At 51.5% G+C, this 118,986-nt stretch overlaps 12 protein-coding genes across 23 annotated transcripts; 8 read left to right on the top strand and 4 right to left on the bottom strand.

The window, feature by feature from the left end:
- The first annotated feature begins 1,645 nt into the window (after window positions 1-1,645).
- CLK2 (CDC like kinase 2) lies at window positions 1,646-10,396 on the top strand. 5 transcript variants are annotated; one of them, XM_064282672.1, is made up of 13 exons: window positions 1,646-1,779; window positions 3,341-3,510; window positions 4,285-4,510; window positions 5,206-5,290; window positions 5,643-5,709; window positions 5,880-5,996; window positions 6,813-6,979; window positions 7,761-7,855; window positions 8,561-8,690; window positions 8,792-8,874; window positions 9,006-9,085; window positions 9,265-9,355; window positions 9,860-10,396. In XM_064282672.1, exons 2-13 carry the CDS (start codon window positions 3,341-3,343, stop codon window positions 10,043-10,045), a joined length of 1,497 nt encoding a protein of 498 aa, XP_064138742.1. In that variant the 5' UTR covers window positions 1,646-1,779; the 3' UTR covers window positions 10,046-10,396. The 5 variants fall into 5 exon arrangements, with proteins under 5 accessions (XP_064138742.1, XP_064138740.1, XP_064138739.1 ...); XM_064282670.1 differs by having other exon boundaries at window positions 5,203-5,290; XM_064282669.1 differs by having other exon boundaries at window positions 4,282-4,510.
- A 125-nt stretch (window positions 10,397-10,521) lies between these two features.
- SCAMP3 (secretory carrier membrane protein 3) lies at window positions 10,522-15,444 on the top strand. 2 transcript variants are annotated; one of them, XM_003415128.4, is made up of 9 exons: window positions 10,522-11,139; window positions 11,477-11,554; window positions 12,125-12,247; window positions 12,326-12,446; window positions 13,112-13,240; window positions 13,679-13,838; window positions 13,945-14,046; window positions 14,631-14,748; window positions 14,998-15,444. In XM_003415128.4, exons 1-9 carry the CDS (start codon window positions 11,074-11,076, stop codon window positions 15,142-15,144), a joined length of 1,044 nt encoding a protein of 347 aa, XP_003415176.1. In that variant the 5' UTR covers window positions 10,522-11,073; the 3' UTR covers window positions 15,145-15,444. The 2 variants fall into 2 exon arrangements, with proteins under 2 accessions (XP_003415176.1, XP_064138744.1); XM_064282674.1 differs by lacking the exon at window positions 13,945-14,046.
- Window positions 15,445-15,990: 546 nt separating this feature from the next.
- Window positions 15,991-21,469, top strand: ENTREP3 (endosomal transmembrane epsin interactor 3). The gene is made up of 11 exons (XM_023554042.2): window positions 15,991-16,797; window positions 16,995-17,051; window positions 17,260-17,370; window positions 17,477-17,596; window positions 17,781-17,888; window positions 18,450-18,625; window positions 18,756-18,855; window positions 19,180-19,249; window positions 19,527-20,075; window positions 20,708-21,129; window positions 21,216-21,469. Exons 1-11 carry the CDS (start codon window positions 16,573-16,575, stop codon window positions 21,387-21,389), a joined length of 2,112 nt encoding a protein of 703 aa, XP_023409810.1. The 5' UTR covers window positions 15,991-16,572; the 3' UTR covers window positions 21,390-21,469.
- A 26,233-nt stretch (window positions 21,470-47,702) lies between these two features.
- On the top strand, window positions 47,703-52,243 carry GBA1 (glucosylceramidase beta 1). The gene is made up of 11 exons (XM_003415124.4): window positions 47,703-47,892; window positions 48,282-48,369; window positions 48,636-48,827; window positions 48,923-49,069; window positions 49,390-49,523; window positions 49,740-49,912; window positions 50,136-50,373; window positions 50,685-50,909; window positions 51,314-51,477; window positions 51,840-51,956; window positions 52,073-52,243. Exons 1-11 carry the CDS (start codon window positions 47,866-47,868, stop codon window positions 52,176-52,178), a joined length of 1,611 nt encoding a protein of 536 aa, XP_003415172.1. The 5' UTR covers window positions 47,703-47,865; the 3' UTR covers window positions 52,179-52,243.
- On the bottom strand, window positions 52,233-57,670 carry MTX1 (metaxin 1). Its single transcript, XM_010594810.3, has 8 exons — window positions 57,161-57,670; window positions 56,078-56,147; window positions 55,866-55,945; window positions 54,279-54,371; window positions 53,939-54,121; window positions 53,757-53,833; window positions 53,144-53,298; window positions 52,233-53,048 (listed from the first exon to the last, which is right to left on the bottom strand). The coding sequence occupies exons 1-8, from the start codon at window positions 57,668-57,670 to the stop codon at window positions 52,834-52,836; spliced, it is 1,383 nt and encodes a 460-aa protein (XP_010593112.3). The 3' UTR covers window positions 52,233-52,833.
- An 851-nt stretch (window positions 57,671-58,521) lies between these two features.
- Window positions 58,522-68,963, top strand: THBS3 (thrombospondin 3). 2 transcript variants are annotated; one of them, XM_003415123.4, is made up of 23 exons: window positions 58,522-58,648; window positions 59,634-59,840; window positions 60,409-60,665; window positions 60,773-60,875; window positions 61,676-61,702; window positions 61,910-61,992; window positions 62,079-62,130; window positions 62,256-62,404; window positions 62,787-62,927; window positions 63,104-63,181; window positions 63,544-63,696; window positions 63,897-64,007; window positions 64,100-64,207; window positions 64,540-64,699; window positions 65,001-65,119; window positions 65,256-65,308; window positions 65,582-65,775; window positions 65,947-66,125; window positions 66,238-66,286; window positions 66,517-66,713; window positions 66,956-67,128; window positions 68,119-68,258; window positions 68,347-68,963. In XM_003415123.4, the coding sequence occupies exons 1-23, from the start codon at window positions 58,570-58,572 to the stop codon at window positions 68,403-68,405; spliced, it is 2,871 nt and encodes a 956-aa protein (XP_003415171.1). In that variant the 5' UTR covers window positions 58,522-58,569; the 3' UTR covers window positions 68,406-68,963. The 2 variants fall into 2 exon arrangements, with proteins under 2 accessions (XP_003415171.1, XP_064138737.1); XM_064282667.1 differs by lacking the exon at window positions 68,347-68,963 and having other exon boundaries at window positions 68,019-68,248.
- A 2,089-nt stretch (window positions 68,964-71,052) lies between these two features.
- MUC1 (mucin 1, cell surface associated) lies at window positions 71,053-75,948 on the top strand. Its single transcript, XM_023553933.2, has 7 exons — window positions 71,053-71,300; window positions 71,511-73,236; window positions 73,330-73,382; window positions 73,520-73,653; window positions 73,799-73,920; window positions 74,001-74,150; window positions 75,398-75,948. The coding sequence occupies exons 1-7, from the start codon at window positions 71,152-71,154 to the stop codon at window positions 75,467-75,469; spliced, it is 2,406 nt and encodes an 801-aa protein (XP_023409701.2). The 5' UTR covers window positions 71,053-71,151; the 3' UTR covers window positions 75,470-75,948.
- Window positions 75,949-76,686: 738 nt separating this feature from the next.
- On the bottom strand, window positions 76,687-85,970 carry TRIM46 (tripartite motif containing 46). Its single transcript, XM_064282666.1, is given in 11 exon segments — window positions 76,687-77,804; window positions 78,874-79,171; window positions 80,023-80,325; window positions 81,362-81,483; window positions 81,750-82,003; window positions 82,693-82,788; window positions 82,908-83,051; window positions 83,719-84,062; window positions 84,296-84,618; window positions 84,686-84,744; window positions 85,908-85,970. Coding segments are annotated over 11 exon segments (2,400 nt in total). The 3' UTR covers window positions 76,687-77,410.
- Window positions 85,971-86,238: 268 nt separating this feature from the next.
- On the top strand, window positions 86,239-90,379 carry KRTCAP2 (keratinocyte associated protein 2). Of its 2 annotated transcripts, XR_010321548.1 has the most exons (6): window positions 86,239-86,753; window positions 87,081-87,235; window positions 87,373-87,436; window positions 88,380-88,603; window positions 89,940-90,006; window positions 90,226-90,268. XR_010321548.1 is itself a non-coding variant. In XM_003414926.4 (5 exons), exons 1-5 carry the CDS (start codon window positions 86,747-86,749, stop codon window positions 90,344-90,346), a joined length of 414 nt encoding a protein of 137 aa, XP_003414974.2. In that variant the 5' UTR covers window positions 86,620-86,746; the 3' UTR covers window positions 90,347-90,379. The 2 variants fall into 2 exon arrangements, 1 of the variants encoding a protein (XP_003414974.2); XM_003414926.4 differs by lacking the exon at window positions 88,380-88,603 and having other exon boundaries at window positions 86,620-86,753; window positions 90,226-90,379.
- A 16,553-nt stretch (window positions 90,380-106,932) lies between these two features.
- Window positions 106,933-107,790, top strand: DPM3 (dolichyl-phosphate mannosyltransferase subunit 3, regulatory). 2 transcript variants are annotated; one of them, XM_064282665.1, is made up of 2 exons: window positions 106,933-107,064; window positions 107,173-107,790. In XM_064282665.1, exon 2 carries the CDS (start codon window positions 107,178-107,180, stop codon window positions 107,457-107,459), a length of 282 nt encoding a protein of 93 aa, XP_064138735.1. In that variant the 5' UTR covers window positions 106,933-107,064; window positions 107,173-107,177; the 3' UTR covers window positions 107,460-107,790. The 2 variants fall into 2 exon arrangements, with proteins under 2 accessions (XP_064138735.1, XP_010593105.1); XM_010594803.3 differs by having other exon boundaries at window positions 106,936-107,085.
- A 417-nt stretch (window positions 107,791-108,207) lies between these two features.
- On the bottom strand, window positions 108,208-110,713 carry SLC50A1 (solute carrier family 50 member 1). Of its 3 annotated transcripts, none has more exons than XM_003415119.4 (6): window positions 110,510-110,713; window positions 110,098-110,175; window positions 109,858-109,981; window positions 109,101-109,262; window positions 108,681-108,800; window positions 108,208-108,601 (listed from the first exon to the last, which is right to left on the bottom strand). In XM_003415119.4, the coding sequence occupies exons 1-6, from the start codon at window positions 110,587-110,589 to the stop codon at window positions 108,500-108,502; spliced, it is 666 nt and encodes a 221-aa protein (XP_003415167.1). In that variant the 5' UTR covers window positions 110,590-110,713; the 3' UTR covers window positions 108,208-108,499. The 3 variants fall into 3 exon arrangements, with proteins under 3 accessions (XP_003415167.1, XP_023409806.1, XP_010593104.1); XM_023554038.2 differs by having other exon boundaries at window positions 109,101-109,244; XM_010594802.3 differs by having other exon boundaries at window positions 110,401-110,573.
- A 350-nt stretch (window positions 110,714-111,063) lies between these two features.
- On the bottom strand, window positions 111,064-118,534 carry EFNA1 (ephrin A1). 2 transcript variants are annotated; one of them, XM_003415117.4, is made up of 5 exons: window positions 118,350-118,534; window positions 114,808-115,103; window positions 113,051-113,116; window positions 112,815-112,865; window positions 111,064-112,641 (listed from the first exon to the last, which is right to left on the bottom strand). In XM_003415117.4, the coding sequence occupies exons 1-5, from the start codon at window positions 118,439-118,441 to the stop codon at window positions 112,529-112,531; spliced, it is 618 nt and encodes a 205-aa protein (XP_003415165.1). In that variant the 5' UTR covers window positions 118,442-118,534; the 3' UTR covers window positions 111,064-112,528. The 2 variants fall into 2 exon arrangements, with proteins under 2 accessions (XP_003415165.1, XP_023409805.1); XM_023554037.2 differs by lacking the exons at window positions 111,064-112,641; window positions 112,815-112,865; window positions 113,051-113,116 and having other exon boundaries at window positions 113,176-115,103.
- Between the last annotated feature and the right edge of the window lie 452 nt (window positions 118,535-118,986).

The raw sequence follows: 118,986 nt of genomic DNA, 5'->3' as shown, positions 1-118,986 counted from the left end.
CTGACCTTTCAGTTAGCAGCCAAGCACTTAACCACTGTGCCACCCAGGGCTCCCTAACCTTTTGGTTAAAAAAAAAAAAATTTTTTTTTTTTTTTTTTTAGGAACCAAGAAATCCTGGCAGCTCCCTGAAATGCTTTGTTCTGTCTTGTCTTCAGCCTTTGCGGAAGATATTCTCCTCCAATTCACTTTCCACCAGTTGGTTCAGATCTCAGCTCTTCTAAGAAACCCAGAAACACATTCTCAACTCTCCTTCCCCAGGAAGGGTCTAGACTGTTGTTTTTAGCTGCCTGAGTCAGCCCCCTACTCATGGTGACCCCAGGCACGGTGAAACAAAATGCTGCTGGGTCCTGCAGCATACCCATGATCGGTTGTAGATCTGACAGTTGCTAGGGTCTGTCTAGACTAGAGCTGTCTTACAGCAGCCAGGGCACCACTGTTCATAACAGTGCTTGTCACATGTTCACCATTATTTGTTTACAGGTCTGTCTGTGCCATTAGATTGTGAAGGTCTGGTGAACAGTAATCCTGCGCCTGGCATGATGTTGGACGCATAGTGGACACTCAGTAAAGGCTTGTTGAAGAAATGGTCTGGGAAAGGTGTTCATGGAGGAGGAAGTGAACTCTCCAGTCCTTCATCCCAACGCCTTAATTACACTTCCTCCCCTATTTTACAAAAGTTCTTCTCCTAAACTGTTTCTACGTATAATTGGTCTAATCTCAATCTATTCCCTATCCCAGCCCCCCTCTTATATTCTTTAATTTTAATAAGGCAATCCTCAGGTTATTCTTTTATTTCCCTTTCAACCTTCCTTTCTGACCATTTTTCAATTTCTTCTATAGCGTCTCTGACCCTTCCCGGTTTGTCTTAAGGTCTTTCTCTTTTCTGCTCTATTTTTTCAATTCAGTAAATTTATACTTCTCACATATTATGTGTAAAGCACGTTAAGATACAGTTCTCAAATGATTTCCCTCTTTAGGATATCTGATTCTCCATCCCTGCATTTCTGAAACATTTCCTCCACGGTCATGTCCCCCGCTGCCACATGTGCATAACTTTGCTCAGGACAAAAGGTTGAAGCCCCTCTTTCCTGGGGTTAGGTAGGCAAACTGTTTTAAGCACCGGATGTTTTCAGGCTTGGAGAAACAGAGCTGACCACGAAGCCTCACAAGAGTCAGAAGGTTTGCGGAGCGGCAACACTTTGTTTTATTTTACATCTCCAACCTAACTACGTAAGCTACAGCAGTCTGGATGAAAACGGCACAGGACTGAAGAGCCAGACCTCTTCGAGTGGAGCCGGCTCGGCAGGTAAGCAAGCGCGTCTTGCGACCCCCTCCCCGCCCCACGGACTGCCGGCCCCGCCTTTCCCCGCCCCGACCGGCGGGCGCTGCAAGCTACGTGAGCACGCGGCGGCGTGCGCGGCCCTGGGGCGGAACCCAGGGGTAGCTGGGAGGCGACGCAGGGCGTGCGTGCGTGCGTGCGTACGTGCTCGCTCACAGTGGCGGCAGCGGAGAGGAAAGGCCAGAGCCGGAGACTGAGCGGGGATCGGGCCCCGGGCTGGGGCGTTGCGAGCGGCGCCGACCGGATCCTGGGGGCGGGAACGGAACCGGGGCGGGCGGGACTGGAGCGGAGCCCGGGAACGGGGCGGGAGGTCCCGGGGTCCCGGGTCGGGGGGGTGGAGCCGCACTTCGTCGCCGCGGGGGTGCCGGGACTCCGGCCGCAGTGCCGCCGCCATCACGGACTTCCTGTGGGACAAGCGCACGGGCCTCGCCGCCAGAACGGTGAGCGCGCGGGCTGGCGGGCCGCGGGGCCGTGCGGAAAGATGGCGAACGCGGGGGCGCGCCCTGCGGGGCGGGCGGGGATAGGACCGGATTGGGGGCAAGGGACTGGGGCAAAGATTGGGAGGAGGATGCAAAGCTGCAGAGGTGGGGAGTAAAGAGATGAGGTGGAAGCAGGTCGGTCTGCCTTATATATATCCAAGAACGCCTATAGAAAACTTGGGAGAGGCAAGAGTAGGAGAAGGGGTGATGGAGTAGGGACAGAAGCTCCAGAGATGAGAAAGAGTAGAATAGCGAAGTTGGACTAAGCTGAGGAGTAGGACAACATAGATTGTCACTTTGAGGATATGGCGTCTGACTCTAGGAGTGAGTTCTGGATTTTTCGAGTGAGAAAGGGAAAAAAGATTTAGAAGTTGAGACAGATCCTAGGTTAGATATGCTCTAGGGAGAAAAGGCCTGTGCGCGTCCTTGGTGGCAGTGTGGTTGTGGTGAGATGGCACTTATGCTAAGCAAGGTTGGATAATTAGGGGTATTCTTTTGCTCGCATTTTCTTGGTTTTCTCTCAGCTCTGTTACAGTAGGACTGAGTCAGCTATCACTCTCTTTAATTCGAAAAGGTTGGGAAGAAATGGCCAGGAATGGGTGTCATGTGTTGGTGTCATTTAGCTTTTTCTACACTTAACCCCATGTCCACCCGAGACTTCTGTCCCCGGACCCTCTCATTTCATTCTGCCCTCCTCTTCCCTTCTTTCTGGAATGTGACCGTGATTTCTCTGTGACTTTCCCTGAAGAGAAAAAAAGATCTGTGCACCATGCTGTTCCATCCCCAAATAACTTGAAGGTAGCTAGCTAGCTCTAGGCCAAGTAGTGCTAATATTAATTAAAAACCAGTTATTCTCTACTTCCCAAGTACAAGAGGGGTGGGGCCAGGTAGGAAGCTGAGACTTGACATTAAAACCTCTCTAGGGGATTTGGCAGAGATACTTCAAGGGGCCAGGCCCAGATTCTTGAAACTTGATTATATTTGGTATATACTTGCTATGTGTAGAAACCTGGAAAACTGGATTCGTGCCCTCAGGACATGGATGGTCTCTTTATGGAGATAAGATACTTAAGGACTATAAAACCTTTGTCAGAACAATTACAGTAAAGCTAATGTCTATTGAGCCTGTTGGCACAGATCTGTCTTGGGTCATAGCCAAGGATGAAAGGTGGCGGTCTCTGTCAGTCACACAGTCTCACCTGTAATAGAGCTGTGGCCCAGACCTGAGGGCCTTCATGGAGCCATGTTTGAGGAAAAGCAGGGTAGAGGAATGAGTAGAGATGGGGTAATTGTGGGATGGGAGGAGAGCCTATTAGAATTTTCAGCCAGATTTAGTAGGTGAATGTGTACCTTAAGTTTGAGAAATTGTAAGCACAGAGAAAGACTGCAGAAGTTGTGGGTGGTAAAAAGAAATAGGGATAAAAGAGCAGAAAGCCCCTTAGGATCTCTGGAGCACTGGGTCCTTGGAGGGGAACTTTGATGGGAGCTTTCTCCACTATTTTTTCTTTTCCTTCCTTTCTAGATGCCTCATCCCCGAAGGTACCACTCCTCAGAGCGAGGCAGCCGGGGGAGTTACCATGAACACTATAGAAGCCGAAAGCATAAAAGACGAAGAAGCCGCTCCTGGTCGAGCAGCAGTGACCGGACAAGGCGACACCGGCGGGAAGACAGTTACCACGTCCGTTCTCGGAGGTGAGGCCTCAGGAAGAGAAACTCAATCTCAGGTCACGCACTGTTCAAAAAACACATACTGGTTCCGTGCTAAGAGCATTGTGCAGAACAGCTGGGTGGAGATGATGTTCAAGGTGGCTAGCAAAATAAAGCATTTGCACTGCATTGGTAATAGCTGTTATCATAGGGGAAGTACAGAGCCTGGGCTGAGGAAGCACCAGCAGGTTTGGTTGGGTGAGATAAAATGTGTAGTTCAGGGGATTTCCCAGAGAAAGTGACATCTAAGCGTGTCTTCAGTTGGAATAGGAGTCAGACTAATAGGAGTCAAATGGAAGAAGTGTCCCAGGCAAAGGGAAAACATGTGCAGAGGCCTGGGGGCTAGAGGTAGCTGATGGTTTAATAAGCAAGACAAAGTTGGGTCTATATAGTTTTAATAATTTCAGCAGTATTCAGGAATGGTTTGGAGCAAGGCTGGATTTCAGTTGGGGAGGCTGGAGAAAGAAATGACTATTGCAGTGTATCACTGGAGGGGAGGAGGAGACCCCCAGAGAGAGTGAGTACTCTGCAGATATCTTTTCAGAGGCCTTGGTGACATACAGGTGTGGGCATCCTCCCATTTAGTCAGCTCACGCTTCTGGTTCTTGGTCCGCTTGGAGCACCATAATAGGTGTCTGGGGGCAATTTTTCGAGCATTACTCTTCATTGTTCTTACTGAGGGAGGATCTTGTCACATGGCAGAAATGTGGCTTGAACACATGTACCTAATGGATGTTTTTTTTTTTTGTCCCATAGCAGCTATGACGACCGTTCATCTGACCGAAGGGCGTATGACCGGCGATACTGTGGCAGCTACAGGCGCAACGACTACAGCCGAGATCGGGGAGAGGCCTACTATGATGCAGACTACCGGCATTCATACGAATACCATCGGGAGAACAGCAGTTACCGCAGCCAGCGCAGCAGCCGTAGGAAGCACAGGCGGCGGAGGAGACGCAGCAGGACGTTCAGCCACTCATCTTCGGTGAGTGCCTGCTCAGGCCCTTCTTCTCCCCACTCTTCTTCAGACCCTCTAGTGCCCTGGTAAGTGAGCAGTATTCTTGTTCTCAGCTGAGCATTGGGGCATGTACGTTGAAGTGGGCACCGAATCTGCCTACACTCTTGGAAGCTCTCCAGCTCTTGGAGGGCCCTGGAATCTGCTTTGGAGATGTATGGGCACAGAGCATTTGTGACCCCCAGTGCCCTTCCTGGCATGCTGGGCTTATTGTGATTGGGAGTAGCTCTTCTACCCCAGAGGCCTCCACTCTGTTGGGGACCTTGCTTGGGAAGTGCCATTCTCCCCCAAGCCCTGGGCTTTTTGGCCTCCTTGGCAGGTGGGCTTGGGTGGGGGCAAGGGGAGATCTGTGCCTGCCTGAAAGGGCATTGCGTAGAGCATGGCGTTGTGGGTGACATTGGCAACGACACTACTTCTCTGCTCTGCCCATGCCTCTCCTTGTTCCTGTTTTGGGTTTGGGGACTTGGGATTGTGCGCCGCTCTCTCTTCTCACCCCAATCCGCCTTACTGCATCTGACGTGTTCCCTTCCACTGTCCCCCATCATCGTCTGTCCCCCCTGGCTGGGCGCCTGTGACCGGTGACCCCTCCACCACCCACCCCGTCTCCCTCCGGCCCCCGCTCCGACACCTGGCTTGCTCCGGCCCCCCCCGCCCCCCGACAGCAGCACAGCAGCCGGAGAGCCAAGAGTGTAGAGGACGACGCTGAGGGCCACCTCATCTACCACGTCGGGGACTGGCTACAAGAGCGATGTACAAGCCAAATCGTAACAATCCTATAGCCTGTAATGGTCCCATAGCCATCCTAATGTCCCAAGCCAACCCAAGTCACAGCCTCTTTTGCCTTTTCTCAGTGGTGTTGTTTATCTGGGTGGTTTGAGTTGCTGTTGAGACTTGGCCTCTGCTGTCCACTCCCAGCTCTCATGGCCCCTGGGTTAAAGGTGGTGGGACTCACTCAGGGGTTTTCTTCCCCTGTGACCATCTGTATCTGTTCCCCCTTCATCTCCTCACCCCAGGTTGCTGTACCCTTTTTTTTTTTCCCAACTCAGCTCATCCCCTGCCTTCTCTTCCTCCCTCTCCCCGACCCTGCTCTTTTTCATTTCAGATGAAATTGTAAGCACCTTGGGAGAGGGGACCTTTGGCCGAGTTGTACAGTGTGTTGACCATCGCAGGTAACTGTCAGTCCCCTCCTTACTCCAGATCTACTAGGTATATGGAGGTGGGGTTTGTCTGGGGCTTTTTTGCTAAATAGCCAAAGGTAGGATTTCTTAGTGCTCAGACAGCCCACTCATTCTGGGATGTTCTTGAGAACCCAACAAAAGCCTCTCCTGCCAACCTACAGGGGTGGGGCTCGAGTTGCCCTGAAGATCATTAAGAATGTGGAGAAATACAAGGAAGCAGCTCGGTTAGAAATCAATGTGCTGGAGAAAATCAATGAGAAGGATCCTGACAACAAGAAGTAAGCAGCCAAAGGAATATGAGGGGAGTCTGAGAGTCCCCACGCCTACACAGGAGAGACTCCCAGTCCAGAATTCGGCAGGCAGGGAAGTCCTAGACCTCATTCATCCGTCTATTGTTCATCATCCTAGAGCAGGAGGACAGCAGGGCAGGAAGGGCCTGGGGCATTCTCTGACCCATTCCCCTTGTCTAAGGGACATTAGATTGCACTGTTCTCTGTTTTGCTCCTGCTCAGGACGGCCTTTGTAGAGATGTGCCCTGGAATGGCCCCGGGACTCAGCATCAATATTTTGATCCAAAAAATGGATTAAGCTTTTATACCTAGGATTATGCTGATGGGGCCACAGACGTTTATATAGTAATATTTTTGTTCACACACATTCGTAGGCCAGAAGTACAATAAGAGCATTCAGTAAAGACGCAGAGGGCAGTAGGTATAAACATGGGCCCGATGGCAGCTGACGGCGAGTGAACTGCAGGAACGGGGCTGGAGTCAGGGTCAGGAGTGACAGCTTGACAATTCAGGGTCCGTGCTGTTTGGAGCCTGGCACTCAATAGCTCTTCAACAGAGAGTTTTTGCATTCTTTAAAGTTTTGCAGGAAAATAGTTTAAAGCTTGGCAGGTGTTTCCTCTCTTCTTGGGTCTCCCAGAAGGGCCATTCCCTAAAAAAAAAAAAAAAAAAAAGGTGTACTGAGTTTTGTTGGAAATGCAAGCTGGTGTGTTTTTGCCCAAGTATGTGGAATCACCAGTTCTGTGGTCCTCCTTATTGAAGGGGTGGTGGGCTCATCAGACATCCTCCCCCCATCTCTCTTCCCAGCCTCTGTGTCCAGATGTTTGACTGGTTTGACTACCATGGCCACATGTGTATCTCCTTTGAGCTCCTGGGCCTTAGCACCTTCGATTTCCTCAAAGACAACAACTACCTGCCCTACCCCATCCACCAAGTGCGCCACATGGCCTTCCAGCTGTGCCAGGCCGTCAAGTGTGAGTGGGGCGGGCCAAGGCGGACTCTGGGGCAGCCCCTCCCTCCATTGGACCTCTTCTGTCTCAGTCGTGCACTGGTGAAGCCCCTAAACAGTCAACTCTCGATTATCTGCACTTCTTTTATTCACTGTCATCTTGACATCACCTCTTCTGACTTAACTCCTTGATTGATGTCTCCACCATTACTGATTGCTCTTATTCCACATTCAACCTAGCAGGAGCTGGAAGAGAAAGCCTTTGAAACCGAAGCACTTAATTACCTCATTTTTCCCTTCTTCCCCTTCCTTGGGAAAGTGTAAGTCAGACAGCAAACACAAAGACAAAAACATTCCACTCAGGCTGGAGGTTGACGTTTGTCTGAGATGAGATGCTCTCCAGCCCCAGCAGAGCAGGTGGGAGCAGGGAGGAGTTGAGCCAAGGGGGCAGATACAGAGTCTAGACCAGTGCATAGTTCCTCCTGAGTCTTCACAACCATACAGTTTCACAGACTGGAGTTCACAGAGTGTCAAATACACAGATGTGCCAAGTCAATACAGAAGTACAACCCGTAGTGAACTTGGGTTTTTGTATCAGGTGAGAGTTGCATATATAAATAAGAGCAGGGCTGCTTAGCTGCTTAGCCCTGGCATTTCATTTGGGTGTAGAACAGAAAGCAGCCTAGTCATTCTGGACCTGCCACCTCATCAGCTTTGATCCAGGTGACCAAGTTGGGGGCCAGCTGATGCTAGTTAGTAACCCCTTGTGGCCTGCACTGAGCCTGACCCGGCATTCTCCCCTGCAGTCCTCCATGATAACAAGCTGACACATACGGACCTCAAACCTGAAAATATCCTGTTTGTGAATTCAGACTATGAGCTCACCTACAACTTAGAAAAGGTAAGGCAGACAGGGTATGCCCCATGGCCAGTGCCGGCTGGCAGCTGTTCCACTTTGCCTTCCCTTGGCCCTTTCTGTTCCGTTTTCACATTCTCCCCATTTCCTCCTTGTCTGACTCCAACTGAATAAAATCAGTGTAACAGAGGAGCTTACGAGAGAGACTGAGTAAAGCCAGAGTACCAGAATGGACTAAAAGGAGAAATTTAAGGGCTTAAATTAAATTGGAAGAGAACTTGAAAAAAGGACCTCGGATAATTTCCTAATAGAGTTAAAATGGTTTTAAGGTTCTTGGTTTAGACTTAGTGTCTCTCTTTCAGACATATTTCTATAAGGCAGGAAACCTCAGCTTCCATGACAAACTGAAAATAATGGGGACATAAGAGCTAAGGGAACCCTCTCTCTCCCCTGATCCTTTTGCCACCTGTTACATATATATAGCTCAAGCGTACACTGGCCACTTGGGTATAGTCTTAAGGTACGTACAGGCTTGCCCGTTACTTCATAATCATTTCTTAATCCTTTTCCTCTGTGCTGAAGTACCCTGCATAATCTAGGGAGGCTGTGAAGCAGGTGACTGACTATCCAGGATATGTGGGAGCAGGCAGGAGGCCAGTTTCATTGTTAAGGCTCAGAAGCACTTCAGAGAATAATGGGGAGTCTTGGTATGAGGAGAGGAGATTCATTCTCTTCCTGCTTTGCTTCCAGAAGCGAGATGAGCGAAGTGTGAAGAGCACGGCTGTGCGGGTGGTAGACTTTGGCAGTGCCACCTTTGACCACGAGCACCATAGCACCATTGTCTCCACTCGCCATTACCGAGCACCAGAGGTCATCCTTGGTAAGGGAGGGCAAGGCCGTCCAGGTGTGAGGAGACGAGGAGGTCAGGGTGGGCCAACTAAAGCCTCATAACACCTTTTTCCTCCCTCTACTCCCGCCCAGAGCTGGGCTGGTCACAGCCTTGTGACGTGTGGAGCATAGGCTGCATCATCTTCGAGTACTATGTTGGCTTCACTCTCTTCCAGGTAAGTGATGGGTATCTTAGATGACCACCAGGCTTGCATCTAACTGGTTTCCTGTTTTTTGCTGAGGACCTGCCTGCTCTCTTCTCCATTCAGCACCTGCCCCCATGTTCACTTCTGTCTTTGTTTCCCAGACCCATGACAACAGAGAGCATCTAGCCATGATGGAAAGGATCTTGGGTCCTATCCCTTCCCGGATGATCCGAAAGACAAGGTGAACCTTGAGTGGGAGGGACTTAACTTTTTCCCTTTTCTCTCTACAGAATTGGTCTATTTCACATCATTTTTTTCTTTAACGTCTCCCCTCCCCCCCCCCAGCTGTTCTCAGATGGGGGATAAAAGAATTATAACAAGAGGAACCTCCTGATTCCTCAACCTCCCCTTCCCCTCTAGGAAGCAGAAGTATTTTTACCGGGGTCGCCTGGATTGGGATGAGAACACATCAGCTGGGCGCTACGTCCGAGAGAACTGCAAACCACTGCGGGTGAGCGGGACTGGGAATAAATAGTGCCCACCACCCAGAAGTCATTTCCTCCTTGAGGGGGTTTGCCAGGAGCAGAGGGTTAGGAAAGGAGGGGAAGTAAAACGAAAAGAACACATCCTTGGTCATAGAGGACAGGTGAGAGGCTGTGATTTTGTGGAGAGAAAGTTAGACAACCACATCTGTCTTGGGCCAACCAGAGATCAGAGCAAGGTCCTGGATTCTTTAGGTCAGACAGAAAAGAATGAACTACCTTGAAGAGCTTACATGTTAACGAGGAGCTAGTGAAGATTCATGAAGTTGACGAGTAGAAAGAACTTTCAAAAAGTATGAAGGCATAATCAAACTAGTAGGAAGGTAGGATCAGACATTGATCATGGTATGGACGTGGTAGGGCAGCATTCAAAATAGTTGCAAGCAGAGCCTTGGTTCTCCAAGCTAGGGCCTTGCAGAAAGCAGGGTTTGTAAGACATCCTGCCTCACGTTTTTCCTGCCCTCCACCACCAGCGGTATCTGACCTCAGAGGCAGAGGAACACCACCAGCTCTTCGATCTGATTGAAAGCATGCTAGAGTATGAACCTGCTAAGCGGCTGACCTTGGGCGAAGCCCTTCAGCATCCTTTCTTCACCCGCCTTCGGGCTGAGCCACCCAACGCCAAGTTGTGGGACTCCAGTCGGGATATCAGTCGGTGACGATCAGGCCCTGGACCCCTCTGCATCTTTTAGAGCAGTGGGTGTCCAGTCCAGGACACTGGTGCTTTTTTATACACAAGAACAGAGCCGGAGCTCACTCCTTCCTCCTGGCTCCCTACACATCTGTGAATATGTGAAATAGTGTAAATATGACAGAACTTGTACCTATGGATTCAAACCCTGCCTTGTACATAATGCCATTCCATCCCACACTCTTCCCACCCTCACCTGCCCCTTCACATGGAGTTGGATGGGGTCAAGAGTGAGGTAACCAGGTGACATACCCTGTGTTTTATAAGGAATTTTGTACAGTCTTTGTGAAATAAAATGACGTGCTTCATCGGACCCCCATCCCTGGAGTTTGAGGCTTGGGGGTGTTGGGTGGAGGGTTGAAAAGATTGGCAGCCTTCCTGAATCTGGGTATAAAGAGTCTTACACTGCTAAATTAACCAGACCCAGGCCACCAGTTTTACCAAGTTTCCTCTTGGAAGGACATACCTTGGGTTAGAATAGAGAAGGATTCTAAGATGTCACGTCTGTGATCTAGAATAATGAGGGTTGGAAAAGACGCCTTGCTACTGTAGCCCTTAAGATGGGCCACAGGTTAGCGCCAAAAATCCAGGTGGAAAGTTTAAATAAACAATTAGGGTCGTTAGGAGCCGCCGCTACCGTTCAGAATTCTCCCGGCGTACATCTCGGGATGCTCAGAAGGCCCAGGATCCTGGCGCGAGAGGCCTGCTGGGAGATGTAGTTCGTTGGTGGACAGAGGTCACATGGGTAAGGGGTGGTACTTGGCTGTGTGACCGGGTTAGAGGTGTCACGTGGGACACTTCGGTCTGCGTTTAGCAAAGGCGCAAGCGCAGCTTGCTGCTGCTGCTGCGGGGTCCTTGTGATTCTTCCGGTCGGGACAACCAATCGGTGTGCAGGGAAGCGGGGCGGACGGAGAGGAGCAGAGGGAGGTCTGACAGCCGCCACTGCCGCGGCAGGGGCGTGGAGGGCTGGGGGCGGCCGAGGCCGCGCTTGCAAGCATGGCCCAGAACAGAGACGGCGGGAACCCGTTCGCCGAGCCCAGCGAGCTTGATAACCCGTTTCAGGTGAATTGCGCCCACCTCCTTGGGGCAGTTGGGTTAACTCTTCCTGTTTCTGGAGGGTCGCGCTAACTTGTATTTTAATTCATGACATTTGATCCGGCGAGGGGCCGCCACGTGAGGGGGAGGATGACTCCAGACCAGTGAACACCTTAGGGGGCGGGCCCTGCCCTTCCTGCAAGGTATACTGGCACTGTGAGATGAAAGATTTGGGGCAAATGTTTGGATAGCAGTGTGGCCCCTAGAGTGTAGTTCTTGGAGCCACAAGGAATTTAGGAGCGATCCCTGGAAATTCCCCCAGGAGGCACCAGGTGCCAGCTGAGCCCCAGGTCTCTGCCCTCAGGACCCAGCTGTGATCCAGCACCGACCTAGCCCGCAGTATGCCACGCTTGATGTCTACAACCCTTTTGAGACTCGGGAGGTGAGTTTCTGGAGAGCACAGAAAGGCAGGGAAGGGGAAGATGTGCCAGTAAGCCCAGGGCTTACTGCATATAGAGGGAGGAAGAAGCACTGTGATCTTAGCTCCCTGAGAGAGGTCTGTCTGCCATGGCTTGTCTGGAGACACCAGGGCCAACCATCCATCCCGGCTGAGCTCTAAAAGTCAGTCCGGGGAGAACTTGGATTCTAGCAGGGTTTGAACTGAGGCTTCTGTCTGGAAAGGCATGAGATAGAAAACTATGGTTAGGGGTGCAGTTAGAAGGCGAGAAACGAGGAGGACTAGACTTGTTTGTCCCATTGGAATAGAGAATGGTAAAGATTTTAAGAGTTTAAGGGGTAGATATTGTACGTGAATGCTTTGAATCCTTGCCAAGGAATTGGATATGAAGGGGGATGCAGGCTAATGCAGGTCATCATTGAGTTCTCTGACATCAATCCAACACAAGAGCTTAACTTTCTAACAACTGGGGGAGGGGCTTCTGGCTCAGGCAGATTGTAGATTCCTGGTTATGAGGGCCTGGATGATCCCTAAGGTCTTTTCCAAATCCAACAGCCATCACCAGCCTATGAGCCTCCTGCTCCTGCCCCACTGCCTCCACCCTCAGCTCCCTCCTTGCAGTCCTCAAGAAAGCTCAGCCCCACAGAACCCAAGAACTATGGCTCCTACAGCACTCAGGTACAGGGGCGCACGCAGTGGGCTGGGGAGAGGGGCCAGTCCTCAGGACTCACCGCTCCCTCTGCTTATCCTGGGCAGGCCACAGCTGCAGCAGCCACAGCTGAGCTGCTAAAGAAGCAGGAGGAGCTCAATCGGAAGGCAGAGGAGCTGGACCGGAGGGAGCGGGAGCTACAGCATGCTGCCCTGGGGGGCACAGCTAGTAAGTGGATCCTTGAGGGGGCGCCACTGAAGAGAGGAGGAGGGTGTTTGACAGTTTGGAAGGAGCAAAGCAAGGCCTTAAGAGCATGGACTCTGGAGCCAAACTGCTGAGTTTGAATTTTGGCTCTATCACTTACTAACCATGAAGTTTTAGGCAAGTTATTTAATCTCTGGGTACCTCAGTTGCCTTTTTTGTAAAATGAGAATGTTTGTATCTGTTTGACAAGATTGTTGTGAGGATTAAACAAGACCATATATGCACAGTGCTTAAAACAAACAAACAAAAAGATTGCCTTTGAGTCAATTTCAACTCATAGTGATTCTGTAAGATAGAGTAGAACTGCCCCATAGAGTTTCCAAAGCTATAATCTTTATAGGAGACCGCCACATCTTTCTCCTGCAGAGTGGCTGGTGGGTTCGAACCACCAACATCTTGGTTAACAGCCGAGTGCTTAGCCACTGCACTACCAAGGCTCCTTAGCCCAATGCTTAGAGATTGTAAATAATAAATGTTTGCTATTGCTATTATTTTTGCCATCTCCTCATCTTGTCTCCTGGGACCCTGAATTAGAAGAGAGGACATGGAAATGGAAGACAGAGGGAGCAGGCCCCTTGTTGGTCTCTGTCTGACTTCTGGGGACCTCCTGCTCTCTCTGTCCCTTGCAGCTCGACAGAACAACTGGCCCCCCCTACCACCTTTTTGCCCAGTCCAGCCCTGCTTTTTCCAGGACATCTCCATGGAGATCCCCCAAGAATTTCAGAAGACAGTATCCACCATGTACTACCTCTGGATGTGTGAGTAGTGGGAAGTGTTTTTGGAGGAAGGTAGTAATTGGCACTTCTCTTTCTTGTTCTGTATCCTAGTTGTCAAGAACTAGACATTTCACCTCTCCTCAACATCCAAGTTTAAGACCAATTTTTCTAGAAATTTTTCTTTTATAGTACCTATAATTTACCAGCCAGCTAACAAATATGTATTGTTGCTCGCTTTCTCTTTCCTTATCCCAGTACATAAATGTATTTTCAGTCCTTTAAATGTCTTTATAAGAGGGATCACGTGTGATGGGGATTTGCTTGTTCTGGCTCCACTGTTGACTTGAAGATGCCGTGAAGGCAAAGCTGCCTTCCTTTCCTTACTCAGCCACATCTGGTGAGGGTTTTGGGTGGGTGTATATGAGAAGAGGCCACATTGCAGTACAGAAGGACCCGTCATCCTGTCCTTCCACCCCTTAGGCAGCACCCTGGCTCTTCTTCTGAATTTCGTCGCCTGCCTAGCCAGCTTCTGTGTGGATACCAGTAATGGCTCGGGCTTTGGCCTTTCCATCCTTTGGATCCTCCTTTTCACTCCCTGCTCCTTTGTCTGCTGGTACCGTCCTATGTACAAGGCTTTCCGGTAAGCAGGGGGATGGGGAAGGGGATGGGGCACCTGGGATGGGCCTTGTAACTGCTCCTCCATTCCTAATTCTTCTCCTACCCACCACATTTTTTTGTCCTTGCAGGAGTGATAGTTCATTCAATTTCTTCGTTTTCTTCTTCATTTTCTTCGCCCAGGATATACTCTTTGTGCTCCAGGCCATTGGCATTCCAGGCTGGGGGTTCAGGTCCGTGAGGATGCCATCCACCCTCACCCCTCCCTCTCACTGCTCTAGACCAAGCCTGCACTGGGTCCTGGGGAAGGGGTTGTTCAGAAATAGGAAATGTGGTTTTTATTCTTGGGAGGTGCTACTCTAATGGGAGAAAGAGACAGGACATACTTCCGGGATAGAGTCCAGATAGAGCTCGAGACAGGTGTGGATTAAGGGAAAGAAGGCTACATGTGGTAAAGCCCATCAGTCCTACTCCAAGGCTTCCTGGAGGAGGGATGTGTAACCACAGTTGAAGAAGGATGGGAGTCCTCAACAGAGAAGGATCTGTCTGGAGCGAGGAGGCCTGGAAGAGCTTGGAGAGCTAGGAGATAATGGCCTGGAAGCTGGGATCAAACTGGGAAGAGAAAGGATGTACTTGGGATTGTGGTGTGTGGCATGCTGTCAGACTGCCAGGAAAGCTAGTTTCAGCTGCAACCGCTGATGGTTGTGGGTGGCAATTGGGCATGTTTGTGACAGTAACCAACAGAGAAGCTGGGAGGACAGAGGACCCAGCTGGGAGCAGCCCCTCTTAACTGCCACTTGCCTTCCTCTCCTTACAGTGGCTGGATCTCGGCTCTGGTGGTGCTGAAGGTCAACAAGGCTGTAGCTGTGCTCATGCTGCTGGTTGCCCTGCTCTTCACTGGCATCGCTGTGCTGGGAATTGTGATGCTGAAGCGGGTGAGGGGCTGGGTTGAAGGGGGGCCAGAAGGGTGAGATCATGGGTCCCTAGGGGACTGGGTGAAACTGTGGAGGGCCAGGCTGTTGGGTGAGTTCTCAACTAATGGACTTCTGGGGCGGGAGGGTGTTTCTCTGTGTGTATGTGTGTGTGTGTTGGGAGGAAGGGACAGAGCCAAGAAGGTGAGTGGTGGTGATGGTCTTAAGTTGGGGTTGGGTACCTGCTGTAACGTCTCTGCCCTCTGCTTGCAGATCCACTCCCTCTATCGCCACACAGGTGCCAGCTTTCAGAAGGCCCAGCAAGAATTTGCTGCTGGTGTCTTCTCCAACCCTGCGGTGCGAACCGCAGCTGCCAACGCGGCCGCTGGGGCTGCCGAAAATGCCTTTCGGGCCCCTTGACCCCTGACTGGGATCCCTGGCCCTGCCACTTGAGGGAGCTGACATAGCCCCCATTCCTGGGGTCTCTGGGACTTGAAGAGGCATCGCTACTTGATGTCTCCTCTCTAGTGCCCCAGTCCAGCGGCCATGACTGCGAGCCTGACTCGGGTGCGGGGAGCCCGCTGTGACCCAGTCACACTGCCCGTCCCCCCAGTCAGACCACACTGCTGCCACGTCTCACACCACCCCAACCCCAGCTTCCCTCTGCTGTGCCAAGGCTGTTGCTTCGGTTATTTAAATAAAAAGAAAGTGAAACTGGAACTCAAGTCCCTGTTTCATTATTTTATTGGAAATTAGGTGTTATGAGAAAGTGTGGCAGGGGCTGGAGTGGAGGAGGACTATGAACTCCTCAAGGGAATCAAACTGGGCTTCATTGTAAACTGAGAGCCGTGGTGGGGTTGGGCGACGGGACCCGGCTGGCTGGCGCAGGAAGAGGGAGGGAAGCCCAAAGATGGGCGTGGAAAAGCTCAGCCACCAGGGAGCCCTGCTCCCCACCCTTCTCCATTAATGACCGGGGAGGAGCGGCTGCCTCTGCCGGGAATGCCGCGGGCCCAGGGGCCTGCGAGACTGGGTGGGGCTCAAGGGGGTGCGGAGATGGTTGGCATCTCCGTCCTGGGTCGGCGGAGAGGTAGGGGTTGAAGGACCCCTCACCAGGCTGGCAGATAGCGCCGGCTCGCCCCGCCCCTGCCTCCTGCCCTTCCCCGCCCACGGGGTCTCCGGCCCGGACTACAACTCCCGGGGCGCACCGCGCGGGCCCTTGCCGCCACGCCCCTCCTACCTCTCCATCCCCATCCCCCGCCCCCAGTCCTGGACCAGCTGCAGCCTCAGCTGGTGTAGTGGAGCTGGGTGGGGAGGGAGCGGGGCAGGCGACCCAGGAGACAGAGGCGCCGCGGCCTCTCCCCACCATGCAGCCCCGGACCCCACTGGACACCCCGAAGGCACACCGGCTGCACCTCTAGGGTCACCCGGCGCTGACCACTCCCCTCATCTCTAGACTCCTTCCCCATCCTTTTCGCCTTTACCCTCCCTACCCTTCCCCAGCTCCGGACCGACGCCCTCCCCTTACTCCCGGACCGGCCCTTCTCGGCGCCCCTCCTTCCTAGGGAGATGCAATGAGCCGGTGCCCCCGCGTCCTCACCGCCGCCCCGGGCACGGTGCCTGCCCGGTGCCCGTGGTGGGGAGGAAGCACTCCGCGGCCCCTCCGCGACGCCCCTCCCTTGGGGCCCCCCTCAGCTGGCGTCCCAGGGGCATGTCCCAAGGGACCCAGCCAGGGGGTGGGCTCTAGAGCGAAGCGGGTGGAGAGGAGGAAGGACCGGGCGTTGGGCGCCTCTGAGATGCTCCCAAGCGCCAGGGCGGGCCGAGCGAGGCTCAGGCAACCGGGCGGCAGGCATGATGCCCTCGCCTAGTGACTCTAGCCGTTCGCTAACCAGCCGGCCCAGCACCCGGGGCCTTACCCACCTCCGCCTTCACCGGCCCTGGCTGCAGGCCCTGCTCACGCTGGGTCTGGCCCAGGTGCTACTGGGCATCCTGGTGGTCACCTTCAGTATGGTGGCCTCCTCCATCACCACCACTGAGAGCATCAAGAGGTCCTGCCCGTCTTGGGCTGGGTTCTCGGTGAGTTGGGTGCACCGCTGTTAGGTGGGGGGTGCTCCTCAGACCCCACCCCTTCACACCAGCTGCAAGTCCACATCCTGGCCTTTCTTCCCTCTCCTACTCCTCTCCCTCCTTACAGGGCTGGGTGCACCTGGTGGTAAGGGGATCACTCAGGTGCCTCCCCTGCCAGACTGAGCGTGTGCCCACTCTGTCCCCAGCTGGCGTTCTCCGGGGTGGTTGGCATTGTGTCTTGGAAGCGACCATTTACTCTAGTGGTAGGTGCCAGGGTCCAGTGCCCTCTGGGAGGCAGGTGCCCAGCACCTGAGGGGCTGTCCATTAATACCCTTAAGGAGGGAATTGGCTCTCCAGTTTGTGCCAGCCAGGCACAAGGTATCCATGAAGGAGGGTGACTTCATTTATGGTAGAAGTAAAACCTGGCACCTGTGTAGGTCTCAGCCCTTAGACTGCACCCTGTTTCCGCAGATCTCCTTCTTCTCTCTGCTTTCGGTGCTCTGTGTCATGCTCAGTATGGCTGGCTCTGTTCTCTCCTGTAAGAATGCTCAGCTGGCCCGAGACTTCCGAGACTGTTCCATGGTGAGATTTGAGGAGGTAGAGCTGGAAAGACCTGGTTGGGGGAGGTGTGCTGGACACCTCCGTTTGTCCCAATACAGGCCACCTCATACTCCCCACTCCCACTCAGGAAGGAAAAGTCTGTGTGTGCTGCCCATCTGTTCCTCTCCTCCGGCCCTGTCCAGAGTCTGGACAGGAACTGAAAGTTGCCCCTAACTCCACCTGTGATGAAGCCCGAGGGGCCCTCAAGGTAAGCATGCACCCCCACCTCCACCATTCCTTCCTCCCCCATCATTCTGGTTTCTACCCTTGCTGCCCCAGTCACAGCTCTTAACTCTGTACCGCCCTCCCTGGATCCTCACAGGCCTGGAACATGTGGAATTTACCCCTCTCCAGGCCCTTCTCATGCTCCTTCTATCTCTTCCCTTCTCCAGAACCTGCTCTTCAGTGTCTGTGGGCTCACCGTCTGTGCTGCCATCATCTGTACCCTCTCTGCTATTGTCTGCTGTATCCAAATCTTCTCTCTGGACCTTGTACACACGGTAAGGGGGGGGCCAAGGTCAGGGTCAGGGAGGTATGGTGGGGGAGGGGTGCTGGGCCTGGGCCTGGGCCTGAGGCTGCAGTGCAAGCCTCTGTGCACTGCACTGGGGCTGGGGCTATGGGTCAATAATAGGCAGGTCTGTTGGAGGGACGTTTAGGGGGTCCATGGGTTGGGGAGGAGGGGGATGACAGGGAGTGAGTGAAGTATGTAATGCCAGCCTGGGGCCAGGAGAGGGGGCTTTAGAGAGTAGAACTAGAAGGGACTTCTGGATGGGGCAGGGTCAAGAAGGTCCTGGATCGGGGGTGGAGGGGAGGGGAAGGGTGGATGTTCTGATGGGGACAGTGTCAGAACAGGTGGGATTCTGGATGGGGTGGGGCCACACAGGGGAGGAGTTTCTGAGTGGGTGAGGCCAGAGCCAGCAGTCCGGAGGGAGAGGCCAGAGTGGGAGGAGCTTCTTGGAGGGGTGGGGGGGCAGAAAATAATGCAGGTAAGAGGGAAGTTGGGGGACCAAGGGAGAGGTGTATTCCCAGAAATCAAGCTTCCTGATCTGCTTGCCCTGCAGCAGCTGGCCCCTGAGCGCTCAGTCTCTGGGCCCCTGGGGCCTCTGGGCTGTGCATCCTCACCCCCAGCCCCTCTTCTACACACCATGCTGGACTTGGAGGAATTTGTACCCCCTGTGCCCCCACCACCCTACTATCCCCCGGAGTATACCTGCAGCTCAGAAACAGATGCACAGAGGTGAGGCCTGGCAGGTCTTGCTGGGGAAACCAAGGGAGGAGGCTGCAGCTGGAGTTTGGACCGGTGGGGAGGGATCTCGGTGGGGTAGGAGTTTTTTTCCAGGCCCTAACGCTCTCCCTCATCCTGCCAGCATCACCTACAATGGATCCATGGACAGCCCAGTGCCCTTGTACCCTACTGATTGTCCGCCTTCCTATGAGACTGTCATGGGGCTACGAGGAGACAGCCAGGTGAGAGTCGGGCTGGGAAGCTGGGTGGAGCCTGGAAAGCTGAGTGGGCTGTAGTAGCTGGACACAGATAATAATAGTTACTGCATTCTTTATAGCACTAGCATGTCGCTGTCATCTTTGATCTTCCTTAAACTCTGGTGAGGAGGGAAGAGTCATAGGAACTACGATTTCTATTTTGCCAATGTGGAAACTGAGGCATAAATAAAGTGACTTGCACAAAGTGATAAAGCTGGACTGGAATCTAAGTCTCCAGAGCTCTGTCCAGTGCATGGGGGTGGCTTGTCACTGTGTAGGGCTGTACCCCTGACGCTGTGTCTTCTGCAGGCCACTCTCTTTGATCCTCAGCTTCATGATGGCTCCTGCATCTGTGAGCGAGTGGCTTCCATTGTAGATGGTGAGCAGAGAGCCAGAGGGCCAGACAAGGGCAGTGCTGCTAGGGAGGGTGGGACTGAGTGGGGGGAAAGAAAAAAAAAGGGAGGGAGAAATAGGCTGAGTTGGTGGTTTAGGGACAGGGAGGGCTAGGCTGTATCTTCTTGGAACTCGGTATTTATCTGTCTCCTCTGAGATACAGCTGGAGGCAGAGAAGCCAGAGGGAGAGGCTGGGCCTGGGAGAAGAGGAACTGCCTGGTCCTGGCTAGCTAGTGCTAGCCAGCGCCTCCTGCCACCCACAGTGTCCATGGACAGCGGGTCTCTGGTGCTGTCAGCCATCGGTGACCTCCCTGGGGGCTCCAGCCCTTCAGAGGATTCATGCCTGCTGGAGCTGCAGGGCTCGGTGCGCTCCGTGGACTATGTGCTCTTCCGTTCCATTCAGCGCAGCCGCGCAGGCTACTGCCTCAGCCTGGACTGTGGCCTGCGTGGCCCCTTCGAGGAGAGCCCCCTGCCACGGCGGCCCCCTCGTGCTGCCCGCTCCTATTCCTGCTCTGCCCCTGAGGCTCCCCCACCCCTGCTGGGTGCCCCCACAGCTGCTCGAAGCTGCCACCGGCTGGAGGGCTGGCCGCCCTGGGTGGGACCCTGCTTCCCAGAGCTGAGGCGGCGGGTCCCCCGGGGAGGCAGCCGGCCAGCAGCAGCCGCACCCACCAGAGCCTCCACTCGACGCTTCAGCGATAGCTCAGGTTCCCTCACCCCACCGGGGCACCGGCCTCCTCATCCGGCTCCCCCGCGACCGCTGCTCCTGCCTCGGTCCCACAGCGACCCAGGCATCACCACCTCCAGCAACACTGGTGAGCCCCCCACCCTGGGATGCAGGAGAGGGCAGGCACTGGGAGTCAGAGGGTTGGCGATGGCCACTGGAGTTTGGGACATGGGACATTGTGGGGTCCCTGTGGAGGAAGAAGAAGTGAGCTCACTCCTGCGGCAGACACTTCTGGAGCACTCACCTCCTAGGGATCCAGCATCCATAGCTTAGTGGCTAAAAGAGTTGGCCTTGTTTTTTGAAACCCGGTTCCACAGCTCCCAGCCTGAACAAGTTACCTAACCTCTCCAAGCCTCAGTTTCTCACCTGTAAGACAAGTATAATACTAATGCCTACATCATAAGTCCTATCGAGTAAATGAAAATTAGCTAAGACAAGCAAAAATGCTTAGCACTGGCACAGGAAGCACTCGTCATTACCATTGCGAGCCAGGTCCTGGGGAAGATACATCAGTGAACTGTATGGACTTACCCCCTGTCTCTGTGGGTTGTACCACCTAGTTGCTGGCACATATGGACAACGATGATGTCCCTTGGTTGGGGATGGGGATATAGAAGTTGCGGAAGCTCCTCTGGGCTTGAATTCTCACAGTGGGTGGTGGGCAGGCACTTTCACAGAGGCACCTACCCTTAGTCCCTGTCTCTTTGTCTCTCCCCCCAGCTGACTTCAGGGACCTTTATACCAAAGTGCTGCAGGAAGAAGCTGCTTCCGTTTCCTCTGCAGATACAGGTCAGGGATGTGGCTGGTCCCTGGAAGGTGGGAGGCGTGGGCCACTGCCTGCCCTCTCTACCCCCACATTCCACCCACTTATACTCTTTCTTTCTGCAGGGCTTTGCTCTGAAGCCTGCCTCTTCCGCCTAGCCCCCTGCCCTTCCCCCAAGTTGCTACGTGCCCGCTCAGCCGAGAAACGGCGTCCTGTGCCCACCTTCCAGAAGGTCCCCCTGCCTTCGGGTCCTGCACCTGCCCACTCACTGGGGGACCTAAAGGGCAGCTGGCCAGGCCGGGGCCTGGTCACTCGTTTCCTCCAGATATCCAGGAAGTCTCCAGACACCCTTGGGAGTGGAACCCATGGGCATAAGCAGGTGGGAGTTAGGGGAACCAAGATACTAGGGAAATCCTAGAGCTTGTGGCTCAGCCATACTGATCCCCTCCCTATGTCCCCCTCCAGGTACCCCTGAGGCCGTGGGGCCAGCCAGGCCGAGAGAGCCTACACCTTCGAAGCTGTGGTGATCTGAGCTCTGGCTCCTCCCTGCGGCGCCTCCTGTCTGCCCGCCGGCTGGAGCGTGGTACCCGCCCCCACAGCCTCAGCCTCAATGGAGGCAGCCGGGAGACTGGGCTCTGACCTGGGTGTCTTGCCATATGGAACAGATCCAGATGATTGTTGGGGCCACAAGCACCAGCCGGTTGGGACCTGCAGCCCCCAGCGCCCTCTTGCACTGGCTGGCACAAAAGAAACCTGCTGAACACCCCCCAAAGTGTCCCTTTCCCTCCTACCTCTGGGGGGCTGCTGCTGCTTGCCTCTGCCCCTTCCAGCCTGAGAGAGCTTCTGTCCCGTGCCACATGGGTATTCAGGCAGGCTGGGGTGGGGGGCGGTACCCCTGCTTACAGCATTGGGGGAGGAAGACTAATAAGCTCCTGTGCCCCCAGCATGTGAGTGGCTTTCTGATTCACCAGGGGCACTATGGACAGGGCAAAGGCGTGTCCTGGGTGTCTGGGCATCAGGGGCTGTGTGCCTATGCAATGGTGTGGTGAGGCATGATGTGGGTGGCCTCCCACCTCCACCATCTCTAGCTGCATGACCTCGGGCAAGTTATTTAACCTCAATAGCCTGATCCGTAAAACCTTGTGAGGATGAGTGTTTATAAAGCTCTTAACACACTAAGTAAGCCTTCAATAAATTTCAGTTTTCCGCCTCTCTCCTGGATCATTCTTTATCACCAGTAACATTTGCTGTAGTATCTCTCATACTTAAGAAAATTCTCTCAAGACACCTGTGTTTATTTTCTGCTACCACCCTGTATCTCTGCTCCTTTTCATACCAAAATGTCTCCCCTCATTGTTCCCTCTACTTTTTTTGACCATCCATTCTCTCATCACCCACTCCCATCAGGCTCCTTCCCCTACCTCTCCCCAGCCGCTGCTCTTGGCAAGGTTTTCAGTGACCGAAATGGTGTCAGACCCAGTATGCATTTCATTGGATCTCTAAGCAGCATTTAACCCAGTTGATCAGCACCTTTCTTGCCACTCTGCTGCCTCTGCTGGACCACTTAACACTGGAGGGCCCCAAGGCTCTCTCCTCAGCCCTCTTTTATACCTCTATTCTCTCAGTAGCTCACCAAGGTTCACAGTTAGCCTTGACCTCTGTACGAGCTCCAACCTCCAACTCAGTCTCTCTGCTTGGATATCTAATGGGCATCTGAGACCTAACACGGCCACAACTGAACTGATTCCCCTGTACCTGTTCCTCTTCCAGTGCTCCTATCTCAGTAAGTGGCACTTCCATTTACCCAGTTGTGCAATCCAAAAATCTTAGGAATCACTCTGATTTCTTTTTTTCCCTCATCTAATGCATCCAGTCCATTAGCAGTATATGCTGAATTCCACCATGTCTCACCATCTAGTTCAAGCCACCACCCCCTCTTCCCCGCCTCTGAATTGATCTGTTATTTCTGTTCTTCCCAACAATCCATTCTCCACTCAGCAGAGTAGTGTCATAAATCACGTCACATCACAGCTCTGCCTAAATCTAATGGCTTCCCGTTGCATTTAGAACAATTTCCAAACTCCTTTGTAGGGTCAGGTGCAGTTTGGCCCGCTCTCTCTGCTCCAGCAGAGCTAGCCTGGCACCTGCTCTTTCCCAAGCATGAACCGCTCTGCCAGCTTTCCTGTAGTTGGTGTCTTGGCCACCAGAACTCCTTGCATTGGGTCTAGCACATAGTATATAGGTCCTCAATAAATACTCGTTAAGTTACTAAAATGGCAGAGAGGGGCATTGTAAACAGTTTCAGGACCCCATGATGATTGTGAGGACAGCGTGGTGCCCTCGAGGGAGGAAAGGGAGGAGCAAGGGGCACTGCCCAGAGATGGCGACAGCCTGCAGGCTTCTTGAATAATTCACATCATAACAATCCAGCTGCCAGCTCAGGGAGGGGTGGGGCGCGGTCAGGACAACAAAATAAGGTAGGAGATTGGGGTTCCCACCGGGTCAATTTCTGGGCACTGAATGTTCCCTAACCTGAGGCTCTCTAAGGAGGAAGTTCGAGAACCCAGCTCAGCTCCAGTCCGCTGGACTCATTCAGGGAACTCAACCTCCCCCACCCATCAAGGTTGTGGTGGCGTGTGGACGTCGAGGCGCATGCGTGGCTCTCGCCTCGCGTGCTTGCTCGCTCTGAGTAGGCCCCCGCTCTATCTCGCTCAGCGGGTCAGCAAGAGCGGTCTGTCCCCAGTAAGACCAATGAGACATGCGCAAGGGCCCTACGTTCCGCCTCCGGCGAGTCGAAGTCCCCATTCCCGCTCGAGGCTCCGCCCCCGCCCAGCCCCGCCCCGCCCCGCCCACGCCCCGCCCACGGCCCCGGCCCCCGCCCCGCCCCAGCTCCCCCGCTAGCCCGACCCCGCCCTGCCCCGCCCCACCCTGGCCGGTCTCCGGCTGAGCATCTCCCCGCGGAGCGTGGTGGGCCTGCTGCCCGGATCCCGGCCGACTTCGCGGGACCTCCTTCTCGGCCCCGCCCACCCGCCTTTGCAGGCGGCCCTGGGATTTCCCTTCGCCTCCGGTTGGGGCTGCTGTTGGGCGTAATGGATGTTGCACCATTTGGACCTTAATTCTCGCCTCCTTGCGTTTGCACGTCACCTTTTCATCACCCTTGTTACTATTAACCGTAAGGGTGGCCGCGTTTTACTATTGAAGAAGACACTATGAAATCTTCAAGTCCTTCTATCCACTTGCTTTTTTAGGGGGTGGAGTGGGAAGAAGCCAGCATAATTCATGAATCCATTAGTCATTCGACAAACGTTGCCGGAGTGCGGTACTAATGCCAGCGCTGGGCTGCGCACGGTGGTTACAGTGGAGTGTCAGGACAGACAGGTCCTACCCTACCGGGCTTACTCACCGACAGAGCAGTAAGCAAACGAATGAGCAGTCTTTTATGAACTGGATGCTGTAACTGGCATTAAACTATTTGGACAATTAATTCCCCAGCCCCATTGCCATCGAGTGGAGAGGGCAGGGTAGAACTAACTGCCTATAGAATTTCCAAGCCTGTCATCTTTACGGAAGCAGACGGCCGCATCTTTCTCCCGCAGAGCGGCTAGTGGGTTCGAAGCCCGACCTTTTCAGTCAGCTAATAAGCGCTTAACTACTGCGCCATCAGGGCTCAGACAATTACAACTGTGGTAAGAGCTACAAAGGAGAAGTGAGGGCTGTGAGCGTGTGTGTATATGTGTGCGTAGAGGAAGAATTTCTTGGAGAAAATGATAGCCGAGTTCTAAAGATAATAGGCATTAACTATGAGCCCTAGTGGTGCAGTGGTTAAGTGCTTGGCAGCTAACAGAAAGACTGGTAATTCAAATCCACCAGTTGCTCCTTGGAAACCTTATGAGGCAGTTCTACTCTGTCCTGTAGGGTCCTTATGAGTCAGAATTGACTCAACAACAATGTGTTTAGGCTTAGCCAAGAGGAAGAGAGGGGAAGAGTGGTGCAAGCTGAAGGAAGAGTCTTTTTGAGGACTCTGAGGCAGAAGGGATGGGAGCATGAAGAACTAGGGACAAGTCCCTGGCAGGCTGTGATCGGAGGCTGGCCTCCCTGCCCTGTCCCCTGCAGTCTGATCTCTACGCAGCAGTAAAGTAATCTTTTAAAAACATAAATCTTATCTTGCCGCTTGCCTGCACCAAATTCTCCATGGGATTTCCACCTTTGTCAGAACAAAATTCAGACTTCCTACTGCAGCCACCAAGGCTGTACATAATCCGCCTCCAAGTCTTCTTCTCCAGTCTCACTTCTCACCGCTATCTCCTTCACTTGATCTGCTCTCACACTCTCTATACTATTTCTTCCTAGTTTTCATTGTCACGTGAAATTATCTGTGTAGTTTTCGTTTTGTTTACCCTCCTCAGGGGCTTTATCAGCTTATTCATTGCTGTGTCCCCAGGGCCTGGCACATAGTAGGTGCCCAATTAATATTTGTTGAACATGTGAACTAATGAGCATATACCAAGAGTGCCCAGCACAGTCAGGGATGTCAGGAAAACCATACTAATGGCAGTGGCATTAAGGCTGAGGCCTTAATGAAGAGTAGTTATTCATTTTTTAAGAGGGGGAGAAGAAAATGTTCAGGGCAGCTGAAACAGCAGAGGCAAGATGGGATGGGGTTCATTAGAGAAACTATGATGAGAACCTAGGGTGCATGTGGAGACCTGAGGAAGGAGGGTGGAACAAAGATCCCAGGACCCCTAAGCCCTAAAGATAACATGGGGGCCATGGAAGGTTTTTCGGAAGGAGAGTGATAGGTACCTTCAGAATTTGTATTTTAGGTAGATCGTTCAGTTCTTCTTGGAGAATGGATTGAAGGAGAAAAGTGGAGGTTAGGTGACCAAGAGAACTGTCTTAGTTATCTAGTTCTGCCATAACAGAAATACCATAAATGGTGGCTTTACCAAACAGAAATCTATTTTCATACAGTTTAGGAGGTCAGAAATCTGAATTCAGGGTGCTGGCTCTAGGGGAAGGCTTTCTGTCTCTGTCAGCTCTGGAGGGAGGTCTTTGTCTCTTTGAGCTTCTGCTCCTGGGTGTTCTTTATGTGGCTTGGCATCTCTCTTCCCCATCTTCTCTCACTTTCTTGTTTAATCTCTTTTATATCTCAAAAGGGATTGACTCCAGACACATTTTACACTAATCCTGTCTCATTAACATAACAAAGACAACCCATTCCCAAGTAGGATTGTAACCACAGGCATAGAGGTTAGGATTTACAATGAATATTTTTGGGGACACAATTCAATCCATAACAAGAACCATGTCCATAAAAAAATTGCATAGTCAATGAGAAATATTTGTGGAGGGAGAGGTGTAGGAAGAAGAGGAGTCAAGGATGAGTCCCAGGTTCTGGGAAGAAGAGGTCCCGTTCCTGAGGAAAGATAACACAGGAGGAGGAGCAGGTTGGGCTGGGGGAGATGATGATCTTGCGCTGGTTGTGCTGAGGTGTCTGTGAGCTGGGCCAGAGGATAGGACTGGAGGGTATTCCCATACCCAATCAATCCCAGGAGGAAGATTTGGATTGGAGATGGAGATTTTGGAACCAAAAGCAACTAAAAGGTAATCAAAGCTATGGGGCTATTCTTTTGAAGAAGGCATGAAGTATGAGAAGAAAAGGCTTAGGACAAAACCCTAAAGAATACCCATAGACAGAAAGAGGAAATAAAGCCTCAAAGAAGGAGCAGCTGGGAAGTGGGAGGAACTCCAGACCAGCAGAGTGTGGAGTCATGAAGCAAAAGAGTGCTTCAGGAATGGAGGAGTCAATTGTCAGCAGAGTTAAAAGGTCAAGTCAAATAAGCGCTGAACATTATCCTATTGACGTAGAAATGATGGGTGACCTTGACCTGTGCAATTTTAGAGTGGAGGGGGCCAGAGTCTGCCTGGAGAGTGCAGGAAGTGTGACAGAGGCCACATCAAGTGTAGCAACTCATTCAAGAAGTTGAGCTATAAATAATAATATAATTACACACACTGTTTTGTTAAATCTTCATACTAACCCTTGAGGCAAGTGTTTTGGAAGATGAGGAAACTGGTGCTCAGAGAAGTTAAGTAACTTTCCAACATCTCAAACCTAGTGAGTAATGGAGGAAGGATTTAAATCGTGTAGACTCACTCCAGTGCCCAAGCTAAAATAGCCTTCCATATTACTTCTTAAAAGGTGAGAGAGAAATGGTGGTGGGCAGAGGGAACACGAATGGAGGACGTGGTCTTGGACAGGAGTAGACTTCTTCAACTGTACCTGGAGGAAAGAAACAAAGGCTGAAGAACAATAACAGTAAGAATCCTGTCATCTATATGGAATCTTATGGTTCACAAAGCACCTTCACAAACATTATTACCTTCTATGGCCTCATTTTTCCATTGGGTTTTTTATGGCCTCATTACTGTCCTACATGGGAGGCACAGAGAGGTTAGGAGTGTGAGAGGAGGCTCACAGCTGATCCGTAGTTGAGTCCATAATTCTTGTTGTTGTTAGTTGCCCTCAAGTCCGTTCAGACTCAAGGTGACCTCATGTGTGCAGACTAGAACTGCACTGCATAGGGTTTTCAAGGCTGTGACCTTTTGGAAGCAAATCGCCAGGTCTTTCTTCTGAGGTGCCTTTGGGTGGTGTTACAGATTGAATTGTGTCGCCCCAAAATGTGTGTCAACTTGACTAGGCCATGATTCCCAGTATTATGTGATTGTCCATCATTTTGTGATCTGAAGTGATTTTCCTATGTGTTGTAAATCCTACCTCTATGATATTAATGAGACAAGATTAGAGGCAGTTATGTTAATGAGGCAGGGCTCAATCTACAGGATTAGGTTGTATGTTGAATCAATCTCTTCTGAGATATAAAAGAGAGAATAGAGCAGAGGGGAGGGGGACCTCCTATCACCAAGAAAGCAGAGCTGGGAGTGCCAGGGTCCCTGGGCTGAGAAACTCCTAGACCCAAGGGAAGACTGATGGCAAGGACCTTCCCCCAGAACCGACAAACAGAGAAAACCAGAGCTGGAGCCCTGGATTCAGAGTTCTAGCCTCCTAAACTGTGAGATAATAAAATTCTGTTTGATAAAGCCATCCACTTGTGGTATTTCTGTTATAGCAGCACTAGATAATTAAGACAGGTGGGAGCGAACTGCCAACCTTGTATTTAGTAGTCAGGTACTTAATTGTTTGCACCATCCAAATTCCCTCCACTGGCTCTCACTTTGACTCTAATAATTGTTCTCAGAGTTAGCCTCGCTCTTCCTGAAATTCAGCACTTTTTTGTCTTAAACCATAGCAAGGACAGTCTCTTAAACACTGATAAACAGAGCCTTAAATATCAGGATGTGGCTGGTAACTTACCCCACTCATTCATTCAACAAACACTTATTGGGCACCTATTCTGTGCTTGCCACCAAGTGAGGAGATTTAAGATTTCTAAGAAATAGGAACCACACCATGAATTTTGCTTCTATGACTGTTGACAAACTTTAAGGAAGTCTAAAAATATACTCCTGAAATCTTTATTGAGAAAAGTTATGAATCAACATATGACATACAGAACCTTCTGTTTGTACTGGGCTTTACGATGAACACGATGGTTATTGTTTAAGGGTTGGTTGGTTATTCAGATGAATCCAAGAGTAAAGGTACACCCTAATCAGTAAGGGACAGAAGTCTCACCCAGAGGTTGAAGTCATATTTGGCATCAGTAATCAAGGAGAGTAGTATATCCTTAGATCAGCAACCTGAGCTGAAAGAAAGGGCTTTAGGTGACTGGTTAAGTTTATTCATTCATTGTTCTAGAGATTAGTTTTTGAGCACCTACTCTTTGCTGTGCATGGAATGAGGAAGTGTCTGTCTCCTTTGTCTTGACCATGGAGGTGACTATGAGTTTGAGAGGGGTGCCTTCTATGGGGGTCAGCTGGGGTCTAAAGAGCAAGGGGCCTGTGACGTGGAACCTGCCAGTCCTCAGGGCTGGAGTATGCTGCCTGAGCCAGGTCTGCAGCCTGGAAGAGGGTTACCTGCAGTGGGATCCGAACTCCTGGGCTGGATCAGCCAACTATTTTTGTTCTTCTGCTTTTCACTTATACTTTCCAGTTGTCCTTCCTTGGTGTATAGCTAACTCTGTTGAATGTGCTGTGCAAAAGGGACCGAGGAAAGCATTTGTGGCCACCTTGACTGCAAGGAGTTTAGTTTGGGTTCTTTTTTTAGTACGTCTCTAGGAGCCCTAGCGGTGTAATGGTTAAACACACAGCTGCTAAACAGAAGGTCAGCGGTTTGAACCCATCAGCCACTGAGTGGAAGAATGATGTGGCGGTCTGCTTCGGTGAAGATTTACAGCCTTGGAAACCCTATGGGGGCACTTCTACTCTGTCCTATAGGGTCATTATGAGTCGGAATCCACTCCATGGCAACGGGGTTGGTTTTGTTTTAGTACGCCCCTAGTGGCCACTGCAGGACGGCCTAGGTGCTTGACGAAAATCCCTTAGGGCAGTGGTTCTCAGTCGCCCCCTAGAGGTCATTTTGGAAATTTGTGGGGGCGCCTTTGGGTAGTTGAGACAGTGACTGGGAAGCCCTTGGAAGATGCAGTGGGTGGGTAGACATTACATAACGTGCTGTACAATACTGCACAAGGAAGAATTGTTCCTCACTCTACTTGACTTTGGAATATTCTGTTCAACAACACATGTAAATATTATTGTTGTTAGTGGCCATTGAGCCTATTCCAGCTCATGACAACCCCTGTGTTACCGAGTAGAACTGCTCCACAGGGTTTTCTTGGTTGTAAATCTTAAGGGACGCAGATCACCAGAGTCTTTCTTCCCCTGTAACTTTGGGCGGGTTCAAACCGCCTATCTTTAGGTTAGCATTTATGCAAACCGTTTGCCACCATCAAATACAATATAATAATGCAGAAAAGTTTTACAAGAACTTTTTGGGGAGAAGCTTTGTCCTTTAGGAGATCATTTTGGAGAAGGAAACTTTAAAATAAAAACATCGTCTTGGAATTATCGAATTCTGTCTACTCAATGTATCTCCAACTTGCAATACATTCAGTGGAAAAGTGCTTTAGTGCTGTAGTGCAGTTCCTGCAAAATCAATGAACGGACTGCAAATATAGAATCCAAAGATTGTAACAGCTTAGTCGAGGTATAATTTACATACCATAAGTCTCTCATTTTAAGTATACAATTCAATGATTTGTAGTAAATTTACTGAGTTGTCCAGCCATCAGCATAATTCCATTTTAGAGTATTTCCATGACCCCAGAAAGATTCCTTATGCACATTTACTGTTCATCTCCATTCCTGCCTCAGCCCCAAGCAATTCTTAGTCTAGTTTCTGTCTCTATAGCTTTACCTCTTCTGGAATTTCATATAAATGGAATCATGCAACATGTGGCCTTTGATGTCTGGCTTCTTTCATTTAGCATTATGTTTTCAAGGTTCATCCAAGTCATAGCACGTATAGGTATTTTGTTCCTTCTTATTGCTGAATAATATTCCATTGTATGGAAATGACCATAATTTGTTTATTCATTCACCAACAAATGAACATTTGTGTTGTTTCTGCTTGTTGGCAGTTATGAATCGTGTCACTATAAACATTAACATGCAAGTCTTTGTATGGACATATGTTTCCATTTCTCTTCAGTAGACACCTGGAAATGGAATCGGTGAGTCTTCAGGTAAATTTCCATTACTCGTCTATCAGTTTGTCCTACTGTGGTGGCTTATGTGTTGCTATGATGCTGAAAGCTATGCCACTGGCATTTCAAATACCAGCAGGGTCGCCCATGGTGGATAGGTTTCAGCAGAGCTTCCAGACTAAGACAGACCAGGAAGAAAGGCCTGGTGGTCTGCTTCAAATGAAACCCTATGGATCAAAGAATGTTGTCCAAGACAGTGCTAGAAGATGAGGCCCCTGGGTTGTAAGGCACTGAAAATGCACAGTGACTGCAATAATGGACTCAAGCAGAATCTTGAAGATGGTTCAGGACTGGTCAATGTTTAGTCCTGCTGTACAGGCAGTTGCCATGAGTTGAAGTCAGAGCTCAACACCAACTAACAACAACATGGTAAATTTATGTTTAACTTTTAAAGAAACTGGCAAACTATTTTCCAAAGTGACTGTATCATTTTACATTTTCATCAGTAATGTATAAGGGTTTGTGTTTCTCTACATTCTCAACAACATTTGTTATTGTCTGACTTTTTGATTACAGCCATGGTATTCCACTGGGGTTTTAATTTGCATTTCTCTAATGACTAGTGATATTGAGCATCATTTCATGTGCTTATTAGACATCCATGTATTTTCTTTCATGAAATGTCTATTCAAAGCTTTTGCCCATTTTTAAATTGAATCATTTATCTTCTTACTACTGAACTGAACAAATAATCTGAGGTGGACTATATACAGGAGAATGGGGCATCAGGGTTGGATGAAGACTCATTAACAACCTGTGATATGCAGATAACACAGGTATTCTTGCTGTAAGTGAAGAGGACTTGAAGCACTTACTGATGAATATCAAAGACCACAGCATTCAGTATGAATTATACCTCAACATAAAGAAACAAAAATCCTTACAACTGGACCAATAAGCAACATTATGATTAATGGAAAAAAGATTGAAGTTGTCAAGAATTTCATCTTACTTGGATCTACAGTCAACACCCATGGAAGCAGCAGTCAAGAAATTAAACACAGTGCATTGGGCAAATAAAATCTGCTGCAAAAGATCTCTTTAAACTGTTAAAAAGCAAAGATGTCACCCTGAAGAATAAGTCGTGCCTGACCCAAGCCACGGTGTTTTCTATTGCTTCATTTGCATGTGAAAGCCGGACAATGAATAAGGAAAACCAAAGAATTGATGCCTTTGAATTATGGTGTTCGCAGAGAATATCGAATACACCATGGACTGCCGAAGAACAAACAAATCTGCCTTGGAAGAAGTACAGCCAGAAGTCTCCTTAGAAGTGAGGATAGCGAGATTTCCTCTCACATACTTTGGACATATTATCAGGCGGGGCCAGTCCCTGGAGAATGACATCATGTTTGGTGAAGTAGCAAAAGAGGAAGACCCTCAACGAGATGGATTGACACAGTGGCTGCAACAGTGGGCTTAAGCATAGCAAGGATTGCAAGGATGGCACAGGATGGGGCAGTGTTTCCTCCTGTTGTACATAGGGTCGCTATGAGTTGGAGCTGACTTGACTGCACCCAACAACAACTATAAGAGTTCTTTATTTATACAAATCCTTCATCAGCTATGTTACTTGTACATGTTTTCCTCCCAATCTGTGGCTTGTCTTTTCATTTTCATCTTTTTTTAAGTAATACTGAGTTTTTGATGAAAGTTTACACAGCAAGTTAGGTTCCCATTTGACTCGTTTTCTTAATTGTGTCTTTTGAAGTACAAAATTTTTGGATTTTGACAAAGTCCCAGGCTTTTGGTGTCCTACTTAAGATTTAACCCAAGGCCACAATGATTTTCTCCTGTGTTTTCTTCTAGAAGTTTCATAGTTTTAACTCTTACGTTTAGGTCACTGGTCCAATTTTTTGAAGAGTTGATTGTTCCATTCACCTACGGTCAGCTGATCTTTGACAAAGGGCCAAAGTTCATTAAATGCAGAAAAGACAGTCTTTTTTAACAAATGGGGCTGGCAAAACTGGATATCCATCTGCAAAAAAATGAAACAGTACCCATACCTCACACCATACACAAAAATTAAAGCTCAAAATGGATCAAAGACTTAAATATAAAACTTAAAATGATAAAGCTCATGGACGAAAAACTAGGGACAATGCTAGGAGCCCTAATACATGGTATAAATCATATATAAACCATAACTAACAATGCATAAACACCAAAAGATAAAAAACTAGATACCTGGGAGGTCTTAAAAATTAAACACTTATGCCTATCAAAAGACTTCACCAAAAGAATAAAAAGAGAACTTACAGCCTGGGGAAAAATTTTTGGCTATGACATATCCAACAAGGGTCTAATCTCTAAAATCTGTAAAATACTTCAACACTTCAACAACAGAAAGACAGATAATACAATTAAAAATTGGACAAAGGATACGAACAGATACTTCACCAAAGAAGACATTCAGGCAGCTAACACACACATGAGAAAATGCTCGAGATCATTAGCTATTAAACAAATAAGAAAAAAATAAACCAAACCCATTGCCGTCGAGTCGGTTCCGACTCATAGCGAGCCTACAGGACAGAGTAGAACGGCCCCATACAGTTTCCAAGGAGCACCTGGTGGATTCAAACTGACGACCTTTGGTTGCAGCTGTAGCTCTTAACCACTACACCACCAAGAAATGCAAATCAAAACTACAATGAGATACCATCTCACCCCACCATTACTAGCACTAATAAAACAAAACAGAAAATAACAAATGTTGGAGAGGTTGCAGGGAGATTGGAATTCTTATGCGCTGCTGGTGGGAATGTAAAATGGTATAACCACTATGGAAAACTGTGTGGTGCTGCCTTAAAAACCTAGAAATAGAAATACCATGTGATCCAGCAATTCCACTCCTAGGAATATATCCTACAGAAATAAGAGCTGTCACATGAAAAGACATATTCACATTCACGTTCATTGCAGCATTAGATGGAAGTAACATAAGTGCCCATTAACAGATGAATGGATAAACAAATTGTGGTACATAGACACAGTGAAATTCTGTGCAATGATAAAGAACAATGATGAATCCGTGAAACATTTCACAACATGAGTGAATCTGGAGGGCGTTATGCTGAGTGAAATAAATCAATCACAAAAGGACAAATATTGCATAAGATCACTATTATAAAAACTCAAGAAAAGGTTTATACACAGAAAAAAACATTACTTGATGGTTACCAGGGAGAGAAGGGGTGAGGAGGGGAAATCACTAACTAGATTGTAACCTGCAGCCCGTTGCCATAGAGTTGATTCTGACCCATAACCAAACCTAAAACCAAACCCAGTGCCGTCCAGTCAATTATGACTCATAGCAACCCTACAGCACAGAGTAGAACTGCCTCACAGAGTTCCCAAGGAGTGCCTGGCAGATTCGAACTGCTGATCCTTTGGTTAGCAGCTGTAGCACTTAACCACTACACCACCAGAGTAGTAGACAAGTGTCAACTTTGGTGAAGGGAAAGACAACACGCAATGTAGGAGAAGTCAGCACACCTCGACCAAGGCAAAGTCATAGAAGCTTCCTAGACACATCCAAACACCTTGATGGACTGAGTTACTGGGGCTGAGGGCTGGGGACCATAGTCTCGGGGGACATCTAGCTCAATTGGCGTAACATAGTTCATGAAGAAAATGTGCTGCCTCCTAGTTTGGTGAGTAGCGTCTGGGGTCTTAAAAGCTTGCCATCAGCCATCTAACATACATCTATGGGTCCCGTCCCATCCAGAGCAAAAGGGAATGAAGAAAACCAAAGACACAAGGCAAATATTAGTCCAAAGAACTAAATGGAAGAACTGGATAGTGCTTGGCTCTCACCACCAACTACTCTGACAGGGATCATAAAAGAAGGTTCCAGACACAGCCAGAGAAAAATGTAGAACAAAATTCAAATTCACAAAAAAAGACCGGACTTACTGGTCTGACAGAGACTGGAGGAACCCCTGAGAGTATGGCCCCAAACATCCTGCTAACTCAGAATTGAAGCCACTCCCCAAGTTTACCTTTCAGCCAAAGATTAGACAGGCCTATAAAGCAAACAATAACACACGTGAACAATGTTCTTAATTCAGTCAAGTACACACAATCAAATGGGCAACACCTGCCCAAAAGCAAAGATAAGAAGGCAAGGAGGGACAGAAAAACTGGATGAATGGACACAGGGAACCCAGGGTGGAAAGGGGGAGAGTGTTGACACATTGCGGGGATTGCAACCAGTGTCACACAAGAATTTGTGTATAAATTTTTGAATGAGAAACTAATTTGTGCTGTAAACTTTTCCCTAAAGCACAATATAATTTAAAAAAAGAAAAAGAAAGTTTATTGAAATATAATTCACATACCATAAAATTCACCAATTTAAGTCGCACAGTTTAGTGGTTTTTCATATACTCAGAGTTTGCATCCATCACCACTACCTAATTTTAGAACATTTTCTCACCCCAAAAGAAAACCCGTGTACCCACTAGCAGTCACTCCCCATTCCTTTTCCCTTCCACCAGCCCCAGGCAGCCAGGAATCTATTTTCTGCCTCTGTGTTTTGCCTGTTGTTGACATTTCATATAAATGGAATCATTATATAATGTGTTTTTTTTGTGGCTAGCTACTTTTACTCAGTATCGTCTTAAAAGTTCATTCATATCATATCTCGGTACTTCATTCCTTTTGTCAAATAATATTCCATTGTATAGATATACCACGTTTTGTTTATCCATTCATGAGTTGCCGGACATTTGTGTTGTTCCCACTTTTTGGTTTATGCGAATAATGTTGATATGAACATTGATGCACAAGTATTTCATTTGTTTTGGGTATCTGTCTAGAAGTGGAATTGCTGGACTATATGATAAATCTGGAAGCCCTGGTGGTGTAGTGGTTAGGTGCTACGGGTGTTAACCAAGAGGTTGGCAGTTCGAATCCGCCAGGCTCTCCTTGGAAATTCTACAGGGCAGTTCTACTCTGTCCTATAGGGTCACTATGAGTCGGAATTGACTCGACGGCAGTGGGTTTTGGATGATAAATCTATATTTAACTTTTTAAAGAACTGCCAAAATATTTCCCAGAGTGGCTGTACCAAATCCTATCCCCACCAGCAACATACGATGATTCCAATTTCTCCACATCCCCACCAACACCTGTTATTGTTTCTTTTTGATTATAGCCATCCTAGTGACTGTGAAGTGGTATCTCATTGTGGTTTTGATTTGCATTTCTCTAATGACTAATGACATTGAGCATCTTTTTACATGCTCATTGGTCACTGTTATCTTTAGAGAACTGTCTATTCAAATCCTTTTCTATTTTTAAATTGAGTTGTCTTCTTATTGTTGAGTTGTAAGAGTTCTTTATATATTCTGAATACTAGAACCTTATCATATGTGTGGTTTGCAAATATTTTCTTCCATTCTGTGGTGGTTTTTCCACTTTCTTGATGGTGTCCTTTGAAGCATAAAAGCTTTTTATTTTAACATATACGATTTGGCAAAAACAGCAGTAACAAAGAAAAAATATGTGACTGTTTACATAGGTAGATATATACTCATACGTGTATAGCAAGGTATATGTGTATATATGTGTGCATAGGTATAGGCATATATATGTTTGTGTGTGCTGCACATAAATTCATACATATAATAAAACACATAGAGGGTATAGTCACAGATACCTCTCAAACATAACCAAACACCTCATAGTGTTGGCTTATTGGATTTGAAGGCTTAGAACAATAGTCTCATGGGACAACTCTGTCAATTGGCACAAACGTAGTCTATAAAGTTTATGTTCTACATCCTAGTTTGGTAAGTAGCATCTGTGGTTTTAAAAGCTTGCGAGTGGTCATCTAACATACAACTATTGGTTTCTACTCATTTGGAGCAAAACAGAAAGAAGGAAACCAAAGACTCAAAGAAGAAATTTAACTAATTACCTATATGAACCATGACCTCGTCTATCCAGAGACCAGAAGAACTAGATGGTGCCCAGCTCCAACTACGGACCATTCTGACCAGGACCACAATAGATGGTCTCTGACAGAGTGGGAGAAAATTACAGAACAGAACTCTACTTCTTAAAAAGAAAAAAAGGCCAGACTTGCTGGACTGGTAGTAAACTTTGAACTAAAACTACTCCAGAGGTCACCTGTCATCTAAATAGCAGATTGGCTCGTAAAATATACAATATAACCCATGAGTACTATGCTCCTTTAAAAAAATAAAAGATAATCATATGTACGAGTCCAATCAGTCAATATTTACCTTAAAGGCAAGATGAAAAGGAAAGGGGGGCAGAGAAGCTGAATTAATGGAAGCAGAACAAACAGAACAGAAATAATGAGAATGTTGACACAATGTGGAAAATGTAACCAATGTCACTGAGCAATTTTACAGCATGGTGAGTCACTTTTATATGGCATTTCTTGTCATGGTCTTGTAACTGCTACCAAATGACTGGGTAGGACTATGCATATAAGGTGCTTGTGCCCTGCCAAGGGAATTGGATAGTTTGCTAAAAATGGAAATAAGATGCATGGCACACTTGTGGGGGTGGAACTATGCAAACAAGGTATATGGAACCCTAACAAGGGGATTGGTCAGTTTTGCCTTCCCACGAGGCTTAAAATGAACCATCCCAGAGGCAGAGAGGGGGGAACCTCACTACCACCAAGCAGAAGAGACGGGAGCAGAATGTGTCCTTTGGCCTCACAGTCCCTGAGCTGAGAACCTCCTAGACATAGGAGACAGAGACAGACAGCTGTAACACCACAGATGGAGGAAGATGGCGAGAAGTGGTAGCAGAGAAACAGCAGCAGCAGAATGAGGAGAGTAGTGTGAGATGGCGCAGGGGCTTCCTGGCCCGTGGAGCAAGCTGGTTACAGTGGGTGTGCTGACCCATGGAGCAAGAGAGCTGAGTGCCTTCAGGCAGGAGGCTTCTTGGTAGAGTGGGGTGCCTCCCAGTGCTTACTGGCAGAGCTAAAGAGCTTTGTAACACTTGTCCGAGCAGCGTAGTGGCTGGGCCAAGGGGATGAGGACCAGAGAGGCCTGCCTGCTGGTACTACTTAGAAGAGATTATCCTGATCGAACAATTGTATCCTGAGTCATTCTTGATCCTAAATTGTAACCTGTTACTTCTCTAGTAAACCCCATAATGTGAGTGTGGTCTTTGAGTTATGGCTGGCCATTGCAAGGAATTACTGCACTCAGTAGGGAAGTAGAAAGTGCCCTGGGAGGGATGGTTGTTGTCAGAATTAGTAAAAAGGTTGAGGGGTAGAAGTATGTCTGACTTCAGCTTCATAGGAATCAATTTTGGGCTAACAACAATTCTCTGTCCTTTTCTTTGTGAGGTTACATGAGGAAGTCAGATGCTTCCACCATGCCAATTTTACAGTTGGCATCAGAAGTGGAGTCATTGCAAATGGCTCCAGACTCAGAGAAGCATGCGACTTTGTAAGAGAAAGAATGAAGGGGTGTAGGGAGTGAAATTTATGATTTTTAGATGGTTACTGTCTTAGGCTGGGTTCTCTAGAGAAGCAAAACCAGTAACGCTTGTAAAAGTACATATAGAGAGATTTATATCAAGGAAACGGCTCACGTGGTTGTAGAGGCTGGAACATCCCAAGTCTATGGATCAGAATAGAGGCTTCTCCTGATTCTCATAGCCACAGGGGCTGGTGAAGCCAAGATTGGCAGGTCAGACAACAGGGCCCTTGCTCACAGGCTGTGAAGATCAACGAATCCCAAGATTGGCAGGCAAGACTGCAAGGCTTCTCCTGATTCACATAGCTGCAGAGGCTGGTGAACCCAAGACCAGCTGTTCAGAGAGCAGGACTCTTGCTCACAGGCTGTGAAGATTGATGAATCCCAATTTCAGCAGGTAAGCTGCTAGCTCAAGTCCCAAGAACTGGAGGTCAGATGAACAGGAACCAGCTGAAGGATCCAGAGCAGGCAAAAGTCAGAACATCCGCTTATATTCAGATGCAGGCCACACACCCAAGGAAACTTCCTTTCAACTGATTACCTACTCACAGCAGATCCCATTATGGGCGTGATCACATGTAAACTGATTGGCTACTCAGCAGATTCCATCATGGGAGTGATCACGTGTGAACACTGAGAATCATGGCCCAGCCAAGTTGACACACAATCTTAACCATTACAGTTACTTTGGTTGTTATCTATAATGGTTGCAAGGAAAGTAAGAGATGTTATGCTGCAGATGAGAGGAGAAAAACCTCATCTGGAGTGGCTTGGGGCAAAAGCGAGGCTAGTTAAGCAAGATGATTGATAGGGGGCCAGGGTCTTCTGGTTCCCCTCAGCCAGAGGTCAAGGCCATATACATCTGAATGGGAAGAGAAGATGAAACTGGAATATTTTAAAAAGGTTATGAGTGTATTTGACCATACTATGGGTATTAAATGTTTCTTCTACCTAGTGTTGTAAAACAGACCTAGAAATGAATATTGGGTATTATAGATTACAGAGAGTGTGTAGCTCTGCCTTCAGCCAATACTTGATTGGATATTCTAAAAGGAAACTAGGATTTGCCCGATAGAAACACAGGCTGTTCATTTCAATGCAATAGCTCCGTGTATAGAGTATTGGGGACTTGGGTCAAAAACCTAAGCCCCAGCCAGAATCTTTGTAGTCAGAAAATTTGCATTTGAAAAGGCATGCAGACCCAACCAGAACTACAGAGAGAGGAGGAAATTTGCATTTGAAGGAAGGCTCTGCAGCAGACCAAAAAAAAAAAAAAAAAAATGACTGTTTTCTTTTTGAATTTCAAGCAAAAGGTTTGCCTTGGATACACTGAGCCAGGAAAAATCAGTGCCCATCAGAACCCCCTTCCCAGACTGGAAGTTAAAGGGAGCCAGCAAGTAGACAGCCTGGTATGCTCACTTAAGGTGAGTGAAGTGGGGGAGGTGCAGCAATAAAGAGGCAGGCTGAGTTTGGACACGTTCTATTGGAACCAGTTGACCTTGCCCAGGGAGGCTACAGGTGAGAGGGAGGGAAAAGAGAAAGGGCTGGCTGGTCTGAAGTGTAGGGAGTTGTGTAGACTCCCAAGCCTACGGCAGGTACCCATTGACCTAGCCCACAGGGGCTAGAGATGAGCTGACCAGAACCCCATCGAATGAAGAGAAAGATGTTTGTCATTGAGCTGGTGTAGATTGCTGCAATTTGATAGCTTGCCCTGGACTGGACTTTGCTTATGGATGCAGGTGCTCAAAGTTCCAACCAGAACAGAAGATTCTTCAGATCAAGGAACTGCTTGTCTCCTCAGAGGCACTGGTTTGATAGGAATGGGCAATTTAAACATTGGCTATCTAAAAGATTGAATAGGCCCATGGAACAAACCAAGACTAAAGGGGCGCACCAGCCCTGGGGCAGGGACTGGAAAGCAGGAGGGAACAGGAAATCTGGTAATAGGGAACCCAGGGTTGAGAAGGGAGAGTATTGACATGTCCTGGGGTTGTTAACCGATGTCATAGAACAATGTGTGTACTGTTTGATGAAAAACTAGTTTGTTCTGTAAATAGTCGTCTAAAGTACAATAAAAAAAAAGAAAAAAATAATACAAATAAACATTGGCTGTCTAAAATGTGAGGAGAGATAAAGGCATGAAGTGGCTGGCTTACATGCTTTCGTGAGTGTGTTTATATTAAATGAGGGGGACAAAGGAGGATCCCTATTGACTAGATTCTTCTCTTCCTCGTGGGTCTGGGGTAGAGAGGGTATGGGAAGATGTTGATAGAATTATATGATTCAGTTGTGAGTGTTGATTGTTAATGGGGTTAATTGGGATTGTAAAAACCATAATTGTAGAAGCTGAGAAATAGTGAACTAAGGGAAGGCACTGCTAGACAGGAGTACAGTGGCTGAACCTAAAGTCCCTTAAAAGTTTTTCTATGCTCATACCTTGTGAGTCTCAGAACAAGGGAATAATATCCTCTCAGTTAAATTTTACCAGACACCAGAAAGGGTGAAGCCGAGATGACTTTTGGAGAACCTGACCAGATCAGATAGATATCTGCCACAGACCTGAATAGCTGGTACCTGAGTAACTTTATGTCTTAGGCTGGGTTCTCTAGAGAAGCAAAACCAGTAAAGCGTATGAATATCCATATAAAGAGGTTTATATCAAGTAAATGGCTCACAAGATTGCAGAGGCTGGAATGTCCCAAATCTGTAGGTCAGGCTGGAGGCTTCTGCTGATTCATGTAGCCGCAGGGGCTGGTGAACCCAAGATCTGCAAGTGAACCGGCAGAGCTCTTGCTCACAGGCTGCAAAGATTGATGAATCTCAAGATAGGCTGGCAAGACCATAGGTAAGCTGCTAGCTCAGGTCCGGAGAACCGGAGGTCAGATGAACAGGAGCCAGCTGCAGGATTCAGAGCGAGCAAAAGCCCATGAGCCTTGCCAGAAAGTCCACTTAAATTTGATGCAGGCCACAACCCCAGGGAAACGTCCTTTCAACTGAATGGCTACTCACAGCAGATCCCATCATGGAGGTGATCACATTATATCAAATCTCATCATGAAAGTGATCACATCATCATAGAACTGTCAAACTATATCATAACTGCCAAATCACTGAGAATCATGGCCCAGCCAAGGTGACACACAACCTTAACTATCACACCTCACCCTGGGGGCTCTTTACTCTACTGAAGGACTCATTGTTACTGACTGTTTTGAACAGGCAGAATGATTGGGAGGGGAAAGTTATCCTCCAAGTATGAAAGAACCATGGTTAGAAAAGCCAAGGGGTGGCCTGCTGTTTGGTAGATCACTTTTATATGGCCTTTCTTGCCATGGTCTTTTAACTTTCACCAAATTACTGGGTGGGACTATGCATATAAGGTGCTCATGTCCCACCAAGGGAATTAGTTAATAATGCAAATAAGGTTCATGACATCCTTGTGGGGTGGGACCATGCAAATAAGGTATATAGAACTCCAAGGAGGGGATCAGTCAGTTTTGCCATGCTATGCATAAAATGAGCCATTCCAGAGGCAGAAAGGGGGGAACTCGCTACCATCAAGAAGAGATGGGAACAGAGTGGGTCCTTTGGACCCACAATCTCTTTACTGAGAACCTCCTAGACCCAGGAGACAGAGACAAAGAGCTGTAACACTAGAGATGGTGCAAGACAGTGAGAAGTTGTGGCAGAGAAACAGCGGCAGCAGAACCAGGAGAATGGTTTGAGGTGGCACAACGGGCTTCCCGGCCCACGAAGCAAGGAGGTTGCAGTGGGCGTGCTAAGCCTACAAATTGAGAGAACTGAGTGCCTTTAGGCAGGAGACTTCCTGGAGGAGTGGTGTGCTTGTTGGTGGAGCTAGGCCTGCTGACCCACAGAGTGAGAGAGCTGAGCGCCTTCAGGCAGGATGCTTCCTGGAAGATTTGCCCCCCTGCACTTAATGAAAGAGCTAAAGACTTTTGAAGCACTTTCCCATGCAGGGCAGAGGCTGGGTTGAGAGCCAGAGAGAGGCCTGCCTGTGGGCACAGCTGAGAAGAGGTTGTCTTGATCGAAGAACTGTATCCTGAGTCATTCCTGATCCTGAATTGTAACCTGTTACTTCTCTAATAACCCCCATAACTGTGAGTATGGTCTGTGAGTTCTGTATGACCACCGCAACAAATTATTGAACTCAGCAGAGAAGTAGAAAGTGCCACGGCAGGGACGGCTGGTTTCGGAATTAGTAAAAAGGATGGAGGGTGGAGGTACGTCTGCCCTCTGCCTCATAGGAATCAGCTTTAGGCTATTGATGCTGATAATGACTCTCTGTCCTTCCCCCGGTGAGGTTACGCCAGGAGGTCAGACGCCCCTGACACTCCATTTTTACAAATGTGTATAGAAATTGGTACATGGGAACTGACTTTGCTGTGTAAACTTTCACAAAAACTCAATAAAAAAATATATTTTTTAAGTTTTTTATTTTAATGAAATCCAATTTATCCTTTTTTTTTTTCTTTTGTCACTTGTGCTTTGGAATCCTATATAAGGAACTGTTGCCTAATCTGAGGACACAAAAATTTACTCCTATGTTTTCTTCCCATACTCCTATGTTTTATAGTTTTGTTCTTACAATTAGGTCTGTGATCCATTTTGATTCATTTTTGTGAATGGTGTGAGGTAAGGGTCTAAGTGTATCTTCTTGCATGTGAATATGCAATTGTCCCTGCGCTATTTGTTGAAAAGACTATGCTTTTACCTACTGAATTCCCCAGGCTTCAAGTCAAATATAAAATTTTTGAAGACATGAAATGCACTGAATTTTATTCATAAAGATTGGTTTCTAAATATTTCAACTTATTGTTATCACCTTTTTAGTAATTTTGCAGCAGAATGATAACTACACATTGTGAAAATGACATGGTGAAAATTATATGTTGAAATTATTAATTTGTGGGTTGTTTTTACGTCTTGTAAATCCTCATTTATTTCATTTAAATTAGTGCAAGATCTGAGTACATTATGCCTTCTAGGTGGTTATTCCTAAACATTTACAATACTGAAAACATTTTATTATAAATAACATTTCCATTATTTTAACTTTATATTCCGACTAAGGTAATTGTACATATACACATATATGTATATATATTTTTTTAATTATGTGTGTTGATAAGCTATATTATTGTCATGGACTGCATAGTGTCCCCCCAAAAATGTGTGTATCAATTTGGCTGGGCCATGATTCCTGGTATTGTGTGATTTTCCTGTATGTTTAAATTCTGCCTCTATGATGTTAACGAGGGAGGATGGGCGGCAGTTGTGTTAGTGGGGCACTGACTCAACCTACAGGACTGGATCTTGTCTTCAGGCAATCTCTTGAGATATAAAAGAAGCAAGCAGAGAGACAGGGGGACCTCATACTACCAGAAAAACAGCACCAGGAGCAGAGCGCATCCTTTGGACCCCGGCGGGGGTGGGGGGGGTCCCTGCACCTGAGAAGCTCCCTAACCAGGGGAAGATTGAGGACAAAGACCAGAGCCAACAGAGACAGAAATCCTTCCCCTGGAGCCAACACCCTCAATTTGGACTTGTAACCTACTAGACTGTGAAAAAATAAATTTCTCTTTGTTAAAGCCATTCACTTGTGGTATTTCTGTTATAGCAGTGCTAGATAACCAAGACAATTATCTAAACATTTAATTTCAGGATAGCAAAGAGTATGTTAGTCCCTGAATGGCACAAATGGTTATGTGCTCAGCTACTTACCAAAAAGTTGGCGGTTTGAATTCATCCAGAGGAGCCTCAAAAGAAAGGCCTGGTGCCCTACTTCTGAAAGATCACAGCCATTGAAAACCTTATGTGTCAGAATAGACTCAAGGCCAGCGGTCTGATTTGGTTGTAATGAGGATGTTAATAATGGAATACTATGCAGCCTTAAAGAGGAATAAAGTCCTGATTCATGCTAAGACGTGGGTGAAAGTTGAAAGCATGATGCTGAATGAAATAAGCCATCACAAAGACAAACGTGATCTCACTTACATGAAATAACAAGTACAGGCAAACGTATAGAGACCAAAGTTTATTAGTGGTTTCCAGGGGTAGAAGGGAGGGAGAAGTGGGAGCCATTGCTTAGGGAGTGAGGAATTTCTGTCTATGGTGATGGGAAATTTGGCAACAATTACGGGTGATGGTTGCACAATATGATTAATGTAATTGATGTCACTAAATTGTCCACCTACCTGAAAAATGTTGAACTGGCAAACGTTGTGTTATATATATTTTTTACAACAACAAAAACTACAAAAAATTTGTTATGAAAAAGGAGTGCTAAGCTGAGATTTCCCAAGAAGAGGAGGAGTGCAGCTCAGGGGCAAAGGCAGAGCTACTTGGTCCACCACCCCAGCTGAAAATCATTTTTGCCCACACCGGGGGTTCTGGATTGGTTCCATTACTGAAGCAGTATCCACTGATCCCGACCCGTGCCTTTGGATAACAGATCCAGAAATGTTACTATGGAGTCAGCATTTCAGAAGTTAAGTTCTATTTGGCGGACAGAACATACAGAAAAAACAAGGGATGTTTTTAAAACAATACAAAGCAAATTTTGAAAATAACCAGCACCTAGACTTGATGGCACACAACAGCAACAATAAAGCATAGCATTTGGCACACTGGAGGCACTTAATAAATATTTGATGTGTGCCACAGGACTCTGGATATGAGTAGCCAAGGGACTTTGGGATATTTAATGACCTCTCAGCGTCCTAGTATCTTCATCTCTAAAATGGGGGAGGAGGGGGAGGATAATAATATGTGCCTTGTGGTAATGAAAGGAGCCCTGGTGGCACAGTGGTTAAGCGCTCAGCTGCTAATCAAAAGATCAGTGGTTCGAACCTGCCAGCCACTCAGCAGAAGAAAGACGTGGTAGTCTGCTTCCGTAGAGATTACAGCCTCGGAAACCCTATGGGGGCAGTTCTACTCTGCCCTCTACGGGCCCTATGAGGCAGAAAGGACTCAATGGGAATGAGTTTGTGAGAAAGAATGGTGCCATTGCACATAAAGTAGCGCAGAGTAAACAGTCCCTAAATATCAGCCCTCATTTTTGTTAACTTTATTTAGAAAATAAAATATAAAAGCCTCAAGGTCAAATCACATTGTGAGAGACATTTGAAAGATGAGATGGTAAAGGCCCTAAAAAAGAATTCACAAACCGAAGGATAAAAAGAAGAAACAAGAGCTTGGTAAATATTTGTGGAATGAATGAAACAGAGGGAAGTAAGGTGCTAGAAAGCACCTGCCCTCCTCTCGAGAATAATTTCTGAGCAATATTTCCTGGAAGAACAGGAAGTCTGGATGGGGCAGATACTTGACATAGTGATGCTAGTAGTTCAGTTCACCAATTTAGTGCCCACCCACTCTGTGCCAGGCGCTCTATGAGGGTATGACACTACCTACAATGACTAAGACATATCCTCAAGGAACTCTGAGTGTCTTCCATAAACATAGACCTAACTTGTTGCAATATTTGGTGCTAAGCAGTGTACTGTTGTTGTTGTTTGCCCTCAAGTTGATTCCAACTCAGAGCAACCCCACGTGGGCAGAATAGAAGCAGCTCCACAGGGTTTTCGTGGCTGTGACCTTTCAGAAGCAGATCGCCGCACTGTTTTCCAAGACACCTCTGGGTGGATTTGAACCACCAATGTTTTGGCTAGTTGTTGTTAAGTGCTGCCAAGTTGACTTCAACTTGTAATTGCCCCATATGACAGAGTAAAACTGCCCCACAGGGATTGCTGGCTGTGATCTTTACAGAAGCAGCTAGCCAAGACTTTATCTCTCAGAGCCGCTGGGTAGGTTCGAACTGCCAACCTTTCAGTTACCAGGGCTCTTTTTTGGCTACTAGTCAAACACTTAACTGTGCCACCCAGGGACCCAAAGCAGCGTACTAGACACACACATTTATCACACTTAAACATCACAACAACTCTATAAGGTAGGAGTTCCCATTACCACTCTTTTTTTTTTTTTTTAACAGATGAGAAACAGGTTTAGAATGATTAAGTAATTTATGGAAGGCCAAACAGCCAGAAAAATGGCGGAGTCAGGATTCAAACCCAGCTTGTCTCCCTGAGCCAATACTTAAGTACCGCAGGAACCTTGAGGATGAAATGATCGGTTTTGGCTGGGGTGTGCCAGGAAAGACTTCACTGAGATGATTTATTTCAAAGAAACACATGGAACAACAAACAAGCAGTTCCCGAGCGCCTACTATGCACCAGGCACTGAGTTTATCACGTTGATTCCAGTCATGACCCTGTGAGGCTGTGGTATTTCCTCCACTTTACAAGTGAGGAAATAGGTTCAGTCAGTCAGGTCATAACTGTGTGTGTCACTCCCACTAAATTATGTTTGATGTGGCCCATGAGGCAACATCAGGGACAACCTCCTTCTCACACCCACTGAGGATATAACTTTGTACAACACTTCCCAGTTTCTGAACTACTTTATACAACCTCCCTGTCCTGTGAGAAAGGAAAAATGGTTATTACAATCTGCGTGATGATGAAACTAGGGAGGCTGGAATGTTGATGCCTCCCTCCCTTCAGTATTGCTGCGTGTTATAGATTGAATTGTGTTCCCCCAAAATATGTGTTGTAAATCCCAACCCCTATACCCGTAGTTATAATCCCATTTGGGAATGGGTATTCTTTGTTATGTTAAGGACACAGCATCAGTGTAGGGTGCGTTTTAAACCGATCACCTTTGACATATAAAAAGAGCAGATTAGACACAAAGAAGTAAGCATGTATGGAGGAAGATATGAAGATCCCAAGGAGTCAAGGAACCTAAGCTGAAAGGAGATAAGGATCTTCCCCCCAGAACCAACAGAGAGAGAAAGCCTTCCCCTAGAGCTGGTGCCCTGAATTTGGACTTCTATCCTCCTAAACTGTGAGAAAGTGAATTTCTGTTCATTAAAGCCACCCACTTGTGGTATTTCAGTCAGAGCAGCACTAGATAACTAAGACACTGCCCCACTGTCCAGGTCCTTTTCCCTTGTGCTTCGTTGCTTAATAAACTTTAGCATAACCTTCCCTCGCGGGATGGCATCCGTGAAGCCTTCCTGGATAACTCACCACTCATGAAGCGTCCCTCTTTGTCTCAGAGAGGCTCCATGCACACCTGTTACCGTTTTTGTCTTTATCTGTAATTATCTGTGTAAATCTCTGACTCCCCTCAAGGGTCTCTATATGGCAAATCTGTATTAATCACCTATGTGGCCTCAGTGTTTTGCACAGTGAACTCTTTTATTAGTATCACTCTTTAAATTTTTTTTCTCAAAAGTCAATGTGCCTGCTGTGTTCCCCATCCTCTGAGATTTGGGAGTCTCTACCTGTTCCTCCACTCAGATCTTTGTCCTAGTATGTTCCTGAAGTTGTCATCTGCACAGCTCCCGGAGTTTCTTAGGGTGTATAGTCGCCAACAGAATTCCTGGTGGTGCAAAGGGTTAATGTGCTCAACTGCAAGCCAGAAGGTTAAGAGGTTCGAATCCACCCAGAGACACCTGGGAAGAAAGGCCTGGTGATCTACTTCTGAAAACTCAGCGATCAGAAACCCTGTGGAGCACATTAATACTCTGATACACGCGGGGCTGGCATGAGTCAGAATTGACTTGGCAGCAACCGGTTAAAATTGTCATTAACCAGGAGGAAGTCGATCGCCCTTTACAAATATGGCTGCAAGTGTTTCACTTCCTGTATCATGTGACTCTTCTGTATCATCACATGACCCACTCACTCCATGATTCCGGAATTAACCTGTAGGGCCAACTCCAGTGTCTACCCGCAGGTACCTGCATCCCTGTTTTGTTTTTTTTGAGTGAATCCTCTATCCCTCTGAGTCTCTGGAGCTCCTGCAGTCTTCTCTCCATCCAGTGAGCCTGAAGAGATGGAGCTTTCAAGCCCTTCCAGAGACGTGAGTGGACCCGGGGTCCCAATCAGCTGTATCATGCTGCTTCTGGAATCCTAGCCACCCAGGCTCTGGAATGAGGACAGATTCTCTTCAAACTCAGGCCATCCTGTCCTTCTGAGCCAGGGACAGATGGAGGGATGGAGAGGTAGAGGGAGAAATGGATGGGAAGCGAAGGTGGAGGAGGGTCCTTGTTGGGTGGGCAGAGAGCTTTCGCTAGAAGACTTGAGGCAGGGTTTGGAGGGAGGGCTCCACTCAGGTGCCTGTGGGCCTTGTCCCATCCCTGGCAAAGGTGGGAGACTAGACTGTGGGCACCCAGAGGCAGCCTAGCCCAGGAAAGTAGTTGAGGGGTGGAGAGGGGCTTGCCTTCTAGCCTCTCCTCATTCTGTTCTCAGGAATGGCCTAAGCACCTGAGCAGGATAGGGACCATGGCTGTCGGCCTCACGGTATTGCTTCTACTTCAGGCAGTGTCATGGGCATCAGGTAAGTGTATCAAGGAGGAGACAGGTAAATACTAAGGCTTGCTTTTGCCTTATAGTTTTTTGGTAGCCTTCTGGTATATTGTACTGGTGGTGGACTTTCGTAGGTGCTCGATAAATCCTTTTGAATGCTAGAGACCAACCTTGGGGCAGGGGTACAGGAAGAGGATTTTTGAAACCTGCGTTCAGTCTCTCTTTCCAAGCAACATGCCCATTCTCCCTGTCCTCCATCCTTCAGTCCTTGCCTCTGCTGTGTTCCCTCCCTCCTAGGTGCTCGCCCCTGCATCCCTCAAAGCTTTGGCTACAGCTCGGTGGTCTGTGTCTGCAATGCCACGTACTGTGACTCTCTTGACCCCCTGACCCTTCCCACCCTTGGCAACTTCAGCCTATATGAGAGCACACGTAGTGGACGTCGGATGGAGCTGAGTATGGGGACGGTGCAGACCAGCCGCACAGGCACAGGTAACCACTATGCTCCTCATCCCTGAGCCAGCCTGAGATCTTCCTGGAGCTAAATCATGGCAGTGATCACCTTTATTCCCTGTGGATGTCCTCAGGGCTGCTACTGACCTTGCAGCCAGAACAGAAGTTCCAGAAAGTGAAGGGATTTGGAGGGGCCATGACAGATGCTGCTGCTCTCAACATCCTTGCCCTGTCACCTGCTGTGCAGAATTTGCTACTCAAATCGTACTTCTCTGAAGAAGGTGAGGAGGAGGAAGGGGACAAGATGACATAGTGCAACTGACACTTTTCCTTGACCTTTCCTTTGACCCTGACTTTCACCCATCCCTGACTTTTGGGTCCCGTCTTATTGTCCAGCACTACCTTCCTATCTTATGCTAAGTGCTTGAGGACATACACGTTCAAAGGCCTGTGCCTCACTGGGTGCCTGGCTTCACAGGCCCCAACCCAGAAGCCCAAGTCCTCTTTGGCCCTGACTCAAGACATTACTTAGGACCAATAAGTAGTAAGCCAGGTACCCATATTCTCCTACTGACTCAGACTTCCATATCTTTTTCCGCAGGAATTGAATACAACATCATCCGGGTACCCATGGCCAGCTGTGACTTTTCCATCCGCATCTACACCTATGCCGACACCCCTGATGATTTCCAGCTGTGCAACTTCAGCCTCCCAGAGGAAGATACTAAGCTCAAGGTGGACACTTTGGCTGCCTTAGGTCCTGATGCATTGATGCCTGGGGGTTGAGAAGCCTCAGACTAAGCCAGTCTGCAGAGGGACAGAGAACCTGCCCCTACTGTCTGTTTTGTCCTGGAGGGGTGGGGACTGATAGCTGGGCCTGATGCACTGGTCAGGCCAGTTTGTTTATGTTCCAGCTCTGGGTGTCTGTCTCCTCACTGCCTTTGTCTCTAGATACCCCTGATTCACCGAGTCCTGGAATTGACCCAACGCCCCATCTCACTCTTCGCCAGTCCCTGGACATCACCCACTTGGCTCAAGACCAATGGGGCAGTGAATGGGAAGGGGACACTCAAGGGTCAGCCGGGGGATATCTACCACCAGACCTGGGCCAGATACTTTGTCAAGTAAGGGAGCAGCAAGGCCATGGGGTCTGGACCAGTCCCCCTCTTGGACACCCTGGTCTATATCCCAACCCTTGACCTGGCTCCACCTCCAGTTCATCTTTCCACTTTCTGGGCCTTTCCCATTCTGGCCCGAGTTTTCATTTCCTTGGTTTTCCCCACCCCATTGGGCCTCTCATTCCCCAGGATCTTGTCTGGGCTTACTCATACCGTTTCCTACTGCCAGGTTCCTGGATGCCTATGCTGAACATAACTTAAGGTTCTGGGCTGTGACAGCTGAGAACGAGCCTTCAGCAGGGCTCTTTAGTGGGTACCCCTTCCAGTGCCTGGGCTTCACTCCTGAACACCAGAGAGACTTCATTGCCCGTGACTTGGGTCCCACCCTCGCCAACAGTACTCACCGCGATGTCCGTCTGCTCATCCTGGATGACCAACGCCTGCTGCTACCCCACTGGGCCCAGGTGGTAAGGCCCAGGGCCTCCATGGGTGCCTTAGTGACCCCAGTGCAGCATCCAAACAACTAGCTCCCAGACTTGGAGTGCCTTCCTGCTAACTCATGATCCCCAGAGCACCCCAAACTGTGTCCAGGTGCCCAGGCCACCACCCCCTCTAGATCTCCAGGGCCACCCCCAGGGTTGTCACTATAGCCCCCTCTAGTTGCATTTATCCTACCGCCCATTTCTCAGGCCCCCTAGTTTCTCTTCCAGAACCCTCTATGCAGGGTCCAGGTTCAGTGGCTCTCCTTCCCCAGTGGTCCTTTCCCTTCCTGGTATAGGTGCTGGCAGACGCAGAGGCAGCTAAGTATGTTCATGGCATCGCTGTGCACTGGTACCTGGACTTTCTGGCCCCAGCAAAAGCCACCCTGGGCGCGACACATCGCCTGTTCCCCAACACTATGCTCTTTGCCTCAGAGGCCTGTGTGGGCTCCAAGTTTTGGGAACAGAGTGTGCGGCTAGGCTCCTGGAATCGAGGGGTGCAATACAGCCACAGCATCATCACGGTGAGGCACCTGAGTCCCTTTCCACATCCCAGACTACCTCAGACAGACCCCTTCCTAGTCTCACAGAAGGCTGACAGATTTTCCCCAAACGGTTTGTTCTTTGGGGCAAGTTTTGGGATACCAGTATTCCCTAGCTTGCTTCCCTTTACAGACCTGCGCAGCCTATAACCCTTTTTCCACACAGTTGGGTCTCAGGCAGTTGCATCTGCTTCCAATTTCTCAGTTTCTCTTGAGATGCCTCCATCCTCACACTCCCCATCTCTATCTCCTTAGATATTACTATCAGTGTCTCCCTCACAGGGCTGAGCCACCCATTGCGCCCTCTTCCCTCATGTGAGCTGTAACTACATTCTCTGGGGACCCCAGGGTTAAGCCTTGGTCTCTCTGCTCCGTCCCAACCCTAGAATCTTCTCTACCATGTGGTTGGCTGGACTGATTGGAATCTTGCCCTGAACCCCGAAGGGGGACCCAACTGGGTACGCAACTTTGTCGACAGCCCCATCATTGTGGACATCACCAAGGACACGTTTTACAAACAGCCCATGTTCTACCACCTTGGCCACTTCAGGTGAGAGAAGGGCAGACACCCCCATTCCACACTGGGCCTGTCATCCCCTGGATCGGGCTTACATCACCCCACAGGGAGCAGGAAGGTATCTAGAGTAGGAACCTTGGGAGGGGCACATCTGTCCCCTCTTGCACCATTTAGGCAGGAAGTGAACAGGTGACATTGGAGACATGGATGATCCCTGGATGCCTGGTGCCAGGGCTGGCTGCAGGAGGGCAAGGCCAGTGCCCAGCAGCAAGGCTCAAGGCCTAGAGGTTTAGGTGGAGCTTTGACAGGGGCCCATGGGGTAGGGTGGGAGGGCTATGACAGGAGCTGCCCTGAGGCCCAGAAGGGTCCCTGATGATGCCTGTCCCTATATCCAGCAAGTTTATTCCTGAGGGCTCCCAGAGAGTGGGGCTGATTGCCAGTGAGAAGAACGATTTGGACACGGTGGCACTGGTGCGTCCCGATGGCGCTGCAGTTGTGGTCGTGCTGAACCGGTGAGTGTAGCAGCAAGGCCTGGGTGGGGGTGAAGCCAGTTGAGCAGCGCCAGGGCTGGGTAGGGTGCTGGGCCTTGGCAGGACCACATTCTCAGCTTCTCTTCCTCCTCCCCCAGTTCCTCTAAGGACGTGCCTCTTACCATCAAGGATCCTGCCGTGGGCTTCCTGGAGACTATGGTACCCGGCTACTCCATTCACACCTACCTGTGGCGTCGCCAGTGATGGAGCAGGTGCCCAAGCAGGCGCCTGGGTTCAGTATGGGTATTAAAAAGGACAGAGCCAGTTCACATGCTGTCTGTGACTAAAAAGGGCATAGCAAGGCCGGGGAGAGCTTACAGTGATGTAAGCCCACAAATAGTGGTTTGGGTGACTCACTTTCCCCTCTAGTAGGCGCCAGGGGCTGGAGGCCCCAAGAGAAAGGATCAGGAAGCCCCAGTGGCCCCCTGCTGCCCATGCTTGTGTAAGCGTGTGCTGTGTGCTGGTTGTCTGTGGAAACTGGGCCCAGGCCCAGGGTGAGCTCACTGTCTGTACAAACACAGGATGGGGGAGCAGGCGGAGGTTAAGGAAAGGAAGAGACTAGGAAAGCTGGACCCAAAGCCAGGCCTGCTTGTCATTCCTGGAGAGGCAGACAGGGCCTGTGCAGAGGCGCCGGCAGCATCGGGGCAGAGGAGCTCAGGAAGCCCAGCACAGTGCAGAGACTCAGCCCCCAGGTGGCCAAATGGCGGCCCCTTAAAGGAGAGAATGTCTGATCTCAGTCAGTGAGCAGGTTTATTCTGGGGACTGGCACCCCATTTCTGGCTCTTGTTGACAACGGGGAGGCATGTGGCCTCTGGAATGCACGAGAGTAGAAAACTCAGTCCCACAAGATGGGGGCAACTCATTCCTCTTCATCTTCCTCAGCCATGCTCAGGGCCCGGGTGCCTGGGGCCCGGGCAGGTGTTGTTCGCTGGATGGAGACAATGCCACTGAGCAAGGCGTAGCCCACCATGGCTGCCAGTCCCACCAGCACGGATAGGACCTGGTTCCGGCGCCTGTATGGCTCCTCCTCAGTTTCCGGGCCTGCTGGTGTCGGGCGTGGGGGTGGCACCTCAGCTGAGGGGCAAAGAAGGAAAGTGGGCACAAGGCTGGTTCCTGGATCCCTGTCCCTCTCCCCAAGGCTGGCCCCCACCCAGCCCCCGGCCCCTTACCTCCTTCACAGGGGAAGTAGAGGCTGAGAATGTGGCTGCAGTAGGCAGAGAGGTTGTGCTGCCCCGGAAGGTGGGCTTGTAGCTTCCCACTGGGTGACTTGGCCTGTAGCAGCAGGGCCAAGTAGCTAAAGACAAAGGCGTCCAGGGAGGCGGGGCTGGAGCAGAGAGAGAGTAGAATGGAGGAGGATGATAGGCAAAGAGGTAAAGATGGAGCTGCAGGAAGAGTCTGGGCCCTAGGAGGTGGGCTCTGGGCAGCAGGGGGCCACCAGGGGGAGGACAGGACGCACAGTTCTGGACCTGGTGTGGGAAGGGCTCCCCAAGTGGCGCCAGCCTGGCCCTGAATGCGGCTGTATCCCAGGGCTGCATAAAGGGCACATTGAGTGCCCTGCAGCCCTGCAGGCCCCTCCTGTGACTGGCTGCCCTCCCACCCTCCTGTACCACCGACGAGGCTCCAGCCTCACACACAGTCCCACTGTCACCAGACCAATGTCTGTTTCGAGGACTCCTTGTCCAGACCCTGGGAATGGCCTCAGCCCACCTCAGCTCCTGTGGTTATATCTAAACTTGTGTCTCCTCCCAAGCCACCCATTAATCCCCTGGAAATCAGACTCACGCATCGCCAAAGAAGAATTTCTGAGAACCCAGGCGCTGAGACAGAAAAGTCAGGCACTCCCGACCTTCTCGGTAGAGCTATAGGGAGGACACAAGGTGGGCTTGGGGCTGCAGGCACAGGGCCAGCCCTCTCCTAGGCACTCCCACTCCTGGACACATCCTTAGGGCTTATCCCAGAGGTACCTCCTTCTCCAGCTCTTCCTCGTTCTCCAGCCTGCGCTCCCCACACAGCAGCTGTAAACGCTCCATGTATTGCCGCTGCATGCGGCCAGGCAGGAAGAAGTTGAGGGGAAAGGGCATAGCCTCTGCATACCACTTCCGGGTCACTTCCACATAGTTCTTGGCATCTACCCAAAAAGTATGTATCTGGATTGGGTAGGCAGGAGGGAAGAAGCAGGTCTTAAGCCAGTGTACCTGCTTAGCACATGGTGGGCCTCTAGCCCTGCAGTGCCCCGAGCCTGTGTGTGGGTGCCTGACCCTCTCCCAGCTAGCCATGAGTGCTGGGAGGTCTGGGTACACTCACCAGCACTGGGAGTAGCTTCTCCTCCACGAGAGACATGAAAGCCAGGGTGTCTGCCCTTTGCCGGGCTGACAGGTCATAATCGGCATTGTACTTCTGTGGAAGAAATATCCGTGAGGGGAACTGCAGGGGCATGTCTCCAGGAAGAGGGCCATCCTGTCTGATACTCGCCTCACCAGTTCTGAGTGTAGGGGAGGCAGAGCAAGGAGCTTTTCCCATTGAGGTCCCCCATGCCTGGGCCCAGCCAGTAGCTTGTTGCTGTTGGCAGTAAGTTTGGGTCTTGGAGCCCGCTGGCTGTCAAGGTCCCGCGCCCACTGGGGGGAGGAAGGAAGGCTCGGCCACAAACTAGGAGCAGCTCCCAGACTTTCCACGGAAAGCTGGCAGCACGCCTGTTGACGGCAACTTTCTAACAGTAACTTCCCCGATCCAGACACCACAAAGCTAGCGGAGCGAAGCTCAGATGCAGGTTGGGCATCAGTGGATGCCTCAGGAACTAGGGGACGTCATCCTCACTCTCCCTGGACTCAGTGACCCATGCCCAGGACACCCTGGCTTGCTCCCTCAATGCCCGGCTTTTGGCTATTTCTTCAATTTCATTCCATGCCCCAGGCACCACTACCACACACACATTCCACCTCCACCCCCAGGTCTCAGCCTGCCCTGCCTTCCCAGGCTCAGTCTCTGCTCCTCAGCACCTCCTCCACATCCTAAGTAAGCTTTGCCCCCAGATAACCTCCTGAGCATGATTTAAATCCCTGAGCCTCAGTTTCTCCCCTTACTGCGGCTACGTTAGGAAATAAGTTTGAAGAAAACTTTGGAAACTGGAAAAGCAATGTTTATACATAAGTATTCAGGGCAGTGGTCCAGCCCCTGCCAGGAACATTGGCTTTTATCTGGATCATCTTCTCCATTACTTTCAGCCCATGTCAATTCCTCAGTTCCTTCACTTTTGAAGTGAGGAAGAAGGTCCCACTTCTGACAGTGAGTTCCTTCTTGGAATCACAGACCATGAATGCTGGAGGAAGCTTTGGAAAGCATCCTGGCTAAATTCCACCTGAGAGGCTAAGTGACTTGCTCAAGGTCACACAGTCAGTGGCAGAGTGAAGAGCACAGCCTAGGCCTCCCCATTCTTCCTGGAATATTCTTTCAATTTCTGTACCCTGGCTCTAAGCTGTGTCCATCCAGAACCCCAGATCCAGCCCAACCTCATCCTAGAAAAAAGGGAAGTGGTCCTTAGACATCCTTCTCCTGCCCCACCTTTGAGGGCCTCATCCAAGCCAACCACTCTTTTCCAGTCTCCTGTCCCTTCCATGTATGCCTGTGCCTCCTTCCCTCCCCATCTGGCAAGCATAAGGGCACTGTGCCTCCAAAGCACCACCACCCCCCCTACCAGCACCTCAAGCTTAGTCTCTGGCCTACAGCTTACTGTATCACAGTGATGTTGTGTGTGTCTCCCCCATCAGACTGTGTGCTCTTTGAAGCTCTGTCACCTGTGTCTAGCTTGGCATATATCCACTGCTCAATAAATATGTGTTGTACTGAATTGACTGGACCTCCCTTACTGGCAGCACCCCAACCCAAGCCACCTACCTCTTTTTGAAGGTGGGTGATGATTTTGTGTGGCATCGAGATGACCTCTCCATGACTGGTACGAAGGGCAGGCAGAGTCCCTGGCATTGAGAGAGAAGTATGACCAGCAGACCCTTAGCCGCCTATTAGTACACATTTGTATCACATCCCCACGTGTCTTCTGCTCCTCCCTTTGTTCACTCCCTGTCTCACCCCCCAGGAATGCAGGGTACCTGAAGGGCTCCGCCAGGGGTTGGTGATCTTGTGTACCTTGAGTGGGGCACCAGTAAATCTGGCATAGGTCTGCAGGAAAAGCAGCAGAAAGCAGAGAGGCCAGGGACATGGCCCCCACAGGGGAATCAGGAAGAGAAATAACATTTACTGAATACTCTTAAGTGCCACACCCTCTGCTTGGAAGTACTAATCAAGTAGCCTCACAAAAGAGACAGGTGTTATCATTACCATTTTACAAATGGACAACATAGGATTCAGAGATATTTTGGAATAGGTCCGTAATTACAAATACTGTTCTATCAGCCAGGAAAACCCTTGTCTCTATCTCCTCTCCTCACGTCTGCCTGGTGAACACCTACACTAAGAAGCTTTTCCTAACCAGTATCCCTCTTCCCTCTTCCAGGACCTGTTCCTAATACCTTAGCACCTGAACATTTATCGCATGTATGTATATACATATCTGCCTTTCCCTATGAGGCTGTAAACAACTGGAGGGTACGAGCCAAGTCTTATTCATCTTTGCACACCAATGTTTAGTATTAGGGAGAGGCATAACATATGCTTACTGAATGAATGAATGAATGAATGGGTGCATGAATGAAGCAGTCTGTCTTTTGACTCCAAAGCTCTTTCTACTGAACATGACTGTGGGCCTTTTGGTCTAACAAACAATAGGCTCAGTAAATGCTGTTTAGCGAGGAGGAGAAAAAGGGGGCTGAGAAGACATGCATGTCAAGCCGCAGGAGATCCCTGAGATTGTCCAGCCTAGTAAACCTCGGCTGAAGAACAGCACCCACAGAGAAGGGATCGTCGTCCCAAGGTCACACAGCCACTGAATAGCAGAGTGAAGACGAGAACCCATCTCCTGAACCCCCGGCCGGGCCTCTCTCCATCTCTGCACGAAACCTAGGCTGATAAGGCACAGTGCACTGAACCCAAATCGGCCATGTCTGCTCTTTGCCTCAGTTTCCCTCAATGCATCCCCTGCTGAGGAGCCTGGGCAGAATTCGGATGCTCGGCTAGTTCGGACCCCCGCCCCAGTCATCCAGGGCGCAACAGAGGGCGCCGGTGTCCCTCCTCACCAGCACGGTCAGGCTGTCCAGGTCCACGGAGGGCAGCCCCCAGCCCCCAGACCAGCAGAACAACTCCATGGGCGCCGCCATCTTGCCCGCCCTCTGTCCCGGAAGCACCTTCCTCCGCTCTAAGGCTGTCCCCGGAGCGGAACCGCCCCCCGCCACCGCCCCTCCCGCCGCTCTGGCTCCCGCGAAGGCGCGGCTTCCCCAGACCCGAGTGGCGGCTAGCCAGAGGGGGGCGGGGCCGCAGGCTTCGAGGGAGGGCGACCGCCAGCCGAACCAGAGGCGGTCCCCGAGTGGGGGAAGGGCTGCCGGCGAGAAGCCCGTCGGAGAGTCACAGCGCCTCGGCCGAGGGGAGCCCCGAACCCCGGGAGGCGTGGCAGGCCCTGGAGAGGGGGTGCTCGGGCGCCTGGGCCGACTCTCGGGGTTCTCGCAAAACTGCACGTGGCCTGGATTGCTGCGGGGCCCCTCGTGGCCCTTCCCGGAGCGAGGCCTGCGGGGGGGTCCCCCGAGCCGCATGTTTTCCACAGCGCGTTATGTTTGGAGCGGGCCCCGCGCCGCCCGTCGCTATGGAAACAAAACAGGGGCGGTGGCAGCGGCCGGAGTGGAGGCCGGGTTGGGGCCTGGGGAGGGGGAGGGGTGGTGGGACTAGTGAGCTGTTGCCTTGGTAACGGGAACCGAGACGCCCCTCAGCTTCATCCAGGTCGCGGCCCGTGGGCCAGTACCCCCAGCGTTCCCCAGTCTGGCTCTGGCTCCTGGCATGGCCCCTGGTCTTCTACTCCTGCCCTTGTCCTCTTTCCTGATTTATTCACTCCGACTTCACTGACCACTGTCTTAGACCCTCCCTCTAGCTCCCATCGGACGCTTCCAGACTCCGAGTTTTCCTAGGAATGAGGGAAAATGGAGGCACAGGCACATGTCAGGAGACCCCCACCCCAGTAAAAAGGACTTACTCTGTCAAAGCATCAAGCTTCATGCCATGTGCCCTAAGCACTTCATGCCCTAAGCACTAAACACTAAGCAAGCTAGGCTCGACCTCTCCCTTGGCATCCTCTCAGTGCACCCCGTCTGGCACTGCCTCTGCCAGGGGTTCCTGCCTTGCCCAACTGTGGCTCCCAGAACACAGTAGCATTCGGTAGTGCTGTGAGCCTAGGTCCCCAACAAGGGGATACCAGGGGAGACAGGCGCCTAGGGGAGAGGGGCCTCCAGGACGCTATCGCAATGCCCCTGGTTCCGGGAGCTGGGGATGCCTCCAGGGTGATTGGCAGCTCTTTGTTTCAGCCCCCCCCCTCAGCCGCCAGTCAGCCCCCCCTTCAACTCTCCCCTCCGTCCCTCCGCCCCCCTCTCCGACTCTCTCCGCCTAGCCTTTTCCCCTCCCAGCCGCCCGCCTGCCAGGGGTAGTGAGCCGGCCGAGCGGCATGGAGACACAGGAACTTCGGGGGGCCCTGGCTCTTCTCCTCCTTTGCTCTTTCGCATCTGCCAGTCAGGACCTGCAGGGTAAGCCTGTCTCCGTCCAGTTAGACCCCTCCCTGATAACCCCTCCTTTTGCCTCTGGCCCAGGTAGCAGGGAACTTGTAGGCAAGGGGAAGCAGGAAGAGTACTGAAACCGAGCCAGAGAAGAGCGTTATCCTGCCTAGAGTTGGTGAAATTATGGTCCGGCGGGGAAGGATGGGCATCAGAGGGTGGTGGGTGGGTGGGAGCTGGCCAGGGTCAGGCATGAGGCCAGGACAGAGGGCTGGATGGATGCTGGCGTTGCCTGACTGGGTTGGGGTCTGAGCATCCACAGGCAGCCCAGGGTTTGGGAGAGCAGCTCTAAGGTGGCTGGGACCCTGGGCTTCTGCGTCCCTGGCTCCTGGCTGCCCAAGGATGGGGTGGGGGTGGGGACCAAGAGGTCTGGGCTCTCTCTCGGAGGTCTGGTGGTGGGACGGGCCCATGGGTGTGGAAGAGGTAGTTGGAGCAGATGACACAGGCACAGATTCTTTACTAGCTGGAGGGGAAACCACAGATTGGCCAGGACACAAGAGGTAGAGGAGCTGGGTCCTACATTCCCTTGGGAGGGAGCCCAGCCGGTGGGAGGGCTGGAGCCCTCAGTGGGCAGCTGTTCTCACCCTGAGCGAGTGTGCTGAGTCCCTAGGGTGGGAGGAGGGGCACTGGGGTGTGAAAAGAGCCAAATCCTGCAGTGGAAAGAAGCTGCCTTCCCATTTCTGCGCTGTGGGCACCAGGTGCCACTCCTGCCTGGGATCAGCAGTGACTCCTTTGCGCCACCTGGTGGAGGCGTCTCAAGTTTGCAAGGGCACTGTTTCTGTATTCCCAAGTGAGCCTCAACCCTGTGGGTCCCCAGAGGGTGGTAGCCCAATACCTCAACAAAGGTTGAGTGAGGTGACTAATGCTGCCTAGTGGTGATGGGAGGGGGTGATGAGGAACACCCCATCCCTGAGGGCTTGACCCCTTTGTCTGACCTTTGATAACCCCTGTCTGACAGTGATTGACCTGTTGACTATGGGTGAGTCCCGGCAGATGGTAGCTGTGGCGGAGAAGATCCGGACAGCTCTGCTCACTGCTGGGGATATCTATCTCTTGGCCACCTTCCGCCTGCCCCCCAAGCAGGGTGGTGTCCTGTTTGGTCTCTACTCTCGCCAGGATAACACGCGATGGCTGGAAGCCTCCGTTGTGGGCAAGATCAACAAAGGTGACTGGTGGGCATCTCTTTTCCTGCAGTGGTGACCCCCTTGAGCAACACTCCCTCTCCCCCACTCCCAGGTCCCTCCCAATTCTCCTGGGGCTCCACTGGGGACCATGGTCCCATCAGGCTGTGCCCAGGCACAGGGTGGGGTACCCGGTATGGAATGCTTAGGAGGTGCCTCAGGAAGCTAGGTACCCTGGAACAGCAGGGTAAGGCCTGGTACTTGTAGGGGCGGGACGTTGTACCTGAGGATGCCTGGTGGGCGAGTGAGAAGACTCCAGCAGTGGTAGAGAGAGGCCCCTCAGATCCCAGGGACAGTTCAGTGGGTACAGAACCGGATGCCACCCTAGGGGGGGGTAGAGATCTGATGACACTGAAGAATAAGAAAAATTAAAAAAAACAAAAAAACAAAACCCCTCGTTGCGTGCCTCTTATATACAAGGCGTTAAGATACATAGTTAAGTAAGAGATGGTAGCCCTAGAGATGTGGTATCCAGAAAAGAAGCAATCCAAGGCTCAACTAGGAGACAGGGGGTGGTGGACAGTGCCTATACTGACCTCCCTTCCTGGGCAGTGCTGGTGCGGTACCAGCGGGAGGATGGCAAAGTCCACGCAGTGAACCTACAGCAAGCCGGCCTGGCTGATGGGCGCACACATACGGCTCTCCTGCGACTCCGAGGGCCGTCCCGACCCAGCCCTGCCCTGCAGCTCTATGTGGACTGTAAACTGGGTGACCAGCACTCTGGCCTCCCAGCACTGGCCCCCATTCCTCCAGCGGAGGTCGATGGGCTGGAGATTAGGACTGGACAGAAGGCTTATTTGAGGATGCAGGTGAGTATGAAGGGAAGATGCTCTGAGTTTCTGGAGAAACAAGAATTTGCTCCAGTTGGAGGAGGAGTTGGTAGGTCCTGCCACTCTCCTGTGCTTCTACCCCCCAGGGCTTTGTGGAATCTATGAAGATGATCCTGGGTGGGTCCATGGCCCGGGTTGGAGCCCTGAGTGAGTGTCCGTTCCAGGGGGATGAGTCCATCCACAGTGCAGGTAACATGGGGACTTGTTAGCTGACATCCTGGACACCAGATCCTTCCTGTGGCTTCCACCCTGGACCTCCATCCCCCTTAACACCTATTCCTCTTGCTCACCTATTCCTGGGGTCTCTAGGCCTATCACCCCCAAATCTCCTAGATCTCTCACTCTGGCCTCCGAATACAGCCATCCCAGGAGGTGTGGGTCACAAAAATCTCCCTGCTTAGGTCATCTCGCCAACCAGGGTGGCCAGGAAAATAGAACAATCCAAGACAGAAACTCTGAGGTGGGGCGAGGAAGTTAATTGCTTGGTCTTGGTTGACTAAAATACTGGTCTCTGGCAGTTTTCAGCCCCTGTTGGCAGCAGTCACCTGCCAGCAGTTTCTCTGAGCATTGCCCATCTACCTGGTCACTGTGGCAGTTAGCTGTGTTCAGAGAGGCCTTTCCCTATACCAAACACCCACTTCTCCCAGATTTTTTACAGAAAGAGCTCTTGGGGTGGAAGCTTTGGAGGAAAGAAATGGAATGTTTTGGGGTGCTGGCTCTGCTTTGCGTCACCTCTCACATGGATTCCTCTGCTACTACCATGCCGGAGAACCAGGAGGATTCGGGTTTTGATTGTCTGTGAAGCAGCTCTCTTAGATGGCCTCTTGCCTAGCTGGAGTGAGCTGGTGCTACTTGCCTGTCATATCTGCCCTCTCCCAGCATCTGTCATGAAGCTCCAGCCCTTAGTCCCTGTCCTTTTCCTCCTCCTCCTCACCAGCTGAGCCCCCTTTCGTATATCTACCCCCTGACTGTTTTCTTCTCTTCTCCAGTGACCAGCGTACTCCACTCCATCCTAGGTGAGTAGACCTTGGTGAGGTCGAGGGGGGTTAGGGGTGGGGAGGTCTCGGGCTTTGGCAACTGCCTGAAATTTCTTCTTCAGCCAGGAATAGGGTGGGGTTTAAAGGTAGGGGGGTGGGCAACCGTGGCAGGAGCTGGCTTACTGCAAGGAGGGGCCAGTGCTGTTGCCACAGTTCTAAGCCTCTCCACATCCTGGGCCCTGACAGGGGAGCAGACCAAGGCGCTAGTCACCCAACTCACCCTCTTCAACCAGATCCTGGTGGAGCTGCGGGATGATATCCGAGACCAGGTTCGGGTGGGCCAGCGAAGGGCGGCACTGATGCTGGAGTGGGGTGGCAGATGCTGAAAGCTGACTCCGCCCCACCTTTCTACCAGGTGAAGGAAATGTCCCTGATCCGAAACACCATCATGGAGTGTCAGGTGTGCGGTGAGTGGGAGAGCAGGGCAGGGCTGCAGGTGACATTGCTGTGCTCCCCACCCCATGCTTGTGCTCCCCCTTGTGGTGATTTGAATGGTTCTCTCTGGGTGGCTCTGACCCTGCCTGCCCCCCAGGCTTCCATGAGCAGCGGTCCCACTGTAGCCCCAACCCCTGCTTCCGAGGCGTGGACTGCATGGAAGTGTACGAGCACCCCGGCTACCGCTGTGGGCCCTGCCCCCCCGGCCTACAGGGCAATGGCACCCACTGCACTGACATCAATGAGGTAGGGGGCCAGAGCCCGGAAGGGTGCAGAAAGCTGCGGTAAGGGGATCAGGAGGGGGCAGGAGGCACCTGGGATTTAGGAGAGGTTGGAGACCAGAATGGAAATATGAGGCCAGGAGACCTTAGGCCCAGCCAAAGGCTGAAGGGCCAACAGGGAAGGAGCTGGGGGGGGGGGCGGGGGCGGGGGGATGCAGGGGAAGTTTGAGACAGATAACCAAAGGCATGGGGTGGGAGCAGGGGAGCCCAGAGGGAGCCAGGACCACAGTGAGGTTGGGTGGGGAGAGCTGTTTAAAGGGAGAGCGGGAGTAAAAGGGCTGTAGAGAAGTTCTTACAGCAGGGCTGTTTCCTGGGGGGCCTGACATGTCTTCTTATTTGGCCCCCAGTGTGCTCATGCTGACCCCTGCTTCCCAGGCTCCAACTGCATCAACACCATGCCCGGCTTCCACTGTGAGGCCTGCCCTCGAGGGTACAAGGGCACACGTGTGTCTGGTGTGGGCATTGACTATGCCCGGGCCAGCAAACAGGTCAGGTTGGGTAGGGTGCATGGACAGGGAATCTTGGCCTTCCAAGGGCTTCTGGGTTGGACACGGATCCTTGTAATAAATGAGATGAGGCCACTGGCTCATCTGCTGGCTTTGCATCTCCTGTATATGAGGAGACCTGGCCTAGATCTGGTTCCACTCCTAGTGTGTTCTTTCAGGTCTGCAATGATATCGATGAATGCAATGATGGCAACAATGGCGGCTGTGACCCAAACTCCATCTGCACCAATACTGTGGTGAGCTAAGACCCTGTGTGTCTGGGGCAGTGGGAATGAGCAGCCCCCTTCACATTTCCCGCTTGCCCTCCTCCTCCTTCCTAGGGCACTATACATAGCTGGTCTTCCATGTGGACCTGGTTTGGAATTCTCCTTGTGCCTTTGGCTAGCTGTGTGACATGTAGCAAGTTATTTAACCTTTCTAAGCCTCAGCTTCATTTGAGAAATTGGTCTATTACCTACCTTGAAAGGTTGTCATGAAAGCCTAAAGGAGATGACTGATAAACCTGGCTTACAGCTGAGTGCTCTCCTGTACCGTGGGGATGGTGCTGGTGCTAGATGCCTGGCTGGCTGATTCCTGAGACACTGTTTCCCACTCTTAGGGCTCTTTCAAGTGTGGTCCCTGCCGCCTGGGTTTCCTGGGCAACCAGAGCCAGGGCTGCATCCCAGCACGGACCTGCCACAGCCCAGCCCACAGCCCCTGCCATGTCCACGCTCACTGTCTCTTTGAACGCAATGGTGCAGTGTCCTGCTTGGTGAGCTTGGCCTGGAGCTTGGAAGGAAAAGGGGGAATGGGTCAAGCTGGTAGACTTGTTTAGGGACTGGGATGGGGGCCTTCATGGGAAAGGGGAGTGGGCCTGAGCCCAGAAACCGGTGGGGAGGGCCTGGAGCTGGAGAATGGTGGGGTGTGGAGAGCAAGCCCAGACTGCTAACACCCACTTTTTGTGTTGCCCAGTGCAATGTGGGCTGGGCAGGGAACGGGAACGTGTGTGGGCCTGACACTGACATTGATGGCTACCCAGACCAAGCACTGCCCTGCATGGACAACAACAAACACTGCAAGCAGGTGCAAGAGGCAGGCAGGCAGGTGGGCGGGCAGGGGTGGGAGCCTCAGGCTGAGTCAGGTCAGAACTCATTCATCTTCTTCATGACCTTCAGGACAATTGCCTTTTGACACCCAACTCTGGACAGGAAGATGCTGATAATGATGGTGTAGGGGACCAGTGTGACGATGATGCTGATGGGGATGGGATCAAGAATGTTGAGGTAGCTCCCGAATCATCCTGCCCCTTCTAGCTCTTGGTTTCCTTTGCTCCCCTCCCTCTGTTCTCTCTCTGTCTCTGTTGTCTTTGTCTCATAACCTCCCCTCCCTCCTTGGCTGCTGGCAGCTCTCTGGGAAGGGGGCCCCAGTACTCTAGAGACATAAACCTGATGCTCAGGACAAGGTGGACTACATGGAGGTTGAGTGGTTGGAGCTATGCCAAGCAGCCTGATCATCACAGGAGTGGTGATCTTAGACAAGGATACAGGGACGTGGGTGCAAGGTGGCCAATGGTTTGGGGGAGGCCTGACCTTTCCCCTCCCATCCCCTTGCCCAGGACAACTGCCGGCTGTTTCCCAACAAGGACCAGCAGAACTCAGATACAGATTCATTTGGTGATGCCTGTGACAACTGTCCCAACGTTCCTAACAATGACCAGAAGGACACAGATGGCAATGGAGAAGGAGATGCCTGTGACAATGACGTGGATGGGGATGGTGCGAGCCTGGGGCTGAGGGGGTGGCTGGAAGACCTGTGAGAATTTAGATACGGGGGATGAAGTAAGGAGACTAGGAAGTCTATGAGAATTATGATGAGTGTGGATGTGGAAGCTGGCCTAGGTGAGGGCGATTACCTGCAGATGTCAATGGGAACATGTGGGGTTAGGCAGTGTCATGGGTAAGAGGGTGAAGCAAGGTACAGGCAGATTTCCTGGCCAGTTACCTTCTGGGTTAGTAGACAAAGCTTGGAGCTTTCGCCAACCTAGAAAAGCATGTGAGCTACCCCCATGTCTTCTAGGCATCCCCAATGGATTGGACAATTGTCCTAAAGTCCCCAACCCACTACAGACAGACAGGGATGAGGATGGAGTAGGAGATGCCTGTGACAGCTGCCCTGAAATGAGCAATCCTACCCAGGTACAGAGGAATGGAAAGGGTAGGGGAAGGTTGGAGAGACTGGTGGATGAAGCCTCAGGGCTTTGGATGGGAAGCGGTCAGGTTACCCTCTTGAGTTTTCAAGAGGAGATGGTGAGAACAGGCCCCTCTTTCTCAGACAGATGCAGACAGCGACCTGGTAGGGGATGTCTGTGACACCAATGAAGACAGGTAGGGTCTTGGCCAAGGGATGGAAGGTCTCACAGGGGATTGCTTTACTTTCTGTCAGTACATTCTCAACTTCTATGATTTAGCCTTAATTTTCCACCACTGTTGAGCAAGGAGTCATTCCCATAGTCTACCCTCCATTCCTACTGCTGGACCTTCACCCCATCCAGCTGATTACAGGGATGGTGGGTAGACCCCAGAGAGACACATAAACAGGAGAGAGGGGAAAGATGTAGTACCTTTAGTCATTTATTTGGTCCCTTCTCTTCTGGGCAGTGATGGAGATGGGCATCAGGACACCAAGGACAACTGTCCACAGCTGCCCAACAGCTCCCAGCTGGATTCAGACAATGATGGACTGGGAGATGAGTGTGATGGGGACGATGACAATGATGGGATCCCAGATTATGTGCCTCCCGGTCCTGATAACTGTCGCCTGGTGCCCAATCCCAATCAGAAGGACTCAGATGGTGAGATTGGGCTGGTGTGGGCTTTGCTTAGAGGAGGTGGTAGGCCCTCATGGGGAGTGAGAAGGGACAGGGTGGGGAGGGCTGGTCAGGCATGCAAGGCCCAAGAGGTGCTGGTGCTGGCTAGTGGCAATAACCGGGGCCTTCCTGAGCACCTTGCCTCACTCTGCCCAGGTAATGGCGTGGGTGACGTGTGTGAGGATGACTTTGACAATGACGCTGTGGTAGACCCCCTGGATGTTTGTCCTGAAAGTGCAGAAGTGACCCTCACAGACTTTCGGGCCTATCAGACTGTTGTTCTGGACCCTGAGGGTGATGCCCAGATTGACCCAAATTGGGTTGTTCTCAACCAGGTACTCAGGGCAGTGGGCTGGGGGTAGGTGTTGTCGGAGCAGATTACCAGGTGGGACCTGGGTAGGGCAGTGCATCTGGATCAGGGCTTTCTTCTTTACTGCACAACACCAGGGCATGGAAATCGTTCAGACCATGAACAGTGACCCCGGCCTGGCAGTTGGTACGTAAGGGACACCTAATTAAATAGTTTCTGAGTAAAGAAATCCTACAGGGTCAGAGGGTAGGGGAGGAAACGGACAGGGAGGATGGGCAAAGGGGAGAGAGAGAGGGTGGTGGGGCAAGCTGGCCACACATAGAGCAGGCACCTCTTCCCACCCCGCCCCACAATGGGCCCTGTTCTCCTCTGCCACCAGCAGCTTTGCTGCCCCCAACTTTATCCCCTACCCCCAGGATATACAGCCTTCAATGGTGTGGACTTTGAAGGCACCTTCCATGTGAACACAGTGACCGATGATGACTACGCAGGCTTTCTCTTCAGCTACCAAGACAGCGGCCGTTTCTATGTGGTCATGTGGAAGCAGACGGAGCAAACCTACTGGCAGGCCACACCTTTCCGGGCCGTTGCCCAGCCTGGTCTGCAGCTCAAGGTCCCCAGTTGCCCAGACTCCCCCACCCAGAACCCCTTCCAAAGTTTCCCCTCTAACTCTAGGACCGCCCCCACAGCCTGACTGGGAACCCCTTTACTCAGACACTTGGCCTGGAGGTCTGCTGTCTGAGGCACCGGAACCTTCTCCTGATCATGCTCTTTCTCCAACTACACTTACCACCTGTTTTCGCCCCTTACTCTGATTCCTGTAGTTGACCCATTGGCTTTGTCATTGCCCCCCAGGCAGTGACATCAGTGTCTGGGCCAGGCGAACACCTCCGGAATGCCCTGTGGCATACCGGCCACACCGCTGATCAGGTACGGCTGCTGTGGACTGACCCACGAAATGTGGGCTGGCGTGACAAGACCTCCTACCGCTGGCAGCTGCTGCACCGGCCTCAAGTTGGCTACATCCGGTGAGGGGAGGGGCTGAGCTCTCCTAGGGGACCCCAGGCCTGGTCTTTCTTTCCCCTTTAGCTGAGATTCACCGGTGACTCCTCTTTCCTCAATTCCTTGGTACCACGGGCCAGGACTGGGCTACTTCTATCATCCCTCTCACCACAGACATGCCACCTTGGCTCTGCTTTCCTCCTACCATCAGGCAGCAGGGGCTCTGGCTGGTCAGGCTGCAGGGGCTCTGGCTGGTGCTGCCGAGGACTTATGTGCAATGTTGGGCAAGTCCCTCCTCCTCTGGGCCCCATTTCCCCTCAGTAAAATAAGGGTGTTAGGCTAGATGGCCTGAATGATTATCTGGGATTCTCCAAACCCCAAACATGCCTCATTAAGTCTGACCTGGAAGGGTTCATCATTTACAGAAGAACAAACCCAGGCCCAGACTTCACAGCTCTGAGTAGCAACAGCTGAGGCCTCTCAATTCAGCACTTTGTCCATAACTTTACATTTTCCTCAGACAAATGCCCCCACTTGGTGGGGAGCTGGGGCTGCTAACTGCAGAAAGCCAGTGACAAGCAAAGGAGGGGAAATGGGTCTGACTGGAGGTGGACTTTCTAAGGCCAAGAACCCAGAGTCCAGGGATCTGGGTTAGTTCCCCTTTAAGGTGCCTGGGGCTGTGGGGGGCCAGAGCAGGGGATAAGGGAGGGGTGGACTAGAGCCTGGGAAGCGGGTGACTTCACCCCCCAGCCCATTGTGCTCATCGTCATGGCAACCCAATCCTCGCTTGAAATGCGGCTGGTGCTTTGAGATGCAAAGGGGGCTGGACAAAGAGCCAGGGGCCCCAGGCCTGAGAAAAGCACCCCCTTCCCTCCCCTTTCCTTTCTCCCTCCCCCTCCCTCCCTTCTCTCTGCAGCCTGGTGAATTCAAGGGGGACTGGGGGTGAGCAGGACCAGGGCATGGTGGCACAGTGACCACTGGCATCCCAGCACCAATGGACCCCCTTTCCTGGACAGGGTGAAGCTTTATGAGGGTCCCCAGCTAGTGGCAGATTCTGGGGTGATCATTGACACATCCATGCGAGGGGGGCGTCTTGGTGTATTCTGCTTCTCCCAAGAAAACATCATTTGGTCCAATCTCCAGTATCGATGCAATGGTGAGGCACTAGACCAAGATCCACCTGACCCCTCATGCCCTTGTGAGAGAGCCACATCTTCTGACCTTACTCATTTCCCCTTCCTCAGACACAGTGCCAGAGGACTTTGAGCCATTCCGGAGGCAGCTGCTCCAGGAAAGGGTGTGAGGAGGTGGCCACCGGATTCAGAATCCTGATTTTAGACCCTTTCGCCTCGGGGTCCATCCTGGAGACCCTAGGGTCTAATCTGCAGCCCCTCAGCCAAACACAGACCCTCCTTTGGCACCCACCAGGAGTTCAGCCCCATAGGGGTTGGGGATGGGACATTTTCAAGGGGTATTTCTCAGGCACTCACCCCAGAAAAGGTAACACCCCAGGAAAGATAACAGCACATTGCCATAAAGTTCCAGTTGTTTTCTAACCTAGTGCAATTGCTTATTTTAGGGATTTGCCGGGATAGGTCGGGGAGCAGGAAGGAACCTGAAGGGGAGAAGGGAAGAAGCTTGGTAGGACAAAAGTTAAGAGATCTAGGGGAAATTTGGCAGAGTTTGGGGCGCAGGTGGGGAAGGCGCCGGATGGGGTTAGGTGAAGGATGAGATGCTGCTGGGAGGATGCCTACAGCCCTCCCCACCCTACTTACTCACGGCGGCAGCGGCAACACTCCAGTCTGTCTTAGATAGCCGGGGTCGAAGCCAGGAGAGCGGAAGCTGCCCCGCTGAGGTAAGGGGGAGGCCGGGGGGCCGGGGGGGCCGGAGGCCGGGACGAGTGCAATATTGGCGGGGGAAAGAACAACACTGCACCGCGTCCCGTCCCTCCCGCCCGCCCGGGGCCCGGGATCCCGCTCCCCACCGTCTGAAGCCGGACCGGCCTGAGAAACGGGGGTGAGCTGGGAGTTGGGTTCCCCTTGAAGGCCAGAGAGATTTGGAGCCTGGAGTAGGGTAAAAGGAACGGGAAAGGGGATGAAAAAAAGACCACGAGACCCCGGAAGGCCGCTTTCTGATGCCCGGGCGTTGCGCGCGCTTGCTCTTTAAATACTCAGACTGCGCGGCGCAGACTTGTCGCCATGGTAACGCGTGTCCCAGCAACCGAACTGAATGGCTGTTGCCTGGCAACGGCGGGGTTGGCGCTTGGGGCCGCCCACCTAGATCCTCGTGCTGTCTGTAGCCGGCGGTAGGGGGGCGTCCCCGCCTCTCCGGCCCGGGCGCGCTGACGTCAGCCGCTCCCCCTGCCCCGCGCCCGCCCCCGGGTCCCGCGGCCGCACAAAGCGGCGCAAACCAGGCCGAGCAGCGTGCGGGCGGCAGCGGTGGTCCCGTGCTTACTGACCCGGCTTCCCTTCAATCCTGCGCCGCACCGAGGTGTTTTTGAAGTATTATTTTTCAATCTGTACTCCTTGGGGATAAAAATGTCTTCCTAATACAGACGTAACTACTTTTATCAGCCTTAGACCGCAACTCGGGACCACCGAACGGGGTCTGATACCCTGAGCTCCACGTGCCGCAGTGGCTTGATACCTCTCTGCTCCCCCCCCCCAAAATTATTTCTGCCTTTCAAAATACCTGTCGGTCTTCCCAAATTACGCACCCTCACATACAACTCTGCCCCCCACCAAGTGCCTACCTTCCCCAAATACCAATCTAGTCTCCAAGTTAGTTCCGTCCCCCAAAATGCCTTCACATACCATTCCGTCGCCCCACCTACTCTTCGCTTCAAATACGTAACTGCCCCTACATATTTCTGTCCCATTCCCCCTCCCACATTGCGATGTCGTCTCCCAAGTTACTCGGTGCCCCTTTCACAAACCTCAAGACCCCACCCACTTACCGCCATTTCTTCCAGACACTGCCCCACGCGCCCCAGAGTCCCCTTCCTGAAGCGCCCAGCCCCTCCATCGCACAGCACATTCCTTCTCTGCCCCTGGCATTGACCCTTCCGTCGGGGCCCTGCCTTCTGCAGCTCTCTCCAAGCCCCTCTCAGGCAGCACAGCCCAACCTCCTCTCCCCGGACCGGGCCAGTCTCTCAGCCCGCCCGGGACAGCCCCGCGAGGCTCGCGTGACCACTAGAGGGCAGGAGAGCGGGGCCAGCAATGCTGGCCGTCCGCGCTGGCAGGTGGAAGGTGGAAGGCTGGGAAGGAAAGACCCTAGGGTTCAGCGGAGCCCAGGTTTCGTCCTTCTTTACGTGGAAATTTCTTTCCCCGCCCCCTGTTACGGAGAAAGCCAAGCAGAGAGCCAGGATGCTGGAAAGTCTGGCCGGGGCGGGGACTATAGGTTTCGGGGTAAAACCGCGTGTGGAACAGGACAGGACAGGGAGCGGTTAGAGGGGTGGGGCTATTCCGGGAAGTGGTAGGGGGGAGGGAGTCCACAACTAGTAGCCAGTCCACTAATTATTAAACCCTTTTATTTTTTTTCTCAGTTCTCAGAGTGGACCCAGTAAGAGTGGGGATATGAGAGTGGAGGGTTTAGGGGTGGGCTTCTGAGCCTTGCTGTCTAGGACCTTGACTTAGCCCATTTTCTCTGTTTCCTTCTCTCACCGTAGCTGTTGTTCTGGACCCAAAACTAGAGCCATGGGGACCCAGGTCCCAGACTCCCTCCTTCCCATCTCCTGCGGCTAGGGAGTGGTTGGCAAAAGGGGGAGGCCAGTTGGAGAGCAAACAAGTTGTCCAGAGTGTTGAGTGATTGGAGCCAGTGTACCTGAGGGGCCAGGAGTAGTTGGGGAGGAGGAGGAAGAGGTAAGAGGTAGGAAAAGGGGGAGGAGGTGGTGGTTTGTTACCTGTCACCTGCTCCTGCTGGGCCTAGGCGGGGCCGGGGACCGGTATAAAGCAGCAGGCAGGCGCCTGTGCCCGCTCCACCTCACCTCACACACAAGCAGTGCCTGCCTGAGTCTGCTCTGCCCCCTCCCCAGCCAGTTCACCACCACCATGACACCAGTCATCCAGTCCCATTTCTTCCTCCTGCTGTTACTCCTAGTGCTTACAGGTGAGGGGTACAAGGTGGGGAGGGGGGTTGTCTTGATCATGCCATTTCCTGATGTTTCTGTGGGCTTTGCTTCCTGGCAGATAGTACCATGAGAGGCAGGAGTTGTAGACAGGGGTGGCCCAGTCTGAACCAGAATGAAGGGGAGAAGACGAGGCTAGGCTGAAAAGAGGCGGCCCCCAGGAAAGCTGGTGTCAGGCACAGGTGAATGTCCTGGAGAGAAGTCTTGGGGGGAAGGGAAGTCAGGAGAGGTAAGTCATGGGAGTGGAGAAATGCACAAGCCGGGAGCAAAGGGGCACTGAAGGGAGAGGGAGGCTGCTGGCAGGAAGAGCCAACCCAGGGGCTGCCTGGCCAGCGGCCCAGTCCCCAAATCCTCCTGGCATTACTTCTCCAGTTGCCAGAGGTTGTATTTTCTTCTTGCTCTGATTTGTCCTCCAATTCCAACCCTGTGGCCTCAATTTCTTACACCTGCCACCACCCCCACTTCCGTAACGGTTCTTACAATCTCTGGCTCCACAGCTTTCGAACAGAGCAGAAGTACAAACCACTCTGGCACCTCAACCCAGACCACCAGCCCTGCCTCCGGCTCTATTACCACTTCAGTTCACCATGGCACCTCCACCCTGGTCACCAGCCCTGCCTCAGGCTCAACCACTCCAGCCCTCATCAGCACCTCCACCTCGGCCACCAGCCGTGTCTCCAGCTCAGCCACCCCTCCAGTCAGCAATGTCACCTCTGCCACAGCCACCAGCCCTGCCTCCGGCTCTATTACCACTTCAGTTCACCATGGCACCTCCACCCTGGTCGCCAGCACTGCCTCAGGCTCAACCACTCCAGCCCTCAGCAGCACCTCCACCTCGGCCACCAGCCATGTCTCCAGCTCAGCCATCCCTCCAGTCAGCAATGTCACCTCTGCCACAGCCACCAGCCCTGCCTCCGGCTCTATTACCACTTCAGTTCACCATGGCACCTCCACCCTGGTCGCCAGCCCTGCCTCAGGCTCAATCACTCCAGCCCTCAGGAGTACCTCCACCTCGGCCACCAGCCGTGTCTCCAGCTCAGCCATCCCTCCAGTCAGCAATGTCACCTCTGCCACAGCCACCAGCCCTGCCTTAGGCTCTGTTGCTACTTCAGTTCACCATGGCACCTCCACCCTGGTCACCAGCCCTGCCTCAGGCTCAATCACTCCAGCCCTCAGGAGTACCTCCACCTCGGCCACCAGCCGTGTCTCCAGCTCAGCCATCCCTCCAGTCAGCAATGTCACCTCTGCCACGGCCACCAGCCCTGCCTTAGGCTCTGTTGCTACTTCAGTTCACCATGGCACCTCCACCCTGGTCACCAGCCCTGCCTCAGGCTCAATCACTCCAGCCCTCAGTAGTACCTCCATCTCAGCCACCAGCCCTGTCTCCAGCTCAGCCATCCCTCCAGTCAGCAATGTCACTTCCGCCACAGCCACCAGCCCTGCCTCCGGCTCTATTACCACTTCAGTTCACCATGGCACCTCCACCCTGGTCACCAGCCCTGCCTCAGGCTCAGTCACTCCAGCCCTCAGTAGTGCCTCCACCTCGGCCACCAGCCGTGTCTCCAGCTCAGCCATCCCTCCAGTCAGCAATGTCACCTCTGCCACAGCCACCAGCCCTGCCTCAGGCTCTGTTGCTACTTCAGTTCACCATGGCATCTCCACCCTGGTCACCAGCCCTGCCTCAGGCTCAACTACCACTCCAGTTCAACATGGCACTTCCACCAAGGATATGACCCCAGGTGGCAAGAGTACTCAACCCCCAGTTTCCAGCCAGCACTCTGATATTCCCACCACCCCTATCAGCCAGAGCTCCAGAACTAATGCCAGTAGCACTACCCGTAGCATAGTTTCTCCTACCTCCTCCAATCATAGCACTTCTTCCCAGTTATCTATTAGGGTCTCCTTTTTCTTCCTCTCTTTTCGCATTTTGAACCTTCAGTTTAACTCGTCCCTGGAAGACCCCAGCACGAACTACTACCAAGAGCTGCAGAGAAACATTTCTAATTTGGTGAGTATTTGCCTTTCCTCCACCATGCTGCCTTGAAGCGGCCAGTACTCAATCCTCTAGCATCAAGCCTAAGTCCTTTCCCGCTCACCTCAGTTTTCACAGATCTATGGAAAGGATTATCTGGGCCTCTCTAATATCAAGTTCAGGTATAGTGCTGGGCAGTGGACTTCGTGTGGGAGAGGGTGGGTGGATGTTGGCACGTCTGTGGGGATGGGCTGGTGCATTCGTGGTTGTGGTTGGGAAGCATGTGCTGAGGCAGAGTTGCCCATCTCCCTGTGACCAGTCCAGGATCTGTCATGGTGGAATCAACTCTCACCTTCCGAGAGGGTACCACCAATGCTGACAACGTGGAGATGCAGCTTGGTCAGCATGCAACAGAAGCAGCCAGATATAACCTGATCATTTCAAGAATCAGTGGTGAGGCCACTTCCCCAGCTGCAGCCCAGCGTCACACCAGGGGCCCTCTCCTCCAGCACCTGGGTTCTGACTCTTCCCTTCTGAGCTGGTGAGGGAAGGGTTGCCCCCTTTGGGAGACTGCCCTGACCACTACTTTTCTTTCTAGCGCATGAGGTGCCTTTCTCTTCCTCTGCCCCACCTGGGTCTGGGGTACCAGGCTGGGGCATTGCCCTACTGGTGCTGGTCTGTGTCCTGGTTGCACTGGCCATCACCTATCTCATTGCCCTGGTAAGTGCTGTTTCTGGCCCTGACCGAGTTGCCCTGCCAGAGGGAGTCCCATGGTCCACCAAAACACCCTCTCTCCCCAGGCTGTGTGTCAGTGCCGCCAAAAGAGCTGCGGGCAGCTGGACATCTTTCCAACCCGGGATGCCTACCACCCTATGAGCGAGTACCCCACCTACCACACGCATGGGCGCTATGTGCCCCCTGGCAGTACCAAACGTAGCCCCTATGAGGAGGTGATGATGGGCTCCATAGGCTGGGGGGGCGAACTGGGGCTTGACTGGGGCAGGGGATCTGAGTGGGACTTGAAAAATCTGAAGAGCTTGATCAGCATGAGGTTAGCAGTGGAGGGGTTGGCAAGGAGGGGAGGGAAGGTCAGAGGAAATGTAGGGAGAAAGGCCTGGGGAGGAGACCAGGGAAGAAAGGGACTGGACAAAAGGGGTCAGTATGACTCGGAATCTATGCAATGACTCAAAGGCAAAGGGTTTTTTACACGGAAAGTCAAGAGGGAGTGCCTCACTACCAACATTCCCAAAAGGCATTGCCTGTTCCACATTCACCGCTTGGCTGAGCTAGTGCCGTGGCTGGTGCTCGCTTGGATGCCAGAGGTGAAAAGGGTGGGGCACTGTGCCCAGGGGAGCCTTTTCTGCAGAGGTCACAAGGAGCATGTTCCTGTGCTCCCACCTAACTCTTAAGACTGGAGAGTAGACTGTGAAAGACAGGGTGGAGGTGGGGTGGGGGAGTGGGGATCTCTGACATGAAGAAGGGAGAAGTTTCACCAAGCCAGGTGAGCCTGGGTGCCAGTGGAAGCCTTAGGGAAGCAAGGACCCTCAGCCTTTCCTCTCCTGACCTTTCCCTACCAAACCAAAAAAACCAAACCCAGTGATGTCGAGTCCATTCTGACTCATAGCGACCCTATAGGACAGAGTAGAACTGCCCCATAGAGTTTTAAGGAGCGCCTGGCGGATTCGAACTACCGACCCTTTGGTTAGCAGCTGTAGCACTTAACCGCTACACCACCAGGGTTTCCTGACCTTTCCCTACAAAAAAAAAAAAAAACCCTACAGGACCTAGTAAATAATTACTGTGGCTACCTGGGGCCAGAACTCCACTCCCCATAGGGGAGGGGAGAGCAGTTTCTTTCCTTGCCCCTATTTTTCCTTCCCCCTGGGACCTCCCTCTCCCAGTTTTACATTCATCCCTCCTTGGCTGGAGGAGCAGAGAATGGAGGGAGAAAGGGGCAGGAGGGGAGGGCATGGGGGCTGATTAGAGCCCAGGGGAGAGAGAGAAGGGGAGCAGAGGGAGGAGGAGTAGCCCTGTTTACAGTCACCTGGCTGCCACTGGGGCCGGGCAGGTGCTCTCTGAATTAACCCTTTGGGAGCTGGCTAGGCCCCTAGATCTGTTACCCCAGCCTGGGGTGCCACCCAGGAGCCCTGGATGAGTGGCTTGTCCCTCACCCTGAGTTCCTTCTCTCCCCCTCCAGATATCTACGGGCAATGGTGGTGGCAGCAGCCTCTCCTTCAAGAACCCAGTAGCCACTTCCGCCAACTTGTAGCGGCATGTCTCCTGCTGAGTGTCCAGCCAGTGCCTGTGGCCTCCCTCTGGTTCCTCACTGCCAGAGCTGCTCCACTGTCTGGGGTGGTGAGCTGGGGGTCCAGGTGGGCTGCTCACAGCCACCCTCAGAGGCCCCACCTATTCCCCTAACCTTTCTGAGTCCTGGTGAAGCCCATCCCTGCCCCAAGGGGAGTGGTGGCCTCCAGATGGACTGACCCAGAAAGCCTCAGAAATGGGGTGGAAACCTGAACTTGGCTGAATAAAACGTGGACCTCCCACTGGCCTCCAACTTCTGATCTTTCATCTGTGACCCTTGGAGATAAGAGGGGCAGTCAGGGTAGGTGTGTATGTGGGGGATGAGGTGGTGCCTGGAAGGGGCCTCTGGGGAGGAGACTGGGAAGAAAGATCACAAGAGACTGTGGGACTCATTTGAGGACAAACAGCAGGCACGGAAGGGGGACACTGGGGCGCACGGGTGGCGGGTCACAGGAGGAAGGAGGAAACCAAACATAAGCGGGTTTGGGAGGGCCTTCGTGACTGGACTCCACCTGGCCTTGGTGGCTCACCCCTCTTCTTGGGCCTGGGTTTCACTTGGGCCAGCAGCAGCCCGCACCCGCCCTCCTCTCGCTTTGGCACCGCGCCCCCAGGCAGCTCTATTCTTAGCTGCCCGGCTGTGAAGTAAATCCTTGGGCAGCGATAACAGCGGCAGAGTCAACACGGCCACGATAAGTCGGGGCTGTGTCAGATCCGGACGCTGGCACCAGGCCCAGCTCCCTCCCTCCCTTGCGCCTCAGCGCCCCACCCGGGGTTCTGGGGCCCACTCCCCGGCACCCTGGGAATGGGGAAGTGGTTCTGGTCCCCTGACTCCTTTGGGCCCAGGCACGGTGCCCGCCCCCTCAATCACACTCTCCCAGAGGCTGGCGCCGCTGCTCCGCCCCGTCGCGGAGCTGAGGCCAGCAACCAGAAAGATGCGCCCCCTGGCGGCCAGGGTCGGCTCGGCCGGGGCAGATAGTGTGTGGCAGGAGACTCAGGAGCCCTGGCTTTGGGGACTTCCTCCCTTTAGGGGCCAGATCCACCAGGCACCCCTGCCCTGGAGCAACAGAGCACCCTGGATCCCTCCCGTCCACCACACCAAACACAGAAACCATGAAGAAAGGTCGGGCTCAGGGAAGGCAGAGAAATGCCTGGCATCACAGTTTATTGTTTATAAACCATGAAAATAACAGCTGTTGCTTGGCACAGGCCTAGCAGTGCCCACCGCAGGGGGCAGCAGCGGGCACCAGAGGCCTTGCCTGGCCCAACCCAATGGGGACATCTAGCCTCAGCTGGGGCCCCAAAGGACACTTGGCACATTGGCATGAGTGGAGGACAAGTAAAGCATGCAAGAAGGACAGGAAGGTCATACAGGGCATGCGGCTGGAGGCATGAGGACCCAAACAAAGCAGAATGGCAGGGTCCCCTTCCCTTCACCAGGGAGCGCCTGGGCAGTGTCCAGCCCAAAAGCCTGCCTACCCCAAGGCTGTGTGTAGTTCAGCATCCATGGGGCAGGGAGCTTGACAGAGCGGAGGGTGGGGCTGGAGATCATGCCCAATGTTCCAGGTGCCCTCCCTCCCAATCAGCCTGGGAGGAGCACAGAACAGGGATGGGGTAGGGACTCTCTCCATGACTCTGGATAAGATGCCAAGAACAGGGCATGGGGCAGAGATTGGGGGGGGGCCTGGGCTAACAGGCAATGGAGAGAATGGGAGCCTTCAGAGAGGTGCACAGAGGAGAGCCTCTTGTTCCAGAGAAGATCCTGGGGAGACACAGACACAGGGTATGGGGCAAGACCATGTGGCAGGACGTTTAGGGGAGAAACTGCCGGGGGAATGACCCGGCACCAGGAGGCTTGGGGAGCCAGGGTGCAGGAGGGGCCCAACTCCAGAAGAGGGGCCTGGAAAGGTCAGTCCAGCTTAGCAAAGCCTCCAATGGTGACCTTCCTCTCTGGCTTAGTGCCCACAGGCTCCTGTAGCTGTACTGCGCCACCCCCAATGAAGCAAAAGGCAGGACACACAGGCCCCGAGCAGTCCAGGGGGCACTCCAAGAGCCCGCGGAAGGACACAGCATCCAGGAAGGAAACCCGGCCCCTCTCGTAGTCCAGGCAGATTCCCAGGCGGGGCGGCAGGGGCACTGTGCAGCTGGCTGCCGGGCCGTCCCTCCCTGTCAGCCCGGCATTCGAGCTGGCCCCGGACCCCAGCAGGATCTTGCCCATGCCGATGGTCAGGAAGGCGAAGGGTGGCGACGCCTCCACTGTGGCATCTTCGGCACCACTGTCATGCCCACTGTCTGGGTCGTACCTGCAGGAGTGGGTGTTGGGTAGGAGGATGTTGGGGGATGGAGTAAGAGGATGGGGAATGGGGTACCGGAGGGCTGAGATGTTGGAAGAATGAAATGTTGGGGACCAAGAGGTTGAAGAGATCGGCTTTGGGGATTGAGGAGAAAACATGTTGAAGAGACAGGTTAGAGTATACATGGAGGGGGGAGGTTTGGTCTGGAGAGAAAGGGGCATTGAGAGGAAAGCACACTGGCAAGAGAGGTGTTGAGGGGGAAGGAAAGACAAGGTGTTGATAAAGCACACTGAAGAACCGGGTGCTTAAGGAGAAAGGAAGATGGTGAGAAAAATGGTGTTGGGGACATCACGCTGGGGATAGGGTTTTGAGGGTTACAGGATGTTGGAAGAAGGAGGGGTTAGTGACTAAGACACCGGAAAAAAGGAAGGGAAGGGAAAGGATGTTGGGAAGGTGGGTGTCAGGAGAGATGAGGGTGGGTTGGTGTTATAGATGAAGGAAGTTAGAGGGATGAAGGGTTGGGGACGATAGGGTTTAGGAGGGAAGTGGTGCTAGGAGAAAGCATTTTGAAGAAATGGGGTGCTGGGGAGAAATGCTTCAGGGGGAAAGCTTGTGTGTGTGTGGAGGGGTATTCAATAGGATGTTGGGGATGAAAGGGTTATGGAAATGGCATGTTTCAGGGAAGAATTTTAGGATGCTGAGAAAAAATGTGGGTGGAGGAGGCATTGGAGGGAAAGGGTTTTGTGGAGAAAGAATGTTGGAAATGGGAATACTGGGAGACATGGGCTTAGAGGTATGGTGTGTTGGTCCTGAGTGACAGGTGGAAGGAAGTGGAGATGGCTTCCTCTTCTATCATCCCTTTCTCCGATCACACCCTCTGAAAATCAATCCTCAAAGCCCTTTTGCTGAGCCCACATCTCTCTGGCCACAGGTCTCCCAGCCTGGCTTCCACGTTCCTACCACCTCCTCCTGATCCCTCCCAGCCCTGCCCCAGCATGTCTAGCTCCCACTGCCACCCCCCGCCCCCGGTCCCCAGCTCCCACCCAGAGTTCACACACCCCTTCCAGAGGGGCCTGACCTGGGGCTGATCACATCAGGGGCGCCCTGGAAACTTTCCTGAAGCTTGCTCTCCAGCCCGACGCCCACCTTGACCAAGTAGGAGGCTGGGTCCACGGCGCAGGCCCAGTAGCTGCGGCCCTGGGTCACAGCCACATCACCCAGGACCACATCCACACTCAGGTGGCAGCCAGTCAGCAGCCGATCAGCAGCCAGCAGCAGGGGCAGCCCTGGGACACTCCGCACTGCTCGCTGGTCCTTGCTGATAGCCAGCCGCTCCCGGCTCGCGCCCCAGCGGCCATCAAGGAAGAAGTGCAGGACTGGGGGAAGGGAGGGGTGGAGGCAGAAGGACTTCAGGACAAACACTGGCACTGGGGACTGCGAGGTGTCAGCAGAGGACACTGGGAGATTTCAAAACAGGAAACGAGTTGCCAAGGGGTTCAGTCACCAGAACAGGTAGGGGGCACAGGGGAACAGGGTCTGGGGAACTGGCATGGGGAGGGCATAAGGAAAAAAGAAGGGGAATCCCCAGTGGGCATGAGATACCAGGAAGAGTTTTAGTGGTGGCGGGTGGGCACAGAAACCAGTCTCCCAGACCCAGTTGAGCCGCTGTGCTTCCTCCAACCCCTTTCCCATGGCTGGTCCCATGGACAGTCCCATTCTTGTTTTGTCCACCTGGGTGACAGTCCCATCACCATTGCTCACACTTGGCCCTTACACCCAAGCCCTACCTCTTATGCCCCCTGTGTGGGTGGTGGTACTCCCCTATCATGCCCATGCCCCAGAGTCCATACTATTTTCTAGACTTTCCTAACATTCCCTGAATCCCTACCATGAGCCAGAAACTGTACTAACACCTTATATGTATCACCCTATTGAATTCTCACAACCCAATGGGGTAAGTTGTAGTATTACTCTTATTTTATAAAAAAGGAACCTGAAGTTCAGAGAGGCTGAATAACTTGCCCAAAGCCACACAGCTGGTAAGAAGCACAGGTGGGATTTGAACCCAGGCAGTTGGGCTCCAGAGCTAGTGTATGTGACCCCTATGTTGTATCACCTGTGCAGTGTCCACCCTGAATCAATGCCATTGCCTGGGCCCCTGCATGCTCCATGCCCTTCACAGGGCCGCTCATGCCTGCCACACCGTGCCCACCGCCCGCTCACTCACCAGGTGCTGGGGGCGTGTGCAGGTGCACGTCTTCGCTGTACTCGCCGTAGCCGGCCTTGTTGCAGCCACGGACACGCAGCACGTACACAGAGCCTGTGTCAGGGTTCTCCAGCAGGGCACTGGTGCCCCTCACCTCCTCCCGCCGCTGCCAGCGGGCAGGGCCTGGCTGGGCAGGCACATCTGTGCGCCGGAACTCAATGGTGTAGTGCCAGGCAGGTGGCGAGTGCGGGGGCAGCCGCCAGCACAGGAAGATCTGGTCGTAGGCAAAGGTGCGCTGGGTGTCAATGACAGGAGCCTCGGGCACTGTTGGGAGAAACAGCGGGGTCAGTCAGGGCCTGGCCACTGGTCTGGCATGGAGGGCAGGGGCAGGCAGGAAAAGGGAAAGCAGCGGGAGCCGGGGGGTGAGTGTGGGTGAGAGGGAGCGGAGCAGAGAGGCATCTGGGCACTGAAGGCCTGCTGGGCCAAGCCGGAGGGGCACGCACAGGATGGGCAGGGCAGAGCCCAAAAGTAGGGAGAAAAAGAGAGGCAGGAGAGCACTGGGTAGGGAGTGGCAGGTCTGTGTTCTAGTTCTGCCACTATCTCACTCTGGCCTTAGGTAAGTCATTTTCCCTTTCTGGACCTCAGTTTCCTCATCTGTCAAACTGAGAGGATCAAACCAGATAAGCACTAGGGGCCCTCTAGCTTTGGCATTCCATGAATAAAGAGGAGCCCCAGGGAGATGCAGGCATAGGCCACTGGAACCCAGGCAAGAGGGCACTGAGCAGGAAGGAGGGAGAGCGGAACTGGGAGGGAGATGCAAGAGTCAGCAAGATGGAGAATGGGGAGACAGGGGGAAAGCACAAGCTTGAAGGTGGGGTACAGGTTAAGGAGAAAGTCATGGAAGTCCAGAGGGCAAGGGTCACAAGGGCAATAGGGCAGAAGGGCAAGAGCCTAAAGAAGGCAGAAGAGAGACAGAGGGCAGTGTTCAAGTGGGACAACCAAGAGGTCTGGTTAAGGTGGGAAAGAGAACAAGGCAATGAGTGGGGTGGCCGAGCTGCGTGGGAGCGGCAGGGCAGGGTAGGGGCTGGGCGGGGGGCAGGACCCCTGGAGCAGGGCCGCTGACTTGCCTGGGGTGCTCCGGAGCAGAGTCCGCGGTGGCAACAGCCTACAAACAAAGAGAGGGAGAAGCAGCGCTGAGCGCGGTGGGAAGATGTGGCAGGGTGGGCTGGGTGGGAGGAGTGGCTGGCCAGGCCGGGCAGGAGGCCGGGGACGTCCCCGGTGGGCACTGCCCCCCGGGCCCGCTGCTGGGAAGGGAGGGAGGAAGGCTCTGGTTGGGCATGGGGCCTGGCCACCTCCTTACCTCGCAGGAAGTTAAGCTCTGTCAGCAGCTTCATCTCCCGTCCTACATCCAGCTGGCAATGGCGGAAGGAGGAGCTGGCAGCTGGCCGGAACGTCTGGAGGGCCTCAGTCGCTCGGGCAATCCTGGGATGGGGGCAGGCAAAGGTCAGGTACTGCCAGCTGGGCACACCTTCCCCTTGATTTTCCTTGCCTGCCCCCTAGACCCTTGGCATCTGCTTTGAGTTTCTACCCTGCCCTTTGGGGTAAGCTGGGCATCAGTTGGCCTTATGACAGCGCTTGGGGCCCCAGCTCTCCACCTGGCAGTACTCTGGATGTCATCTTAGATGTTGGCTACACTCACAATGCCCCTGCCCCCAGGAGCCCGCACCCCCATCCCACACCCCAGGTACCTGTTATGCAGCTGCTTGGCCGCTTGCACAAAGCAAGGTTGGTCCGTTTCCTTAAGTACCTCCTGAGCATAGCCCACCAGACCTGAGCCATCCAGCAGGCTCCGGTGCTCCTGGATCTGAACACTGAGCCGGGCCAGCCGCTCCTGCTGGCATTCCTCAATGGCCTGAAGCAGTGATGCCCTCTTCTCCTCCAGCACAGCCCCCAGCCCTCGCACCAACTGGGACACCTCTTCCCTGGCCTGCTGACCGCTCACCTGCCCAGGGAGAAACACCCGCAGGAGGCATGACTATTTCCTTTTGATGGCAGCACCTGTGCCAGCCTCCTGGGCACTACTCTATAGCCAGGCTCACAAAGGATCAGGGGAAATCCTACCTACTCATTCTAAGAGGGCCAGCCAAGCTCATGGCTACAAAGGTGCTTGTATACCCAGGTGGGCTCAGCTCCTGATCTTTTGTGCTAACCTTCCTGGTTGCCCACCTTATAATCCTGACCCATTAAGGACCCCCAAATCAAAGAGGCCACGCCTACACTCATGTCCACTGGGCTGTGTGCCATCTTATTGCCCCTCCCTGTGCCAGCTGACTCAAGCAAACCAGCAGTGTCTCACTCTAGCTCCCACCTCCAAGTGTGTGTGCCATCCCCAGCAGGTAGCTGGGCATACAGGTTTCTGAGCTATGTCCCTGGGGCTTTCTCACCTCTCTCTGTCCTGAGCTATAGCCACCCTTCCCCCACTGTAGCCCCAGGTTCAGCCTGACCCAGGGCACTGGTGTTCCTGCCAACCTGGTTTAACCAGAACTTCGCCACACGCGGACCTTCCCCCTCCCCCCTCCCCCGCCATGGGCTTCCTGAACTTGCAACAGGTGACTGGGCTGTGCCCACTAACACTCCCTTTTGCCCCACTCCCAGGCAGGGCCCAGGGCCCACCTCCGTGCCCTCCCTCACCTCAGTGTGCCTCACGGTCTCCTCCAGCTCACAGATCTGGGTCTGCACCGTGTCCTGGTTTCCCAGGATGTATGTCAGGCTCTTTGTCAGCTTGTCCTAAGGGGGAAGAAAGATGTGGGCATCATGCCCGGCCTGGCAGAAGCTAGCAGCTGAGAGTCAGTGTAGAGGGGGTGAGTGTGAGTTAGCACTGGGGTCTAGTGAGGAGGGGTCCTCACCTTGAGGGCCTGGTAGGCACTGAGCACTGGTGTGATCTTGTGCCCGCTGTGGGTGCGCCGCACGCGGCAGAGTTGGCATACTAGCCGCTGGCATGTCTTGCAGTAGTGGGTCACCTCTTCCTTGTGGTCTGGGCACATCAGGCCCTAGGGGCATACAGAACAACGAGAGTCTGCCAGTGGTGTAAGGGTGCTGACCTGCCACAAGAGCAGGTTGGTGGTGGAAAGTTCAGACTGGTGGTGCTCCACAGTGCCACCTGGTGGTACACACTGGCATTAAGGAGAGCCCTCCCTGCAGTCTCCAGGCAATGCCCATTTATCAGTATTGCTCCTTTCTTCATCTACCTCAGAGGAATGTATGGTAGTAACAACAATAACGATGATAATTGGTCTTCCCCTTGTGGCTAATAATAAACCTTGTCCATCTTGCTCACGGCTGTATCCCCAGTGCCTAGAACAGCACCAGGCACATAGGTGCTCAATATTTGTTCAATGAATGAATGCCTACAGCACTTTTTAGTATACTGTTAATTTTTGCAAACATTGTCTCATATGAGCCTCCCAATACCCTGCAGGTATAGATATTACAAGGGAGATATCAACTGCACTCAGCAGATAAGACAGAGGCTCAGAGACACTGAATGCTTTGTCCAATGACTCTGTTACAGAGAAACCCCTGTCAACCTCCTCGCTGTCCTTTTGGGAGCCCCCCCAACCCTGTGCTGCTCTTGGCTGGGATGCAGATGTACATCTGCCAGAGAACATTCCCACCACCCAGCCCCTCCCTCCTCAGGCTCTGCAAAGGCTGGCTCACCTTGGGACGGAAGGAGAGGGTGGGCAGGGTGGGCTCATGCTGGGCCTTCTGGGTGCCCCAGGGGTGAAAGAGCTTGAAGCACTCGTTGCAGAAGGTGGCGCGGCACTCGGTGCAGCCCTTGGTGGCCTCGAGTGGAGGGGGCTTGCACAGCTGGCACAGGATGGCACCACCTACGCTCACACTCTGGCGGTACCGCTCCACCACACGCTCCAGAGTCAGGTTCCGGAAAAGTCCCGCCAGGCCCCGCTCCCCTAGCTCCACATCACCCTGGCAGGCTGGGCACGGGAACATGATCACCTGGGGGTGCAAAGCGCCTCGTTTTCGCCCGGGGTATGTCCCAAAGCCTGTGGATGGGCCAGGAAGATAGAGTTACAGCTGGCTGGGGGTGGAGGGAAATCTATTTCAATTAAAAAACTAGATTTTTATTGTTCCACCGCTCAGTTCTCATTAGAGCCTGGATTAGTAGTATCTCCACCCCCAGAAAGACAGATGCCCCTGCCCAGTGAGGGACCCCTTCTATCTTCCTGATAGGCATCCCAGTACCCCCCACCCCCACCTCCACAGACCCCAGCCACACCTGACTTAAGCAGTCGGTCCAGACGGTCTGACTTGGGGAGAGTTCTTCGGGAAAGGCGGGGGCTGCGGGTGGAAGGGGTGGAAGCAGGAGAGGTAGGCTCGGAGTTGGGGTCCCCACCGTGGCCTATGTAGCCCTGCTGGCCTAGCACCTCCCGGGCACAGGCCTGGCATACGTTGTGGGTACAGGGCAACACCAGGGGCTGCTTGTACATCTCTTGACACACTGGGCACAGCAGTTCTTTCTCCATGTTCTTCATGCTCGTCTGTGGAAGGACCAGGAGCGAGGGTCAGAGCTTGGACACTTGGGCATATCTTGGCAGGGCCCTCAGCTGCCCTTAAAGACCCTAGGGGTCTCAGGAAGAGACAAGTGACCTACTGCCTTTCCCAGCACCTGCCTCTCTCAGATTTTCCCAGCCCTCTGTCTCTCTCCCCTGTTTTCCTCCTGCAGAGCTACAGGCCTACGGAGAAGAGATGGTTGGAGCTCAAGCCTCCCCCAGCCCAACCCCCATCACGTCTGCTGCAGCAGTCCAGCACGCACCCCCCTCCCCTGCCCCTTGCCCCATCCCCCCCATCTCTGGGCTGCCTGCCCCCGGCACTCCTCTCAAGGACAGCGCCCATTTTGCAGATCCGTGCGGACCCCCGCCCCCTTCTCTACAGCCCCCCCACCCCGCCCCGTGACTCCTCCCCATAGCCACTCGCCGCTTGCTCTCCATCCTCCAACTCGCCCCATCCGTCCTCCTGCCGCGGCTTGGGCCTGCGGCCGCCCCAACCACCATTCCCCATCTTTCCCTTCCCTATCTGCCTCCTACGGTCCCCCACACCAACCTATTCCCCTTCGCCCCCACCCTGCGGCCCTCCTGCCCCCTCCCCCAGAGCAACTCGGCTGGCAAGCAACCCCTCCCCAAGCTAAAGGGAGTAAGCGCCCCGCCTACTCGCCCCCCTCCCCACCGGAAGTACCCCTCCCAGTTTTGGAGGCTGGGGTCCGCAGGCTATGCCCCACCCCCACACCTCACCTTGGTCCCTCTCTTCGCAGCCATCCCGGTCAGGGGCGCAGCTGACACAAAGGAGGGAGGGACAGGGAGGGAGGGGGAAGGAAGTGGTGGGGGGAGCAGGTTTGGCACCGCCCCTGGGAGAGCCGGGCACGGGTTGTCATGACAACCGCAGGCTCCCAAGCAGTCCTGAGTGGGGGTGCGGTGGGGTGGGGTCTCGGGGAGGGTCCAAATTGGGGACAACACCTGCGGAGGGTCCTTCATCGCACCCCACCTGTTCTCGGTTTTAAATTTTGCAGGCTCATACACGCCCCCTGCTCACAGCATAGCCCCCTTCCTCTGCAGACCCAGCCATGGTGCACGTTTGGCGGCTACCCCAGCCCACCCGCCGCGTCTGGGCAGCTCCTTGCTCCTCACACCCCAGTAGACCGACGCCTTCGCAGCGCTCACCTCCGAGTTGCCCCGGGATTATTACTTTCGCACACCTGCATCCCGATTTCTGCCATCATCAGCCCCCCCTGTCTACATCCCATCATCTTCCCGATCCACAACTGTTCAAGGTCCCGGCCGGCCCCGGACCCCTGTTCTCCCCCTCCCCTTTCCCTCGACCCCACCTTAACTCACACTGATGCGGACCAGTGCATCCATGATGGAAGTGAGGGTCTGTATATCATCACCCTCAGCCATGGCCCTATCGTGCCCGCCGCCGCCAGCCCGCCCCCGGGTGCCAGATCCCGGCTGCGGCTGCGAACCCCGGGCTTAATGCAGGAACACGGTGGTGGTGGGGAGGGGTGGGGTGAGGTGTCACTGCGCATGCTCCAGGGGCTAGCTTCGAACTGCGCCCGTCGGGGTAGGGGGTGGGAAATAGTTCTCCCCACGTGGTTCTCCGAAGGCGGTCGGGGGGTTGGGTAACAGGGAAGAGTATTTGAGGGGGGAACCATTTCTTATGTTCGCATTCTTCATTGGACTTTAATCTTACTAATGTAAAACGGGAGGCTAGTTTCAGAGGAAGATGGGCTCCAGGATGGGAGCAGTGGATTTTGGTTTGGGCAAGAGTCCACGGGAGATGTTGAGGCAATGATCATGGGGGATGGAGGTTTGAGGAACAGTCACTGGAGAAGACATAAATGGCAAAGAAGATAGAGGTGGACTGAGATGGACTAGAGGCTATGAACCACGGACCCAGTGACTTGAAGAGCTTAAGCGCAGCTTCCACTGAGGAGTAGCAGATGCACTGGGAACGGGGAAAGGTGGGGGACCAGGGCGGTGGCCCAGGATGCTCTTCGACGCATTATTTCCTCCCCTCCGGTAGAGGGCGCTGCGTCCAGGCACAGAGAACGAGAAAGAGGAAGACTGGGAAGCAAGGCTGCGTTCGCGCTGACGCATGCGCGCAGCCAACGACACGCCGCTTTTACTCTAGCTGTTTCTTGGCCAGTGGTACCGATTGGACCCACAGACGGGGCATGATGGGTAACGGGACAGGCGGGTTCCCCGGGGAGGACTAGTGGGGGTCGAGTTGGGGCGAGCCGGCTTTCCCGGTCTTTTCCCCACAGAGCTGACGTGTCCTGGGTTCCAGGGAGCGGGCATTTCCTCGGGATGGAAGGGTTCCGGGCGTCCGGGACTGGGGAATATCTGAAGGTCGCCGCGACGTGTGGGGAAGTTGAGGAGTGTGGCTGCAATCCCAGGAATGCTTGGAAGTGGTCGGCTCACCAAGCTCCGCGACCCGCCGGACCCGCTTGCGGCTCGTGGAGGGGGATTTGCTGGGCCTGACTCCGTCCCTCTTCTCATCCCTTCCAGTGGTCGGTACGGGCACGTCGCTGGCGCTCTCCTCCCTCCTGTCCCTGCTGCTCTTCGCTGGGATGCAGATGTACAGCCGCCAGCTGGCCTCCACAGAGTGGCTCACCATCCAAGGGGGTCTGCTTGGCTCCGGCCTCTTCGTCTTCTCCCTCACTGTATCCTCCATGAGGCGGAGCGGGGAGGGGTGTTGGAGGGTCAGAAGAGTGAGGAGCCACAGGGGCTTGTGCCCTTCGCATTATCCACACTGCTCTGCTCCCATCCCTCGCCCTGCTCCTTAACTCCCTCAACCCAGGCCTTCAATAACCTGGAGAATCTTGTCTTTGGCAAAGGGTTCCAAGCAAAGATCTTCCCCGAGAGTAAGTGAGAATTGAGGGGTTTCAACCCTGCCTTAGTCATCTAGTGCTGCTATAATAGAAATACCACGAGTGGGTGGCTTTACTGAACAGAAGTTTATTTTCTCACAGTTTAGGAGGCTAGAAGTCTAAATTCAGGGCCCTGGCTCTAGGGGAAGACGTCCTCTCTCTGCCAGCTCTGGAGGAAGGTCTTTGTCTCTTCTGAGCTTTTGTTCCTCGGTGATCTTCATGTGACTTGGCATCTCTCTTTCCCCATCTCTGATTACTAGCTTTTCTTTAATCTTTTTTTTAATATCTCAGAAGAGATTGACTCAAGATATGCCCTACGCTAATCCTGCCTCATTAACTTAGGAAAGAAAACTCATTCCCAAATGAGATTGTAACCACAGGCATAAAAAAAACTAAACCCATTGCTAGTGAGTCAATGCCAACTCATAGTGACCCTACAGGACAGAGTAGAACTGCCCCATAGGGTTTCCAAGGAGTGGCTGGTGGATTTGAACTACCAACCTTTTGGTTAGCAGCCAAGCTCTTAACCACTGTGCCACCAGGGCTCCATTCCCCAATGGGATTATAACCACAGGCATAGAGGTTAAGATTTACAACACATATTGTTGGATGACACAATTCAATCCTTAACAAACCCTGTCTTCTGTAACCCTCCCACCCCCAACATGATACTGATTTCCAGGTGCTTAGATTGTAAAGGTTGTTTGTCGTTAGTTGCCTTTGAGTAGATTCTGACGCATAGTGACCCAGTGTGTGCAGAGTAGAACTGCACCATAGGGCTTTGAAGGCTGTGGCCTTTAGGAAGCAGATTGCCATGCCTGTCTTCCAAGGCACCTCTGAGTGGGTTTGAACCACCAACCTTTCAGTTAGTCCAGCGCTTAACTATTTGTGCCACCCAGGGACTCCAAAGGTTATTTGTTGTTATTGTTGTTGTTAGGTGCCGTCGAGTTGGTTCCGACTCAAAGCGACCCTACGCACAACGGAACGAAACACTGCCTCGTCCTGAGCCATCCTTAAAATCGTTGTTATGCTTGAGCTCGTTGTTGCAGCGACTATGTCAGTCCACCTCATTGAGGGTCTTCCTCTTTTCCGCTGACCCTGTACTCTGCCAAGCATGATGTCCTTCTCCAGGGACTGACCCCTCCTAACAACATGTCCAAAGTATGTAAGATGCAGTCTCGCCATCCTTGCCTCTAAGGAGCATTCTGGCCACACTTCTTCCAAGACAGATTTGTTCGTTCTTTTGGCAGTCCATGGTATAAAAGGTTGTTTAGAGGAAAGAAATACATTTACTAAAACTGTCTGAAGACACATGGGGCTTTTAGGCCCAGCACCTTATCTAGTGCTTGAAATTGGAGGTCCCTGAAAGCAAGAAACTAATTAACCTCTGGCCGGCTCCCAGGGAAGGTTTGAGGGGAACAGGCAAGCTTGGGCAGATGTTTTGCATCCATCCAAGGGGAGGTGTTCTCTGTCCTCACCTGAAGAAGCAGGGCTGAGTTTAGTGAGGGGCTCTGATGTGAAATTGACTTTTCTTGAGCCAGTATTTTTGAATTCTATTTTTTTGAAGTGACTGTGAAGAGCCTATAAATTTCTATGGCAGCAGGACTCCTGACAAACTAGAATAACTGTTAGATTAATCAAGAATTGGTGATTTAGTAATTTTATGGAGAATTAAGGTCACAAAGCAAATTAGGTGTCAAAGCCAGATCACCTAAGGAGTGCTGCATGCTCAGAAATTCACAGCAGAGGCAACCTCAAGTGAAGTTTTCGTTTCGTAAAGCCGAGACCTATCACTTGCTCTCATTTCTTCGCCCCTTCTAGGCCTTGCTCTCCCCACCTAGCCCTGTTGCAGACTTCAGGGCTTCTCCCATCCCTAATCCCAGAATTCCTCTGTTGAATTTTGTCTCCATGTGTATTTTTTTCATTTGTATTGGAAAGAAACCATTGCTGTGGAGCAAAGTTTCTGGCCCTCTTTTCCTGCCCTGCCCTCCCAATCTGGGCAGGCTAGGTCTTGTTTGCCTTTGTTTTCTTCCCTCTCCCCTTCTGTCCTCTCTTACTCCAGATGTCTTGAGATCCTTTCCTGCTTCCTTGGGAGAGTGGATCTAGATGTTGCCCTGTAGCATGTGTCCAGGCAGGAAGGCCCTCAACTTCCACCACTGGCCACCCAGTTTAATGAATTGATGCTCACTGGCTGGTTGCTGTTAGGAAGGCCTTAACCCTCTTCAAATAGGAGCAAGCCCAGCTCTTTAGGCACTGCTGTGACCTTTCCTTTCCGGGTGAGGAAAGCCAGATTAGGGAAGTTAAGCACTCATCTCCTACCTCTATGTCCTGGGCATTGTTAAAGGCATCTGAGGTCCTCTTGCCATTGTCATGCCATACCCCTCCAAGCAGGTACCCCAAGATTCAGAGGGGCTCAGATTTCTCTTAGACTCTACATATGGATGCCCGATATTTCCGTTCTGACCACTGCCCTCCTTGTCCCCTCTTGCCTCCCTAGTTCTCCTCTGCCTTCTGTTGGCTCTCTTTGCATCCGGCCTCATCCACCGAGTCTGTGTCACCACCTGGTATGTGCCTGACAGCTGGGTAAGGAATGTAGCGCCCTGGCCTTTGGCACTGGATCCTGCTAGGCCTTCTTCCTCATAGCTCCTTCCCCCTCCTTTGTCCTTCCCCAGTTCCCTAAACCTGAACCCATTTTCTTCCCCCGATGCTCCTCTCTGCCGTAGGAGGCACCAGCTGGCAGCATGCCCACTGATGATGACCCTCTTTCTGTCTTCACCCTGTAGCTTCATCTTCTCCATGGTTGGTCTGTACTACATCAACAAGATCTCCTCCACCCTGTACCAGGCAACGGCTCCAGTCCTCACACCAGCCAAGGTCACCGGCAAGGGCAAGAAGAGAAACTGATGCTGAATGTCCAATAAAGTAGATTCTTTGTAATTGTGTGAGCTGTGATATATTGTGGGCCTCATCTGCCATTGCTGCCTGGCTGTGAAGGATCTTAGGTATAGTGGGCACCTACTGTTTTTGGACCTTGGGGTTGGTGAGACTTTTCTTCTAGGGTTCATTTACCAAATATTGAATAAATGCCATCAGTGACAGGCCCTGGAATGTCATGTGCTTATGCAAGACTCCCGTCATGGAAGAAAAGTGCACAGATGACCTGTGGTCTTGACCCTTAGAAAAAGTAGGACAGGCTGTAATGCAGAAAGTCCTGCCTATCAGAACTGAACTAGATCTTGGAACACAAAAGAAGAGGAAATGGGGTTCCATTTTCCACCTGTGGATGATCTGTTACTCCAACTCCCCACCCTCAGCAAATGACCCTCCTTCCCCTTCTGCTCCAAGTCCCTGTAAGGGGATTCCTTACTTGGGAATGTACATGGGCCTGTGTGTAGACAGACTCCCCAGGTTGATCACTGCCCCTATCCTCCCTGTTCTGATGCCTTCATTTTTCCGGTATGTCTCATAGCCAAGAAATTCAGGAACATCCTATATTTCTGCAGAGTACATAAAACAATAAGGGCAAGGCCACCAGCCTCTGAGCCAGTCTGTTCTCATGGAAAGGTGGCTGCTCAGGCCCTGCCCTGTCAGTGCTGTGACATGAGCGCCTCTCTGTCCAAGGTGCCTGTCCTTTGAGGTACCTAGGCACCCTCTCTCCTGCTGGATGAGATGGGCTTTAGGGTGGGCACAATGCCTTGGTCAGCTTTGTATTCCTCACAGTGCCCAGTATGGGTGGTAAAGACCGGTGGGTTGGTTGAATGAAAGAACTTCCATTTCCAGGATGGAATCCTGTACATGGGAGGTACCTAAGTTAGGGAAGACGACTCAGTGAAGAGAAAGAAGTAAGTGAAAGAAGTCTGGGTCAAGGATTAGAGGCCAACTCGACTGCAGTGGGTTTTCTCCCCTCCCATTTGTGGCCAATACCGCTGAACCTGAATCTTCAACCCCCGGGGCTGAGGGAGTGCTATGTAGTTTGCCTGTCTGCCTGCAGAGGGCGCCGCGAGCTAACGTCTGTGTGCCAAGCCTGACTTCAGGAGGGGAGCAACACCTGGCGTGTAAGCCTGAAAGCTTGAGGGTTAGGGAGGGAAGCTAGCGGCTGGCTCCTGAATGTCGGTGTGGATACCAACCTTGGAGGACCCAAAAGACTGGCCCTGTTAGGAGGGCTGAAGCCCCATCTTCGCCCTCGGGGCTGGGAGTGGAAATAAAGTTAATGGAGACCAGAGCCTCCCTGAGAGAAGATGGCAGTTCTAGCCTCCAACTCACCTGGTGATGATGAGGGGGAGGGATGTGCCAGATGGGGGAACGTCTAGCGGAGAAGAGGAGGTTGTCCTAAATCGCTTTGGGACTAAATTGAGTGGCCCTGGACCTGTGGAGAATGGGTTAGTTCTAGGTCTCACTTCGTCTAACCTTGATTTTTCTCCTCCTAACCCGCGGTGGGAGCAGCGGGTAGAGGGCCAGGTGGTACTTAGGACACAGACACAGCCTGGGGAACTGGCTACCTGGGGCACCATGCCTTCCATGAAGACAGCTGGCATGGGTGGAACCAGGCAGTGAGCATCACCTCTGTGGCTGGGGGAGGGCGGGGAGGAGCTGGAGAGCTGGTGCCAGCACACTGCCAAAAGATTGTGCACCTGCTGCCACCTGCTGCCTTGGCACCTGGTAGCGTGTGGCACAGGAATAATGACCCCTTCCTTGAGGATTGGGTGCATTTACAAGGCAGGTTGGCGCTGACATTGACTCTCCACCCAGCCTACCTCTGGGGTGCCTAGTTGCAGGCTGCCTTGCCTGACCCACTAATTAGCCCTGACAGGGGTATTACAGCCACCTAATCACCATCTTTAAGTAAGGGGGCCTGAGGACACCATGGCTTCCGGATACCTGAGGGTGAGAAGGGCAAAGGTACTAATCTCCTGGTCCCTTTGCTCCAGGGCCTTTGCTCCATCCCAGAGGCTGGAAGCCTGGGGGTCGGAGGGGCGGTCCCCACCCACTCTCGAGGACAGAGGGAAGCCAGATGTTTCCTCCTGCTCCCTCACACGAGGCCCTGACACCCGCCGGCATCCACCGGCTGCTCCGGAAACAGGAGTAAATAATACAGGCGGGGCGGCTGTGGACGCGAGTGGGGAGGCTGGTGGGGAAGGTGTTCTGGGGAGCTCCTGGCCCAGGAGGTGCTTCTTGTGAAAGGAGATGTTGCCTGACCAACCAAAGGGTGGTGTGAAGGGAGCCCAGGGCAAGGTGGCGCCCAACCCAAGCCGAGGCTGGACTCCCCCAGGACTGGCACCATTGCGAGGGCTCGCCTGGCACCTAGGGCACGCCAGAGGGTCAGAGCAGGGGGCGGGGGCGCCAGGGCGGGCAGGGAGGGGGAGCCTGCGCCAGACCTTGGCTCCAGCCCTTTCCGGCCCTTATTGTCCTTGGTGAGAACAGGACGCTGTCCCGTTCCCACTGCCCGGCCCCCCCAGCACTGCTCCCCAGGGGCTCGGGAAGGATGTTGGGAAACAAGAGGGAACCAGAGACTTGGAGAGACAGAGATGCTGAGAGACACAGAGACAGATACAAAGGGGAAAAGTTCAGTCAAAAGCGAGCATTGAAGCTCATTGTGAGCCGAGCCGCCCGGCACTGTGGGAACCAAGGAAGAATGGGAAGCTGGAGGCCCTGCCCTCGGGGACCTCCGGGCTGGCCTGCCCTGTGCACACTCCTTCTTGACTTAGGGTCACTCCCAGAGCCGCCTCCTAAGCAAACAATGGCACGAACCCTTGCACTGGCACAGTTGGTGGCACTTAATTGCTCTGATTCAGGTACATTTCTTTGTCTCTCTGTCAGAAGACTGGAAGTTCCTCCTGGATCCAGGCCAGGCTCAACTCCAAAACACCCCCACCACCACCCCCAGGACTGAGATTGAGCCGGCCACGACGGTATACTGTAAATGCTATTTGGTTGAGCGCCTGTGGAGGCAGAAAGAGGTCTGCTAGTTGGCCCCAGAGTTAGGGACTCCTCTCACCTGGGGTGAAGGGCAAAGGGCAAACCACTGCTTCCTGATCACTGGCAGGAAAATGAAGAATAATTGAGACATGTTTGAAGTACTTAACATTTAACAAATTAACACTTTTAATATGAAAGTATAAGACCATATAGTTGTGCTTTTCACAAGATGATAGGATTTATAGAAACATTTTATTCATAGAGGACTACAGGCCCTATTTTTATAATTTAAAGTCCTATAATAATGGGCATATTAGGTTAATTAGACTATTTTTCTCACTTTTGTATATATTTAAAAATGCCACAGTAAAAGGGCATTTGAAATCAATTGTATGGTCAATCCTGCCTTTCAGTTCCGTCAGGGAGTAATAGAGTGGACGGCCATAACTGCATTTGGAGATAACAACAGAAGTCTAAATTGGAGGCCCCATGTGACAATAAGGCCTGAGCTAAATGGCCTGTGAGGAACCCTTCTCTAAGAACTCCCCACTCCCTCAAATAAGCTGAGAGAGATGAGCAAGGGGAGGTTCCTCTATTCATTTCAGGCTGAGGCTGTACTGGGTTCCGCAGAAAAGAACCTTCTATACCTCCCTTTTCTGGGCCAAGAGTTGTCACGAGGGCTGACCTCAGAGGCTGTTTCAAGGGAATTTCTGGGACTGAGGCGTGTGTATATTTGCATGAAGTATGTGTGGAGGTACAAGAAGTCACCTACCCCCAGGGAAAACTGCTCCCCTTCCTACTCTCACCCTCCAGGCCCCATTTCCAGCCTCTGTGACCTGGGCCTTCAGACTCAGATGGTCTCAGGTTTCTAGACAGTATGTGGGGCATGGAGAAAGAGCTAGGTAGGGTTTTTAATCAGACTGACCTGAATTCTAGTTTTGGCTCTGATACTTACCAGGCGAGGGTCCTTGGTTAAGCTGAGAGACCTCTTTGTACCTCCAATTCCTCCCTTGTAAAATGGGAATATTAATGTCTACCTCAAATCATGGTCATGAGGATTTGAGTTAAATAACAGTAGAGAAGAGCCTAGTATAGTACTTGACCTGCTAGGCATTGGACATATGTTAATTTCTTTCCTAGGTGATAGCAACAATCATCACCTTTTATTGAGCAATTACCACTTGCCGGTCACTGTACTTAGTGTGGAAACCCTGGTGTTTTCCACACTAAGTGGCATCGACTCGACACCAATGGGTTTGGTTTTTTGGTACTTAGTGTGGAGCCCTGGATCCCTGGTGGCGCAGTGGTTAAGAGCTCGGCTTCTAACCAAAAGATCAGCAGTTTGGATCTACCAGTCGCTCCTTGGAAACCCTATGGGGCAGTTCTAACCCATGAGTTGGAATTGACTTGATGGCGATGGGTTTTTTTGTTTTGGAAAAACAACAAGGTTGGCAAAGGGGATAAAATTGAGGCTATCTGTAAAACACTAAGTACCCAAACACCCACTGCAGTCAAGTCAATTCCAACTCCTAGTGACCCTGTAGGACAGAGTAGAACTGCTCCATAGGGTTTCCAAGGCTGTAAATCTTTACAGAAGCAGAATGCCACATCCTTCTCCTGAAGAGAATTGGTGGATTTCAACCGCTGGCCTTTTGTTTAGCAGCCGAGCCTGTTCCAACCCATAGCAACCCCATGTATAACAAAACGAATGTTGCTTGGTCCTGTGCCATCCTCACAATTGTAGGTGTGTTTGAGTCCATTGTTGTAGCCACTGGGTCAACCTTATGAGATCAATATTCTCACCCCATTTTAATGAGCTGAAACAGAATAAAATAAAAGAGAAGATAAGCCACCTGCTCAAGATTGTACACAACTGATAAATGAAGGCAGTGCTGGAGTTCAGATGCAGATCCATCCATCTGTGCCTGCTATGTTGCTTAACCAAAATGGTTACAGCGCACGGTTACCACACGCCATCCAGCCCTACCACCTCCATGACCTCATCTCCTTAAACTCTTTCCCAGGCTCACTCTATCCCACCACGCGGGCTTCTGTGTGCCTCCTATGCAGGGCGTGCTTTCATCTCATGACCTGTGTTGTTGATTTCATGTTTGTTGTTGATTTGGGATTTAGGAGACCCCATGTGTTACAGAGTAGAACTGCTCCATAGGGTTTTCTTGGCTGAAATCTTTTTTTTTTTTTTAATTGAACTTTAGATGGAGCTTTACAGAACAAACTAGCTTCTCATCAAACAATACACACTTTGTTGTATGACACTGGTTAACAACCCCACGACGTGTCAACACTCTCCCTTCTCAAACCTGGGTTCTCTATTACCAGCTTTCCTGTTCCCTCCTTCCAGTTCCTGTGCCAGAGATAGTGCCCCCCTTCAGTCTTGTTTTGTTCCATGGGGCTGTTCAATCTTTGGCTAAAGGGTGAACCTCAGGAGTGGCCTCATTACTGAGCTGAAAGGGTGTCCAGGGGCCATACTTTCAGGGTTTCTCCAGGTTCTGTAAGGTCAGCAAGTCTGGTCTTTCTTTTTTAGTTAGAATTTTGTTCTACGTTTTTCTCCAGCTCTGTCCAGGGCCCTCTATTGTGATTCCTGTCAGAGCAGTCAGTGGTGGTAGCTGGGCACCATCTAGTTGTACTGGACTCAGTCTGGTGGAAGCCGTGGTAGATGTGGTCCATTAGTCCTTTGGACTAATCTTTCCCTTGTGTCTTTAGTTTTCTTCATTCTTCCTTGCTCCTGAAGGGGTGAGACCAGTGGTGTATCCTAGATGGTTGCTCACAGGCTTTTAAGACCCTAGACACTACTCACCAAAGTAGAATGTAGAACATATTCTTTATAAGCTCTGTTATGCCAATTGAGCTAGATGTTCTCTGAGACCATGGTTCCCACAGCCCTCAGCCCAGCAGTTCAGTCCCTCAGGGAGTTAGGATGTGTCTGTGGAGCTACCATGGCCTTGCCTTGTACAGGTTGTGCTGGCTTCCCCAGTATTATGTGTCTTACCCTTGACCAAAGTTACCGCTTATCTGTTATCTATTAAGTGTTTTTCCGTCCCCGTCCTCGTAACCATCCCCTTCTCCTCCCTTGTAACCATCAAATATTGTTTCTTTTTGTATGTAAACCTTTCATGAGTTTTTACAGTAGTGGTCTCTACAATACTTGTCCTTTTGTGATTGACCTTTTCACTCAGCATAATGCCCTCCAGATTCATCCATGTTATGAGATGCTTCACAGGGTCATCGTTATTCTTTATTGTTGCGTAATACTCCATCGTGTGTATGTACCAGTTTGTTTATCCATCCATCTGTTGTTGGGCATCTAGGTTGTTTCCATCTTGTTGCTTTTGTGAACAACGCTGCAGTGGACATGAGCGTACAAATATCTATTCATGTGACGACTCTTATTTCTCTAGGGTATGTTCCTAGGAGTAGGATTGCTGGATCATATGGTATTTCTATTTCTATCTTTCTAAGGAAGCAGCATATCGTTTTCCAAAAAAGTTGTATCATTTTGCATTCCCACCAGCAGTGCATGAGAGTTCTGATCTCCCCACAGTCTCTTCAACACTTGTTATTTTCTGTTTTGTTGATTCATGCCAATAACGCTGGGGCGAGGTGGTATCTTATTGTGGTTTTGATCTGGATTTCTCTGATGGCTAGAGATGGTGAGCATTTCCTCATGTGTCTGTTGGCTGCCTGAACGTCTTCTTTGGTGAAGTGTCTGTTCATTTCCTTTACCCATTTTTTAATTGGATTATTTGTCTTTTTGTTGTAGAGGTGTTGGATTTTCTTATAGATTTTAGAGATTAGACCTTTGTCTGATTTGTAATACCCAAAGTTTTTTTCCCAGTCTATAGATTCTCTTTTTACTCTTTTGGTGAAGTCTTAAGTGTTTAATTTTTAGAAGATCCCAGTTACCTAGCGTATCCTCTGGAGCTTGTGTGTTGTTGGTTGTGATTTGTATCCTGTTAATGCCGTGTATTAGGGTTTCTAGCATTGATCCTATTTTTTCTTCTATGAACTTTATAATTTTTGGCTTTATATCTATGTCTTTGATCCATTTTGAGTTAGTTTTTGTATATAGTGTGAGGTATGGGTCCTGTTTCATTTTTTTGCAGATGGACATCCAGTTTTGCCAGCACCATTTGTTAAAAAGACTGTCTTTTCCCCATTTGATGGACTTTGGGTCCTTGTCAAAAATCAGGTGATCATAGGTGGATGGATTGACATCTGGGTTCTCAATTTTGTTCCATTGATCAATGTATCTGTTGTTGTACCAGTACCAGGCTGTTTTGACTACTGTAGCTATATGGTAGGCTCTGAGGTCAGGTAGTGCGAGTCCTCTTACTTTATTCTTCTTCTTCAGTAGAGCTTTACTTATCCGGGGCTTCTTCCTTTTCTGTATAAAGTTAACGATAAGTTTTTCCATCTCATTAAAGAATGTTGTTGGTATTTGGATCAGTATTGCATTGTTTTTGTAAATCGCCTTGGGTAGGATTGTCATTTTCACAATGTTGAGTCTACCTGTCCGTGAGCATGGTATGTTTTTCCTTTTATGTTGATCTCTTTTGGTTTCTTGCAGTAGTATTTTGTAGTTTTCTTTGTATAGGCCTTTCACATCTCCCGTTAGATTTATTCCCAAGTATTTCATTTTTTTTTAGGGGCTATTATAAATGGTACTGTTTTTCTGATTTCCTTTTCATCATTCTCTTTATTGGTGTTTGGCTGAAATCTTTATGGAAGAAAATCATCAGGCCTGTTCCTTAGTGTCACTGGGTGGGTTTGAACAACTTGGGTGGGTTTGCTGAGCACACACTATTTGTGCCACCCAGGGGACTTTCCACCTCACAGCCTTTGCACTTGCTGTTCCCACTGCCCAGAACACTCTTCCAGCAGATAGTGACACTTCTCCCTCTTTCGCTTCACTCAGTCTTAGTGCAAACATCTCCTTATCAGAGAGGCCTTTCTGACCATGCTGTAAAGCACAATGCACCCTCTTGCACTCTCGTCCCTTGTCTTGCTATATGTTTTTTTCATAGTATGTCTTGCTACCTGATGTATTAAATATTTATTTCTTTATTCGTTCCTTGTCTGTCTCCCACCACTAGAATAGAAGCTTCATTGAAGGCAGGAAATTTGTCTGTTTGGTTCACTCTGGTCCCCAGCACCAGAATACTGCTTGGTATATAATAGATGCTCAATAAATATTTGCTGAAAAAGGAGAACCAAGAGCCCCATTAACACCATACTTTGAGCTCTTGGCTGAGACTGAGCTTCTTCGCTTCATTAACTGCAAATCACTGAAGCCCCAGAATAAGCCAGATGTTTTTCACAGCTGCCCAGGCCTGTTCCTGGGCCCCTCCTCCCTCAGGCTGTCATCTTTTCCTGTCTTGTTCTCCTCTAGGATACCTGCTTTAGAAAACCCTGACTCATCCCCGCCCTTCTCCAATTAGTAGCACCATTTCTGACCCATCATTTCCCAAAAAGCAAGTCTGTAATTTTGTAGGCACCTGTATATGTTTTGCTGATTACATGTGTGTTTTTCTTGTCCCCTATGGAACTTCAAGTATCCTGAGAGTAGGGATGGAGTCAATAAAACCTGACTGCCTGGAACCCTCCCCCATGGACCTAGTAATCACCTTAGCACCTGTGGGCACCCAGAAAGCCTTAATTCCTGATAGAAAACATAGAGACACACATGGGGGTTGCCTAACCCTTTAAGAGGTGGGGACACTAATCTGACGAACAAATCTCCCCAATACAAATGCCTTTAAGAAGCCTTTAAAAAACTGGTCCTGGTTAGCTTTTCTACCCTTATGTCCTGCTGCTTCCCCTGTGCAGCATTCTTTGCCCCAGACACAGCCACAAAGGATTACAGGACATGAACTTTCATGCCTCTCTGCCTTTGTTTAGGCTGTTCCTTTGGCCTTGCATGCTCCCACCCTCTCTTTCTCCACCTGAACAACACTTACTCATCTCTCCAGTCTCACTTCAGGTGCCAGGGCCTCTATGAAGCCTTCACCCCAGACAGAGTCAACCCCCTCCTCTGTGTTTCCATGTAATGTTTTTCGATAAAAAGGTATATAACACAACATTTGCCAGTTCAATGTTTTTCAAATGTTCAATTTACTGATATCAATTACATTATGTGTGTTGATCACATTTTTTTTTTGAGCGCAAGTGGTTTATTTGAGAGGTGAAGAAAGCGCTAGGGGAGTGGGGAAGTGGGACAGGGAAGGGAAGGAGCCAACACAGCATGTACCATTAAACTTGACCACACATTATTTAAGCACCCTACCTGCACAGCCCCCATGGGTCTGTCAGTTTGTCGTACTGTGGGGGCTTGCATGTTGCTGTGATGCTGTAACAGAAGATTTCAAAGGGCAGCTTGAGAAAACAAAGTAAAGTTTTATAATGACAAGTGCAAAGCGCTAGAGATAGAAAACCAAAAGGGAAGAACGTGTTCAGCATTTCTCAAGCTGAAAGAACTGAAGAAAAAATTGAAGCCTCGAGTTGCAATAGTGGAGGGAGAAAATACTAAACGACGCAGGAAGCATCAAAAGAAGGTGGAAGGAATCCACAGAATTATCATACCGCAAAGAATTGGTCAATGTTCAACCATTTCAAGAGGCTGCATATGATTAGGAACCGAGGGTACTGAAGGAAGAAGTCCAAGCTGCTCTGAAAAAAAAAATTTTTTTTTTTTTTTTTTTTTTTGCTCTGAAGGCACTGGCAACAAACAAGGCTCCAGGAATTGATGGATGTCAACTGAGATGTCTCAACAAACAGATGCAGTGTTGGAAACATCCATTCGTCTACCCAAGAAATTTGGAAGACAGCTACCCAGCCAACTGACTGTAAGAGAACCATATTTATGCCTAGTCCCAAGAAAGGTGATCCAACCAAATCTGGAAATTATTGAACAATATCGTTAATATCACACGCAAGAATTTTGCTGAAGATCATTCAAAAGTGGCTGCAGCAGTATATCAACAGGGAACTGCCAGAAATTCAGGCCGGTTTCAGAAGAGGACGTGGAACCAGGGATATCATTGCTGATGTCAGCTGGATCCTGGCTGAAAGCAGAGAATACCAGAAAGATGTTTACCTGTGTTTTATTGACTATGCCAAGGCATTCCACTGTGTGGATCATAACAAACTGTGGATAACATTGCAAAGAATGGGAATTCCAGAACACTTAATTGTGTTTATGAGAAAATTGTACACAGATCAAGAGGCAGTCCTTCGAACAGTACAAAGGGAAACTGATTGGTTTAAAGTCAGGAAAGGTGTGTGTCAGGATTGTATTCTTTCACCATATGTATTCAATCTGTATGCTGAGCAAATAATCTGAGAAGCCAGACTGTATGAAAAAGAATGGGGCAATAGGATTGGAGGAAGACTCATTAACAACCTGAGTTATGCAGATGATACAACCTTGCTTGCTGAAAGTGAAGAGGACTTGAAGCACTTACAGATGAAGATCAAAGACCACACAGCCTTCAGTATGGATTGCACCTCAACCTAAAGAAAACAAAAATCCTCACAACTGGGCCAATAAGCAACATCATGATAAATGGAGGAGGATTGAAGTTGTCAAGGATTTCATTTTACTTGGATCCACAATCAACATTCACGGAAGCAGCAGTCAAGAAATCAAAAGATGCATTGCATTGGGCAAATCTGCTGCAAAGGACCTCTTTAAAGTATTGAAAAGCAAAGAAGTTACCTTGAAGACCAAAGTGTGCCTGACCCAAGCCGTGATATTTTTAATCACATCATCTGCGTTTGAAAACTGGACAATGAATAAGGAGGACAGAAGAAGAATTGATGCCTTTGCATTGTGGCTTTGGAGAAGCATATTGAATATATACCATGGACTGCCAAAAGAATGAACAGATCTCTCTTAGAAGAGGTAAAACCAGAGTGCTCCTTAGAAGCAAGGGTGGCTAGACTACGTCTTACATACCTCGGGAGTGTTATCAGGAGGGACCAGTCCCTGGAGGAGGACATCATGCTTGGTAAGATACATGGTCAGTGAAAAAGAGGAAGACCCTCAATGAGATGGATTGACACAGTGGCTGCAACAACGGACTCAAGCATAACAAAGATTGTGAGCATGGTGCAGGAGCAGGCAGTGTTCCGTTCTGTAGTACATAGGGTCGCTACAAGTTGGAACCAACCCGACAGCACCTAACAACAACATCCTGCAGAGGATCGGGCAGTGTTTTGTTCCGTAATACATAAGGTTTGCCATGGGTCGGAGCCGACTCGATGGCAATTAACAACAACCACAACCTGCAATATCTCATTTAATCCTTTGAGCAAACCTTTGAGGGAGGATCAGTTACTGGTTCCATTGTACAGCTGGGGAAATTGAGGCTCAAAAGCATTAAGTTATTTGCTAAAGGTCACATAGCTAAATAAAAGAAGTAGCAAGGGCACAACCCCAGGACAGCTGGACTCTAAAAGCCCAAACTTTTAAGCCCCAAGCCCCACTGCTTCCCATACCCTGCAATCAGCATGTGTACTGGATCCTGATGGGCAGGAGGAGGGTGATGACCCGCAAAGGGATTGAAAAGAGAGGACCTGGACCATAAGAATCAGTCAGCTTTCGTCCAGTGCTGCCCAAGGCCAAAGACTCTGTCTGCCAGATGGGCATCTACGGAGCAGTTATATTTTCTGGGACTAGGAGAGCTGGGTCAATTTCCCTTAAGACCATCAGTTACTAACCTGACCTTCTTCCTTACTTCCCTCACCTCACATTTATAGAAGGCTTTCTGGGTTTCCCACACTATGCTTGGTCCTGGAGACACAGTGGTCCTGAGCAGGACAAGCAGGAAAACAAAAACCCTTCTGCTCAACAGATTAAGGGCCATCTATAACTGAGAGACTGTGGAAGTGCAGAAGAGGCAGGTGGTGACCAACCTTGCAAGCGGGGCCAGGCCAGGGAGGCTGCGTGAAGGATGCGGCATGCAAGCTCAAAATTAGAGAAACAGGTACTCACCTTTTCTTGTAGCATGTTTAGGGCTTCTCTGTTTACATGAATTTACAAAAGTAACATTTTAAATTAATTTATTTTTTAATGTACTGGTAATTACTTTTGTTATAAGGTGTGAGGTGGGACTCTAACTCAATTTACTTTTTCCAATGGTAAAATAGTTGCAAATAGTTTTAGAACAATTAATCTTCCCTCACTCACTGGAGATGTCACACCTGTCATGCTAAACTTGTATGTCTGCTTGGTCTAGACCTTCACTTTCTATTCTGTTCCATTCATCTAGGGAGGGAGGTGCTACAGTGTAGTGGTAAACTGTACAGACTCTGGAGTCAGGTTGTCTGGGTTGTGGCTCAGTTTCCTCATTTGAAAAATAGGGGGATAATAATAATACCTACTTCATAGCATTGCTATGAAGATTAAATGAGATAATACACTTAAAGCATGTCACATATGCCTGGCACATAGTAATCAAGGAATGTCAGTTATTATCATGATCCTTATCCACCCACTCCTGTACCAGTAACACAAATACCAAAAAAAAAACCCCAAAAACCAAAAAAAAAAAAAAAAAAAAACCTGCTGCTATAGAGTCGATTCCAACTCATAGCGACCCTATAGGACAGAGTGGAACTGCCCCCAAGAGTTTCCAAGGAGCTCCTGGCGGATTTGAGCTGCCGACCCTTTGGTTAGGCACCAGGGTGAATACAGTGGAGTGAAATTGCTAAGAACATGGCTTTGGTTTAGATGAAACGAGCTCTGCTACTTACTATCTGCATGGCCTTGGGCAAGTTACTTATCTCTTACCTTCTCTGCATCTTGGTTTCCTCATCTATAGGTGCAGCTGTGAAAGTATCCACTGAGCCCAAAAACTATTGTAAAAATGAGACATGACAATGTTGCACAGGGCATGACACAGAATAGCCCCGCAACAATGTTTCTTTTACTGCTGATTATGATTATCGATCTCTCTGGCTGGTGGGGCAAGCCCCTTCTTGTTATCTCTCCTCCCGGAAACTTTTTTTTCTGGGAAGTGGCAGCCAGTCTTCCAGGACCAGTTCTACTCCGGGTTAATAAAACAGAATTTCTGGATTTACAAAGATGATGCTCAGTTTCTGAACTGGGCTAACATCTGAAAGTCGTTGTGACCGGGGAAGCCTGACTGAGCAACCAGTAGGATTTGCAGGGAGATGAGGATAGGGACTTACATGGCAGGTTTTTTAGGTCCTGAGATACTCACAGTCCCTGTCCTTCCTCCTTCATTAAAAAACAAACAAAAAACAGTTGTTGTCCAGTTGATTCTGACTCGTGGCGATCCCATGTATGTCAGAGTGGAACTGTGCTCCAGGGGGTTTTCAGTGGCTGATTTTAGGGGTGTAGATTGTTAGGCCTTTCTTCTGAGGTGCTTCTGGGTGGACTCGAACCTCCAATTGCCAACCTTGTGGATAGCAGCCACATATAGCAGATTTTAAAAATGGTTTTTATTTTGTCTTAATTTTTACGTATGCATATACTTAAAAAATCAACTTAGCTCTACAAGCCTTGTCATGAAAAATGACAGTCCCCTGCTCCACTTCTCCCACCCTGCATACACACTCCTCAGAGACAACCACTCTCAAGTTTCTTGGCTGCTTTTTCTGGTATTTGTCTCAGTATTTCTAAATGATATCCTTATATTATTATTTCTTGATTTTTCCCATTTTAGATGGAACCAATTGACTTCCAGCCACAGAAGATGAGCATTTAATTTTTTCTACTCCTGATTCTCCTAATATACTCCTCTCCCCCACTCTCCCAATTTTTGGTTAAATCAATACACAGTGTTTACATTATTAGGGCTGTGAAAATATTCCTCACACCTCTGCTCTGTAGTGTTTGTACTAAGACTCTGTGAACCTGTAAAAACTGCTTTTGTTCTACCCAGCTACTACCAATGGCTGCCCTGACAGGGAACACAACAGAGAGTCCCTGACAGAGCAGGAGAAAAGTGGGATGCAGACCTCAAATTCTAGCAAAAAGACCAGACTTATGGTCTGACAGAGAGTGAAAGGACCCCAGAGGCCATGGCCCCTGGACTCTCTGCTAGCCCAAAACTAAAACCATTCCTGAAGCCAACTCTTCAGACAAAGATTAGACTGGACTATAAGACATAAAATGATACTGGTGAGGAGTGTGCTTCTTAGCTCAAGTAGGCACATGAAACTATGTGGGCAGCTCCTGTCTGGAGGTGAGGTGAGAAGGCAGAGCGGGACAGGAGCTGGTTGAATGGACACCTGAAATACAGGGTGGAGAGGAGGAGTGCGCTGTCACATTGTAGGGAGAGCAACTAGGGTCATATAACAGTGTGTGAATGGGTTTTTGTATGAGAAACTGACTTGAATCGCGAACTTTTACTTAAAGCACAATTTAAAAAAGAAAAAAAAAACCTACTTTTGTTCATTCATATCACGGACATTGGTTGAGAAACCTCATTCTCTAAAATCATAGACACTCCCAAACTTGCCTATTTGAAATCACGTTAATGAGAATGGAATATCTCACTCTTGTCTGAAGACCTGAGCCATGTTGGTTACTGTCTTAGTCATCTAGTGCTGCTTATAAAAGAACTACCACAAGTGGATGGCTTTAACGAGGAGAAATTTATTCTCTCACAGTCTAGAGGGCTACAAGTCCAAATTCACGGCATCAGCTCCCGGGGAAGTCTTTCTCTTCTGTTGGCTCTGGAGGAAGGTCCTTGTCATTAATCTTCCTGTGGTCTGGAAGGTTCTCTGCACAGGAACCTCAGGTCCAAAGGACACGCTCTGCTCCTGGAGCTGCTTTCTTGGTGGCATGAGGTCCCCCAGTCTCTCTGTTCGCTTCTGTCTTTTATATCTCAAAAGAGATTGGCTTAAGACAGGATCTAATCTTGTAGATCTCATCAATACAACCGCTGCTAGTCCATCTCATTAACATCATAGTGATAGGATTTACAACACATAAGAAAGTCACATCAGATGAGAAAATGCTGGATAATCACAATACTGGGAATCATGGCCCAGCCAAATTGATACACATATTTTCGGGGAACACAATTCAATCCCTAACAGTTACTGTGACACAGAGAGGCAGCCTCGATTTCCAACCTAGGTGCAAACCCAATAGTGGGTTTCTGGACACAACATTCCACATTTATCTTAACTTTGTGCTTTCCAGCCAGACCCTGAGTCCACTTCTCAGCCGGGGTTTGTTGTTGATTCCTTTACATACAGCTGTGTTTTCCTTTGAACTCATCAAAACATTGCTTCCTTAAATTTTACCTAAACTCAAACCCGTTGCCCTCCAGCAGACCCTGACTCGTGGCGACCCTATGTGTGTGTCAGAGTAGAACTGTGCTCCGCAGGGTTTTCAGTCACTGTGAACTTTTGGAAGCAGATCGCCAGGAGTTTTTCCGGAGGCATCTCTGGGTAGACTCGAACCTCCAACTTTTGGTTATAAGTGGAGAGAGTTAACCTTTTGCACCACCCAGGGACTCCACCTAAACTCAGCCCTTTCCCATATCCTGTAAGACTCTGTTTCTTCCTTCGTTGGATGAACTGCCCCGTTGTTCCTCTGGTATGTGCTTTACCTTGCAGGAGCAAGTTAATAAAGTTAGTAAGCCGAACTCTAACTATGGGCTTTATCAATTCTTTCTTTCTTTTTCTAATAGCTTTGTTTTCCCTGAAGTTGTAATTGTCTGATCTTTTCTTTTGCTTGGTTTTCTGTATAAAACCAAACTCATTGCTGTAGAGTCGACTCCAGCTCAATGTGATCCAATAGAACAAAGTAGGACTTCCCCACGGGGTTTCCAAGGAGCAGCTGGTGGATTCAAACTGCTGACCTTTTGGTTTGCAGCCAAGCTCTTAACCACTGTGCCACCAGAGCCTCGGCTTTCTATATACGCATCAGGAATTCATCCCCAACACTCCGAAAGAAGAATACGCCTTGTTTCGATGCCTTTAAATATATCAGGTAATCCTTCCGTTCCCCCAGTTCAACTCTTTTATTTTTTTTTCCTTTTAAAGGCACTCCCGCCCCCCCCGCCCGGAGCCCTCCATTCTTTGGTTCCAAGCTTCTTCGATTAGTTGTCATCGTGACTAGTTGTCAGTGTATCCACTTTCCTGACTCCTGCTTTCCCCCTCCACCCCAGGAGGGGACAGGTCTCTTGACATCTCTATACCCCGCAGTCTGCCACGGGGCTCAAAAAATGTTCGAATGAATAAACGAATGAAATAAGAAGTTAGTGAATGAATGAATGAATGGTATTTCTGTACTGTAGAACGGGGTTTAAGGGGAAGGACATTACGATTCTACTTTGTTGCAAGATATGAGTGTGTCTTCAGGCTTTCTGCAAGCCTCGTGCCATCTGCTTAGGGCGCAACTTGAAGCAGGGCCCCGAGCTAGGGGAGCCGGCCCAAAGCCTCTCGGGGCCCAGCAAGCGGCTTGCCAAGAGTCGGTTGAGGCCGCCTTGGGGAAGACAGGGGCCGCAAGTACCCTAGGCTACTGCACGGAGAAAGACTACAATTCCCAGAAGGCCGAGCAGAAGCAGAGCATGCGCCGTAGGCTTCCAGACACTGACGTCCCAGCCGCGCTAGGCAAAGAAGACGCGGGGCAGAGAGGGAACGGTGGGTTGAGAACTGAATGGAGAGGGCGAGAACAGCGAGAACCACCGAGCAGCGGAGCTGAGGTTAGGTGATCCGGAGAGTGGGTGAGTGAGAAGCACAGGCACTAGGTCTCACATGCAGAGGGGATGGCGGGGTGGAAGGGACTCCGAGCTTGCTTTCTCTTCCCGCAGGGACCATGACGAAGCTAGCGCAGTGGCTGTGGGGGCTGGCGCTGCTGGGCTCCACCTGGGCGGCCCTGACCATGGGCCCCACCCTGGGCCTGGAGCTGCCCTTGACCTGCCGGGAGGTCCTGTGGCCGCTGCCCGCCTATTTGCTGGTGACCGTCGGCTGCTTTGCCCTGGGCACCGTGGGCTATCGCGTGGCCACTTTTCATGACTGCGAAGACGCCGCCCTGGAGCTGCAGACTCAGATCCAGGAGGCCCGGGCCGATTTGGCCCGCAAGGGCCTGCGCTTCTAACGCCCTCCCCGACCCCTGCCCGGGCAGCCCTCCCTCCCAGCCCCCGTTAAAGAGCAAAGTCATTTTCATTTGCTGCGTTGTTAAGTGTGAGTGTGGGGTATGGTGATTAGGGATGTGTACCAGCAGTGGAGAAGTGAGAGGTTCCAGCTTCCTGAGGTCGTATCAACCGTTATCTGCGCAACCTGCCGGCATTCCTGTTTTGAACTGAAGGAGGCAAAGACCTTAAGATCTCTCAGCATGGAGATGTCATTCCACTTTCCTCGTCCTTTTAACCCTGTCAGAAGATATGCCTAACCTCTATTCTCCTTAATAAAAGCCAAGCTCCATTCTTTTTGAGGTCTTTCTGGGTCTTTCCAACGTCTTTTTTTTTTTTTTAGATACCTTTTCTGAGCCAACCTTTGTTGTTGTTGTTAGTTGCCATCCAGTCGATTCCGACTCATGGCGACCCCATGTGTTGCAGAGTAGAACTGCACTCCATAGGGTTTTCAAGCCTGTGACCTTTTGGAAGCAGATTGCCAGCCTGTCTTCTGAGGCACCTCTGGGTGGGTTCAAACAACCAACTTTTTGCCTAGTACTTGAGGACTTAACCATTTGCACCACCCAGGGACTCCTGAGCCAACCCTACCAGCTCTAAAATAGCTGTGGATGAGGCAGGGCACCCTTACCCTGCTAAAAGAGTAATTGCTTTGTCACTATCCTTTACTAAACCAGGCAGGTTGAGAATCACTGAATAGAGAATGAGCCGTGGTGGGCAGCGGTGAGGAACAGTTTATTCTAAGGCACATTCTAAAGGTATCACCCCAACCTCCAAAATTAAAAAAAATAATCTCTCTAAAAAATAAAAGCAGTTCATCTCCCAGGTCCCACCGCATCTTCTAGGTAAAGCTCTTACTTTGGTTCTTCTATTCACAAAGTCATCCCTTTTTCTTTTCCACAACCCACTATACCCGTGGGGGGCTAGTCAACAGGAACAGCTGAAATGAGGGGTTCTCTTTGGTATTAGGTTGCCATTAGAGTGCCCAGTGGTCAGGTGAGATGCCTCAGGTTTGCAGGAGCCGATAGTTCTTGTCTTTCTCCTGGGGATACTTCCGGAAAAGCCAGAGGCGGATCAAGCTGGTGAAGATTCCTGGAAGGTTGGGCACCTGAAATCATAATGCTACTATGACGAGAGGAGCTGGTTTTCCACCTTGCACGCCTGTCACCCATCCCTCTTCTGCTTACCATAATGTAGAGATCTCTGAGTCGAAACCCATAGAGGGTCCAAGAGGCAGAGGAGAGGAGGGTGGCAATGGTGAGTGAGTAGGAGAGACGCTGGGTTGACTGAGTCTTAATGACGTTGGCCTGTGAAAAAGGATGAAAGACAAGCCCTGATCAGAGGCTATCGAAGTCTTCCCACTGCCTCTATAAAGTGAGGCCCCACCCCTAGCCCAAACACATAGTAAAGCTCTCACCTAGCCTAAGAATTTCCTCAGGAAAAAGGTTAAACATTCTCCTGGATATTCTATCACCCAACTCTTCCCTCCTGCTTCGCACCCACCCAGGATTTGGATTGCCCCTTCCTCTGGGGGGTAAACCACAGTATCTGGCTATGGGAGCCTGGCCCCTTTTATCTCTCCCATCTGCTTGGACACCCCCACTTACCAAGTCAGCCAGTGGTGAGAAGTACATGCTGATGGTGAAGACACTGCAGAAGAGGCCCAGCTGATGAAGCTGGGTGTCAGGGTCAGGCACCATGAGCCAAAAGTAGCCATAACCCATGAGAAGGACCCCCAGCAGGGCTGCAGTCTGTAGAAGCAAGGCTTGCTGTAGGGGAGAGAGTAGCCTTCTAGATGTGCCAGGAGCCCACTCTTGACCCCTGCTGGGATTGATTCATCCTGCCCTCTCCCATCCTCCCATGGGGAGTCAGCTTTTGTCCAAACCTCCAATATTGCACTTGTCACAGCCCCCTTCCCACCAGTGACTTGGAATTATGTTTGATCCACCCACAACATTGGAGGTCTCCAGGAGAGGAAAAGGTACTTTGTGAGTTCAGTACACACAGTAGGAGCTTAATAAATGCTTGTGTAATTGAATGAGGAAGGAGGGCTAATCATCTGATTCTCAACCACTGGCCCAACCTCTGAAGGAGCTATCAGAGATAAAGCCCTTTCCCCAGCTTGTGGGGCAGAAGCCCAGGGCAGCACAGGAACCATCGAGATAGGCAACGCTGCCAGCCTTGCCAGATTTGGGGGCAATATGTGAGTCTCAGAAACCCGGCTTCCTGGAGAAAGGAATACTGCAGGGCTGGAGGGGCCTTCCAGGAAAAGGTGGCAGTACCAGCCTGTTAGTCTTCTAGGGAGTGTTTGCTCTGCCAGCTAGGCAGGGCATGCAGCAGAGGTGGGTCCGGGGAGGCCTCTACCTTCCGAGGGCAGTAGTGTAGATACACCAAGATATACAAGGTCTGAAGGACAGCACCCACAGCGTTGACGATGATGAGGGTCCCGTCTTGCTTCAAGACCCCATAACTCAGCCAGCTCAGGTTGCTGCAAGGTGGAGGGGAGGGACATCGCACGTGGAGGTGGGGCTGACCCTCCTGTACGTTCTTCGTCTCCACCCCTCCCCCACTTCCCCTCCCCGCCGTAGTCATCGCCCCTCTCACTTGACGTCTGTGGTGAGAAAGGGCAGAAACTGGACGCTGTCCACGCTCCGGGTCACCCGCATGTGCCTGAGGTCCGAGCTGCAACAGGGCCCCGAAGGGAGGCATGAGGGGTAAGAAGGAAGTATCCGGGTGCTAGGGGGTCTAGACACCCGAAGCCTGTCATCCTCCCCGGACAACCGCAGACCCTCAGAGTCCTCCAGTCCCCATAGACCCCCGGCCCCACTCTCAGTTCCCTTGCTTCCTCCCCGCAGACCAAGTGACCAAGCCACGCCCTTGCTCCCGGTCCCCTCGACCCAATTTCACTTTGACTTTAGGTCCCGGACGTAGCCTGGGGCTGCGGTCAAGTTCAGCCCCTCTCTTTTCTTTCCTGACTTCCTGGTCTTGCCCCAGCCCAGCCCGGCGGCGTTCTCACAGGCCGGTGGAGAACATGCCGAGGGTGAAGAGCACACAGGCTCCGGAAAGGAGCGAGTCGACCACGGTGCCCGGCTGCATCCCTCTGGGAGACGGATCCGGCGCCCGGCTGAGGAGCTCAGGTCGCTCCGGGCCCGCGGTGCCGGAGCCCCGCCCCCTCCGCGTACTGGACTCCGCCCCCACACGCTGGGGCAGTCTCTCCCGGAAACTGAACCGGAAACCAGTCTGCCCCTAGAACGCCAAACCGGAACTCAGGCACCACCGCTCGGAGTGCTAGTCCCGGCTCGGGCTGACGTGTAGCCTGCGGGTTGCTGGCGTTGCGGGTCTTGACCCAGCCTCCAGATACTGGTTGGTCCTGGTCATAGGAGCCCGCGGATTTGTCACCAATACTGCAACAACTCACACTCTGCTTACACTTAGGTCACCTAGACCTCCAGCCTCAAATCTCATACTCCCACAGGCCCGGGCGCCTATGTGGTAGACTGCAAAATAAATGCTTGCAAGACCCAACCAGCAGGCTACCCCCTCCCATAAAAAAAAAAAAAAAAACAAAACTTTTTTTTCCCCCAAATCAGAACCTCAATTTCCCAGGGTTTGGGACTTTTTTTTCCGGAGTTTGCTAAAGCCTCTACCCAATCTCTTCCGTAAATAAGGGATTACCAGAAATCGCGGAGTCTTGATCGGATGCCCTCTTCCTTCAGGCACATTGCCAACTTTACATGACTTGGCCAATCCACCGAATCCCCTATCACTGACCCCCATAGTCCATCCTCCATGTTTCTGGGAACTTTCCCTCCCAGCCTCCCACACGCCCCTGCTGGTGGGGCTGTCGGGCGGGCCGCATGCCTCAGCTGGCTTTACTTTGAGCGGCTGTCCTGACTCACCCAAACAGCATGAGTGCCTGAACCATGTGCCAGAGCCCAGCACTGAGGGGGTGGGAGTGGGCCAGAGGTTGGGCAAGAGGAACTTGCAAACTGGGAGCCTAGAACCTGAGAGACTATTGTGGGAGCACTCCTGTCCTGGACACCCCTCAGAAGAGGAAACACCCCACCATCTTGGCCTGGCAGGGGCACTTGTCCTTCAGAGACGTAAGGAAAGGAATTAACACCCAGTTACTGCAGGTGGAGGACAGACCGCAGCACAAAGCCCTGTGTTTTTGCCTGAATGGTCATAAACTAGTATGGAGGAGCAGAAAAAGCATGTTAAAAAAAAAAAACAAAAAACACATGACTTTATTATGAGACAAAAAACACTGTATAAAAACTCCAGTTGTAGAAATCAGCACAGACATACAGAAAGTTTATATACAGATACTGTACATGTGGGCCCTGCCCTACAGGTTATACTCTAGGCACAGACGTGGTACACATGGGCACTGCCCTTCCAGCTACACTCTAAGATCGGGTTGGCACAGCCTCCCTGCTGGCACAGCTCTGGGGCGTGCTGCCCTGGGATGGGGAGAGGATGCAGTGCCCGGCTACAAACCTCGCTGTGGCAGCTCCACAGATGGAAGTCTTCAGGGGAGATGCTGGGTCAGCCCAAACATGTTGCTCCTGTCCCTTGCTTCCAAGCAGGAAACTGTTGCTCACTTTCCTTCAGTTCATATGGGCATCCTGACTCTCTCTGGGAGTGGCATCTCTGCCAAGCTCAGCGTCTGTCCATCCATCTGCATGACCCCAGGCACCTGCCAGCCCGGCTCCCACTGGGCCCTTTTAGGGGCCATGTCAGCACAGCTTGTTTCTTTGGCTTAAGGGCAGGACTGTCAGGGAAAGGCTTTCCCCACTTCTTTTTCCATCCCTCTGAGGTGGAGGCAGGGATGGCACTGCCAGGCTTGCTGAACTCCTTTGGGTTGAAACCCTTAATACTGACCCGTTTTGAGGCTGCTGGGTAGCAGCTTGTGTATGTGGTGGGAGTGGTACCCAAGGCTGGGGCTTTAGGAGCTGTCCCAAGATAGGTGAGGGGTGCCTGCCCCGCCCCCTCAGCCCAGTGCCAATCCTTAAGCCAGGTGTGGCGTACACATTCACGGGGTTTGCAGCAGCAGAAGTGGCAGGAGCAGCACAGCCCAGACAAGTGGAAAGAGGCGGGGTGCAGCACTGTCACCGATGCTATGTAGAACCTGCACTTCCGGGTCATCTGCAAGGTGAGCAGGCAAAGGCCCCCAGAGTGAGTGACCCCACTGCTGGCACTGGCCATCAGCCCTCTGATATTTCTCCAGCCTCTGTCTGGCATGGGACCCACCTCCTGTACCCACCCTCCTTCAATAGACCCCCTCTGTGACCCAGGCTCAATTTGCTCCAGCTACCCACCTGCTGGAAGTCTCTTCTCCTGTGGATTGGCATGGGCCTGAGGACTATTAGCTGAAAGACAGGTGTGGCAAGAGATCAGATATTATACCAGGGAGGCAGAGGGGTGAGAGTGCTGGGTAGACTGGGCAGTGGGACTTCCCTACCATCCCAGAATTACTAGACCAGGCCCAGCATGGAGATGGGGGAAGGAAGCTATGGCCATTGGTAGGGGAGGCCCATAGGGCCCTGACACTCACTGGTTTTGCCGTTGACGATCACCTTTAACCTCAAGCACTGGTCTCCTTCGTGGTGGATGGGCTTAGCTGCAAGGAAAACCCAGAGGATGTTAAGGAAGGAACCTTCATTTGAAGAAAATCTAAGCCCAAATATCTCTGGCGCCTGCAAATTCCGGTCTTTCCTCTAATCTCTGATTCTTACCCTCCTTAGTTTTTGCCCATTTTCTGCCCAATATTCAGCCCAACCTCTCATTCTTTGGAAAACCCTCAGCTTTGGTGGCAGTGGGAAAACATAGACACTGTCCCTTCCCCACATTCCATTCTCCACCCCTCCAAGCCTGAAATTCGGTGAAAACTGTACAACATGCTCCCCTTACCTGGGCCATTTTATACTCCCCCTGCCTCACTCCCTCAGACTGAGTCCTGGATCCATTCTCCAAGAAGCTGATCTTTTATCTCTTAAAATCCACCAAGGCTTTCCACTGCCCTCAGGCATTAGTTCCTTAGAACTTCTTAGGCCCTTCATGATCTGCCCTGCTCACCTCCCCAATCTTCTCTCTCCACTTCCTGTGTCCCTTCCACTCCACCCAGGCTAAATCATTTGGAGTTCCCTGAAGATGTGTGTTAGGCTGCTAACTGAAAGGTTGGAGGTTGGAGTCCACCCAGAGGTGCCTCAGAAGAAAGGCCTGATGATCTATGTCTGAAAACCATGTACAGAATAGCTCTACACTGACACACTTGGGGTCCCATGAGTCGGAGTTGACTTGATGGCAACTGGTTGGAAGATGTCATGCTCACTTTGCGTTTGTGCCCTCATGCCTGGCCAACTGTTTTGCTTGTCCTAAGCTCTGGGGTCATCTTCCCCAGCAAACCTTCTCTGAGCACTTGTCATGCATTGAACTGTGTCCCCGCAAAATATGCGTCAACTTGGTTAGGCCATGTTTCCCAGTATTGGGTAGCATGTCCTCCATTTTGTGATCTTTCTGTGTGTTATAAATCATAATCTCTGCCTGTGGTTAAAGTGGATTAGGGTGGGATGTAACACCCTTGCTCAGGTCACATCCCTGATCCAATGCAAAGGGAGTTTCCCTGGGGTATGGCCTGCACCACTTTTTATCTTACAAGAGATAAAAGGAAAGGGAAGCAAGCAGAGTTGGGGATCTCATACCACCAAGAAAGCAGTGCTGGGAGCAGAGTGCGTCCTTTGGACACAGGGTCCCTGCGTGGAGAAGCTCCTAGTCCAGGGGAAGATTGCTGACAACGAACTTCCTCCAGAGCCAACAGAGAGAGAAAGCTTCCCCATGGAGCTGATGCCCTGAATTTGGACTTCTAGTCTACTAGACTGTGAGAAAATAAATCTCTCTTTGTTAAAGCCATCCACTTGTAGTATTTCTGTTGTAGCAGCACTAGATGACTAAGATAGAGCTCCATCCTGGTATTTGCTTAGGTCATTTCTCCAGGGTTTGTGTGCTCAGGTCTACCACATCATGCTGTTCTAATGGTCCATTAAACTACGTGTGTCCCTTTCCAGCTTCCTGGAGGTCAGCGACTTTGTAAAATCTTACTTATCTCTGTGCCTGTAGTGCCAAGCAGAGTGCCCAGTACACAGTAGAAGCTCACTGCGCATTTGTAATATGAATGAATGAATAATAGAATCTCAGGATTGGGAGAGACCCACTGCTGCTTGATTCCCCACCAAGCGTATACCCAAGCATATGCATCATGCCTTCTGCGTCCCCCAGCATGTCTACTTGTGTGCATGTCTCCCAGGCACTCACAGATGTAATAGTAGCTATGTCCTTCTTTGAACTCCTTGCCCAGGGTGAAGGGTGTGAAGCGCTGGAACTTCTCAGACAGCTTCTCTGGGCCATGCCTGGCCCTGGGCTGGGTGCACTGCCAGCGGACCTGGTCCTTGGATTTGGGCTGGCATAGCTGGTATTCCTCACCCTCCACCAAGTAGAGCGTGTACTGCTCCATGGCAGCAACTGCCACAGAGTCGTCCTCATAATGCGGACAGATGATGTCCAGGTAGTCATTCAGCTGTACATGGACTGTGTAGTCATCATTCCAGAACCTGGGTGTGCGCAGAGGTGGAGGAAGCAGGTGGTCATTCAAGAGTCAGATCAGAGCCTTGCACCTCCATATGTTTACATGACCCCTAGCATTTCACACTGCACCCCCTCCACAAAGATTTTTTCCAGAATCACAGCTCGCAATATTTACTGTTCTTGATCTCTTAAATATCTTCCCACAATCTCCAAACCTTCCCCTCACCCTCATTGTTTTCCACTAATCCTCCAAATCGCATGTACTCAGTATCTTTCAGGTATCAAAGCACTTCCCATAAACCCCTTGATATTTACCCAAGGATGGGCTTCTAAGTCACTCATCAATCCCTTTCTACCCAGAAATATTCTGCCCCCATCTATTCTACCAGCTGCTCCTTTAAATGTTATCAGACCTCAGGTAAGACCTACTGACCCATTCTGTAACCAGCATCCAGGGCAATCCTTTCTCTTTACCGGACTAGCACTCAGCCCCCAACACATCTATGTCTTCACTTCTCTCACTCCCCTCATTTTTATCCCTGGTCCACCAAGTATATTCCACATTTCCCAGCTTCACTCTCCCCAAACCCCCAGGCCCCTAGTCCTTTAAGTTATATTGTTTTTAGTCCCCTCAAAGTTTCCTTTCTAGCCACTCAAATTTATGCCCAGGGCTCCTTGTCCACTTCTCTCAAAGCACCCCAAAACACCCCTGTCCCTTTATCTCCAAAGCCCCACATTCACCTCCCCTGAGAGGTGCTCCAGAAACGCTGGAGCGCCTGGGGTCTGAGCCGGCCCTGCCCCTCCTCTCCTCCCAAGGTGGAGCCGGCTCCCCTCCCCCAGCCCATACCCCCAGGCCCCACAACCTCCCTGAGCCAGACCGCCCACCAGCCCCTCCCCCGGCTCCAGACACCTGGCTCCAGTCTGGGTGGGGTCCTAGTAAGAAGGAAAAGCGCCTCCACTCCCCCTCTCCAAGCTGGTCAGCTTCTCTAATTCCCCCAAGCGCTGCCAGCTAGAGACTCAGCAGAGCAGGCTGCCAACTTGCTTCAAACCAAAGCTTTGGGCCTGGGTGGTAGGGGGGAGGTGGAGGGCAGGGGTTTGGCCCAGAGGCGGCCTGAGGTGGGCACCCACTGCCCAGTCATCAGGACCCCGAAGAGGCCTGGCCTTGTAGGAGCACGTCAGAGCTGGAGCTAGGCTTACCAGGCCCCTCCCCCACCCCGGGGAAAAGAGAGAGAGGGAGAGAGGAGCCGAGAGAGGCTTTTAAAATTCCTCTCCGGAGAGATAAACATAGAAGCCATTTCGGAACAGGTATTTCAGCTCTGGGGCTGGCGTCTTTCCCCCATTCCCGTGACGGGCACTGACTCATTCCTCATCCACCTCTGCCTCCCGCCCAGCACTTGGGAGAACCTGTGAAAATGTATTTGGCAAATGTGGACAGCCCCCAGGACCCCGGGATGGCACAGTGCCCATTGGCCCTGGCACTGTCCTCCAAGCAAAGGGAGCCACCAGGTCTGAATGGGCAGGGTACCTGCCCCTGCAGCACTAAGGAGGCCAGTCCCAGCTCACAGCAGCACCACTCTTCTCACCACGCTGCTCCTGCCTGAGGCCTCAAGATCCCAGGGCCTATGCCCACTGCCCTGAATCACTCATGTCAACCTCGCACACGCCCAGCTCACTGCCACCTCATTTTTGCCCCCAACCTGAGTCCAGCCTGGCTGGACTCCACTCTGGGCTGGCTTCTCTTTAAGTTGTGGGTATGGTAGGGTGTGTGTGTGTGTGTGTGTGTGTAAGCGCGTGTGTGGCCAGATGGACAGGGCAGAAGCTCTGTTTGGTGGGGCACCCATCACCCCCCTCCTGGGGATACAATCTGCTCCACTTAGCCTCAGTTTGACTCCTGCTCTCCATCTGGGAAAGGGGGGCAGCGGCGTCAGGGAAGGCGGGGATGGGGCAAGGAAGAGGCTCCTTCCTGAAAGAAAGGAAACCTGGGAGCTTGGGAACGGAAAAAGCCAGGGTCCCCCCTCCCTACTCATGGCTTCCTGTCCCCTCCTCCTTCTTCAACCAACACCTGGCATGGGCATAAACAGGGACTTTGCTCTCTCCCACTAGGACAAGACTGGGTCAAGGAAGCAAAGAACACGCAACCAGGAGTGGGGCGGGGGAGGGCTGACTGGGCTCCCCTGGAACCCCCTGGACAAGAGGGCATTGCCCTCTGGGGTTGGCAGCGGGCTGTTGCCTCAACCCACTCCACGACATGCCACAGATGACAGACTCCCCACCAAGCAATGCCACAGGGTCAGAGGAAGCTGGTACAAAATATTTCTCAAGGGAAGGAGGGGGCAGGCATGCTAGGGCTGGGGGTGCCCAAGCTGAGTGAGGTGTTTTCAGTGACCCCAAGCTGCCCAGCCCCTCTTCTCCCTGCTCCCCTCTCTCCAGTCTCCTGTTTTCCCACACTGTTCCCATAACTTCAGAAAACTCAAGGGCAAGAACAAAGGGTCCGATCAAGCTTCTTCCTCCCAGTACCATTTGCCACACAGCCCTAAACCTGCCCAGAGAAATTAACCCCTTCCTGCCCAGAGCCCTCTTTAACCTTTTAAACCCCTTCCTTTCCTTCTGAATCTCCTTTCCCCAAGACCTCCACCCCTTCCCATCTCTACAGTTTTACAGACCTAAACTTTAGAAACAGGTGACCCCTCCAACCTACCCAAGCACAGCCTGTGTCTCCCCCAGGCCACTTCAAAAAAAGCCTTGTGGGGAGCTTTTCAGAGTCATTTGAATACAGAAGAAATGCCTACTGCCTGCAGCCCAGGCCCCTCCTGAGTGCTCCTTTTAGGATTATATTTGAGCACTCTGCTCACTCTAGACGTCACCTCAGTACCTGTCAAGACAGTCAGATGCCTAAGTGACAAGAAGGGGCACAGAGGCTCTTATGCTGGGGGGCCTAGAGCAAGAGCTCAGGAGGCCAAAGAGGGTGGTCCTTGCTTGCAGAGGGTTTGACTGCCCAACACGGCCCCTTCGTTTAAGAGTAACTGGGGTGCTAGGAGGAAGGAAAGGAAGGGCAGAGATAGTGCTCAAGCAAGTACACAAGGGCAGGCTCCTGCCATGAGACGTGCTCCCAGTTATAGGGGAGAAGTGACGAGAAGAAAATCCCCAGAATCCCTCCCGCCCCTGGTCACCTCCCCTGGGCTCAGGACGAGGACTGGCCCGGGATAGTTGCTCTGGAGGGAGGGAAGCAGTGCCAACCAGGCGCCCGGGTGCCGGCAGGACTAGTGGCTTACTTGGGATTTGAACTGTTCCAGAAGACCGTGTGGCGATCCGCAGCGGCCAGACTGCAGCACAGACCTAAGAGAGGGGCCCAGAAAAACTCCATAGCGTGGGGCCTGACCAGGCCGAGGGGGCAGGGGGCTCCTCCGGGTCCGGGCTCCGGCTGGCTTCCTCTGCCGCGGCAGTCAGCACCGCGCTCGCAGCTCTGGCCCTTTCGCCTCGCGACTCCGCCTTTTGGGCCCGCGCCGCCCGACACCCGGCCCCGCCCCCGCCCCCGCCCCGCCCCGCCCAGCGCGCGGCTGCCCCGGGGCTTGGGGGCTGGGGAGCCGGAGGAGGGGAGAGCGCGAAGAGGAGGGGACCGGGGTTGCGGGAGGGAGTGGTGTGCGCGCCTCGGCTTCGACAAATCCGCTCCGAGATGTGTGTTGGCTCACTTGTGGGTCTGTGTGCTGCTTTGTGGGCCTGTGCCGGGTGTGGATTTGGGCTCAGTTGCATGCGGGAAAAGGGAAGGAGCATGCACACGCGGGTCTGCGAACGCGCCGATGCGGGGCAGGGCTGCTGGCTCTGCGCAGTTCCTGCAGAGCGCAAGGCTGTTGATCTGCCCCGCCGCACCTTTCTTTCCAGAGCCCTGCATTCGCCAGAATCCGGCGCCCG

This window comes from Loxodonta africana, chromosome 3 (assembly GCF_030014295.1).
Source record: "Loxodonta africana isolate mLoxAfr1 chromosome 3, mLoxAfr1.hap2, whole genome shotgun sequence".
NCBI lineage: Eukaryota > Metazoa > Chordata > Mammalia > Proboscidea > Elephantidae > Loxodonta > Loxodonta africana.
This window is presented reverse-complemented; position numbering and strand designations above follow the sequence as displayed.

Excerpts from the sequence above, each read along its gene's own strand:
- CLK2 (XM_064282668.1), top strand. The coding sequence starts at position 3,341 with ATGCCTCATCCCCGAAGGTACCACTCCTCAGAGCGAGGCAGCCGGGGG. Across the intron at positions 5,710-5,879 it reads CAGTGTGTTGACCATCGCAG|GGGTGGGGCTCGAGTTGCCC; the intron begins GTAACTGTCAGT and ends GCCAACCTACAG. Across the intron at positions 8,875-9,005 it reads TTGGCTTCACTCTCTTCCAG|ACCCATGACAACAGAGAGCA; the intron begins GTAAGTGATGGG and ends TTTGTTTCCCAG.
- ENTREP3 (XM_023554042.2), top strand. The coding sequence starts at position 16,573 with ATGATGCCCTCGCCTAGTGACTCTAGCCGTTCGCTAACCAGCCGGCCC. Across the intron at positions 19,250-19,526 it reads AGTGGCTTCCATTGTAGATG|TGTCCATGGACAGCGGGTCT; the intron begins GTGAGCAGAGAG and ends TGCCACCCACAG. Across the intron at positions 21,130-21,215 it reads GAACCCATGGGCATAAGCAG|GTACCCCTGAGGCCGTGGGG; the intron begins GTGGGAGTTAGG and ends GTCCCCCTCCAG.
- MTX1 (XM_010594810.3), bottom strand. The coding sequence starts at position 57,670 with ATGCGGCTCGGGGGACCCCCCCGCAGGCCTCGCTCCGGGAAGGGCCAC. Across the intron at positions 55,946-56,077 it reads CCCCTGGCGGAGCCCTTCAG|GGACTCTGCCTGCCCTTCGT; the intron begins GTACCCTGCATT and ends TCTCAATGCCAG. Across the intron at positions 53,049-53,143 it reads CTACTTCCCCTGTGAAGGAG|CTGAGGTGCCACCCCCACGC; the intron begins GTAAGGGGCCGG and ends TTTGCCCCTCAG.
- EFNA1 (XM_023554037.2), bottom strand. The coding sequence starts at position 118,441 with ATGGAGTTTTTCTGGGCCCCTCTCTTAGGTCTGTGCTGCAGTCTGGCC. Across the intron at positions 115,104-118,349 it reads TGGAACAGTTCAAATCCCAA|GTTCTGGAATGATGACTACA; the intron begins GTAAGCCACTAG and ends GCGCACACCCAG.
- THBS3 (XM_003415123.4), top strand. The coding sequence starts at position 58,570 with ATGGAGACACAGGAACTTCGGGGGGCCCTGGCTCTTCTCCTCCTTTGC. Across the intron at positions 62,405-62,786 it reads ACTGCACTGACATCAATGAG|TGTGCTCATGCTGACCCCTG; the intron begins GTAGGGGGCCAG and ends TTTGGCCCCCAG. Across the intron at positions 64,208-64,539 it reads ATGGGATCAAGAATGTTGAG|GACAACTGCCGGCTGTTTCC; the intron begins GTAGCTCCCGAA and ends CCCCTTGCCCAG.
- GBA1 (XM_003415124.4), top strand. The coding sequence starts at position 47,866 with ATGGAGCTTTCAAGCCCTTCCAGAGAC. Across the intron at positions 47,893-48,281 it reads TTTCAAGCCCTTCCAGAGAC|GAATGGCCTAAGCACCTGAG; the intron begins GTGAGTGGACCC and ends TTCTGTTCTCAG. Across the intron at positions 48,370-48,635 it reads GGCAGTGTCATGGGCATCAG|GTGCTCGCCCCTGCATCCCT; the intron begins GTAAGTGTATCA and ends CCTCCCTCCTAG.
- MUC1 (XM_023553933.2), top strand. The coding sequence starts at position 71,152 with ATGACACCAGTCATCCAGTCCCATTTCTTCCTCCTGCTGTTACTCCTA. Across the intron at positions 71,301-71,510 it reads TCCTGGCAGATAGTACCATG|GGAGAGGGAGGCTGCTGGCA; the intron begins AGAGGCAGGAGT and ends GGGGCACTGAAG. Across the intron at positions 73,383-73,519 it reads CTCTCTAATATCAAGTTCAG|TCCAGGATCTGTCATGGTGG; the intron begins GTATAGTGCTGG and ends CCCTGTGACCAG.
- SLC50A1 (XM_003415119.4), bottom strand. The coding sequence starts at position 110,589 with ATGCAGCCGGGCACCGTGGTCGACTCGCTCCTTTCCGGAGCCTGTGTG. Across the intron at positions 110,176-110,509 it reads GGCATGTTCTCCACCGGCCT|CTCGGACCTCAGGCACATGC; the intron begins GTGAGAACGCCG and ends GCCCTGTTGCAG. Across the intron at positions 109,982-110,097 it reads TTTCTCACCACAGACGTCAA|CAACCTGAGCTGGCTGAGTT; the intron begins GTGAGAGGGGCG and ends TCCACCTTGCAG.
- DPM3 (XM_064282665.1), top strand. The coding sequence starts at position 107,178 with ATGACGAAGCTAGCGCAGTGGCTGTGGGGGCTGGCGCTGCTGGGCTCC.
- SCAMP3 (XM_003415128.4), top strand. The coding sequence starts at position 11,074 with ATGGCCCAGAACAGAGACGGCGGGAACCCGTTCGCCGAGCCCAGCGAG. Across the intron at positions 11,140-11,476 it reads AGCTTGATAACCCGTTTCAG|GACCCAGCTGTGATCCAGCA; the intron begins GTGAATTGCGCC and ends CTCTGCCCTCAG. Across the intron at positions 14,749-14,997 it reads GAATTGTGATGCTGAAGCGG|ATCCACTCCCTCTATCGCCA; the intron begins GTGAGGGGCTGG and ends CTCTGCTTGCAG.
- KRTCAP2 (XM_003414926.4), top strand. Across the intron at positions 87,437-89,939 it reads AGCAAAGATCTTCCCCGAGA|TTCTCCTCTGCCTTCTGTTG; the intron begins GTAAGTGAGAAT and ends TTGCCTCCCTAG. Across the intron at positions 90,007-90,225 it reads CGAGTCTGTGTCACCACCTG|CTTCATCTTCTCCATGGTTG; the intron begins GTATGTGCCTGA and ends TTCACCCTGTAG.